Here is a 143,626-nt window from a genome sequence, read left to right on the forward strand (position 1 = left end):
GCGTGCACTGACAACGCACAGTACACAGGCCTGTATAGAATTTCGCCCCCACTGAAATGCGAGCGCCGCGGCCGGGATCGAACCCACGTCTTTTGTGTCAGCAGCCGAGCACCATGACCAGCTAAGCCACCGCGGCGGCTACTGGTGAATTTTACTTGATACAGCTATTGACGACTTGTGTATCATCCTTGCGTGCGTTCTCGCTTGGGAGCAAAAACCAAGAAATAGTTATATATTTAACAACTACTTCACCGCGACCATGACCACCTCAAAATAATAAAGAAAGAAAATGCTCCGCAGCTTTTTGGAAAACCATACGCTTTCCTTTGCAGTCTTTATGGCAGCTCTCATGTACTTATCGCAATCATTTTTCCTTGTCTCATCCTTTATCATTCTTTCAGATTGTGGTCACCGCCGTCAGAAAATCATTTGTGTTGTGTTGTGTTGGGTTGGGATTTTCACGCGTACTCGTCTCTCGCGAAACGTGCAGATGCTGAACTACGTCACTGCATAGAGTGAACAGTTCGGGCAGATGGCTCGGGAGTGTGCCTCAGCTTTTCAGCTGTTTGTTTTGCCGTCGTTCATTACTAACTGCCATTAAAACAGTCACCTATCGAACGTAAATTGCGCCAGTGAGTTGCAGCCTCTTTCCGCCGGCAAGCCCTTTGGCAGGTTTCGTGAAAATTAGATCCTGTGGATGCAACAACGACTGCGATGCCTTATTTTCTTACCTTCTCTTTCTCTCTATCCTCCACCCGTACGCTCCTTCTGGGCTCTTATTTTCACTTTTACAGTTCCGGACGAACCCGGGAGTAACCAGTGTTCCGATTACTCCCGGCACATAAGCCCCGCACCGCTTGTCATGGAAAACGTATTGGCCACGTTGGCATAGGCCGCAGTCCCATGCTTGGTGCCCGCGACATATGCAGGCCTGCCCCCTAAGCCCAACCCGACACGAAACAATCCTGCTACGCACGGTCTATTCGAGACGCTGCTGATGAAGCATAGAAGAATATTGCACACATCTCGTCCATATTGGTAACCTGGGCCGACTGGCGCATGTGTTGTCAAAAATGAAGAAGACGGCTGACAAAAATGACATAAGAGGGGAGGGATGTAACAGTTGACCGACTATATGGTCTAACTCTGTAAAAAGCATTTTTCTCAGTCATTAAAAGTGCGCGAAACACGTAAATCAAAAAGTTGACTCCACTTGTCCTCTCCTCTCCCTGCCCAGTATTTGTCCGGAAAGCTTCCTGTGTAAGGGGGCGTGCGTTTGACGGCGTTTAACTGCTTCCTCTTGATAGCGCTTATATGTTTGTCTCGCCTTTCTTCCGATAACACACTGTTCCCAAAGTCCTCGGGGGAATTTCCTGCCCTTTCTTCGCACGCAAGTACTAGTCCGCGAGTACTGCGGTCTGTTTCCCTAGTGAAGTCAGTCCCTGGAGATAACTCGCCTACCAGGCACAATTGCAACCTTTTTGTCCGATACGAAGTGGAACTGATAGATGAGACGGTGCGTGCACTGCAGACACAAACAGCGCAGAAACACTCGCGAGCGCACGACCGGCTCAGGGATACAGCTGCAGTAGAGCGTCCCCAATAAACTGTCGCAGGTGGCGATTAGATAGCTGCACGAGTGTGTGCTGGGCCAATTAAGCCGCTCAGTCGCAAAGAAATGTAGGCTCGAAGGCGGTATGTGTAAATCTTTTTCTGCGTTGCACTGAACCTTCTTTTACCGAAAGAATTTCATTGAATTGAATGGAACAAACTTTCGCATGCCATATCTACAGTTGAGCTCAGTGGCGAATTTGGGTAGGGGCAAGGGGGGGGGGGAGATTTTTATTTACGATTCATTTAGTAGCGTCTTTTTTTTTGTAAACACTGGTGCAGGTTTTCGCCATCTAACACTACATTACCTTACCAATTAGGCTCACAGCCAGACATAAAAGAGGCATTTGCATTCCTTGCAAGGGACAGAGCAAAAGGCAATCGCGCCGCCGTAGAAAAGAACGCTCAGAACTCTGCGCGGGCACTTCCGCCGACATGAAAGCCATGACACTACGATGAGATTCAATAGCAGTTGAATAAAGTATCGACAAATTTGGAGGCGTGCACAAGGTCCCAAAATGTCGATCTGTGGGACAAGCATTAGTTGTTTCATGGACTCCCAACATGTTATACTTCGAATCCTTGTATACGAAGGCCGCCGCGGTGGCTGAGTGGTTATGGCGCTCGGCTGCTGGCACGAAAGACGCGGGTTCGATCCCGGCCGCGACGGTCGTATTTCGATGGAGGCGAAATTCCAGAGGCCCGTGTACTGTGCGATGTCAGTGCACGTTAAAGAACCCCAGTTGGTTGAAATTTCCGGAGCCCTTCACTACGGCGTCCCTCATATCCTGAGTCGCTTTGGGACGTTAAACCCTCATAAATTAAACCAAACCAAACCTTGTATACAAAGGGATGATGATGATGATAATTTTTTATGGCGCAAGGGCATCTGTGGCCAAAGAGCGCCACGTCACAAGGTTGTTTCTTCTACTCAAGGTTGAGTCAAAGCCGATTTCCCAAGCATTTCACCCTAAAGAAGCCGAGCACCAGACCAGGGGAAAGCTTGTACCCATTGTATCACCGGTGTGTACCCGGCGGCACTGGGGATCCAACTCCGCACCTCCCGCATGCGAGGCGGATGCTCAAACGACTACGCCACCGTTGCGGTGGTATATGCAGCGCAGAGAAGACGCACTGGCACCGGCTCGCGTGGTTTCCAACCTGTACGGGGCTAAAGAAGACCACGCCATAAAAATGGAATTGAGCAAAGTTGGGGTCGCCAAGTTCTCTCGTTTTGGCTTGCCTTTCTGTTAGGCTTGTCGGCGCTGCGGACGCCGGAGAGATCGTAGCCATTTTCAAGCGAATATTCGTGGGACTTGGCTTCACGCACGAGATGCCAGAGAAGTAGATGCATGATACTATTCGTCGACCTCTAATGCTCAAAAAGCCGCCGCTTTGGCTCTGCGGTTATGGTGCTCGGCTGCTGACCCGAAAGACGCGGATTCGATCCCGGCCACGGTGGTTGCAAGCCCATGTACTCTGTGATGTCAATGCACGTTGAAGAAACCCAGGTGGTCGAAATTATTCCAAGCCCTCCACTGCGGCGTCCCTCATAGCCTGAGTAGATTTGGACGTTAAACCCCACAAAACTGAAACCAAGCCAGACCTCAAATTGCAACTAAAACCACACGTGGTGGAAATTATAAGACGCTTTGCGCGGTACGACTCGAGCCATTCGAAAGTCTAAAGAAGCGTGGCAGTCTTGCGTGCTCCAGAGAATAACGAAATAGTCTGGGCATGTGGCGAAAGACAGCCTCAGTGAGCAAATCAAAAGGTTGGATGAAAGCGGCTTTCCAAACTGTATAACATGTAGCGCCGAAATATTAGTCATTTTATTCCTTTGTTTCGGTCAAACGTTCTTACATTTTTATTTGTGTCCTTTAAGATTTCTAGCTTCGTTGCGGCAGCTTCAGCTTTCAGAACTGGCAAGACACATTCTCTTGAAGATCCATGTTAGGGTAGAGATAGGCTTTAACCATTATTTTGAGAAATATACAAACTGATGGGCTCTGATATTATATGTCACTTCGCGCGCCGTGCTTTCAGAATCTCAGTGCTAGCATGTTGGCTCTTTCTTCGTATTTCCTTCTTTCCGAGTGCTAAATATGTTTGACCATGGCCACGAAGTGAGCATATTTGAAGCGGGTGACTACCAAGCATACGTCATCATCCGAAGCCGGCATGATCGCTGCCAGCAGTGACCAAGTTTTCGGGCGTAATACTGCGCATGTAAGCTGAACTTGGACTGTTTGGGCGGCATGTATTTACGGCATGTATTGACGGCATGTTTTTTACTGGTTTCGATTTTCGCAAGCTCGTTGCTTGCAACATATTGATATCTGTGAATTCGGATACAAAAATCAAATTTGGCGCCGAAGAGCTGGTCAATGTCAGTAAGTGTGACTGCTAATAAATAAACATAAAATGCTAATAAAAATTCACAATTAGAGGCTACAAGATGAACGCTATGCCAGAATTTACTGCAGTTTGTAGTAATTAAAAGCAAAACTTAAAAGAACTTCGACACTCAGCAGATCTCATCTCAGCCAGCCAGCCAGCAACAATGAGCCAGCGACGCCAAACAGCAGCGCCAGCGCTGACAACCGCCCGATGCGGTAGGCAGCGGTAGGCGCGTTGCTCAGCGCAGCGTAGTTTACTGGGCCGTTTTGTTTTGTTTCCATTTATTTGCAGCTCATCTGCAGCTGCTGATAGGTCTTGTCATGGAATCCGGCGATGAAGCTACAGAATCGCCGAAGTTAAATGAGCTAGCCGCCACGATGTTTGAAAAAACGGGGGAATACATACAAGCCGAGCTTTCATGTGAGTTACAAATCAGCTGGTGTCATGATTTGGGACCTTGCTTACGATGCGTGCAGTATTCTAATGATTGCTAAATATAACAGTCACTCCCGAATCAAATCACGTTTAAGCTGCATGTCACAGAGAGTTAAGTCTTTCCAGAAAACTGCTCAAACGTGAGCAACATTCTATGTTGTATCAACTCGCCTCATTTTTTGTTGGTGTTTTGCAGCTACGTTAGACGATTATAGGTTAACGGAAGAAATGAACAAATTGACAATAACTAAGTATAGTGACATGAAGCAGATTGCCGGCAACGTCACAAAAGCCCTGAAAGACCTCAACGAAAAATGTGAGTGGGAGAAACGCAGCGGTTCACCCGCGTATACACGCGTGTTCGTGACAGAGCTCGTTTAGAGAAAAACTGAGCGTTGTCTTCCTGCTTGTAGATCGGTGCCTCAAACCATACTTGGACCAGATCGACCAAGTCGAAGACAGCGTTACCAAGCTAGAACAAGCAGCGTACAAGCTGGACGCTTATTCTAAACGTCTTGGTAAGGTGGTGTAAACTCAGTTTCTAAGGTGCGCGTCGTTTACAAGATGCCGCCGATGCCGCTGCATTACTCGCATTGCTTTCTTTTGTTTTGTTTTTTCAGAAGCAAAGTTTAAGGCCCTTGAGAAACGCTGAAAGTGAAGGACTGAGAAGTGAAAAATTGCAAGTGGTGCTCTTGTAACATCGTCATGGCATCGATTTGGAAAGTCGCTGGTCCTGTTCTTGGGATCGTCTGCCGGATCCAGCTGCGTTGTAGTGGCTTTATAATAAAAACAGATCGTCTGGCAATGTAATATTTGTTGCCTCAGAAAGCTAAAAAAAAAACTTTTTGCGCGCACTGTTTTGACACTATGCACTGCGCACGTGACTACAAAACTGTGCTATCGACCGTAAGGTGCCCAAGTTGCTGCAGAGTGGTCTAGCGATCTTACGTGTAAAAAAAGAAAGCAGTGGCGTGAGCCCGTCATAACTGTGTTGACCGGACAAGTGACTCGCTTGAGACGTCAATGAACACTCTATATCAGTGAATCACGCTCCGCAATGAGTGCGCAATCCGAGCGTCATCGCTGCAAGCACCCTGCTGAAAGGTGCTGCCGTTGTGTCGCTGCGGCCGCCGAGGTAAACCGACGAGCTGTTAATTCTGTGCCAAGACTGCAGCGGTGACTTTCGTTTCGGTTATTTTTTAAGGGTGCGTGCGCTCCAACTGTGTAAAAGTAGTCGAAACTTGGGTGAGTGTACTCTGATTATTTCTCCCGTGATAATTATCAAACAATCGTTCTGTAAGTGGATTCCTGTCAGCCACCTTTTATCCGCTCTATTTTTGTCCGGCAGCAGATGACATTAGATTTAAAATTTGCGAGGTTTCTTGTTTTGTTGTACTGAATAATGGCTATGTTCTCTCGTCATACTGTGGTTGCTGTTCTATTCAACTGACTTCTTGGTTGCATAGCAAGAGCCTTTCTTTTTTTTTCACGCGCAAATTGGTTTGCGTGTCTGTAAACAAACCGTTCGTATACGCCCAATCCGGCTGCCGGCCGGGGACGTCCCGCGTTTCCTTGTGACGTAAGCTTGGCTCATGTTCCACGCGAGGCGCATTTGGCAGTACTACGTCGTTGCTGTACGGTGGTACGATTTTATCGGTTTCATGTGATGTACGTGAGCATTCGTCTAGTATGAGGGAAGAAGGGATGAGCTGCAAACTTCTATACCTGTTGCGCAAACTGATAAAACTTGGCCGTTTCCTGAGAATAAAGCTGTGCGCCGCTCTGTCATCAATACAGAGGGCGTCATGTCTTTCATATCACGTTTTCTGTTTGTACAAGAAAGCAAGGTACTGTGAAGGGCTTTTGACGCAAGTGTTTTTGCAGTTTGTGTATGCAGTGCAAAAGAGGGTTTCTAACGAACCGCAGTATTGATTAAATACTCCACTTGTATGCCACTCCCATGGCCCGTTGCCACTGCTTTTCCAGTGCCAAGTCTAGCAGGACACAATGAGCTATCCTGGTGGAAGTGGGAGCCCATATCCTCCCCAACCTGGTTATCCAGGCTACCCATCTCAAGACAGGACTGTTTACCCCATGGGTGCCGTCTATGCAGCACCGCCCGTTACTCAGCCAGCTCCTGGTTACCCACCCCAAATGCCAAATCAAGCATACCCCCAATCTTCATCGCCAGGGTTCCCACCAACCCAGCCAGGTTTTGCACCACAGCCCAGCTACCCAAGCCAACCTGGCTATCCCACCCAGCCTGGTTATCCCACCCAGCCTGGTTATCCCACCCAGCCTGGTTATCCCAGTCAACCTGGCTGCCCTAGCCAACCTGGTTATCCAAGCCAGCCCAGTTACCCAAGCCAGCCTGGCTACCCACAGCCTGCGGCCACTGGGTATCCGAGTTCCACGCAGGGGTACCCTGGGTACCCAACAGGGCAGAGCAGCTACCCTGCACCGGTGTCAGCTGCAAGCTATCCTGCAACGCAGGCAGCTCCTAGCCCATATCCTTCGGCAGGCTACCCTAGTGCGGGTTCAGCAGGCCATACTGGTGGTTATGGCGCATCTTATGGAGCAGCAGCTTATGGGGCGGCGCCCAGCTACTCCAGTGCTGCTCAAGTTACTCACTCAGCTTCCTACACAGGACAGCGTTTGCGCGATGTAAGTAATAGTGTTTGTGAAAACGAGGTGAGTTAGTAGCATTCTAATTCATCACACACTGTCTCAGTAACAGTGAGTTTCGCACTTAATTCATACTTTGCTAGTAAGCATCAACATTAATGCCACAGTTCATGGGGCTTTCACATTTACTCGGTGCTGTTTACTGCAACAGCTGAAGCTGCTACAGCTTTAGCGGTTGCACAAACTAGAACTGGTAGCACTTAGGTATATTGCATGCGTAGGCGTAGCTCGCCACAGTTGTTAATAAGCCCTGCCAAGCACTAGGCATGTTGCTTGAATAATGAATTCGAGATGTTTATGGGAATGTCAGTTATCTCAAAATATTTGCTGCATAGTGCTGATCTGTGTGAATAGCTGTAATTTGAATTGATGGAGCTAAAGCTGATCTAGTTTTGAGCATTGGCAGTTAAAAAAAAATTGGTTTCAGTATATTGATAGTAGTTCTCTTGTGGCAGTATGCTTCATCTTTAGGGTTGTCTGATGATTTGAGCATATCTTGTGAGCTGCCTTGCTATTTTGCAATATTTGTTTGTGGTAGCTTAGGTTCATGTTGAATATTTTTCACCTGTCAAGATTCATGACGTCTGCTGAATAATTTCTCTCAAGCTGCGGGCTGCATATAACTATATGTTGAAAATTAACCCATAAATGGGAACGCTGGTTGAGGCAGTGGAGCATTATATTCTGCTGCTTTGGGCTTATCCGTGTGACATTTTCATGCAAGAAGCTGCTTTTTTGACATTATCTTGTGCACATTGCAAAAGTATAGGTATTTTCAGTAATGCTCTGTGGTGCATTCAGCTTACTGGGCGCAAGCAGTGGTATTGCTTTCCAAGTTAATGACTGAAGTTAATGGATGTTCCCTTAACGACCCAAGCTTCTACATTAATTGGTGTTTGGCTCTGTAGATATCTGATTGTGCAAATGCTCTAAACTGTTAGCAGGGTGCCTGCACAGAGTTCCAGCAAGAATTTTGTATGTTCGCTAATATACTGATGCTAAATGCATTGTGAAGGAGACATGCTCCAGAACAAAAACTTTTTCCTAATGTTTGTTCCAGATGACTAAAAATTTCACGGTTGAGATTTCTGCCTGTTCTTTTTAAACCTGCTGTCAATTTTTGCAAGTCATGCATTTTATATATATAGGGGTGTTTTTGTGCACCTATTTGTCGTCAGTACTAGGTGCACACGACCGCACTGAGTAATATCTCATTTCGCTCACCAATTCCTTTTATCCAATGAGGAAAAAGCGTGATGTTTAAAAGTTATGAATTTTTAAAAAGTAACTCTTCAGAATGTCTTTATTATGGGACTACATTGGTTGTAAAAAATTTGAATCCCATTTGCAAATATAAATTGTAGTAAAAATAGAATAGCTTTCTGCATATAGTTGAGCATATACAAACCAGATTTCATTGTGATGCGATGAGAGTAAGTGCAATAATGTTGTGCACAAATGCTGAGGTTGCACGAGAATGATAAACAGAGAAAGATGCATACCAAGTATAAAAAGAAAGTGGCAGTGCAGTTTCTGGGAACCGAAAAAACACTAGTTTCTAATTTCTTTTTCGAGCTACGTAACTGCCAGAGGATGCGTCTGAAACAAGGCTTCCTGTACCTGCCTGCAGAACTGCAATAGCGGCGGGAAACACAGCCATTCAAATTTGTTTTGTCATGAAAATAGCTCAATTGTGCTCATTTTTTGGTTACTTGGCTTGCATACATCTGAGGTTTAAGTAATTTAATGTCTGCATTCGGCGCTGGTATTGATGGACATGAAAGAGAGCTTTTATTTAATGAAGCAAACAAAAACCAAAAATGCGAGTTTTTTGCAAAAATAGTTCTTTCACCCACGTTTCCCTTAAATAGAGTATTGCAGTGACTAAAAATGTTGTCATGGTGTATGTAGGAGTTGTTCCTCAGCAACGTAATGTGCCAGGATTGTAGGCCACTAGGAGAGGGCAGAGCTGCTGGGTTGAAGCCATTTCTATAAAATGTGACCTTAAACCATATATAAACTTTAGTTTGCTCGACTCTTCCATCTTTCTATAGGTTCCAACACATCTTGGATCCCCCCCCCCCATTCCAAACTGAAAAAACAAATTGCAGCTGAGCTATTGTACTGTGTCTGTAAACATTATTGACCATTATTAGCAGGGGTTGGGGTAATGGTGCTTGCAGACAGTGCTGCATCAAAAAGGCGTTTCATTGGTGAGACTTTTCTGCATACATGAGAACCAGTGAAGAAGGCACCTATAATCACTAGACAATTTCACAGCCTGTGTCTCCACCCCCGTTTTTCATGGCTTTTTCTTGTAACAGTTTGGGTTCTGTTTGTGATTGCAAAAAAAACAGCTGCATTATATGTATTGATATTGAGCAGAGTTATGGTTTATGCTACCATCAAAACATCCTTCCACCCCCAACCCTGTTGCGCATGCATGCATGCACCACCACGGTGGCTCAGTGGCTTTGGTGTTCGGCTGCTGAGCCCAAGGCTCCAGGATGAAATCTTGGCTGTGACGGACATATTTTATTGGAGGCGAAATGTAGAAGTGCAGTGTGCTGTGTGTGCACATTAAAGAACTCCAGGCAATTAAAATTAACCCCCATCCACCATAGCCTGCATGTGGCTTTGGAACACCAAATACTGCATACTGTGCCATACCATAAATCGGGCAGTTGTTTTTGATTTTTAAAATGATGCTGATGGTCACATGGATGCTACCTTCCCAGAGCGTGTGTTGGGCTCGATGGACACATGATAAGATAGCGGTCACAGTTATGTGACTAATTAGCCAAAAATGATTAATCAGCTTCTTATTTATTTACTTTATTTTACATGTGTACCGCCGCGGTGGCTCAGTGGTTATGGTGCTCGGCTGCTGACCCCAAAGACGCGGGTTCGATGCGGTTGAATTTTGATGGAGGAGGCGAAATTCTAGAGGCCCATGTACTCTGCAATGTCAGTGCGCTTTAAAGACCCCAGGTGGTAAAAATTTCCGGAGCCCTTCACTGCGGCACCCCTCATAGCCTGAGTTGCTTTGGGACGTTAAACCCTCGCAAATCACATATTCTGCATGTTGCAATAGGTCTTGAAATATTCATCAATGAATTCCCTGCTCTTTCTCGGCCTGTGCCTAGTTCTGGTGTGTGCCGAGTGTTCTGTTTCTAAATGAGGTGCGAAAAACAGAAAATTTATTGATGAATATCTCAAAATGTATTGCACTGGCCAAGTCCTGTAAATTGGATTAGTCGTGAATCAATACAGTCTTCAAAACTGTAATTGCAGCATAAAGTGAATGATTAAGACTGAATAACAAATATCGCCTGATTAGACCCATAACCATGACCGCTGTCTTGTTATCTTCTCTCTGCCGAGCCCAACACAATAATGGTGTAGCACCCACGTGACCGTCAGTCGGTTTTTTTTATAAAGCAGTAAAGATTAAAAAGAATCGTCCGGTATGTATAGGCATGCACAAACACAAAAGAAAGGGACATAGGCTAAGTGCGTGCACACTTTATTTTGTCATTTTGTCGCTTTTTGCACCCCACTCCCATTTCCCTCCCCATCCAACAGCACGTGTGATGATGAGCAGACAGCACTAAAAAAGCCGCCTGCCTGCTCTTACATAGTTATTTCTTCTCCCACGTGGTCGTCTGATGCGCATATTTTTAGCGTCCTGAGCGCGAAAAGCTCGTTGGGAACCAGCCAACTTTCGGACGGCCCAAGTCGATATCCTGGCGCCATACGGCTTCGCGCAACAGCGGCCCCCCCCAAAAAAAAAGACCAAGAAAGAAAGCGCGGAAGAGTGGCTCCGCGAGACGGCACAGGAGCAAATCTCGCGTGCATTTCGTCGGCGGCGCATTTGTAGGGGGAGGGAGTCGCGCTGCTCGCCAAGTTGTCTTTGCGAAAGCGCGTTGCCCACTCTCGAGGTCGTTCTGTCAGCCGTTGCCACCTTTGTTCGTTTCTCTTTTTTTTTTTTGCTTTTCCTCTCACGGCATCTTTTTTCTTCATTCATTCTCCGCCTTTTTCTTTCCTGGAAGCCGCGCTCACGACACGTAACTGATGTTTCCCCATTTTAAGTGAAGTCGGCTTTCTTGCGCAGGGCACAGACGCGCGACATTTTGGCCCCGGTTAACGTTCCATGCCAAAAATGACTGTACAAGCTGTTCATTTTGCATGTATGGAAGAGTTTTATCACCGCTGTATGCCGAGCACGGTAACTACAGTATTCGATACGGAATGGCGTGTTGCCTTTACACAAACACGCACACATTATAACGTTTCCGCGCTCGAAGTGAACAGAGCCTAATAACGCTTGAATTTTTGGTGTAGTGCATAAAGAACGTACGGTGTGATGCTTAAAACTAATTGCACACTGCTTTGGCATGGTGTGTCACTTGCACTAGTGTATAATATGAAGTGTCGTCTGTGCGAAAAGTGCCACTTCCATATTTTACACGAGCCGTCGTACAGCTTTTCCTGCGAGGGGCGTTGTTCGCGGTTTTACGCCCCGATTCAAAAGGGACGTGAATAAGCTCTGTATCGGTGACACGTCCCACAGTTCGAGTGCTTTGCCCGATCTTCGACCGTATCGAATCTCGTTGACCTATTTAAACATCTACGGACGCTGCATGTCGCGCCGCCCCCTAAACAAAATTTGTGAGCAGTCTGCCGCACAGCGGCCGGCTTCGGAAGGTTGCCGCTACTCCCTTTGTTCAACAATTTATCTGGCGTCCGCAGCGCCATCTTTGCCTCGCATTTAGCTTGCAGCCGGGGCCGGTCCGGCTTATTGCCTCGCGCCTGCGCCTCGCCTTGACGGTCGTCGAGAGGAGGCCAGTTGCTCGTGTTGCGGAGTAGGTGTGGCCAGGTTTTTTGCGTTGACTGCTCCTGTTCGACCGCAGCGGGACCGCTTTACCGAACGAAAATCGCATCGGCAGCGCCTGTTGGGTGAGCCGCGTCGGTTTTAATTCACGGATGTGTCGGCTTAAATCTTAACATGTATTCCCGTGGTGTTTAGGTCTCCTCTGCGGACTTCCGCCTGATGCTCGCGCCGTGATCGGAACGATCGGGCACTGTTTGAGCGATGCTCAGTAGATCTGGCATCTCGCAGGCACTCGCAGCGTGCGTCGTTGCTGTGGGGGTCGTTATGGTTGGCCGAGCGGCGTTACGCTGCTTAGTTCGATCTGGGACTCCTCGCGTCGGACCCGGTGCGGCTCTGCCTGCGGGCGGCGGCACTCATTTGGCGTGGCTTTCCTTCGCGCCGCCATTAGTAGACCTCGCTACCTCGTGTGGTTAATTCTCGGCTGTGTCTGTCGAAGGTTCGCATTATTTATGCGAGAGAAACACGTAACGCCCATCGCAGTGCAAGATCCGGTGTTTACTCGCTCAGTGCTGTAGGGAAAACGAATGCGCAGGGTTGGCAGGATACTTGACTCATGTCACGTGGGTTTCGCGTCATTGCGCATGTTTCCTGGTTTTTTTGTTAGTTCGTTTGCTGTTTCATTTCCTGTAGCGGCGCCGTCCAACGTTGCCCCGCCCCTAGCTCTGTCCCACTTTGAAAATACCGTGCCGTCGGCTCGGCGCACACCGTTATTTACTCTTCCTCGTTTTGTCTTTCTGCTTGCAGAGTCTAGGCAACGCAAGAAGCATGGTAAGTTTGGTTGCCGGCCATATATTCTTGCTCCTCCTGCTGCGTGCTGCTCTATAGAGAAGTTGGCTGCTCATGATGTGGCTGTAATGCTGTCCATGTGTCACCAACAGGCCACCATCAGACCCTACCCAGGATTCAACCCCCAGGATGATTCCCAGGCACTCAGGAAGGCCATGAAGGGCTTTGGTAATGCCTGTAATTCCATTAATTTGACTGTGGATGCATGTATGCATATACGTGTGAGATCTGGGCATGAACTTTGTTATTGCCATTCTGGGTAAATTGTAGTGTTTCAGTCCTGTTTGCAGTGAGGGGGGGGGGGGGGGGGTTGAGTGCATAATATGCTTGGAACAGTGCCCTGCAATTCCAGGCCGGTGTCCTTAATCTACCACCTTGCCTGGCTGTGTTTGACATGATTGAACCAATATTAAGGGCTCTGCCACAGTTCAGTGACGTGTGGTGGAAATGACAATTAGTTCTTTCTAGTATGTGAACTTCCTAATATTATATGAGGCAGTGATTTGTCGCCAAACTGGAAATGAGATTCAAAATTGAGAATATGCCTTGTAAATTGATATCTTAAACAATAATTACACAAGTACAAACAGCCACTGTGAGAAGTTACAAACGAAAAAAATCTGCACAGTGTAGAGTAATAGAACATGATGACTGGAATGTGCTTTTGCAGTTGTGTACTGTCGGCCGCAAAAGTTTGTGGGATTTGTGGTGCGTGGCCAAGTGAAGCAAAACTGCATTGCTGTGCCATCTGCTGTCCCAGCGCATGGTGTCGAAGCTCAATCACAGTACTGCCACTGCAGGCATGCCATGCGTCTAGACACCGCGCTCTGTACCAGTAGATGGCGCAGCAATGCAGTTTTGCTTCACTTGGCCATGCATTGCAGATCCCGCTAACTTTTGCGGCCGACAGTACAGTATTACATGTCTTTTGTTTTTGTACCACTACAGCTTGAGTTCTCGTAGTGCTTTGTCACATCAGTTTGTGGTAGTTGGGGGGGGGGGGGGGGGTGGGGGTGGGGGGGGGTGGGGGGAGGTTTAGGTGTGTACTGACTGAACAAGGCTTAGCCTCAGATGTTTATTGTATAAACACATAAAATGATTACAGTAGTTCTAATGGCTCAGTTTCGGTATTCAGACAAGATATTTAGCCTGCCTCAGTCGGCTATGATTGAACTTAGTGTGAGGAATTCATTATAGGAAGATGGTTTTAGTGGGGGTAATCTTTTGAAAGTAACGTTTGTCTTTTGTAATTGGTATACTAAAGTAAATTTGATCTTTCAACCAGCTAAACATTTGAACATTCCATGTGATCGTGTACTGTCAACTAAAGTGTGAACTGCCGTAATTTATAAAAATGAGGCTGCTTTTGAAAGCTGTGTGCAAAACAAACGTTTTGCGGAATGTGGAAAGGGAAATCAATCATGCTACCTGCAGTTACGGTTTATGTGAACTTGGGTTAACCATGTCAGAAGGTGGCATTGGCAAAAAGAAACAAGCAAGTTTTAAATGAAGCGCTCAAAATTCCAGATATTCTAGTCGCATGCATTTTCATTTTTTGAAAACGTGGGAGCATCAACTGTAGAATGCGATTTATGTAGCAGTGGACCTGTGTACTCATTTTTTTTTTTTACATGGGGAGAATTGCATAAATGCTGTACTTTTCTTTGCCAGGCAGCAATCATTCATTCTTGCTTTTTTTGTGTGTTTTGTACATGCAGGCACCGATGAGGCTGCCATCATTGCTATTCTCGCCAAAAGGACGAGTGATCAGCGGCAGGTGATCACAACAACATACAAGCAGTTGTTTGGACGGGTGAGTTGGGAGGGGCCCCCATTGTTTGCTGTGTGTGTGATAGATGCCGCAGAGGTGCTTTACGGCCTGCTTGCTTGCTTGTGCTCGCCTGTCAGGGTGTGTGTCATCTTGGGGAAAGTGTGCCTGCTGCCTTTGCCTCTGTGCGTCAGAGGACTATGCACGTGTGCAGTGATGTGTGGCCACTTCTGTTATGATTAGACCTGTGTCTCAGGCATGTAGCATACTAGCTGTGTTCCTGGCTGTTCAGTTCAAGCAGTTCTCCTTTCAGTTGAAACTGAGACATGATCTCATTTGTACAAAAATAGTAAAAATATTGTTCCAGGACCAGTGCATGACATAAAGGGACACTAAAGGCAACTTCATGCATTGTTCATTGGCTCTTGGAAAGTGCTGTTCAGGTTTTGTAGAAGTACGGAAAGCTAAGCAAGTTGGTTACTATTATCCATGGTAAAACAGCGCGCAAAACACGAGGACTGAACAAACACGAAGACACGAGGGCTGACTTTCAACTGGTGATTTATTACGCACGTGTGTACATATACTATTCCCGCCAAACACTAAACAGAACAAAAAAAAATTCAAGAAACACTGCGTCATCACTGAACATCTTAAAAATCTACCTTGCTGCAAATGCATGCTCCAAGCAGGTGATTTCGTGGTTAGCCAATGATAATGAGGGCTTGCTAATGCACGCTGCAACCCCCTTGTCAATGTGATATGCCTCTACTAGTTCCTTACTATCTGATCTTTATGTTTGAAGATGACTGATGTCTGATGAAGCAATGGGGCGCATGTGTGCTTAGGTTGCTTGCAGTGCAGCGCCAAATAAGTAAGCACACATGCGCCCCATTGCTTCATCAGACATCAGTCATCTTCAAACATAAAGATCAGATAGTAAGGAACTAGTAGAGGCATATCACATTGACAAGGGGGGTGCAGCGTGCATTAGCAAGCCCTCATTATCATTGGCTAACCACGAAATCACCTGCTTGGAGCATGCATTTGCAGCAAGGTAGATTTAAGATGTTCAGTGATGACGCAGTGTTTCTTGAATTTTTTTTGTTCTGTTTAGTGTTTGGCCGCAATAGTATATGAACACACGTGCGTAATAAATCACCAGCTGAAAGTCGGCACTCGTGTCGCCATGTTTGTTCCGTCCTCGTGTTTTTCCGCGCTGTTTTACCAAGGTTTTGTAGACTGTGCTGCACTTTTCATCTGCTTTTTTTTTTAAATTGAGAAAGGCAACTTGAGATAGCCTGTTTGAGTTCATTTTCAATGCTACCTGTGACATCATTATATGTAAATAAATCTTGCAGGATGAGTTCGGGGTGGTATTGATTGTGGTAAAGTATTCTTGCCTGACTTCACCTGGTCATGTGGACATTGCTAGGTGCACTGGCCACTTTAGAAGCAAACTTTGTATCGGGTCGCACAAATAGTTGATTCAAGTGCTGGCAGGTGCTACTCTATTTCTATGTTTTATGAACTGATCACAGCTCTTGGACATTGCTGACAGGCCTGATAGTGTCTCATACAGCTGATTTTATACAACACATAATCGTAGCTGAAATGGATTTTTGACTCTTTAGATGTGCTGCTTAAAAGTTTATTATTACCGTCATGATGGCGTTAAAGCAAAGAACAACATGATCACTTCAGCTTTGACTAGTGCAGCATGTAGAAAAATTGCAAGGTTCCAGGTGAGGTTAGCTGCTAGAGGTTTACTGTATCTAAAGTGCAGGCCAGCAGTGAACCCTTTTTTTTTTTGCTTTCTTGATGCAAGTCTTGTGCAGGACAGCAATTATCAAAAAATCCAGTGTGCAAACTGTACCTTGGAACATGCCTGAGATGTTCTGGGGATAGTGTGCCATTACCAGCTGTTGATTAGTAGAGGGCTGCACAGCCATGTAATTGCAGCCATGTCTGTACTCCCTCAGGAAGGTGGTCCTTAGCTACTCTCATGTTGAAGTGCAGAGAAGACACAATTTTTATGCTGGTGTTTCTGTTGGCGTCATGCGGTTGCACTTCCTCATTCTGGAGCTAGAGGAAGGCGGGTGTTGGTATGTTATGTTGCCTTTCATTTCTCTGTATGTGCCCTTGGGTCACCTGGCATGTTCTACTCAGCGGATTTAACAAACCTATGCCCGCTATGCACATATTCTGTTGCCTATGGATTGCCATCCATGCTAGTGTTTGCCTTTCCAAAATCGCTTAGTGCATTGTTGCTGAATATTCCTGCCTGTGTTGAGTAAATTTTGTGCAAAAAGGAACAAAAATATTTTTGTCTCGTATTCCATACTTGATTTGTGAGCAGCGTCTGCTTTGTAGTGGCTTGAATACTCGGAAATCCTAGCAAAAAGAAGGGCAATTGTGCATTTAAGATCCATTTTATTTTAACCACTAGTATATTCGTGTTCAGCGATTGGCTTGCCAGTGCATGTACTATATTCTTGGAACTCTGTGTGTATTGTTGTGTGTGCAAGGCAACGCAGCTGAGAACTGAGCATTTATTGAGCAGCTTTTTTGTTAAGAATGGCTTTTGCCCTAGTGTATCCTACTCATGGACGAAAGTTTGTGGGGTGCAGATTTGTGGAAAAAAGTTCATATCTTTGTTGCATTGCAGATCAGTCTGCTGGCATTTTGTTAGAGAATGGAGCACGCTTGTCTCCTTGTGCTTCATTACTTCTTGTTGACCTTCTTTGCTTGATCGCATAGAAAAAATTTTCTGCAATGACACATCTTGCAAACTTTTCTTTATGACTATGCTTTTCCAGTGTACAGCAATAGCGACTGCCAGCGTCAAATAGTATGCGTGTGCTGTCTGACTTTCCACTGTGCTGTCTGACTTTCCACTTGCATTCTATGAATAACAGATATGCAGCAGGACATTCACCCTTTATCTTGACATGTGTGCAGAAGATAGTATCCCTTTTACAATAGCCTGTAATCATGGGCAGTGTTCAGTGGAAATTGCATGCTGATATCAGTGGGACAGGGTCTGCTTTCTGATGCAGCAGTGGGAGTGATTGTGGTGGTACCTTTCCTCTAGGAGCCCATATGATGGAGATAAGGAAAGGGGGCATAGTTTGATTCAAATGACCTGGGAAGAAGCACAAGGGTGTGCTGACAAAGTTCACCTAGATTTGAGGGAGAAACCTTTATTTATTGATGTCGGATGTAGATTTGCTGAAGTTCTGTTTGTTAGAAAATGTTCTTTGTAAGCAAGCTAACAGATTCGCTTCATTGTGAATCACATGCCTCAACACTTCAAACCTGAGGTTGACTACGTGATCAGCTTGTGAGAAAGTCGTCTTATTGGCAGGAGTGTGAGTCATATGGCACTTCTATAATGGTGCCCATTGTATCAATTATAGAAGATGGCAGCTTGTGTCGTGTGTTTGAAACAGTGGCCAGAAGAGTGCTTGTCTTCAAGGTATTGCAGATGTAGTTGTTTCTCAGATTAAGATGTTCAGTGAAATAAACATTGATCCGTTGCTGCATGGCAGTGGAGGTCTTGTACACCACTGTATATATTGCTTAAAGAACCAAACATTTGAATACCAGCATCAGTTTAGGCTAAATTTAGGCCAGACCAACTTTCTCGCTACCATTTGTTGAGTCTGCCCATTTGCCTGGGGTATACTTTGTCACAGCTAAGTGAAATTACACAGCTGTGTTGCACATTGTGCACATACATCATAATTTGCATGGAGCAAAAAGGGGGGGGGGGACGCTGTTGCTGTATTGTCTTTTAATAACATTCAAGTATGTAGGGTGAATCTCATCTTCCATCATTCCTATTTTTTTACGCCATTCTTTCATTTGCTTCTCTGTGATTGCATTCACTCCTTTCGGCATAATTCTTGCAGGACCTTGTAAAGGATCTCAAGTCAGAGCTGTCTGGCAAGTTTGAGGATGTCATTGTGGGGCTGATGACACCTCTGTATGAATTTCTGGCGTCTGAGCTGAAGGCTGCCATGAAGGGTGCTGGCACCGATGAGGACTGCTTGATTGAAATCCTCTGCACCCGCACCAACGCTGAAATAGCTGCCATAAAGCAGATTTACAAACAGAGTAAGTATGAGGTCTCTCTCATTACCCTTGCTTCTTTTGCAGCTCTACTTGTAGAGCCATGATGTGAAGCCAGTGTGGTGTTTCTTTGGTGTAGGTGCTTACTGGTGTGCACAGGAATTTCATCTGTCTCTAGAAACTGTTGCTGAATAGTTCGAAGCAAGCTAGTCTAGCTGGGATGTAAACAATTTATCTTGGCATTAGCTTAGCTGTATTTGCACATAGGCTGAAGGAAAGCTGTTGAAGCTTCTGTATTTTAGAATGTGCAGTCAGGTTGCACTTAGCTCAACCTGTTGTAAATTACTTGAAATAATTACAAAGTATATTTTAGTAATCTTGCTATGATGACTTTGAGGACATGAAGAAAAATACCGTATTTACGTGCATAATTTGCCTTTCATTTGGAGTGAACTTTTTTTCGGGGCCTGGCCAGCGTAGGGTGCGGGTCCGGGTGCTGACGTATACGCAGCAACATACACTATACCTATATTGCGCGTTAGGACCTTTGTGGAGCTTTTTAAGTCGCGCTCACGAAATCCCCGCGTAATTTGCGCACTCCCTTCTTACCTAATTTCTGAATAAAAAGTGCGCAAATTATGCGCGTAAATACGGTCGGTTATAGAACTTTCATTTTGAAATTGCCAGTGAACAAAGGTATTGAAGGCTGCTGTGCATAGAAAGGTTTTATTTTCAGGATGTTCTGTTTGTCTTCCTTGGTATTGGCATTACAGTGGGTTATATCTTAGAAATAGCATCTCTGTGGAGCATCTGAAGTCAGGTTTCCCGCACAATAAAAGCCTGTTCAGCTTGGCTCTATAGCCCATTTTCAAAACTGAAATTACATGTAGAGCTTTCTCTCTCTATTATGTGGTCCCTGCATGCACCTGCCATGCTTTCATGGTGGAATAATTTTTAATGTGCATTAAAGCTGATTCAGGTGCTAGTCCTCTCATCGTGTTGGCCTAAGTTCCTGATCTTCGTGCTTGATAAGGTTGGTTGTGGTATGACTGGGTTGAAGCAACCTGCATGTCCTTTCAGCCTGAAGATGTCATTGGTCAAGGCACATTTTATCAGTGTACCTTCAGCCTTCTGGTTTGAATTTTATGGGACAGTTGTCAACGCTCAAACCATAGCATATGGCACTGGATGGCCCACCCAGCTGCAGTCATTGCTGGTGCTACTGATTGATGATGGTCTATGGTAGAGCATGCACACCACCTGACATATACATCAATGCAAGCATTAATATTGCTATTGTATTCATTTCTGTGCATTTGCAAAGATTGAAGTAGGTGTATTTTATCCTCGTAGCCCAAACGGAGAAAAATGTTTTTCTCAACTTATTGAAGATTTTCATGCAAAAAAATGTATATATTTATATTGCTATGGCAATTCTGTGCATTACCTGTTAAGGGCTGCTGCATTTTGGCAATAATTTTGCTGTAGTGACATTTTATTTTGAGTGCTTTGACTACACTTTCTTTTACTAGTTAGCAGCTTGAATGTGTGACGGGCCATAATGAGGTAATCTAGATTTGGGGGTACACACACAGATAAAAGCAGGGCATTGTCTTGCTCCAGTGAATGGGGCACTTGTTCAAGTACCTGGTCTGTACATCGCACACGCAAGCATGCTCGCACAGACACTCATGCATGTAAACACACTGTGTAGCCTGGACAGGCACGCAGACAGATAGAAGGGAGATAAGCTGGAGATTGCCTTCAAGTGAAGTAATTGTTAGGTTCAAGTGGACTGCTACCCTTGTGCAAGCACTTAAATTGTCCCTTTTGTATGTTCACTGTTGCAGCTCTAACAAAAGACATCTGGGACGGAATGCTGTTTCATTTTTGTAGCGTTCCCCTCCACCTTCTGTAACTTTGGCAAGAGGGCTGATCTTTCAGCCTTCAGTAAAAGGGCTCAAAGCTGGTTCATAAAAAAATTACGGGGGCACCTAAGCAATTTCTATGATGTGTAAATGCGAAAGCAAGTGTAACTGCCTCACTGCGCCAGTGTACACCTCAATCGCACTGTGAGTAGGCAGTGGCATCCACCTACAAATTGAGGCACTTATGAGCCTTTCCCTTTCTCAAAACCAGTGCAAGGTTTAGGCTCCATTGGGTTTGAGGAAAAGAAACGAGCATAACTGGCTTCCTGGGTCAGTGGACACCTCAGTTGATGACATTACTTGCATGCTTTTGTTTTGGCTATGGGTTCAGGGTTTTCACACAATGAGCCAAGTAATGCTCTCTTATTAATAACATGGTTAGGAGCTTGGATATAGGGGAACTGATGCTGGGTCACCTTGGAAGAATTGCTGGAGGCCTAGTTAGACCTCGTAAACCCATAATCCTGCTCGACTTTTAGCCCTACCAGCAGGGATCCATCAATTTTGGAAACTAAAACTGGCCAGGTGCTTCGGAATGTGGTAGGAAACGGAAGTGGAACCCTAGCTGTCAATCCGCAGACAGGATACTTAGTATTTACTTTAGTTTTTTTTCCTTAACTTATCTGCTTCAGAATGTTGTTCATATTATTTGGAACCAAAGTATTACCGCAGCGATGGCCTAGTGATTCGAGCATTCGCCTTGTGTGTGTGAGGTGCGAGGTTCGATTCCCAGGGCCACCAGTGGGTGCAACCTCCCAGCCTGGTGCTATGCTCCTTTGAGGTGAAGCGATCGAAAAACTGGTCTTTGACCCCACTTTGTATAGGTGAAAATTAACTTGTTCCATCGCACTCTTTGGCCAAGCTGCCCTTGCGCCCAGAAGCCCATCATTGTCATCATGGAACCAAAGTACACAAAAATTATTTTTTGTTTTTTACTCTACAAGGTGCCTAAAGTGGCCTCAACCAATAGGCTCGTGAGCTGCAAGGAGAAGCCAAGTTTTCAGTGACCTTGGGGCTTAGAGATAAAGTGCATGCCATGCACAGGCAAAAGAGAATGGCTGTAAACGTGGAATGAGAGGGTCGAGTGACACAGGCTGTAGAAAGTTGCACATGGCATTGGGAGAGGGCAGGCAAGGAAAAGAACTGAGCAAGGAATGGAAAAAGATTGACAGACGATTGCGGCAGTCGGTAATGCGAAGTTTGAGTTACAGCTCCGGGATCTTCCCATGGCTGCCATCTTTCTGGTGGCATTTCAGTCTGCAGCTTGGACAGCTGGTTATGCCGACGACACAGACGCGGAACGCAGGAACGGGCACCTAAGAGCTGTACTCTGAAAAAGGGCTAAATGGTGCAGAACTCGGCAGGATGAACACGAAAAGGCAATGGCATTTAGTGGTGGTCCAAAATAGCAGTGCGGCAGTGATGATTGCTGTGGGCATGTTAGGCGCCTGTGTGATATCGACCATTCTGTTGCTATTGGAGCTTTCATTATCAATTTTCCTGAAGGCAGACTTCCTCCTCATGTTATATTTGTGGTCGTGTTGTTTGTACAAAATACAGTATCCTAAAGCAGTAACTGGCTGACAATTTTTAGTCTTTCTCTTGTTCCTGATAATTTTTTGTTAGCAAAAATTCAGGAATCTAAAAATTCAGTACGTCCACTTGTTCCTGACAAAATTTGTCTAGCAACCACCTTGAAAGCAGCTTTTGGCAAAGCAGTTTGGAAATGAGTTTTCCAAACGTTTTTTTTTTGTTTTCCGAAAAAGTACAAAGCAAGAAAAATGGGTTTAGAGATTTCAGAATGTGCTGTTTAATTTATGGTCAAATAATTACTGAAAGTGCCCTGCTGCATAGGTTGAGTCTCCCTTTTCCTATTTCCTATACGATGCAGCTCTATAGCAATTGCTTCAAGTTTTCTTTTTTTTTTCAGCTTAAGAGCTGTCCAGCGTCCTTGTCTGCACTTGTGGAATGCTTTCCTTGGTTGATTGGAAAGATAAACAAATAACCAGCACTGAACACAACCAAAACCAAGTCTGGCTTAGCAAGGCTCGAGTGGCAAAAAAACAGTGATGGGAGGTCACTCGCTGTGTTTCTGCCAATCCAAGCTTCTGTTTTGGTTTGTCAGCCAATCCGCAGTTGCCACGGCCGAGAATAGGCCTCCCTTTTTTCAGTTTTCCTTTGGTGGTCAGGTGTTCTCCTGATAGGTCTCCCATGATTCAAAAGCGCGAAAAGCAAACTTTCTAACTTTGGCATTCACTCCACATTCGGCTTCTTGTCTGCTCTGTGGCCACGCCTTAAAGGCAAACGCGCACCACTGTCTTGTGAAAAGAATTCATTTTCTTCTTTTATACAGTGCAGATCACCAAAAATGCCAAAAAGTGGTATTAAATCAGAAATCCAAACCAACACAACTTTTTTTTTAGTGAAAGTAGTAATTTTAGCCCCACATCCTCCCCTTGAACATGAATTGGCCGGGTGTACATCTGCTGTGGCAGTCGCTAGCAGATCTTGTAGCTTTCTGTGCCACTTGCTTTGTTGCTGCGCTAAGAGCTAATATCATCTGGTTTGACCTCGCAGATGATACGTGCTCTATGCAAGTTCATGCGTACGCCTGTGACGGAACTTTCATGTGCGACTAGGCATGTGTGAATAGTGGTTTTTTGGTCAGTAATTTTGTCCGTGTAATTTCGAACAGAGTATATTTCTAATTCTTCTGGCGCACAAAAAAGGGTGAACGGCACATTAGGCATTTTTGGAACCATGTATTTTTCAAACACACAAGGGCATGTCATGAAAAAAAAAATGCACTGGAGCTTTTTCACACCCATTGAAGCTGTACCAACTTTCTGCAAATATGGCCATCAGAATTTGAGGGAGCTGACCTACATGCAGCAGTAATGTATCTGTGGGATGTGAGACACCTATATGTTGGGCCTCCATCTGCTGCTTTTAAATGCGACTGCGTCGTTGCCCAGCTGTGGCTTCCTAAGCGATGACTTCACGACACCCGCTAGGCGTACGCACCATGCTTCCAGCGCCACCCCGCTTCAGGCGTTGCAAGGGGCACCCATCTCATGTCTTGTAGTAGCTCCATTCGTGCTCGCGACTTCATGCGGAGAAGAGTGGCTGCGGCTGCTGCAGTCAGCTCAGACTCGTTCTGCGGAAGTCAAGGGAACTGTGCACCCTCAGATTAGAGATTCAAGCATAGTGCGATCCGTTTCCATGGGGAGCCACTGCGCATGAGCAGACGGTCCTGTGGATGTCACAAGGCATTGGCCTGCAGTTTGCATGGTTGCCCTATCGGGACCAGTAAGTGCGTGCACATTGGTGGTGTGCAGAAGCTCATCGCACTATGCTAAATCTCTCTATTGATGCATGCCACTGTGTCGGTTGCGGCACGTGCGCACTGCAAATAGTGTGGCCGCAGACACCTGGCAGGTACAAATCTGGGCACCGCGCTTTGGACCTTTTGAATAAATGGAGCCATTTCATTTGTCGTTCATTTTTGCACATTCTTAGTAGGCTGGCTTTCTATTCAACAACAAATAACCGGCAATGTTCATCTGTGTTGGATGTTGCTGCTGCAGCTTTAGAAAAAATTGAAGTATTGAAAACTGGCTTCTGCCTGCACATGTGACAAACGCTTTCTTTGCAGTGACCATTTAGGGGAGCACAACTTATACAATAGCGATACTTTTAACCAGAAAATCCGGTAAACTATTGAAAAGCGCACTTATTACGGCACTGGGTGGTATGTGAGGGTTTTTGCTACAGTGCATTCTGTACAGTTTTACAACCTTTGTCCATAAAGTTCAGAGACTGAGTCCATTAAAAAAATGCGTTTAACATTGAAATAATTTGTGCAGCACCCCTTCGAAACAGTCTCCCTTGCAGTCGATACACAGCTTCCAACGCTTCTTGAGGTCTTGGAAAAGTTGGAAAATGCTTCTCTTTTGGCAGGGCTGTCAGCTCCTTTGTCGTGGCGTCTTGAATGGCCTTCACGCTCCCCATCCAGCGACCTTTTAGGGCTCTCTTCACACGAGGAAACAGGAAAAAATCGCATGGGGAGAGGTCAGGCGAGTATGGCGGATGGGGAAGTACAGTAATGCTGTGCTTGGTGAGAAATTTTGTCACGCTGAGAGCAGTGTGCGGCCTTGCGTTATTGTGGAGAAGGCTCCATTGTCCAGATGCCCATAAGTCAGGGCGACGTCGTCACAGTGCATCACGCATGTGTTCGAGCACGCGGATATAAAACTCCTGATTCACCGTCTGCCCTTGTGGGACGAACTCGTGGTGTATGACACCTCTGGCATCGAAAAAATAACTGCCAGCATCGTCTTTGTTTTCGTCTTCTGTTGCCACACCTTTCTCGAGGCCGGAGAGCTTTTGGACCGCCATTCAGCGCTCTGCCTCTTTGTTTGAGGGTCTTATTGAAAACACCATGTTTCGTCTTCAGCAATGATGCTGTCGACGAATGCAGCATCCTTCTGTGGCTCGGCGAGCAAATCAGCGCTCACTGGTGCCCGGGTGTCCTTGTGGTCCTGCGTCAGGGAGTAAGGCACAAGTCTGGCATTCAGCTTTCGTTTCCCCAAGTTCTCACGCAAAATTTGGTGGCATGTTGTCTTACTAATGTCGAGAGCATCTGATAGCATGCAGACTGTAATGGTGCGGTCTTGCTGTACGATTTTCCTGATCCGAGCCACGTTGTTTTCATTCCGTGAGGCTGAAGGGTTCCCCTGCATTGTGTCGTCTTCCACCGATGTTCTCCCCGAAACGACCCTCTTGTGCCACTGGAAAACTCGCGGCCGCGATAATGTCTCGTTCCCGTAAGTGTCACGAAGGAGCTCATACGTCTGTGTGGCTGTCTTGCCAAGCTTCGCACAGAATTTTGTGTTTACACACTGTTTGAGGTGGACATCCGTCTCTCCACATTCACTCATAGTAGAATGTGCAGATGGCTAGTGGCAACACATTTTTCTACATGTAGTGTTATCTAGTGGCTGCCACAGTAATTAACATAAATAGCTCAGGTTAGCCCGAAAAGATGGCGCTACACATACGCGCCAACATTTGTTTTGGGGGATCATTTCTAGAGAAGAAAATAAATCAGTCTCGAAACTTTACGGAGAAAGGTTGTAGTTTGATGATGAATTTTGTCATATCCCAAGAAATGGTTGTCTAAGGAAATTTCGGTTGTGTTCCACCTGCTTCATCTGACTGCTGGCCTGGCATCTTGCACTTGTCAGCTTTGTTATGCAGCTCAGACCATTTATAACGTAACCTCTTATAATGTGGTACCGCATTGTATGCGGCTTTTCTGTGACAACTGCTTCGCTTCCCATAGAGTTCAATTTATTGGCGTACCACTTAATGCGCGGCAGCGCGTAACCGAAGACCACATATAATGCCGTTTCTGGAAAGCCTGGCCTGGCGGCCCGCGTACTGGCGGGTGCGAGGAGCACGCTTCTTAGATTGCGCAAGATGGGGGGCAACAGGCGGGGCGGGGGAGCATTGGCAGTGTGGTTCAAGGCAAGGCTGAAGGCAGGAGAGGATAAAAAAAAAACAAGGAGTCGCAAAGCAGGCGTTTTTCCTCTCTCTCCGATGCCCCTCCGTTGGGCACACTGATTGGACAAATCTTGAAAGCACGTGATGGCGCGGCCAGACGAGCATGCTGGAGCGGCGAGCGCATGGCATGACGCCGCAAGCGCTGCTTGTACCAAGCGCACATACGACAGCGTCTTGTCGGTCTTGTCACGCCTGAGCCCATGAGCGAGATGTGTCGTCGCGTGTAGCAGTAAGTTGACAGCGTGAGCATGTCTACCAGCCTCGGTTGTCTTCAGTTCTGATGGCGTCTGCTCCTCCGAAAGCCAGGAAACGACAAGTTCTCGAAACCAAGCAGAGCATTGTGAGGGGCGTAGAGCAGTTTGAAAAAGCCTACGGTGGCAAAAAAGTATGGCGTCACCAACTTTACTGTGTCCGCTATTTAGAATAGCAGAAACAAGATGCGACTACAGCTGCAGGAAGACTCCACGTCGCTTGCAAGGAAGCGGATTCATGCATCAGAGTACAAAGATATCGCTGCTTTGTTTGAATGGTTTCGTGAGATCAGAGCCTAGGGCGTTCCTGTGAGTGGCTCAATATTGTAAGCCAAGGCCAGGTGCCTTGTAAACATTTTGTGGCATGATGGTTTTAGCCCATTGAACGGTTGTATTCAGTGTTGCAAGGACTGGCACGAGATAAGCACGTCGACGCCGACTCCGACAGCGTTGTGTGTGAAAGTGCAGAAGTTTCGTGCAGAGACGTGCTCGACTGTTGCAACAAACTGTACCTCTACTGTGCTCAGAGAAAGCTCAGCGAGCAAGTGCTTCACTGTTTTTGAAGATGAAGCCACTAGCAACGCAGTTCAGTCGCAGTGCCAGACTAGAATAATGTTCTTTCATTCATTGCGACGCTTCGACAAAAGGATCAAATAAACGTCTTTGTTGCCTGTGATTGCAGTGTTGTGCGTCTGATGCATTGTCAGGTGCACTTTGAAAGGTAGGCTGGCCATTCTGAAAATGTGAATGCAGGGAAAAACTACGTTTTGGTTACAGTGCAGTACTGCTTATAATGCGGATTTTCCCGACTCCTGCGGTATGCGTTATAAGCGGTCTATGCAGTAGTACCTGTGTACTCTTGTGGACAAATGAAATAAAATGCAAGTACATTTGCGTGCACTGTGCGATGTCGGTGCACGTTAAAGAACCCCAGGTGGTCGAAATTTCCGGAGCCCTTCGCTATGTCGTCTCTCATAGCCTGAGTCGCTTTGGGACGTTAAACCCCCCTAAACTAAACTAAACATTTGCGTGCATAAGCGGGTGAAAAGCTGAGTGAAATCTTTTTATTCTTGCTCTTTGCAGAGTATGACAAGGACCTTGAGAAAGCTGTGATCAGCGAGACATCTGGAGACTTCCAACGTATTCTTGTCTCTATGTTGACGGTGAGGTTTCATTGTTTCCAGAGGTTTTCTATTAAAGCACTGAAGCTTGCCAGAACGATAAACCCTAATATCAAGTTGCGTTAGATTGACTGGCTATTCAAGGGCATCAAATGTGCAAGTTTTTTAAAAGCCGCTTTCTTTAGAGAATGGCATAAGCATTAGGTAGCAGTAGTGACTCACACTGAACTTTGACGCTTATTGAGCAATGACGATTTACAGAAGAGCCATTTCATAGGCTGAAGCTTGTTTATTATTTGTATAAATGAGGTTAAAGCATGATAAAGCAAGGCATCTTGTGGCTTGGAGTTTTTTTTTTTTATGCTGAGGTTTGAATTGTACAACTCCAGACACAAAACTCGTGAAATGCCTACACTGTTGTCACAGCATCACAAGCATATTCCTGATTGGAGTGTGCCTAGCACCACACATCACCAGATCCAGATACTTCTCACGCAGTGCGAAGTGCTGAAAAATATCCGTGCAGTGTTTTTTTTTTATTTTTGTTACCTTCTTGGCCTGGAGTGCATTATAGAGGGGAGTTGTACAGTACAAAAAAGCAGGGTGTGAACAGGGGCTCGGGGCATTATACCTTATTATGTCAAAGCAGGGTAAATGATCCAGGAGCTAAAAAAAAATTGGCAAAACATAGATTACAGCTGCTGCATGGCTCAGTGGTTATGGTGCTCGGCTGCTGACCCAAAAGACACAAGTTCGATCGCGGCTGCGGCAGTTGCATTTTGATTGAAGCTTATGTACTGTGCAATGTCAGTGCACATTAAAAAACCCCAGGTGGTTGAAATGATAGAGCCCTCTACAACGGCGTCCCTCATAGCCTGAGTCGCTTTGGGTTGTTAAACCCTTTAAATTAACCATAGATTACAGGCATAAACAGTGGATTCTTCAGGTGTCAGAAGTGCACAGCAAGGGAACCAGAAACTGAAACGAAAACATTTACTCGGCAAATGGAGCATACAGGGGGTAAACCTGAGAATGTTTGGCTTCAAAAACGCACATCAAATGAAGCAAGAATGCAACAAAGTTCCACATAAAAGGCTTTGTGATCATTGCCTCATTCGTGACCAGATCTAAAGGCTGTTTTACATAAAACTGTTAGCACTGATAATACTTTTGTTCGGAAAGGTGTGTTGCTAACAAGCTGGGCCAACTAAAAATCTGATAGTTAAGTTTTTAGCTATAACAATAAGGCACGTCATTGTAATTAGGTTTGCAGCTCTCCGTTAATAGTAATAGCTGTATCAATTTTTAGTTCAAAAATGCAATTCTTGTGGGCACTTCTTGCAAGGAATTGTGGTCCTGCACGCATGCCATGCTGAAACTGCAAAGCTGAGGAGTGCACACAGCTATGCGTACAAGTGCACTTAACCCAGCAGCGCTTCTTTAATTATAGTGAGGTGTCTAACTGTAACATGAAGTTAACCAGCTCGTTTGTTAACAAGTCTTGGCTGTTTTTTGATGTCTGCCACCAGTGACAATACTATGTTGAAGAAAACACCTTAATTGAAAAAAAAAAATTGCACTTTTGCACGCAATTTTTGTTGAAGCATCCTGTATGTGGCAAGTGCAAGTTCAAGGGAGTATTTGTTTTTAGCACGAACATGTGTGCATCACTGCTGGTCACTCATTGTTGTCTTGTACCCTGCCATCCTCACTCCCTCAGTGTCACCTTGCTAAGTAATGGAAGCACATGACAGCTGTTGTCTTAGTAACTGAAACGGGGGTCCCGCTAAGTATGTTAAGTTAGCCCTAATTTTTTCACTGACGCTGTTGTTTTCATGATTTCTCATGGGCTGACTATGGCAGTGGTGGGGAACAGTGGTGTATTGATGGTTTGCATCAGTCAGTGCCAGAGCTTTGCGTGTGCACGGGTTGTTTGTACGAAAGGTGGATTGAAGGGCAACATGACTCACCGTGTTACCGTAGAAACCGGACTATAGGTCGGACCGGAATATAGGTCGACCCCCTAACTAACCAATTCTAAAAATGAAAAAGATCATTTTTCAATGGGAAAAGTACCGAAAGACATCCTTACTTTGAAACAAATGCGACTAGAGAGGTTGGACAATGGTGACAGTATTTCATTTAAATGCTGCTTGTATGTACACCCGGCAAATTTTTTAACAATATCGCGCACCAATCGGCCCGCGTGTTTGTTTCTGGCACAGGCAAGTACGGCGCCGTAGAGCAAAGCCCTCCTCTTCATGAATCGCCGCAACCAGGATGGCGAGCCTTTGAATTGCGCCCTCGTGAGTCTAGAGGCACGCGCGATCTCTGCCGCTTTCACGCGGATGCATTCGGCAGTCACAGGCAGCGATCTTGCTCGCAGCGCAACGTTTCCTTCCTATTCTCGATACACTACGGTCTGCCCACGAAATGTTTTCTTCTGTTTGCTGCAAGTTGTAATACGCAGCTTCTGCCTCCGCCAGTACTGAATGCTCTTTTCGGATACTCAAAATTCGCGCTGTACCGCCAAGTTCCCGTGAGCTTCCTCGTACTCAATCGTGTTTTTCTTGAAGGCGACGGTAAATTGCCGTTAGCTTCCGCTTTGCATCTACTAAAACGCAAAATGGCAGCACTGCTGCTGATGGCGATGGTGATGGAGGCTGTTGACTTCAGTCACCCATTGTTGCAAGATTTCTGTATTTTTTCCGCCAATGACCGGTATATAAGACGGGGGTCGACTTTTCACCATGGTTTTTTGAAAAAAAGTTCGACCTATATTCCGGTTTTTACGGTACGTCCCTTCCACTAGATCCTGTAAAGAAGTGATTTTACCACAACTTGTGCAGCTATCACAGGGTCTTGTTCACTCTTCAATCTTTTCGTGAACTCCAACCAGAATGTTACATAGAGGTCAGCTCTGAATTTCTTTGCATTTGTGGGACCCTCGCGTGTGGGAGGTATGGGGTTTGATCCCCAGTTCCACCAAGTACCCACCGAGGATACAATGGGTACAAGCTTCTCCTGGCCTGGTGCTCTGCTTATTCAGGGTGAAATGCTTGGGATATGGGTCTTTGACCCCACCTTGAGCAAACGAAAATACCTTGTACCATGGCGTTCTTTGGCCGCAGATGCCATTGTGGCCTAAAAGTTCATCATAATCATCATTTGTGTGGCATAAATAGCATCTGTTCTTCTGTTTGCTTAGTGTTTGTTGGTGTCTAGCTTTATTCTCGCTCTGAAGTATTTTCATAAGAAGCGAGGTTGTTTCTTGATTTAGCATTCACTTATAAGCAGCCAACATGCTTAAAAAACATAGTTGTCAGGAGTGGTTTTGATTCATCATTCATTCACTTGGGTGTTTTGAAGTGTGTCCTGTAAACTGCTTTATTTGGTTTATCCTCCAGGCCTCACGTCAAGAGGGAGTGCCCGTAGATGCCAACAGAGCTGCAGAGGACGCACAGGTGAGTGTTCAGTGTATATATAGTGGATTCAAAAAACTTTCATCCACATCACTAACAATGGGGGGGAACTGCAATGGGCATTAAATTGTGTGATGTGCAGTTAATTGAGTTACTCTGCGGCCAGGTTGTGGAGTATTCCTTGCACAGGAGCACCAAAAGTAATGCAAGATAAGCTAGAGGACCAGACGCACATGAGGCACCTGGACAGCCATGTTTATTTTGAATTTTTCACTTTTTGCATTAAGAATGCTTATGCTTCTCGTGGTGTAGGTGTTTTCAGACCTTTACCTTTTTTTTTAATAAAACAAAATATGGGGTGTCACCTACAAACTTGGAAATCTGGAATTTCTTGTTCAAATACTTTTTAATGTGTCAGAGGAATTTTTTTTTTTGGTAGGCAGCACATCCTGCTGAGGCCATATTTGTTTATTCTTATTCATAAAGTGATCGTTTTTCAGACATGAGGGTGGTCCTAGTACAATAGAACTAAACGTGTAAAAAAAAATAGCATTAGTTCATTTCATATATTTCTAGCTGATCATGTGATACTGATTAGGAGATTGCAGAACTATATTAGCTACAGGTGAATGCCATAATGTTCTGCCAGTCCTTTAAAAAATTCCTCACATAGTAAAATCTTGCCACTTCGAACTCTCTTGTTCAAACTTCCAGCTTGTTTGAACTGTACCTTTGGTCCTGTCAACATAACGTGCATTACAGGAATGCTGAAGGGGAAGATCAAAGAAACGGGAAGCTGCGCTAAGTTAATAGGTTACCCTTTGAGAATGTTGCTACTGTTTTTTGTGGGTTAAAAGTTGACTGCATTGCTGAGGAAATTGCAGCTGAAGTTCCTGAATCCTTTCCCCATATAACTCCTACCGAATGCAGGTGATGTGACGTCATTATGGACGTCTTGATGGAGAATCGGACAAAACTGGGAGTCTCGACCAGTTGGAGAAAGCAGCCAAAGAAGTCAAATTTCTTGACCACTCAGTGAAAGCAACCAAAAGCAGAACTTTCTCCCACCATTCACACATCTATGTCATAGTGTTTGCATAGAGATGGTGCCACCATACATACTGTTATGCCATGAAGCTCAGTTTATTGCTTTTGATGCTAATGCCATCCTTACTGTTCAGAAAAGGCACAACAACCCTAAGAGCTTGGGCTTGCACTTTTGAAGTTGCTGTGCATGAATGCTTTACACAGACTGAGTGTGCAGCATGCGAAGTGTTGCTCACTTCACATTCTTGCATCTCTGTAACCCTCATGGTGAAATTTGACACGTAGCTCAGTGGCTTTGGCGTCTTGCTGCTGAGCCCAAGGTTGCAGGATTGAATCCTGGCTGTGGCAGCTGCATGTTGATGGAGGTGAAATGCAAAAACATCCATGTGTTGTGCACTGTCCGCACACGTTAACGCGTTAACTGCGTTGTGGGTCACTGGTGGGTCACGTAGTGTATTCATGCTGTGCGGCAACAAATACTGTGTGGTGCAGTGAATCTGTGGGTCAGCCCTGACTTATCAAAGAGCCTTCAAAAAGCACACATGCCATGTCGCTGTTGCCATTTATTGCTGGTTCCAAGAAGTTAGCTTCGCCGTGGCTCGCTGTGCATTATAGCTGTGCATTGTCGTGTTTCACCCACGAAAATTAAAGGTGGCCCACCAGTGGGCCACATCACACAGGGATTAGGGCTCCGAAAATCGCCACCGCAGATGATGTGTTAAAGAGCCCTAGTCCGTCTAAATTACTCTGGAGCCCTCCGCTATGGCACCCCTCATAGTCCATATGCTGCTGTGGGACATTAATCCCTAACTACCATATACTAACACTTACTGCGACAGTGCTTCCGATGAGCCAGTCTTTTTATCCAACTTTCCCTAACTACCATATACAGTAGAATCTCGTTACAACGAACTTCACGGGACCGCCGAATTGAATTCGTTATTTTGAAATATCGTAGTACTGAAAAACCACTATTTTCATGTCAGTAATGCATCACAAGAACTAAAATTACCTACCTTTGCAGCAGATTTACGTGTTGGTAAGTAAATAATAAACGATAACGCTGGGCACAGTTTAACTACAATTTATTGCTTGAAGAAGTCTGTTATTTTCTGGCGAGTAGACAAGTGCTGCAGGACGAACGCCTCCACATCCTCGACCTTCCTGTGCACGTAATCGGGGACATCTTTGCAGCGCACGAGGAATGATCGGGTCTTCTCTAGAAAGACTTGGACATCCGAGCAGGAAACAATCTCTTCCTCTTCGTGCGCTGATAGTGTCGGCATCGTCTTCGTCGCTACTACATTCCTCTTGCTCACGCACTTGAGTCACTATGTCTTCTGTGGTGAGCTCCGCGGATGTAGCCGCCGCGCTGTCGCTGGCCACATAATTCGAAAGTCGCTGTCCACGGTAGTTGCCCAGCCACAGACGTTTTCTTGAGGGAGCCAGCTGCGACTCTCGATGTAGTTTTATGATCTTGTCCCGATCTTTGAGCATGGTTGTCATTGTTGACGGCGTGATGTCAAGCTCCCTGCACAAGTCCACTTGCTTTTTTCCAGCATTCAGCTGCGACAGAATGTCCACTTTTTCTTTAAGCGAAAACTGGCGTCGCTTATTTTTAACGCGGGGGCCAGGAGAACTCATTGCCAGCAAAGCTAATGCACAACACAATCGCAGCGCCAATAACTTTGCAGATCCTACCGTTCGCTGTCAACGGGGTGACACTGCGTTCAATAGGCTTACGACTACGGCGCAGTATGCGACCACACGCTGGATGATAATGGCCTTACGTTTTGTATCGGGCGGCAGCTTGCGCCGCCTAGCCTATATTCATTCAACGCGACACTCGCGTTGATGCCGATGCCGCTGGGGCTGTATCCGTTGCAACGGGTTCCCCAGCGCATAGCTGCTGCTTCGGTTGATGATAGGCGTCATCTTCACGGATTTGGTAGGAAACTTCGTAATAACGAAGCGTCTTGCGACGATTGCGAGATTAAATTTCATACGTTATTCTGAAATATTCGGTAATTTTAAATTCATAGTACTGAAAGTTTTTTACATTGAAAATATAGGCATTTTGGTGGGGATTTAAAGAAATTTCGTAAATCTGAAAATTTCGTTAATCTGATGTTCGTAGTAACGATATTTTACTGTACTGACACTTACTGCGACAGTGCTTCCGATGAGCCAGTTCATGGACGATGAGCCAGTCTTTTTATCCAACTTTCTGGCCTATCGAAGCTCCGTTCTTAGTAAAAGTTAGATTGTTAATCTTTGTTCAGTTGTTTTTTTTTTCTATCTAGGTTTAGTGTTCTCCTTTATCATCCCTTTTAGCGCTTCCCATAATTCACTCTGCACTCTCCTTGAAGTTCGAATTATAGAGATTCAACTCTACTTGCGACTTGATGTGTAACTTGGTAACATACACTTTGGGTTTGACATGGCCAAATGTAAGATACCTCAGTGACAGTAGCTTTCTTCAGAATGTTGGTGCTTTGAGGCATTTTCACATTTGGCCCACCATGGGACAGTTGAATCAACACTGTTAGTGAACTGCTCCACTTCAAGCATATGCATTCCGGTTTCTTGGCTCACCCCTTTATACTTTTTGTATCTGTTGAAGCTGAATGGGATACACCAAGGTGCTCTGTTTTTTTATTCTAAAGCTTATACAGGTTGTCACTGCTTCCTGCAGCTGTTTTCCCCTGCTACTGTTCTAAGACCTTCTGTGCTAGCCAGTATAAACTTGCAACAGTCTTCATAGCTTGTTTCACATAATGTGTAGTCAGTCTGCAGTAATTTGTCATAAGCAAACAGGCCGGGAGATGCTCGCTTTAAAGTTGCCTAGATTTTCTTATTTCATCTGAGCACTGCTAGAATGAATTGCTTTGATGGTCTTGAAATAGTACTGGCTGGGAAATGGCTTTCATATTTAATCGTTGCATCCATGGGGCACAGAAACTGTACCAGGCAGGCGTGGCCAAGTGGGGCACGGATGAGTCAACCTTCAATGCCATCCTGGCCTCCCAGAGCTACGACCAGCTGCGCCAAGTGTTCCGCGAGTATGTGCGTTTCGCCAACCATGACATCATGGAGGCCATCAAGAAGGAGATGTCTGGCAACTTCAGGCAAGCCCTGCTTACGATAGGTGAGAGCCTTTTTTTTAAAGATTTCAGTTTCTTTTGTTCTTGAGAATAGATGTAAGTAAGCATGAGGTGCCTTGCAATACCTGCATAGCATTTTCTAGGATTGATTGGTGCTAGCCGCATTCTTGAAATGAGTCTCGTCTAGGTCATGCCACACCATGCCACGAAGCACTTTTGCCGCCAACCTTATTAAAGTGCAAGACGAGCCAGAGACACATGTGCTCACGAGTCAGTGGCGTAAGCCTCTAGCAAAACACAAGCTCCACTCCGGACACTAGGGCCCTTGTCCCGGCCTACCGCCCTTTTTACCATCCCCGCTCTTTTTTTGTTATACGGATGCCCCGCGTCTTATAGCTTGCGAGTGATGAGTAAAGTCATGCCGACAAGATGCAGTCACTGGTAGCACAGTGTTTGCAGCACTGTTTGGCAGCCTGATCTTACCTTGATAGCAGAGCCTTCAAAAGCCCACACTGTTCACCTCCACTCTCGGTGTGCCAGCCTGATAAGTGTTCGGATGGAAAGTTTCAGAATGTTCAGGTTCTCCCTCTGGTTCGCCGTGGTTCCCAGATGTTCACCTGACTTTGCCTACAACAGGAGCGAAGCGCCTAAAAATAATACCAAAAGAAAAGGCAGCTTTCACACTTTGTGAAGCCTTAGCTCCCCTACAAGGTCGTCAGCAGAGACGTTCTGTCAGTACCAAAGGAAATGTTAACAGGACAGCTGAATTGCATGCAGCAAATTAAGCCTTGCACCCAGTGTCACAGATTTGTGACATATCATTTTCATGCTTCATACTCATTTTTGTGTGCAGGTTGCATACAAGTTTATATGTCATTGTGTTCTCAGTAGCCAGTGCTTTCTCATCAAAATGTTGTTTGGAGCCAACTTCTTTTTTTTTTCGGCCAGCAAGGTCTATGTATTAGGGGTTGACATTTGCGTGGCAGTATTCGTCAAATAAAGATAGTGCATTCCCACAACAAAATTTTTGCTTGGGTCCACTTTTATTTTCTGTTATTTGGTTAAATTAATTCAAAAACCCGGTTAATGCAGATATTTCTCCTGGTTTCAATTACTTCAAGTTAACGATGTTCTACTGTACCATTCCATCGTTTTCTTTTATTAGGGGATGACCCCATTGTACCATTTGACGACATCATGCATCATTGAAATAGACAGAATTTTAATGACCATATAAAGTTGTTTTGTTTTGTTTTGTTTTGGTCATGATAACTTGTTGAAAAGGGTACCCTGGCACTGACAAGAGGGCACCGTAGCCAAACACTGTGGGAGAGGACTGCTGTCCCTCTTGCTCATGGCAGAGCCCAGATATTAGCTTCCATCTAAGTTTTATATTTTTTACCGAACTCAGAACACCACATTTATGTCATATTTAGGTGCCATTTATCGATTCCAGCTATGTACACTGCATTGTTAGTCTATTCATTTCATCTAGTATCACAGAGTTGAATAAGCATTGTTTTGGTGCTCTTTGGCCTTGGTTGCCCTTGTGCCGTCAAACTCCCAACTAATAATAAACGTTGGGGAAGTACCTGGCTGGCTGTAAAAGGAAAAGTATCTGCAGCCAGAAATTTTAAAGCATCTTGTACATTTGGTTATGCACCATTTTGACCCCTCTGTAGTTTTTCTTTAATCACTGCTATTGCAGCTCTAATTCCTTTGACACCATTCCCTGTATATTATTTGTGACTGTTTGCTTAATTTAATGCTCCTGACTTGGAAATTACCCACTTATCATTAATGATGCCTGTAGGAGTGGAAAAAAATGTTGTCCATGCACTAATGCATCGGTATACTATAAATTGTTATAACACCTAAATACAGTGGAACCCCGTTCATACGTTTTTCACCGGACCGCGAAAAAAAACGTAACAGCCGGGAAAACGCAACAGTGTGGAAAGGTCCGAAAATTAATGAAAACAGTGCAGCTTTGCCTTGAAACAATTTATTTCGACATCAAGTGAGCTTGGGTCTTAAAAAAATCGAGAATGGTCGATTGCCGTTTTTTCCGCTCGCTGGAAAACACCACGCGTTTCTCGATGGCCTGGAAAGCCGCATTGCTCTCAGCGTCGCTTTGCGGTGCGACGTACCTGCGGAGGAGGTCCAGAGCCGCGACGGCTTCTCCAAAGCTCGGGTCCGCCAACTCCCCGGAATCATGCGGCTCGTGCTCCTCGTCATCACAGTCTGAGGCTTCACTCGTGACCTAGTTTGTAACGATCTCGGCGATACTCTGACACTTGGACGTCACGACAGCAGCATCCACGGCGACGTAGTCGTCATACTTGACTCCCGTGGCACCCAGTGCATTCAAAGCTTCACTCAGCTCTTGATCATGAGAGGCTGCTTCCGTCTCTTCAGCTTCCGTGGCAGTTTCCTCTCCGCCGTCCATGCGAAAGCCACACCGCGCGAAGCAGTGCTGTGCAGTTGACGCGCTCACTGCAGTTCACGCTGAAGCGACGTAGTGCATAGCGTTCAATATTGAAACGATCGTAGGCTGCTGTCCGCGATCAATACGCACCAGACAGCGCTTTACGATGGACTTCCTGTACGAGTGCTTTAAGTTCTTTATGACGCCGGCATCCAACGGCTGCAAGTGGCTTGTAGTGTTTGCAGGAAAAAAAACAAGCTTAACGTTTCGAAGAAACGACGGGTCTCTCGGGTGGGCAGCACAATTGTCCAGAAAAAGGACAACACTCCTGCACTGGGAGCCCATCTTTTTGTTGAAGTAACGAAGAAATTCTTCGAACAAAGAACCCGTCATCCATGCATGACTGTTGCTTCTATAGTGACATGGCAGCAGGCGAATGTTCTTTAAGCACCGTGGGTTTCTGTATTTTCCGATTACCCATGGCTTCAGCTTGTCCGAGCCATCCATGTTGCAGCAAAGGAGCACCGTCAATCGTTCTTTGCTGCATTTGCCTCCGTGGCATGCTTCGCCCTTCAGGCTTAACGACTTGGATGGCTGCACCCGAAAGAAAAGACCCGTTTCGTCGGCATTGTAAATGTCGCGAGCCTCATACCCCTCAATTATGGCAGATAATGTGGCCTTCCAATCGTCGACTGTTTCCAAGTTTACACTTGCTGCTTCCCCGGATACCGTCTTATACGCAATGCTGTGCCTCTTCTGGAAACAGTCGATCCAGCCATTTGACGCCGCAAAGTCACTGATGCCCAGTCGGTCGTCTATTTTCATCGCCTTCTCGTGCAAAATGCTGCCGTCGAAGTTAACACCGGCAGCGCGAGCTTGTTTAAACCAAGTAAGAAGCGACTCGTCGAGGTTTCCATACTTGGCGCCACGAGCCTGCTTAGCTTTCGGGCCGAAGAGCGCGGCATTCCCTTGTATCTTGGCACGCTTCGAGACGATGCTGTTAAGCGTCGAGGGTGGCAGACCAAGATCCTTGGCGATGTCGACTCTTTTCCGCGCTGGCTGCCTGTCGACTGCGTTGAGAACATCCAGCTTTTCCTCGAGGGAAAGCGCCTTGCGCTTGCGCGACGCCATCAAAGGACGACAAATCGCTCGTGGTGTTAGCGAGGCCCGACGAGGCGTAGGCAGCGTAGCTGTTGACGGAAGGACACGGACGACTCGGATGGGTTGAACCGCACAAAGAAAGACTGGATTGCTGCGGGCCCGCGGGTTTTACTCGCTTCGGCTGACGAGGCAGTGGCCATCTAGTGGCAATCTCTCCAACTCGCGTGCGGCTTTTTGTGGCCTCCGAGATTACCCACGCGCGTGCAAGGGGGTTATCTCGGAGGCCATGTTCTTGTAGCCAATTCCGTAGCTAAGCCTGGCCAAGACTCGTCAAAATGGCGGTTGGCGCGCGTTGCCCGGCCGGGTTCGGGGTGCTAGGTTGCGACGTATCATGTGGGAACGTTTTCACAGCTACAATGTAACAGCGGGGTACCCAATACATTGGATCCTATGGGAGCTATGCCGGGACCGGACGAAAACGACGTAACAGCCGGGAAAACGCAACAGTGAGGAACGTAACAGCGGGGTTCTACTGTACTGATGTTACATGGCACATGCAGGAAGATGGAAAATAAAACTTTAGTGCGCAAAAGCTGTGCGGAGCATTGAAGTAAAACTTGATTGACTCTGTCACTTGTGAATCTTAATGATAACAGATTATTGCCTGGATAGTTAACCTGCATTGACAGTGCTCTAATGCATGCCTTTTCTAAGTGGCATGTGCTTTGTGGATTTTTTCATTCTTGTTTCCATGCTTTTTTGTGCATTGTTAATGCTGGAATGCCATTGTTTTTCTTGTCCTGTTTTTGGCAAACACTGCTGCTAAAAGCACTGACCCATTTTGCACTAGTCTATACTCATGTGTATATGAGTGTGAAATGCCAAATTGACTGAGTGTCATTTAGTACACTACTGTCAGTTCAGTATCTGTTGGTAAGCTACTTTGTGCATCCCTATGCATAGTGCTCATGCCACCCCTTCAGGCCAAGCACAAGCTGCAATCAGAATTATCTGGTGATACTCACAGCTGTCCGTGCCATGTATGTATGCAGTAATAGAATGTTGGATGGCATTTGCACATAGTGCAACTATCCTATGAATTTTACTAGTCACTTGATGGTTTTAAACGTGAGTTGTCTGGGACCGGTAGCATTTTAGCCTTAAAGTATTTTCTTTAGCCTCATGCACTGACCTAGCATGCCATTACAAAGCATTTTCCAAAGCCTGTTTTTTCAGTCGTCATCATTGTCCTCAAGTTGACATTTGTAAAAGAAAAAGAATGAAATATTGTAACCAGCTGTATATTGTACATAAAGGACCAATAAACCTGAGTGTGTGCGATATTCTACGGCAAAGCCCTGCAAAGGAACATGGTTGTGACAGGCTGCACCTGCAGCCATTATTGTCTTTGCACTCGTGACTGGTAGAACAAGCAACTCTGTTAGCTGTGTCATCAGTTTGAGAGCAGCACACACATTGCATAATTTTGCATATCATGGCTTACCCAAATTGAATCATTTGTGCTGTTCCAAGTGTTCTGAAGCACTGGATCAAGAATTTTGGCTTCATGAAATGCAGTCGCCAACCAGTTTTTCGGACACGAAGGGACCCGAAAAATGGTCTGAATAATCGAACAGTCCGAAAAATCCGTGAAGTACAAAAAATCACTTTATTGATGTGAAATCGGCTTAAAATGTCACCGATTTTACCTTGCAGCAAATTCCTCTTGCTGGCGACGATTTGCGCCAAAGTTGTGCTTTCGCTGTGTTTGCTAGACAGTAAGGTCACGGCATTGCAGTCTGAGCAATCGATGGTTGTGGTAGACCGCCTGAGTCGTCAGTCTGACTCGTTTTCAGGCTGAAGAACCTGGCGCACAAGTTCGTTGTCCGTGAGGTTCGCACACATATCGAGGCCGTTGTCCACTTCAACAAACTAGCGAAACGTGGAGCCCGTTGGAATGTATATTCTGTTCCCGCGAAGGTCAGCGATGAGGTCTTCGCCAATGTCCGCAGTCAAATCCTCGGAAGTGTTGCAGTCTTCTGCGACATCGACTTCATCGGCAGAGAATCCAGCATGCCTAAAGCAATTGGCAATAGTTTCACCTCTGACTGCCTTCCACGCGTCGGCCAGCATGCTAACTGCCGCAAAATGGTCCGTGGCATACATTTTTTTTATTGTCGAAACAAAGGACTGTGCACTGCAGAAGACGGGTCCAATACTGCACCTTTAGGTTTTTAATCACCCCCTGATCCATTGGTTGGAGCACGCTAGTTGTGTTTGGCGGCAGGTACTCGAGCAGAATGGCTTTCAAATTGTCGATGGTGTCGTGAGCCGCGCAGTTATCAACAAAAATAATAACCTGTCACCCCTGCCGCTCAAAACTTCGGTCCAGTCGATACACGTAATCTTCAAATAATGCACGAGTTATTCATGCCTTGGGGTTGCTGCAATACCACACGGGAACGTTCTTCGCACCCTTAAAACATCTAGGATCTTCCTACTACAAGGAGCGGCAGCTTCTCGGTGCCAGTGGCATTTGCACCTACCATTACTGTGATCCTTTCCTTACTATGGCGCCCCCCTGAACAGGAGTCGCCCGAAAAAGAGAGGGTGCGGTCAGATATAATCTTGAAAAAAAGGCCGGTCTCATCACAATTGAAGGTGTCCTCCGTGCTGTACTGGTTCAACAAAGGCTTCAGCTTATTTTGACGGTAGTCTGTTACCGTGGCTGGGTCGGCAGCTCCGCTCTCCCCGCACATCTTGAAAGATACGCCATATCTCTTCTTGAACCTGCGGAGCCATCCATCTGTGAACTTGAATTTTTCAATGTTCATTTTAACGGTCAGGGTCTCTGCCTTTTCCTTCAATGTGTCACCCGACACTGGAAGGTTCGTCGCTAAAGCAGCTTTAAGCCAGAGTAGCAAGGCCTTTTCCAATTCGGGGTGGTCGCCTTTTGTATCATTTTTATGGATGCTGCTGTGGGATGCCTCAAAGGCGGAAAAAATCTTCTTATTCTTCACATGGTCCGAAATCGTCTGTTGAGACACAGGGAACTCCTTGGCCACGTCAGCTTGTGTTCGCCCACTCAGCACTAGCTTAATGATCGCCGCCTTTTTCTCAAGGGTCATAGTGGAATACTTCCCACGCTTCTTTAACGGACCCGGTGGCACCATGTTGTCCACAACCCGAGTGTGCACCACACCGCTCGTCAAACACGCAAAGACAAGGCTATGGAACTGCTGGACTCAATCACAAAACGGCGAACGGATGTAACGCGGTCAACGCGGTCGGAGAAATCCAAGTGACGAAATGGCGAATGGCGACGATGGCGAACGTATGAGACAAGCATGGAGGAATGAACTAGCGAGATAGAGAGAAGCGATAACGGCCCGCGACAAAAAAAAGCAAGTTGACGGCGATGACAATCAGACTGCCAACTCGAAGTGGCAGAGATCGCAGGGACCTCTACTGGCAAAAATGAGGTACCGAAAGTATGTCAAGCCAATTCAACTGCAGAGTAAATCCACCTCAATCTAAGATGGTGCCTTTCGCGCTGGCAAAAAGCTGATAAGATGGTCGATTCTGACCCGCAGGCGACTGAAATTAGTCCAAAAAATCAAACTTTCGGACTTTTGAAGTCCAAAATATCCATCGTGAATATGTACAGTAGCCGACAGGCAATTCGGACTCCAATAATTTGGGCTTGTAGGATATTTTGGACCTCGATGAGGCACCGTCAGTCACCCCATAGAAGCGCATACATATTCGTGACGGATATTTCGGACTTAAAAAGTCCGAAAGTTCGATTTTTCGGACTAATTTCAGTCGCCTGCGGGCCAAAATCTGCCATCTTATCGGCTTTTCGCCGACGCAAAAGGCGCCATCTTGGATTGAGGTGGATTTATGCTGCAGTTGGCTTAGCTTGGCACACTTTCGGTACCTCATTGTTGCCAGTAGAGGTCCCTGCGATCTCTGACACTCCGAGGTGGCTGCCGGATTGTCATCGCCGCCAACTTGCTCTTGTCGGCGACGTCGCGGGCAGTTATCGCTTGTCCCATACGTAGAAAATTGGTTGTTGGCGAAGGAAATTGTGCAGGACCTATCTCACATCTCGGTGGGAAAGGATAAAGGAGGGACTGAGAGAAGAGGTGCCGTAATGGAGGGCTCCGGAATAATTTCGACCACCTGGGGATCTTTAACGTGCACTGACATTGCATAGCACACGGGCGCCTTTGCGTTTCGCCTCCATCGAAACGCGGCCACCGCGTCCGGGCTCCAACCCGGGTATTCCGGATCAGTAGCCGAGTGTCCTAACCACTGAGCCATCGTGGCGGGTCTCATACGTTCGCCATTCGCCGTTTCGTCACTTGGGTTTCTCTGACCACGTTGACCGAGTGGCGCTCAGTCTTCACGAAGTTACACCTGTTCGCCGTTTTGCGATTGCGTCCGGCGATTCCGCTGCTTTGAAAGAAAAGTGCCTTATCTTTGTGTGTGTTTAATGAGCGATGTGGTGCACACTCGGAATGTGGACAACATGGCCCTGCTGGGTCCGTCAAAGAAGCGTGGGAAGTATTCCAACTAAATACGGTGACCTTGCTGTCTAGTGTGTACAGTGAAAGCACAACCTTGGCGCAAATCGTCGCCAGCAAGAGAAATTTTCCGCAAGGTAAAATCAGTGACATTTTTAAGCCGATTTCATCTCAATAAAGTGATTTTTTTGTACTTCACGAATTTTTCGGACTTTTCGATTATTCGGACCATTTTTCGGGTCCCTTCGAGTCCGAAAAATTGGTCGGCGACTGTATGCGCTTCTATGGGGTGACTGACAGTGCCTCATCGAAGTCCGAAATATCCTACAAGTCCGAATTACTCGTCGGCTACTGTAGTTTATTTTTAAGACATTCAAGCTTAAACAAAATGAAACTTTCCACAAATTTGTCACTACACTTGCTCGGTGTGGTGGCTGCAGCTATGCATATCACCATTAAACTGCTACATTCACTGCCATATGAAGGGACAGAGCCCAGTTTCTATTCTAACTTGCACGGCAAAGCCAACATTGCCAGACTACCAGTTGAAGGATAAGTCCTGGCCTTTTGAGGTGATGTTCTGAATGGATTGATACCTTACAGGCAGGTAATGTAAGTTGCTTCAAGACCATTTCTAAACCTTGGCATTAGTTGTTCTGTTCATAAGATCTATTGTCCACAGCTTTTCTCATGTCGGTCCATATTGCTTACCTTTTCAATTTTTTTTCTGCAGTGAAATCTGTCTACAACACGGAGCTGTACTTTGCTGAGAAACTCCATGATGCTATGAAGGTTTGTGGGCTCTGTCTACATCCTTTTAAGGAGTTTAGTAAGGAAATTATGCTGCTTCATAACACTGTTCTCCTTTCACACCCACCTACAGGGAGCTGGCACCGACGACAAGACCTTGATCCGCATTGTTGTAAGCCGCTGCGAGACCGACTTGGCTATCGTCAAGCAGGAATACCAGAGAGCTTATGGCAAGAGCCTTGAAGATGCTATCAAGGTAAGGAGCTGTGACTGATTAAAATCAGTGGCCTGCAGAGGCAAGCATATAAGTGGCCAGCTGTGCCTATTCAGACGAATTTTAGGCACAGCATGTACTAGAGCTGTCGTAATGAGTGCATAACACCATATAAAAAAAATTCCGTTCAGTGTGAGGTTATTCATATTAAGGGGATGCTGGGCAAAGAAAGGGATTTTGTTTGAAAAAAAAAAGTTTCAGGGTTTTGGTTATAAAAGGTTCCTGAGCTAATAAACTATCTTTAAAATTTGTTCGCCGCCGCGGTGGCTGAGTGGTTGTGGCGCTCGGCTGCTGGCCCGAAAGACATGGGTTCGACCCCGGCCGCGGCGGTCGAATTTTGATGGAGGTGAAATTCTAGAGGCCTGTGTACTGTGCGGTGTCAGTGCACGTTAAAGAACACCAGGTGGTCGGAAGAATTTCCAGAGCCCTTGACTACAACGTCCCTCATAGCCCGAGTCGCTTTGGGACATTAAACACCCATAAATCATTCAAATTTGTTCATCGATCTGCACAAGTATAAATGCAGAAAATGAAATGCGTGTGAGATGTTGCCGGCAGTGGCCCAAAAAATCGTTTTCAGCACATTGCTCACTGACCAGAAGGCATATTGCAGTATTGGTTGTGTCCTTTCCGGCCTGTTCAGGTCATCTGTCAAGACTCCAACAGAAACTTATTTAAAACAAAAACAAAAACTGCACAATCCTAGCCTTGTGAGCAGGCATTGGCAGGGAGAATGAAACTAAGAATGTGATTAGTGGAAACTTATCATGTGACCTTTGGAGACTAATTTCTAGCACATATTCTTCATAAGGCCTTGATTTTACTGGTTTCTTCACTGCTTGTCTTTAGTGTTCAGCTTACCGTATTTATTCGAATGTAACGCGAGTTTTTTCCCGGATTTTCTCCCCTTAAAGTCCACCCTCGTGTTATAATAGAATACCGCACTTCGATTGGCTTAAAGCAGTGCCGGGGTGCAGCCATTTCAAAGCAAACAGCTTGGTTTCGGTTTCCGCAATTTTGCAATCTTACGCTGGCAACATGGGTACCACGGAAGCCAAATCTTTATCCATCCAAAGTCAAAGCGTTGTTCTCTCATTTTTTTGTGTTCGTTGCGGCCTCGCGCTAAATGCGTCGTTGCGTCGTGTTCTTGAGGCAACACTTGTTTGAAGAGAAAAGCGATCCTGTTAGCTGAAGAGGTTGAATTCTGCGGCAGCTCGAAGACTTAACCTCAACGAGTCAACCATCCGCGGATGGCGGCTGCAGCGGGAGGGGCTTTTTAAATGCGAGCCCGACCGCAAAGGATTTTGTGGCCCTCACCCACTTTGTTTTGCGTCCTTAAGCCTCTCGTTACATTCGTGGTTTTATTTTTTTCCCGCTGGGCAGCATATAAAGGCACCCCTTAGAGTAAATACGGTATTTACACCAGTTTCCAAGCTTGAACAATGTTGCTGTATCATTCAGGAGCAAAAAATTAACAAAACCTCTTGGCATCCTCATAGCATTTACTCATGTTTAGGCATATGGGCTCATTGGGATTAGTGCCATGCCTAGGTGCATTGTGATTTGCTATTGAGTTTACCTGTTGGCAGTATTCTTAGCACACTTTTGTGTTTCAAATTTTTAAACCCTACTCTTCACTCTTCAGTAAGCCTCACAAGTCTCGGGCACATTACTTGGTGCACTGAAATGAGGGGATAACTACTCGTACACAGTTCCTTTAATTGAAATGAACTTCACTGAGAGTGTCTTTAATTACAAACAGTGTTGTTGGTCATTCAGTGGATTGCTGTTTTGAGATCTGCATTTTGAGCAATTGTTGCTATCATGTGTGGGGTCAGGACAATTACCAGCATCGTTCGCAGTAGCAATAGGATGCTAAAACTTTTGGTGGGATCAGTCTATGCAGTGCCAGTTATCGTCACAGAAATTTCTGCTTAGTGTTAAGTGATCTGTGTTGTTGCATTTGGTCTTTTTGGTGATTGAATGGTCTTCTGCGTCACTCAGCTAGCATTAGACTCAACTTTAAATCGCCGTTGCGGTGGCGCAGTGGTTATGGTGCTCGGCTGCTGACCCCAAAAGACGCTGGGATTCGATCCCAGCTGCGGCGGTCGAATTTCAATGGAGGTGAAATTCTAAAGGTCCGTCTACCGTGCGATGTCAGTGCGTGTTAAAGAACTCCAGGGGGTCAAAATTTCCGGAGCCCTTCACTATGAAGTCTCTCATAGCCTGAGTTGCTTTGGGATGCTAAACCCCCATAAATTAAACTACACAACTTTTAATCACTTGTCAGCCCACCTGTGTTTTTGAATGTACCTGCTAAGCAAAATCATTAACTGCATTTCCAGTTACTTTTTCTCTGTATACTGTACAGCAAACCTTCATTTGTAAAAACAGATAACCATGGCTGCGGTTTGTGCCTAAGCACTGCATTTTATGGCTTCCGAGCATGCTTATTACAGGCTCATTGTGGTTCAGGTGAACACTCCAACTTCTTTTCTGTGCAGGGCGACACCTCTGGCGATTATCGAAAGGTCCTGCTGGCGCTCGTCTCTGGAAACTAAAAGTCGAGGAGTGCTGTCAAGAGATTGCGCTTGTGACATCTCGACAACGCCAAGTGGAAACTTCCTTTCCTTTTCGACTGTTTACAACAGTCCTTTCACTCTGCTCGTATTCTCAGCCTGGTGTCGGTACTTCAGCTTACATTTGCCTCTAAGTGTTGTAGAAGTGTGCTGCCAGCACTCCTGCTGCTTTTGCTGCAGTTTCCTCCTGTAAAATTGCTTTCCTCTGTATGTTGGAGTTGCGTAGTTTGTTTTTAGTAAGATCTGAATGTCTTGTTCGTGTGTTCACATTTCAAACTTGAGGAGAGCAGTTGTTGCCATTGTACTTAGTTAAGATTTGATTTGGCTCATGCCGTCGAACACCTCACGAGCCTTTGCACTTCAGCAGGGTCGTGAAGCTCATTGTAAGAAAGCATTTTAAAAGTTTTGTAAAATCGTTAGCTGAAAAATGTTTGTACAAGAGCCATGTCAGGCTTTTGATATGTCAGATGGAGTCTGCAGTTATTTTGTAGCTAGTAATTTATACAAGGATACTGCCACATGGGACCATAACCCAAATTGGTGAGTTGAAAGGGTTGACGGTCAGATGGGCCTGGAATGGGCTGACCAAAGCCTCCCCTTCCAGGAGTCTTAAATTCATGGTCGTGTTGATTGTTTTACCTTTTATGCTGCAGTGTTTTGTTATGTTGATATAGTTTTTAAGCTGTTGAGTATTCAGAGTTTAATGTTTTAAAGTTTATTGTCTGTGCCACATGTGGCATGCCATGCTGTGGCTAGGCCTCGGCATCCGGTGCATGTGAAACCCCGGTGAACATTTGTCTTTTGTCGCAAGGTGTCTTGTGAAACACTTGTGGCTAGCTCTGGTTCTTCATTGCATGAACATGGTCTGAGCTTTATCTTGTCCTTGTTTCCCATTTTGAGGTATTTCATTAATGCCTGTTGTTGTTTGTATTAACTAGAGCTGTGCAAATATATATGCTAAAAAAAATTACAGAGTGCTCTACACTGACAAAAAGATGTGGCAGCAGTTCTTTATTGTGAACACTGCCCTTTACAATAAGCAGACAGTTTTTCTTGGAGTACAAAAACATTAGGACTCTGATTGTAAAAGCTGAAGGTGGAACAGTGCTACTAGTTGCCCTAACTGCTTGGCGTGGACTCTATTCGCACAGTTCTTTTTTTTATTCATGGTACTTAAAGTATGCTTAATATTTCAGTTTTGTCTTGGAGTGATGTTTTTCCACCTGCTTTGCAAAGTATTTTAGTGGCAGTAATATATTTATTTTTAGCACTCCTGTTGTCTGTTCTCTGCAACTTGCTTTTCTGCCTGTCCGTTTCTCCAGTCCTTTTGGGAATCTGTTTCTTGTGTATATTTTTTTTTGCACTGCTACCAGCTGTCTGGTGCCTTGAAAGAAGACGTAATTGTCCTGCAGAACATAACAGCGCACTCTGAGGACACTGCACGTCTAGCCTGAGCAGCCCCACTTAGTATGCTTCAGACTTTAACGCTTGGCTTCTCACAGCAGATGAGTGTTCACTTCAGGCACCAGGTTGTCTGCAAGCTTGCGTGTAGGCTTTGAGCGTGTGATCTTAGCATAGCAGGTGATATTCGAACTCGCGAAAGTGACTTGCGCGTAAGTGTTCGAATAGCAGTTCTATTGTAAGGTCACCCGTGGTGATTGTGCACTGTACTAACTCATGCACTGCACTGACATGGACTTTTAGTCCTGATATTATGGGGCATGATGGCGACATAGAGTCCAGGGATCTATAGGTTGTGGCCAATATGTGTATCTAACATTGAATGACTTAACAACTTGATGCTAAGCGCTTTGTAGAGCAGTCCCAAGCTGTATACTTACTAACTTGCACCTTATAATCTTCAACATGTTTATTAGAAGCTCTCATTGGATTATTTCTCTAAGTGTCTACCTTAGATTGCGATTTAATTCACCTGGCACTTTATTGTATGTTGTATCTTGTATGCTTTTTTTTTCTGTTGCGCTCTAAATTCTCACTCGTAAGTGCTTGGCTGCCAGCATTGCAATATAACTTAGTATCCTAGCCTTGCATAGTGCCTTGCAAGCTTACTGTGCTATTTTGAGCACATGCTATTAAACAAGTGTAGATGTGCACATGTCAAGCTACTTTATTACTAGCAGAGCATAGGTAGTGCATGGGTGTTCAATGGCAAGCATTAATGGGTCACAGCAGTGGTGTAGGGTCTGGTCGTTAAGCTAGTTTATCCCCTATCTTGTCAGGACAGCATTTCTTTGACTATTTTTGTGTAACCTCGTTGCACAGAGTTACTCATTGTGTAAGCCGTTTGTTGTCTAGTTAACATTTTTTTTTCAGCTTATTTGTTTCTGACTGGTGCTGCAAGACAAAGTGAGCTTCAGAAAAGTGAACAATCGTCGTCCATTCTCCTGTTTACAGAACTTTGTACTGCCAAAAAGTATCCACTGTTTTTTGGTGTTGTCACTAACTTGATAAGACCTTTGGAAATTGCTGTCAATTTATACAGTTACTAACCTCATGAATAAACCGTTGCATGCTTACAACCCTTGAAGGCTTTTTTGCTTCAGCACATATATGCAGCCATTGGAAGTTAGTAATAAAAGCTGACTATGGTCTGCACGCTTTTTTGGGGTTGCTCCAGCAACAATGTAGAACTTCCTTCAGGTAGCCCCAGAAAGACGTTGCTTTGCTTTATTAGTAGCTTTGCTGCATTATGCTTTGTAGCTGCTTTACCAGACTTGCCTCTGAAATGCTGGTTGGCTTGCTATGGATGAGAATCTCTTCTGAGCATGATTGGGAAACATGCTATGGTTGTGGGAAATGCAACAGCTCTGCCATTCCAGTCATTACTTCCATAGATAGCTCCTTTGTAATGTGCAAAAGCCTGTAGATATAGTTTTGTTTGCTCTCTGGCACAGCTGTGCAAGGGCTTGTTAAATCATAAACCTGGCAGTTTCTATAGCATGACAGTTTCGAACAGGCTAGTGGAAATGTTGCTTTTCTAATATGGAGCTAGGATAGGGCTAATAATTGACATTGCCTGGACATATTTTTATACTTTTTTACATGACCAGCTCTATGGGCCATGGCAGAAGCCCCGAATTTTCTGTGGCAGAAAACCTAAACTCTGAGAATTCAAAACAAATTCCGTAATTTTCTGCAGAAACAACTCATTTTACATGCATGCCTTGCATACTCCAAATGTGCCTTCATTAAAACCAAAGGCATTGTTGTAATTCAGCGTCTGGTAGTGCTTAGTATTCTATTCACACAATGCCCCCACAGCGATTGAACCGCTGATGCCTCGATGCACCATCCTGCACCTGCTGTAGTGACGGTGCGCGCAAGCAGGGCACAGTAGTATAAAAGTTTGGCTTCTGCCTGCTGGTTTCTCTTGTTCAGACTGTCCGATGTCACAATCGGAAGCAGCGCCTCAAAAGATGCTGTGGTACTGGAACCTTTTTGTTTTTTTGCCATTACTATCTAGAAACGCCAATATTGAATATTTCCAGGTTAATACCATATATGCTCATTTCTTTTGCTCGAACCGACTGATTCAGAAGCCTTTTAGCGTTGTATTCGGAACCAAGGTACGGATATAGCACAATTTTTTTTCGCAAGTCTTCTCGGCGTCTAAGCTCAACTACCAGGGTTGTGAGCTTCAATGAGAACCCAACTTCTCGACACACCGGCTGTCGAAGTGTGCTGCACTCGTGGACAAGAGAGGGTGGCTACAAACTTTGTACGTGGTGGGGTCAGTTGAGAAGGGGAAGGCAGTGTTAGCTACTGAAGGAAAAAAGTTCCGTAAGGCAGGAAAAGGAAGGAAGCTCTTCTGGAGGCTAAAGGACAAGCGTAAATGTCATTCCACGGTTGAAGAGAGTCCCTGAAGACTGGGTCATGGCCACCAAGTTCACTAAAGAAAAAAGTTGGGGGACACTTTAATCCCCCTTGAAGGGTATGACTTCATAGCGTTAATGGTTCCTTTTAGTGGCTCCTCTTGACCATGCAAGCATGGACATTGTTTTCATATGTGAAAGGCCAGACAACACACAAGACCTCGCTTTAACGAAGCCGTACGAATGTGCACATTCCTGCGGGGGGCCTAGGGATAGCGTGTCCAGTTTTCTGGTGTTTTAATCACTTTCATTCCACAGCTCCGCTTGCGACGTCACACTTTAGACCAGTCTGGCTTTTCAGCACAGGACCCTTAACGATATCACGTTGAAATTGACTCCCCTCTCATGTTCATTAAATGACTCCGTCAGTTGCCCCTCTTAATTATATCATTGGGCGACTATAGAGAAAAGGGCGGTCAACATGCGGGGGATGAAGACTAATAAAATTTTTGTACAGTGACTGGCCAAAAGATTGTGGTTTCTATCCTTGTTTTGTGGCCGGACTACTTGGCGCAGTGACGCAGCATGGTGACAAAGACCTGTCCCTTCCCTTGTCAGCCTAGCCTTGGCTGCAGAGCCACAGAAAGAGAAAAAACTACAAAGCAATATTAAGCGACGAGGATGTCTTGGGCCAGGGTCACCAATCCCAACTGCTCAGAGGCTATAGCTGTAACCCACAACTTTGGGGGAAAGGGTACGGAAAATGAGGGATTGAATGGTTGGTTGGTTGGCTTCAAAGATTGCACATACCCGCTACGGGGCAGTGGCCATGGACACAGGCGGTTAATCGCTGAAAACGGAAAAGGAGTAGTAATAGTACATACGCTGACATTCGAAGACTAAAAGACGGCTCCTGTTAACTTGGAGATCGAAGACTGGACAATGGCTTGATGCTCATAATCATATACAATGCATGTAATGTTTGAATTTCGCACTGACTGAGAGCAGGAAGAGAAAAAGAAAAAAAAACAAGATTAGGAGTCGCTGCATTTCATGAAGGAAATTTTGCACAGCAGAGCGCACACTCCTAGCTGTCGCTTCGTCCAAGCAAAGAAGCGCCAATGGAAAGGACCGCAGAGGACACAGGTAGACCCATCTGATGAAGCACGGAATTTGTAATAGGCGCCTCATCAAAAAGAGAAGCAGCGGCAAAACAGCATGAAGTGATCTATTCTCTCGGGTTCGGCATAAAGAGAGCACTGTGGGGAAACCGCCAGGCTAGATCTGTGAAGTTTGAAATTTATCAGAGGAACCCGGCAACGCAAACGCGTGAAAGACCTCTAGTATGCGCGCGTGCGCATCTTTGCTACTCCAAGAATGCAGAAGATGCTGATAGTCGGGAGATGATGCAAGAGCTGAGGCAGAATTCCTGAAATATTGTGTAGCTGCGAAACCTCACCGCAGCTGTGTGTGCACAGGTTGGCAGGGCAGCATAATTGGGCCGCAGAGAGAGGCCCCTGCTAAGGAACTTGCAACCTCATTTAAGGGAAAGCCCATGTGCCCCAGTACCCAAAGCAACCGTAGCGAAATTATATAGAGCGGGATCACGAATTATCCTCAGTGGGTGGGGATAATGAAGAGCAAATGGACAGGGTCCGTCATAAACACGAACTGGAAACGGTAATTTCTAATTTTGGTAAGGTTAAGGTTACTGCTAATAATTCAGCTTAATAATAATTGGAGTGAAGTCAGGAAGACGGAGAGAAAAAAGACCAACCAAGTGAACCGACTCTCTTCTTTTTAATGCTTTTTTACTTTTTATCACTAGGCTTCAAGTCTCGCCGGATGCTCCCTCCTCAGTTTTTTTTCCTCCATGGTCAGCGCCACCTAGACTGGTACGGTTGCTCGTGCTGGCTTCGAGGCTTATGTTTTTGTAAAACTTTCTTTAATGGTATGAAACTAGAGTTGTCGCCACACCAAAACTCCGCTAATGTCCGGTGTCACGAAATTTGCTGATCGGTAGAGAGAGGTCAAGTGACCTTGTGACGTCATCACAACATGCCCACCATGGCAGGTGGCCACCGGCTTGTGAGCAATCTACCCACCGAGGCAGGTGTCAAATCAGTGATTGGTTGGTAGGTCACGTCACCTTGTGACGTCATCACAACCTACCCAGCACGTTGTGAGCAACCTAGCTATAGCTGTAGTTTCTAGACAGCAACAGATAGAGAATTGAAAATGAGAAAGAATGCAATATGTGCAAATGTTGCCACCAGCACAGCATGACGGATTCCTGCTTTTGCTGCTATCAGTCCAAGTATGGCGGTTCATGGACCGACAATTGTAAAGAAACTGACGCAACACACAGAAGTTGCAATAGTAGCTGTGACGCATGTGAAATATAATTTTATCGCTTCATATATTAACAGTTTCTAGATTAGAATAGACAAAAATAGTGAGGGTTGAAAGAAGTTGCCGCGAAACAGCCGCATTAGCGCGCCTGCGCACCGGGTGTACGTGGACGCCCTCCAGGATGTACGCCTGCGGCAAGGTCCCCTCTCCTGCCTGCCCCTCCTGTGGTGCCACGGAGACACTCAGCCACCTCCTGTTGGTGTGCCCGACCCACGACTCCTCCTGACGACTACTTGAGTCGGGATACCGGGCACTCGGTCTACCGTCAACCACGGAGAACGACCTCCTCTTCCTGGCTCGCAACCAGCTCCTCGAGCATCGGGTTCTCTCGTTCATCGAGGAGACTGGCCTGAACGCCCTCCTCTAGTCCTTCGCCCCGTCCATTGAGAGGCGAAGGCTCGGATGTTAAGCCCCCGTCATCAATTCTCTGCGGGAAGTTGGTGTGGACCACGACGTGAAGACGCAGTACCTCCGGCATCATCTACCCCCTCCCGCGGCCTACAGCCCTTCGACGGTCCTTCCCCTCCCAACGGCCTCAGCGAGTGATCTGCAGGAACCTACCTCAGTGCGTCACGGCCAGACGGAGGTATTTCAAGCTTGTCTCCTCCCTGCCCGGTGCTTGCACACATTCCCAGTGCACCGAGGCTACCCCACTCCCCCCTGGTGTTAGCTGATGTCTCTGCTGCGGCGGTGCCGCTGCAAGACCCTCCCATGGCCAAGGACCTCATCCGAAGCAACGGCGACCACTTCCCCCCCCCCCCTCACCTCACCCCCCCCCCCCACACAGACATCCTCTTCCCCCACCCCTGGTCCCCAAGACAATAAAAGACCAACCTAAGTCGAGGCCAGTATCCCCCCCTTCCCCAGATTAACTCATAGTTCCAACCACCACCAGCCTCGGCCGTTGCTCTATCCCGCGCAAGATTCGTGCGCGCCGCGATCGCGGATCTCTTAAACGAGAGGATTGCTGATCCCGGTTCGCTTCGTCACTGGCGCGTTCGCATTCATTCGTCGACTGTTTCGTGGCACGACGCTGTGACGCGCTCCAGCGCTGCGTATACGTGGTGCTGCGCACCTCGTTCTCCGACGGGGAAGCGCGCAGCGGCGGCGCCACGGTGGCTCGCGATGACGTTAGCGTAAACACAGTGATTTTATACAAGCCATATATAGCATTACTGCGCGTGTGGTTTTGCTACGTGGTAGCAACCGATTCTGATAGGCAAAAGCAAGTTAACAGATGCAACAAGTGCACAAGATGTTGCCGTTCGTTTGGAAATACTGCGTCGTCTGGCGAACTGAAATGAAAAGGGAGAAATTTCGTGATTTGTGAATCTACGAAAGAGCAAGATATCCGTCGCGGCCCGATCAGAACTCGTGGTATGAATCCAAATCGCCCACCGAAACATGCTTTTCCGTTTTGCGGAGCAGGAGAGCTGCTCCGAATCGCCGATCGGAATACGCTATTAGTAAATGTGCGGTGCGAATAGAATGAAATACTAAATATTCGAAATTTCGATTATTTGCGCTACCCGTGATATTACAGCGCCTGAATTTTGGGCACTAAGCTCCTGTATTTTATATGCATTCTTACCCGATTACTGTTTCGGAAACAGATGCGCACACACAAGACAGGACATGAAAAAGGGAATGTCCTAGTCTTGAGTGTGCGCAGATATTTCCAGAAAAGTATGCAGTACCAACTCGCCCAAAATGCAACCCTTCTTACCCGCTCCTTACCCGATTATTATCATATAGGTTAAAGCTATGATAAAAAATTACGACGAGCACTTAAGTCTCATTACGCGCTGAAGTGCGAAAGCTGCGAGCGGTCCGCCACCCTGCGCCATCTGCTGGGCCAGCACCGTACATTGCCAAGGCCGGTCTTGACGCGCTTTCGCTCTCTTGACGCGCGCTTTCGCTCGAGACCGGCCGTGACATTGCATGGGGGTTTAAGTGGGTGCCGCAAGTTGACACTACGACCGCACGCCAAGCACGGAGGAAATTTGGTACTCGCTTGATTGCAACATATGCAGGGGCGCCAGAACAGGGGGGGGGGTCTAGAGACCCCCCTCCCAAGTATTCTCATGAGGGGGCTCAGCCCCTCCCCCACCTGAGTTCCTGCCTTGTTTACATTTTTTGCAGTAAGCTAACTTACGACCTCCGCGTTCCCATCAGGTCCCAGTAGGAAACTACACGTTGAAAAGACATCCCCAAGTCTCTGGAACAAGCATGAATTAGAGTGTTAGCCCTCATTTTAGATTTCATAGAACGGCAATATTAACAATGAAAACACTCTGGCGCAGGTACCAATTCGCAGTAACAGCAGAAGCAGGGAGCTGGCTTCGCTTTTATTTTGTTAAAAAGTGGCGAAATCCATTAACGTATGCGGGAGTCCCAATCACTGTCGTCTTTGTGAGTCGGATGTGTCACCACTCAGCCTGGCGCAAGAAAAGGGGGAGACCGGTCTTTGTCGTCGCAATGTGGCTGGTGGGCTGTTCGGCAGTTCATTGTTCGGGGTACGGAGGGATGAAGGGAGGAAGTTGGCGCGACGGTGCGGGGTCAGTCTAATTTGTTCAGCAGAAAATTCTAAGAGAGTTTAGTATGAGCAGAGTTATTGTATGAGGTAGCCCACTCCTGCCGTCACGGAAGCAAAGCCCGTTTCCTTGCATTTCCTTCCTAACCTCTACTGCGGTGCTACAGGACGTTGACAGTGGTCCCCTCTCTCTCGGGGCCATCTTGAAGTCAAATGGCGCAATTCCAGAAGTTGCGCAGAAGTGGGAACCCGACTGCACAAAGAATGTGAGATTGTCGTCTCGGAACGAGAACTTTTGGTTGGATAACAATTCTTGCGGAAAGCTGACTTACAGATTTTTACAAATGGTCTATTATTGTGCAGTAGTTTGTCGCATCGAGGGTACGTCGTGGAAAAGCATGTTCAGCGAACTCGTCTCCTATTCAAAAATTCAGTCGTCAAAATTGGCGGACGAGGAGGCTTTGCACATGCGCAGGACGTTACTGGAAAAGTGGTTCATTCGAGTGGCTATATATAAAGAAGAGCTTGGGAAGGGCCTTGGGAGTCGACCTTTAGGGAGCTTGGCGGAAGCTTGCACCCCCTTCCCCTCCCGGCAGCCACACAATAAGGCATTGTTAGTGCCAAACACAGGAAGGGGGCTCCCTATTCAGGACAGTGTGGGAGAACAGCATTGTTCCTTGCCCAGCGCAGGGGCGCAGTGACCCAGGTGTCGATACAAGTCAAGAATGAAGCTGCAAATATTCCTCATAGGTGGGCCTCGAGCCGATAGCGGCGCTACATGAACCCACACGCCTGGTTGTTCGAAAACCGGTACTGGTACGCACGCCGAGCCGGGAGTCGACGGGTCGGGTCCAGTCAATTCCGCCGTAAGGGGTAGGTGACTCAACTCGACCCTGAACCGATGTGCTTGTAAACGCTGTTGGTTCGAAAAGTAGGGTTATTGAGAGGGGAGAGGATCAGACAGACAGACAAAGAACTTTATTGATGGTCCTGAGGAACCGCGTTAGGGTTCACGCCTAGGGTCGGAAGATTGTGGTCCTCCGCCCTGTCGCAGGCCCTCTGGACAGCCCGTAGTTGCCCTGAGAGGTCGCCGCTCTTAAGGGCTGCCTCCCAGTCGGATAGAGTGGTAAGCGATGAGCTGCGTAACGCAGGACATTGCCAGAGCATATGAGATAAAGAGCAGTACGCCTTCCCACAGTCTCGACAGTGGGGTTCTACATTAGGCGCGAAGTGCCTGAATCAGCCCCTGGAGGGGAACGACCACGTTTGGAGCATGCGAAAGGCCGACGATTGTGGTCTAGTAAGTGCAGGATGCGGTAGCGGATACGCCCGCCGAGCAAGTTGATAATGTGCCAAGATTTCATGGAACATGAGAAGCAAATCCCTGTACCGTCCTAAGTCGCCGCCCGTGAGTCCACCGGAACCGCCGCGGTGTGTAAGACCTCGCGCACAGTCATCCAACTCATTGGCGTTAACAACTTCAGAGTGCACATTGATTCCCATATAGGCCGGTAACCATTTGATGATATGAAAACCAGCAGCCCCCTCGCTGCCGAGGATGGCCGCCGCCTCCCTGGAAATCGAGCCGGAGGCGAACGCTCGGGCTGCAGACTTGGAGTCTGTAAAGATATTGGAACGTAGAGGGTCCTTCAGTGCTAGAGCTATAGCAACCTGCTCGACTATTGTTGCAGAAACCTTCCGCACGGATGCTGAGTTGCCATTGCAGTCAACTGAAACTACGGCATAGTGATCATAGCACCCGTACTGGGCTGCATCAACGAAACATGCAAGATTCGGGGTGGCCGCAGCCATTTTTAACAGGGACCGAGCCCGGGCTACCCGGCGCCCTACATTGTATTGAGGGTGGACGTTACGTGGCATGGGATCTACATGGAACGTATCTCGGACCATCGGTGATAGGGTAGCATTGCGCTCCATGATTTCCTGGTGACCATATCCAACGGATTCGAGGATGCGTCTCCCGGCTCGCGAAGATGAGAGTCGTATTATTTGGGCCACTCTTTGGGCCTCGATCGCCTCTGACAGGGTGTTGTGCATGCCTAGGTGCATGATATGCTCGGTGCTGGTAGTGAGGGGTAAACCCAGCACGCGCTCGATGCTTTTGCGCATGAGGGCGTCGATTTGGCCTCATCCCGTTTAGACCAGCGCAACGCGGAGACTACATAGTTAACGTGGCTCATAAGAAACGCGTGGTAGAGTCTGAAGAGGTTGCTCTCACTTAACCCCCCCCCCCCCCCCCCCTGCGGCTCGAGATCCGCAGGATAAGCCGAAGCATATTCTCCGTCTTGGAGGTAATGCGGGCAATAGTCTGTGAGTTGCCCCTGCGAGATTCTAGCAAGAGTCCGAGGACCCTGATGGTATCCACTCTGTGGATTTGTTGTCCGTCCCTCGTATAGAGGGCTATGGGGAATTTGATCTAAGGGTGTGGAATACCGAACCCCCCGTCCGGTGGGCCTATACAACAGTAGTTCGGACTTGGTGACAGACTCAGACCCGTGTCTAGCAGGAAGTGTTCTGTGACGTCGAGCACCTCTTGGAGCGCACTCTCAACTGCAGCGTCAGGCCCTCCCATGCACCATACGGTAATATCATCCGTGTAGAGGGCGTGACCCGTTCCTCTTACTGTGGCCAGTCTGTCCGAGAGGCCCTTCATGGCGATGTTAAACAGTAGGGGAGAGAGGACCGCCCATTGCGGGGAGCCTCTCACTCCCAATGTAAATTCCTTGGATTTGACTTGGCCTATTTTGACAGTGGCCTTGCGATCCCTGAGAGAGAAGCTAACGTACGCATGGAATCATGGCCCAAGGCACAGGTCCGAGACGGCGTCTAGCACGAACCGGCGCGAGATGTTATCAAACGCCTCAGCCAAGTCTATGGCGAGGATGCCCCGAGTATCCCTAGTATCGTCATCGATTATCTGCCTCTTTATAAGTAGCATGACGTCCTGTGTGGAGAGTGCCGGCCGAAAGCCAACCATGTTGTGAGGGAATAGCTCATTGGTTTCTATGTGCCTAGATATACGGTTGTGAACGGCATGTTCGGCCACCTTGCCTACGCAGGACGTGAGCGAGATGGGCCGCATATTCTCCGGTGCAAGAGGTTTGCCTGACTTCGGAATGAGCACCACTGAGGCTGTCTTCCAGGAGTCGGGGACGAGGCCCATTTCCCAGATTTTATTGACTTCCTCTATGAGCAGTGCAACTGAGTGTGCGTCCAAGTTGCGGAGGAGCTTATTGGAGATGCCATCCGGGCCCGGAGCAGAGCGACCGTTGAGCGTCTGGAGCACCTCCCAGATTTCGGATTCCGTGAAGGGGGCGTCGAGTTCCCCCACCGCTCCACCCCCCCCCCCCCCTGGTAACGACGATAATCCCCGTCACCAGTGGGGCCCAGCGGGAGATACTTTTCGGCCAACTCTTGCAGGAGGACGTGCTCAGATACGCCCGCCACCTTTTGATTATGAACTATGCGATCAATGGCTAGACTCTGATTGCTTTTGCTTTGCGAATCGCCGAGTAAGTGTTTGAGCAGGTTCCATTTGCCCCCCCCCCCCCCCCCCGATCTCATCTGTCCATCAACCGAGGAACATACTTCGTTCCATTGCTGTTTGTACAGTTCGATGGAGAGAGAGAGAAAAAAAACTTTATTTGGGTGCTTTCAAGGGCTTGGCGTCTCGAGGCCTCCGTCGTCTTCACTGCGCCGGCGACTTGAGGCCTCTTCTTAAGCAAGGTTGAGCCCCTATTCCAGGGCTCCACTGAGCCTAGCTACCTCACTTGCACGCTGCACTAAACCCCTTTTGACCGTGAGCTCGCAGCTGGTGAGCCGACTCTCCCATTGTTCCGCACTCGGGTTATTGTGTTGGTGGAATGTTTGGTTGCGTTTACATTCCCGTGTGATGTGGCAGAGTGTGGGTGTGGCCCCGCACCAGGGGGATATATCTCTGTACTGCATCGGGTACATTTTGTTTAGGATGTATAAATTTGGGAAGGAGTTTGCAGTCTGCGCCAAAACGTTGCTTCCTCTTTCGTCAGGGCTTTATGCGGTGGGGGTATTTAGCTCTCGTCCCCTTGTGTAGGTTTAGGATGTCTGTATATCCTCCCTCACACGCGTGTGGGCGATACTCCGGGGCATGCGACTGCCCGGCTCGGAACGTGGTTTCTCGAGCTAGGCTGCCTGCCCTTTCGTTGCCCTCTATGCCTGCATGGGCCGGAATCCAGATTAACTTGTGTGTAATGTCTCTCCTGGCAAGCTTGACCCCGCCGAGGATTTTTAGGGCGGTTCTACTTATCCTGCCCCTAGTGTAATTCCTGCACGCCTCCTTTGAGTCTGTTAGGATGTTTAGAGGCCTGCCTGTTCTGTAACCTTCTGCTGCCGCCAGCGCCACGGCAATTTCCTCGGCCTCTGCGGTACTGGCGATTTTCGCCGTCGCGCATGTGATTAGGTTTCCTATGCAATCTACCACCAACGCTGTGGCCGCGCTGTCCTCTCCTCGCGGGTATGTGGCGGCATCCGTGTATACCGTATTGCTCAGTCGCGCTAGTGTGTTTTCCACATGTTCAGCCCGCGCTTGTCTCCCGCGCTCGTGGAGGCTAGGGTCCATGTTCTTGGGTAGCGGCCTAACGTTTGTTGTTTTTCTTAGGTTGTCGGGTACGTCGGCGTATCTGTCTGCGTATCGGCTCGTATCCCTTCCCAACCTAGTCAGGAGCGCTCTCCCTGCAGCATTGCTTCTGAGTCTGATCTTCTGCGTTTCGAGCAAGGCTTCCGTCAGTTCCCTGAAGGTGTTGCTGATGCCCAGTTGGAGCAACTTCTCGTTCGACTTTTTTTTTGGCAGGTGAAGGGCCGTCTTGTAGGCTTTCCTGAGTATCGTATCCGCCTGTTACCTCTCTCCCTTGGTCATCGGGTGGTATGGTAGTGAGTAGATGACTCGGCTGACGACCAGGCTGCCGACGAGTTTGAGTGTATCTTCTTCTTTCATGCCGTATCTTTTTTGGGAAACCCTGTTGATCATCCGGCCCACTTGCTCCGTCGCTTTGCTCAGCAGGCTGATGGTGTGGCTGCACTTCCTGCTGCCTTGTAGCCACATGCCCAGGATTCTGATCATGTTCTTTTCGGGAATGTTTTGACCTTCGAGTTTAACCTCCAGTGTTGCTTGGGTGGGGTGTCTTCCGACTCTCAGGAGTTCGGATTTCTCCGTAGAACAAATTAGCCCCCGTTCTCTGGTGTATTTTTCGACGCAGCTCGCCGCCTCTTGGAGCCTATCTTGCTTTTCTCCTAGCGATCCTCGGCTGACCCATACCGTGACGACGTCCGCGTACATCGCGTGTTGGATGCCCTGGATCTCACCGAGTCTTTTTGCCAGGCCGATCATCGCCACGTTAAACAGCACGGGGGATATTACGGAGCCTTGGGGTGTGCCTTTGCACGGGGTGGTGAAGGTGTCGCTTCTCAGCTCCCCCAGCCCTACCGTAGCCGTTCTATTGGTTAGGAAGTCCTTGACGTAGTCGTGTACTTTCCTTCCACAGTTGGGGTTGTTGAGGCTTTCCATTATGGCCGCGTGGCTGACGTTGTCGAAGGCGCCTTTGATGTCGAGCGCCATCACAACGTTTTCGCCCGCCTTACGCATTGTGTCGAGTACCTCTTCTTTTAATTGTAGGAGGACGTCCTGCGTGGAGAGGTTCGCCCTGAAGCCGTACATGCTGTCGGAGTACCATCTTCCGTTCTCCAGGTGTTGCTGGATTCTTTTGGTGACTACTCGTACAGTTTTCCCAGGCACGACGTGAGCGAAATTGCCCTGAGGTTCTCGATTTGTAGTTTCTTGCCCGGCTTGGGTATCATCACCACAACGGCGTGTTTCCATTCCGCCGGGACCTTCCCCTCTTGCCAAAGCGTGTTGAGGTACGATGTCAGCTTGTCGATTGCCTCGTCGCTTAAATTTCTTATGAGCGAGTTTCGAATCTTGTCCGCTCCCGCCGCCGTGTTCTTTGTGGCCGCTCTCACGGCCTCGGTAACTTCCTCTCTCGTGATGGGTTTGTCCATGTTCGGATTTTCCTCGCCGAGGTATTCCCCTTCGTAGCCTTCGATTTGATCTTTCCCGTAGCACTTTTCTCGGACTTCTTTCAGGAGCTGCTCGTCAGAGCCCTCGTACTGGTGGACCAGTCTTTGGATCGATTTGCCGCTCTCCGATTTGTTCTTGCTGGGGTCCATTAGGACTTTGAGGATGCGCCACGTTTTGGCCGTGCTGAGGGTACTGTTTAGCGAGTTGCTAAACTGTTGCCACCTTTGTCTGGCCAGCTGCGTCGCGTATTCCTACGTTTGTTTAGTGATGTCGGCTATTTTCTTTTGGAGTTTCTTGTTTAGCTTTTGTCTCTTCCATCTTTGGTGAGCCCGCGTCTAGCCTCCCACAGCTTGAGGAGTCGCTTGTCCACCTCCGGTGTTTGTTCGGTTCTGTCCACTTCTTGCGTGTACATTTCCTGGATCTGTCTGAGTTGTTGGCTCCACTTAGGGGAACGACTTTCATTCCGAATTCTTCAACAATGTCGTCCTCCCTCATGTTTTTTAGAGTGCGCAGAAGAGGCGGCTTATTACACTCCTCTGTGTTTGCCCCAGCTCTGCTTCGTTCCTTTAAATTAATACGACAGAAAGGACATGGGTGCCTAGAAGACGCTGACTGCAATCCTTGAACCATGAGCAAGAATTTTAGATCTGAGCCCAGACAGACTATGACGGGAACTTCCTGTCCTTCCAAGCTGACACTGCCCCTTTTCACAACACTGTTAACTTCGTCTATCAAATCCTTCAAACTTTCTCTAATCTGAAAATAGTTTTCAGAGACTTCGACGACTGCGAGCAGGCGATGTAAGGTATGGCTCTGCAGCCTCCGGCTGCTGTCAATCAGGAGAAAAGATAGAGTTGTCCAGCTTGTTCGTGTGCTGACTACACAGCCATCTCCTTCTATTTTGACCAAAATTGGCTGCGACCTGAGCTGTTCTCCTGCCATACCTCTATTCACTGCGTACTCCGCAACAGCAGTTTCAAGTTCGTGCACAAAAGACACCTGAGCGCCAGCTGCTTCTCCTAGGGTTTTAAACACAGCAGTGCTTTCGTCTAGTTTTTGCCTGTATGAATTGATGACATGGAGCGAGGGTAAATTAGGGACAGCTGAAGACATTTTTTCCCAAAAAACATTGCTTACAAAGTGGTTGTCTAAGAGCGCGGTGATTGCACGGACGCTTTTCTTCTCGGGGGAAGAAAGATCCTGATAGTCAGTTTTACCATTACTGCGGTATTCTTTTTTGATTCCTCGCTCCACGGAGATTCCGTCAATGTCAGAAAAAGTAATTTTGTGCAGTAGCCCTCGAAGGTCTTCTACAACCAACTGGCATAAGTCCAAGCCATAGCTTTCCAAAATTTCTTCTAGCCCTTGAACTATCACGCTGCCTACAGAATGCAGCTTTCTTCTATCGGTGCTTTTCGAACCTTCCCCGACCCTTTTTCCGCAGTTGTTGAGCAAGCGGCAGTTTTTTGCCTGTGATGACAGGCTTTTGTTTTCTTTTTGCAGCTGAAGGCATTTTGCCTCAAAATCCTGAATGGACTTACGCAGTTCAGAAAGAGACCGTTCTGATACACCCTCCATTTGCTTCACTTCTTCTTGTAAAGCTTGAATAATGATGTCCTTGATACTGTTATTTGAATTTTGAACAGAACTTTCCTTGTCGAAGGGAATTTTTACATGGCGCTCTTTTTTAAGGAACCCCTCTTTTGCTCGGCCATTAATTTTTCTGTACTGAGTATCTACCGAGGAGCAGAGGCTTCTAAATCTTGTCTCTACTGCAACCTTTAAACTCTCTGGGATGGACTTGCCAAGTGGAATAAAAGATGTTATTGTCTCAAAATAAGATTTCTCCAAAACCGTTTTGTTGCTAAAGATTTCCAGAACTGTCTTATTTGTCAATGTAAATGAAATTGCACATTCAGAAATCTCTAAGCGCAAAGCTCCCGAACTCATTTTTAAGAAATTCTAAACAACACAAATTGAAATGCAAGAATCAATACTATATCGAAAAAAAAAAACAAAGTTCCAAAACGTTTGCTGGCAACATATATGTGAAAGGCGGAAGGCTCACTATTTCTGTGGGTTAGGTTCTGCATGCAACAACCTTCGACACAAGGAACATTTGCTGACTTTCCACAGGATAGCCGTTTGGAAAGAGCTTGCAAGCTTTCTGTCGTGTCACAGCAGCCTTCACACGCACTGGGAACTCAATTGCCACTACACTGCCAAGTTTCGTTTCTCGAGTATGCCACCCAAAGGGAAGATTCAGCTTTGAAAAGTCTGACTCATTGCAAACAATCCAACCCCTTTCGAGCGGCCTTCCTTTCCTACTGAAAACCCATCTAAAGATGTCCAGGTCTATGTTCACCTTGACAAGCCCGCTGGATCGACGGCTGTTGGAAAGTTTCTTTTGCACAGCGTAAATTAATTCCTCAGCAGCAGCTTCCAGTCGTTGTGGCGATGGCTTGCTTGGGTGCTTAAATTCCCGGAGACAGGCGCCGTTCAGATTTTTTCTTGGTTCAACGGAGCAATGCCACTTGGAATATCCTTTCCATTTTATAAGGTATCCCTTCCTCTGTAAAAAAAAGATGGCATGGTGAAACATTTAGCGCAAGAAAACTCACACACGCCGAGGAACGACAAAACGAAGCACAAGTGAACCAAAGAAAAGACAAAGGAAAGATATGTCACTACGAAATGAAGAGCCAATGAACTTGAATGGTAATTTATGCAAATGTTAACATATCCATTTGTGACGAAATGAGTGCCTTAGAGGACTTAAGTTACTGGGGATTGAAGGGTTTGCTCAAAATCTTGACCGCGTTATCTACCTTACTGGACTCAGGCTGCCCGCTTAGCGCGAAAAAATATATTTATGAAAAATGCTTTGTCTCTGGCATCATCACTAAGTTTGGAAGTCGAGTGTTCAAAACTGGCGGTAGTAGTAGTAGTAGTAGTAGTAGTAGTAGTAGTAGTAGTAGTAGTAGAAAACATTTATTCATAGAAAGGTAGGATAAAGAGGCGGGAAAAAACAGATTTTGGGTGGAGTCCTTATTTCAGGACCCCAATGTCCACCGCAGTTGCTCTTGCTTGGGATATCAGGCTACGCTGGGTCACCAAATCGGAGCTGAGCAGGGCAGACTCCCACTGTTCCTCGGATTGATGTTTGTCTAGTTCGGGGGGCTTGCTACCGGAGCAGCCCCATGTTACATGGTATGTTGTTGGAATTCCGCCACACCAGGGGCAGATTCCGTCGTATCTATCGGGAAACATGATATGGTATTTGTGTAGGTTTGGGAAGGTGTTCGTCTGTAGTTGTCGCCAGCCCCTCGCCTCTGCCGCCGTTAGCTTCGAGTGTGGTGGGGGATAGACTTGCCTTTGCGTTCGGAGAAGGAGGAGGCGTTCGCCGTACATAGAGGGAAGAGGGGTGACGTCGGGGAGGTTAGTCGCTCGGTTGGTGTATCTCGAGCTAGACTGTCCGCGGCCTCGTTTCCCTCGAGCCCCTCGTGCCCAGGAGCCCAAGTGATTTGGTGCTTGCTTGTGGAATTTTTAACATGTGGGGTAGTCAGAATGGGAGCGATGGAGTGTGGAAGTCTGCCAGTGAGGAAGAGCCGACACGCCGACTGGGAGTCTGTAACAATTTTTAGTCCGTTTCGCGTGGTATCGCCGTGCTGGATGGCGAGACCGATTGCGGCCGTTTCTGCTACTGTGGGAGAGCAGTTGCGTAGAGAGGCGCTGGCGATTTCCTTGAAGTTGGTGTCCAAAACTACCGCCACCGCGTTGGTGGAATTGGGGTACATGGCTGCGTCGACGTATACAGCATTTCGTGCCTGTCGGTGTGTGCGGCGCAGGTAGTCCACTCGCGCCTTTCGTCGTCCCTTTTGTGAGTCCGAGTGAAAACTGGCGGTATACCAATTGCGGAGACATTTTGTTATAGGAAGTCTCCCTGACTGCCGCGCTTTGGGGCCTCCTACTGTGCAATTTTACCAATTTCTCTAACACATTTTAGTCAATGAAAACCTAAAAACCTAAAAAAAACGTGATCAAGACACCTCTTAAGTTTATATTCCTCGCAGCTTATTTATATGCAAGCTAACAACATTTTTTCAAACATCAATAAACAAATGCAAAAGAAAAAGGTTTGAATTTTTCTGGGCTCTCTTATACAGATAACAGCAGTAACACATACCAGGTGTTACAGAGAAGACTAAGTCATCATCAAAATTAAGCTTTCTCGGATTAGCTCAGCTAACAAAGCGAAAGTCGTCGGCGTTCATTGTGTTCATTGGTGTTGGCGTTGACAACTTTCTTGGTGATTTTGTGGAAAGGAAGGGCGCATATAACTGGCCACCTGTGTAAGTGGGCGCCTCAATAGCGCTTTGAGGTACGTGATGGTGGTGAGAGAAAGATGTGGGCTGCATGCATTAGCGCTGACAACGTTTGTGGCAGACACGCGGCACTGCAGCAATAGGCCGCAGCCTGACCAACCTCTCGCGATCAGCCATTAATTCTAATGCCACCTGCCAGGGTGGCAGGTTGGGCGCACTGCTCATCCAGTGTGCGGAACGCACTCAACGCTACAGACGCTAAGCCGCGTCTGCTTGCACGATACATCACAGCCTCTCGCTCTCTAACAAGGTTCAGCAGTAGTTGAGCAACAGCTAATATTTTTTATCCAGCTGATACTCGGCTAGATAACGTGGTCAGGCAGCAGCCGCTGCACGGCTGTGGAGCCCCTGCGCAGAGACGGCGAAGACTAGGCTTGGCGGCGCGGCGAAGTCACTTGCTGGGTTGCTATGGCAGCGGCGCAGCAAGGACGTTCAAGATCAACGTGAGGTGACGGCGAAATCACTCCGACGAAAGCAGGAAAAGCTTTCGCTTTTAAAATATGGGATTTTGCGGCATAGTATACCAGTGCCGCAAACTGTAGCTAACCGGTAGTTACCCAGTAGTTAACAGGCAGTAAACCGGGAGGAAGCTGGTTTACTAATTCTGATATTAACTTTTAACTATTAGTTAGGCGCCTAGTTGCAGTTAGAGGTAGTTACTAATATCCGTATCAGTTTTTAGAATTTCGAAAACGCGATTACCCTCATCGCAGTGGCTCGACAAAATTTGGCTACATCATGCGATGGCTCAGTGGTTAAGGTGCTCATCTGCTGAGCCGGAGTACCCGGGTTGGCACTCAACCGCAGCGGCTGCGCTTCTATGGAGGCGAAACGCAAAAGGCACCCATGCGCTGTGCAATATCACTGCACTTTGAAGATCCCTAGTTGGTCGAAAATTATTCTGGAGCCCTCCACAACGGCACCTATTTGTTCCTTTCTTCTTTAACTCCCCTCCTTCATCTCTTCCCTTACGGTGCAATTCGGGTGCCCGCCGAGATAGGCGGGACAGTTACTGTGTCATTTCCTCTCCTCAAAAGCCAATTTTCAAGAACCAGTTAGCGCCAAAATACATGCGCTTTCGAAAGCATGCAAGCAAAGAAACCTTTCCAGTGCGCGTAACTAGTCGAAACAGCCAAATTTTGTCGATCCATATGGCCAAAGGTAACCATGTTCTGGAAATTCTAAAAACAACTTTATGGTGGCTATTACTAACTACCGGCTACAAATCTAAAGTACGACTAAGCGCCTAACTGCAATTGTTAAAAGTTAATTATTAAAATCTAGTTAACCAGCTTAATAGTTAAAACGATTCACCGGAAACAATTCACACTGGTAATACTGTGCCGTAAAAGCCATATTTTAAAGCCAAAACGCATATTTTTGAAACGTTTTCCAGGTAACACCTGGTATTCAGAGTCGCTCAGCTAATGCTAAGGAAAGCTTGAAGAAACAAATGCGCGCGCTGCAAATATTCTGCACTCGCAAGGTTTAGGTTGCCATCTGTTCTATCCAAACATATTGTTGTGCGCTTATTTTTATTCCTCGAGATGGGAAAGCTAAAGCCTCTCCATGACGTTTTTTTCCGACCAGTTTAAAAAAGCGGTAGCGTCATGGAGGGGCTTTAGGGAAAGCGAACCAGCTGCAGGTTTTTTTTTTATGTGTCAAATCTTGCCGCTTCACTCCTCTGTCAGTAGGTATGCTATACCGTTTTACATCGCCCACGAGCGATTCCTCTTTAATTCGCTCGCCTTGCATGCTTTGCATCATGTCTACTTGTGAATGACAACGTATCCGGTAACACTGGCATGCGTACATTAGTAAATAAAGTCCTCACTTGGTCTACATTTATGTTGAAAATGTTGAGCTAAAGTTATGAATAACAAGAGAGATAGCGCTACTTGTTAATTACGCACTTCAGAAATATTATGTCCAGCAGAAGGCGCCTGCTGTATTTCTGCATTATTCGGACCTTTGCATGTTATCTCTTTAAGCTTCGCTAAATTATCTGCAGTGCCTTGCATATCCTTTGGAATAATAATACATTTGCTCCGACGTCTCCCTGTACTGCTTTTTTCTGGCCAAATGTTGTAATTTTACCTAATAAAATATGAGAGCACTACGTAAACCGCAATTAGCACCATGTAAGCAAGGGCCTTAAGCTGTTTGCATGCTATAAACATGAACGACCGGTCGTTGTGTACATTTTTTATGGTCGTTGTTTTATGAGGGTTTAACGCCCCAAACCGACTCAGGCTATGAGAGACGCCGTAGTGAAGGGCTTGGGAAATTTCGACCACCTGGGGTTCTTTAACATGCATCGAGAACGCATAGTACACGGGGCTCTCGAATTTCACCTGCATCGAAATTCGACCGCCGAGGCCGGGATCGAACCCGCATCTTTCGGGCCAGCAGCCGAGCGCCATAACCACTCAGCCACCGCGGCGGCGTGTCACGTGTCGCATGTGCAATGTTGAATGCTAACTGTGATGGGTGGCAATTCTATGTAGTAGTAGTAGCGGTGATTTTATCCAAATAATAAACAGAAAAGAAGGAAAGATTTTTCCTGCTGCGAGCACCTGAGCTGGGGCAGCGCAAATAAAGGGATATCAGGCAGATCAGAGAAATGAAATAACTATAGCCATAAACTATAGGAGGGAGAGGGGTCAGGAACTATGTACAAGTATTATCTATACAAATTCGCAGTTATATGTCAGAAAAAAAACGAAGAAATTTTGAAGACACTGAAGACTGCTTGTGAAATCATGGAATGCGAAAGAATTAATGTTTAATCGTGGCCCTCGTGGATAGCTCCAAACGAAGACGCGTCCTTTGTTTGTTCTTGTTCCCAGATCATTACCCGCCGCGGTGGCTCAGTGGTTAGGGCGCTCGACTACTGAGCCGGAGTTCCCGGGTTCGAACCCGACCGCGGCGGCTGCGTTTTTATGGAGGAAAAACGCTAAGGCGCCCGTGTGCTGTGCGATATCAGCGCACGTTAAAGATCCCCAGGTGGTCGAAATTATTCCGGAGCCCTCCACTACGGCACCTCTTTCTTCCTTTTTTCTTTCACTCCCCCTTTATCCCTTCCCTTACGGCGCGGTTCAGGTGTCCGCCGATATGCGAGACAGATACTGCGCCATTTCATTTCCCCAAAACACCAAAGCGTGCTTGTGGCCTCGAGCGCGTTTGGTTCGCAACCTAGTGGTTGTGTCGAATTCTGCCTAAGCCTCTTATCTTCTTTAATCGAAACGATGACCCCACACTGAATTTCCGTGACAATCCTTCCACACAAACCAAATCCACAGTGATTGCACACGCATGTAAGCTCTACGCTTGTCATGCTGTAGGAATTAAAAAAAAAGTTACCAACAAGCTCTACAGACCGCCCTGAATTGTGTAATCAGGACATGCAAACAAACACAAAACGTAACATGGACCGAGGTGCTTAAAGAAATGGCTTGGGAAGGTTGTTACTTACCGTTTTGGCAATGACTCTCTCGACCAGGTGGTACATCAAAACTTGAGCAGAAGAAAGTCAATGGACGCAGGGAACTGGCTAACCAGATGCAGCTGATGACAGACAGTAGCGAGACAGCCAGGTCCTGAGGAGCTTAAAGGATGCGGGAGACGAGGGCAAGGTGTATGGGGGGCGATGGCGGTTACATGGAACTGGCTAAGGGAAAATCTTCCTTCATTGGCACCGCCGAAGATGCAAGGGATCTAAATCTAGCTCAGAACGATCTCCCATGGCTCCGGACCCTGGTTTTAAAGACCTAGAAACCCGGCCCACCTCTTGCATCGCCCAATCAACAGCAAACTAACCCATCATTGGTTTACAAACTTCATGGCACGCCCTCCAATTTCGGCAAGGTTCAAACCCTCTCCCTGAAATACACAGCACATCTAAATTGCTATAAGACAATGTAATTTCGGGAATGAACCCTCGAAATGCTTGGGCCAACAGGTTTACGTGCCACGCCCCATTATTCCACAGTATTACTCAAACTCTCTCCCTTAAAAAGTAAAAAGAGAAACATATGAAAATACATCAAAACATTCCCATGCGGCTCCCAGCTTTACGCCAATTACCGATATTCAACCGATCGCTACCGCTGCGAGTAGTAGACTACTCGTCTTCGGGACGACTGTTGACAGGCGTCCCCGCAAAATCTGGAAAGAGGCGCCAGCCTGTCGTTGCTGCCTCTGAACACGCTTCAGCGTTTCGTTAAGCAGGCCCGCTTCTCGGGACCCGTTGGTATGCCCCATCCTCTGACTTCGACGCCGTCGCGGCTTAGACGCGGCGTCTGCTTGCCGCGTCCGCGCTGACCATGCGCTATGCTACGCTATCACTGCGGTGATTTCCTTAGACGGGCGAAGATGGGCGGGCGGTTTCGGGAAAACGTCTTGGCTCCTTTCCTCTGGCTCGGTCTTTGCCTTCTCCGGTCTACGCCCGCTTGCCTCGCCATGCACGCTTCCTGCTGACGGGGATTAACAGGGAAATCGCCGCATCTCGGCGCCGAGCTGTCGACAAGCCCTCGGATGGTTCGAACCTCGGCTTTTTAAGCCCTCGTGTTGAAGACATCCGGGTCAGTGGCTGCAAACCATGGATGTAAGAAGCGGGAAGTGTCCCCAGGGAGCGATTAACATTCTTCCCTGTCTGTTGGATGTGCGACGACTCAAGTAGAAGCTTCCTGTGCGGGTTAGCTTCGGTTTGCAGTACATTAGTGCCGTCAACGTCCATTCGGTGGTCGCATGCCTCGCAGTGTTCGGCCGCAGCGCTGCGGTCACGGTTCATTTGTCGGACGTCCGCTTTGTGTTGCCTCATTATTTCGGCGAAGTTCTTCGTTTCCCCTATGTACGATTCCGGGAAGACCGAGCAGGACATTTGGTATACAACCTCTTGGGCCCTTTCTTTTGGGGGGGAGAGAGAAGGCGTCCGAAGGTGGTAGTCGTAAAGCCACTCAATAGACTGTGCGTTGTTAGCACCCTTCTTTACCGAGAATGCGTGCCAGCGTCTCGCTCACGCCTTTCACGTATGGAATGCAAAACGTTTCCACTTCTGGCGTGTGTTTCTTCCATGCACATGCATATGTGTTCGCCCCGGCTAAACCATTCTTATTTTCTGAGAATTGAAAATTGTCCACCCACCCCTTCCACCAATGCAGACACCTTTGCTGCGCCTTTCGAAGCTGATTTCCCGGACTTGGCCGAATCACCTTTGACTAGGCAACAGTAGCACCGTTAGTGCGTGCCTTTCAGTGTCACTTTGTACAGCGCCCAGAAAAAAGCCTAACTAAGCCTGTCCTAGCACAGAAATCCTTCAGTGGTTTTGAAAGCCGCAGTCGTGATAACGTTTGCCGTAAATGAGAGTTTTTTTTTTAGTTTTAAATGTCTTTCATTGTGCCGCAGCCAAATTTGCGTTGGTTTTTGTTTTTTGCTAACCAATAGTATGTCTGTGTATTTTCAAACAACTATATTGACGGGATCATAGCATGCAGCGTGCCCTTGCCATCCGCACTTTCGTACGCGCTGTTTTTGTGAAGATGTTTAGGATCACCAAATAATTCTACACATGCTGGAAATATATCTTCCAGTCCTACAGCATCGCCATCGTGGAGAGACATGCTGCAGCGAAGACTACACCACACACATGCAGCACCAACTTCCTTTTATTACAAGAGTGCCGTATAGACATTAGGCTTTTCCATAAAAATCATGGGAGTCATGGACGATTAACAGAAAATCAACAGCTCAGCAGATACAAATCAACATAAAGACAAACTTTCGGTTAAAGTTATGCACACATGACAAGACCCGTAACCGTCACAGCTAAGTACACTTAGCCTGTGAATATGCAGCAAACGCCCGGGAAGATGCCCGGCGCGCCGAAGAAAAGCGCGGTGATAAAGTAGAAGCTTCAAGGCACAGCCGTGCCATAAAACTAAGAGAAACGCGCAATAACAAATACCAAGCCCAAATAATGCATAAAATAGAACCGAAGCAGAAAACGTAAGAACCAAAAAACGTTACTGGTTACATGTCTTTCTGGTCGGTGCTTACGGTTTAGTATACGCGTACATTCCTACTAAATCTGAAAGAAGCGAAAAACGCTTTCTTTTATTGGTTTCCTTCCAAGTACCCACCTGTGATCAAAACGGTTACTATGAACTATTTCAATATATTTAAATGGCTTGCTTGCTGATGCTAACTGGAGCTGTAATTCTTCCCCAAGGGCCTACCACCTGCTCCGAGTCTTCACTCTTACAGATGAAATCATTTCAACTGCAACAGGTAATTTTAGTCGGCTCTTGATCAAATAAAATTCACGTCGTGATAACATAGTTTTCCTTGACTCTCTGAGTCGAAACATTCCTGCAAGAAACTCAAATATACTGAAAGCTCTAATAATTTGTTTTTCCCTTTTTCCGCTGAACACGTTCAGGTTGTCAGGGCTCAGATGCAACCACGTCCTAATGAACTACGCTCAGTAATAGGTAAATTATAGAACTTTAAAATAAGAAAAATGTCACCGCTACGTCAGCAGTTCATTTCGATAGCATCATACGTGACGACAACTCATCCGCGAATCGTTCAGCTCGAAAAGAAACTAACTTCGCTTGCTTCGTTTTCAGCCTCGTCAAAACTAGATTTACAACAAGCCTCGTTACACCTAGCCTCGTTACAACTAGGAATACAGCATATATATCTATCGTTCATAAGGATCAGGGAATTAAGGTACGTTGTTAGGAGAGCGTGAGGGGCGATGGCCGCTCAAACCATCCGCTTCTTCCTTTTCACCACCGCTAGCAGCATGCTCTATCAATGCAGCTCTAATCATTCATGCTATAGATACGTTCTCACCTCAAGTCGTAGCCATGCCCGGTACGCGAATTTCTACAAATGCTTTCTTTGAGCTGTCCTTCGGGCTGTCTAAAATTATTCCATCGGCAGCTATAAGTGCGCAAGCACTAATCCGGAGGTTGAGAGCCTAGAAAAATCATCTCTTGCCTATGTATGTCCACTCCGTCCCGAGCATAGAAAAAAAGAGGCAGAAAACGCAATCACAAATATCCACGAATGGGAGTCGAACCCGCGGAGACGCGAACAAAGGCATTTTTCATTGAAGCACTGAGGCTTCAATTTTGGATTTCGACGTGGCCTCTTTGTATGTCTGAAATTTACTTGACCTGAAATAAAATAATCGAACATGTTTTACGGCCGCGAGTGAGTTTCGAACCCGAGGCGGCGAGAACGCATACGTTTTGCTGGTTGCTGCGTTAAGCGTGGCCCGCATGGAGCGTTTTTCCGGCCGATTCGCCGGCGTCAGCGGCAGCGGAGCGCTTTTTTGCCGCCGTCGACTGCCACACCGCCGCAGCCGAACATTCTGCGTCATAAAATACCAGTCTCTTGCGCTGTATTTTGGATATTGTCGTCTTCATCAGCTGCATCTATGCGCAACGGAACCGAACACTGAAACAGCACTGAAAACCGCAGTGCTAGCACTCCTAGTTGCAACTGGGGTAACCACGCTAACTCGTCCGAAATTGATTTTGGTGGCACTGTCTACCTGTGCCATGCGCTGTGCTTTTAACAAGGCTCGTGGAATTCCTTAGTTTGGCGGAAGGCAGTAAAGAATCTTCTGCAGAAATTCTGATGTCTTTTTTGGGAGATTTTTGTCTGCGTGTGGAGAAACCCTTTGCCAGGACTGACACATTAGCGGTTGTAAGTTTTTTTTTTTTGTGACAGCCTGGAGGCAAGAGTGCGTCCATGACCTTTCCGGGCCGTTTTCGCAGAGGCGCCGACTATGTCGTGCAGCTCGTGCTTCGCACCATAGGGAACAGAAACATAGCGCATCCAAAAAGCAACCATGGACTGCGCTCCACGATTCGAGGAAAAGTAAAAGGAGAAAAAACAAGAAAGGCAGGCAAAGGCACAGCAGGAGACCCCTCCCCACTGTCCTTTTCTTCCTCCCTCTTACCACCCTGCTACCGGCTGCCCGTGTAGCTCTTGAAAAAGAATTTCTCCGTACCTATGCACCTGCTCAAATCATCCTTGGCCCTTTCCGTTACCGCCTCTCCACGTTCTTCATCCGTTTGATGCTGCGTGTTGTGCGTCTTGTTCCCGTAGCCTTTTTGGGAGGAACAGTGCTGAAAATTGTGCCCTAAGGGTAGGGTGGAATTCAAGCAAGTTTTGGTTAAGACGATTTCCAATTCTTGCATATTTGTTTTAAAATCAGCGACGACAGCAATGACACATCGCTTTGAGCATGCGGCTCGAGGACGGTGTGTGATTCGTTCCGCAGTGTCGCCGTGTACCCACTGATTTCCAATGGGTAGAAGTTTTCTCGAAGCCTGGCGCTTGGTTTCTTTGAGTTGAAGTGCTCGGAAAATGGTCTTCCACCTAACATTGTGTTGAAGAAAACACTTCAACCCATTGCGCTTGGTGCGAGGTTGCCAGTGCGCCATTAAAACTCATCTTCAGCAAAAGAAAACATTTCTAGGCAATGGATACCCAAGATTCTTCACTCGATGTATCATCTAAAACTGAAAAGGATGCAACGAAAACAACTCGATATGCTTATGCTAAGGACACGCTGGTGGCAAAAACGCGTATGCAGTTAGTACGTAAAGGGTGTCTGCGAAACCTTGGCCAGTGTTCTCAGAAAGGAAGGGATGCAAACTACACACAAGCCGGACATCATTATCTGAGGCCTCCTGTGCCACTTCAAAGACAGTCATCCCACCCCAAAAAAGGCCTAGAGGCGCCAACTCGAATGGCCCTTCCTGGGCGTATGCGCTCAGCGTCCGCGCTCTTAGCGTAAGCCGAAACCGGTCTGCGCATGCGCACTGCAGGAGACCCCAGCAAGCCTAGGTGAGGCGTCCGTGCTAGATGTCGGCATCAGCGCGCGGGCGCTCGTGTACGCGTTGGAAGGGGGGTCCGGTTTATAACAATGGAAGGATCGCCGGGCTCTCGGTGGCTCTTTTCTTCATGGCTTGAAGCTATTTCAGGTTCCCCGAACTTTTCTTCGCGGTTTAAGTTGTTCTTTCATCGCCCCCCAACCCCTTCTTTCCACGGCTTGAAATTCTCTCCGTCCGCTCGACAGGGGAAGGGAGCCAGCACCAGGAACATGGAGATGCATGGCGCATTTAAAAGTCGCTGGATCGTTCCGTGGAAACGGCTCCCTCTTCTGACTCCCGCGGTTTGTGCGCTTAAAAAGCCGCGCTAACTCCCCGGGAGTCACACATCCAAGAAGTAGTAGATTGCCAACAGCTTCAGAGGCAACAACAACTGACGAGAATACAAAAAGGAAGCTAAAAATGTTGCCGGCCCAGCGATTGCTATCTAATCCCTCAAGCACTGGAACTGCAACCGGTGGAATTAAAAGCAAAGAGAGAGGATAGCGAAAAGTAGATAGGAGAGCGGCAGAAAAAAAAACGAGGGTAGGTTGGAACTTATGCAAAAAAAAAATACGTTCGCGCCACTCGTGCGAAAGTGCTTATGGGTATTGTTGCACATATTCGCAACACGGTAAATTCACTGCATATTCAGGGCCGCGAGCATGTAGCGTCCTGTCGCTAGTGAATCGCGCTAGCGGCGCATTGCACAAACGGGTTGGGTGGAGCGCCGAGTCACCGTACTGGAGAAAACCAGTAATCTTTTAAACATCGTGTTATCCGACAATAACTTCTGTTCATTTCTTAGCAGATTTAAATTATAATCAAGAACATTTAACTAGAGTTTGACTCTTGATTGCTGCTCTGGGTAACGGCGTAGTTACTGGCTTGCCGAACTGATGGCACACTCTTCAGAATAGTTCCCAGCATGCCACTCTATGAAGTCTTCCTTAGCGGTTCATCCTTCACGTACATCTTTGACAGAATTGCCGAAACTAGCATCGATTACAGCTATGGTAAACCCCTTCTCGACGGCGAACGATCGAATCGTGAGAAGCACTTTACCAACCTAGACAAAAATGTGAACTACCACACTACTAATTGTTACATTGGACAAATAACCTACTGGCATAAAACGCAGCATCAGGTTTGCCGCCTCTTATGTGCAACACATGCAACATTCACTTCAACGCATCCTTGCTGCACTTGCACCACATCGACAAAAGATTGGAAGAGCTTTCTGCTATTGAGGCTAATAACATGAGTGTTGAAATGTAGACATTAAGACACGATTTTACAATTTTGAATGCACAGCACAAGAACCATATACAAGTATCGGTGAGTGAGCTCTAAGTATGAGCGTCCGGGAATTACAAATTTCACTGCTTGAACTAAACTACCTAGAAGCTTCATTGCTTTGCACTGTTATTGCGTACGCAATTCCACTATCACCTATGCCGGTGTGGTCACTGTACGCGCTTAATGAAAAATGTACCTGTCAAGCAAAAGAGTCTTCTTATAATTTCCTCTATATACCTCATAGAAGGCACACGCTTTCTTGTAGCATTTTATGTAGCAGCCCATGGCCATAGCCTCCCTCCGATGGGGGCACTTTTGATAAAACTGCGCATTCGTACGGCAGGCTCAACCTCCCAAAGCAACCTACCAAAGCAGGGACCAAAGCAGGGACACTGTAGCAGGGCACGGCCGGAATCGAGCCGCCTCCGCTACTCGAGCCCGGCCGCGAGCAGGCACGTGTGCCTTTCCAACGCACCGAGAGAGGGCGCCACACGTTTTATGAAAAAGCTGATGATGCATGATCAACAGTGAAATAGCGCAGGAAGACTTTTACGCCATTGAAATGTAAAATACCTTATACTTCCTTAAAGGTAGGACATTACCCTACGTGAACCTGCTAGAGCTTGTCGATATATTTTAAAATAGGGCTGTAGTGAGCGATAAATTGAAGTCAAGTGGGGTATTTTTCAGGACCTCGCCATAGGCTCCATGCTGTCATAGATCATTGCTCATGGCAAACGCAATATGTAAGCTACATCGATGAAACTCGACTAAATGAAACTTTAGGATGCATTTAACATCTAGGCGAGAGAGCTAATTTCTAACTGTTATGCGCGACGAAATATCAATTTTTATTTTTCGTCGCCATTGAGTTACGCGCCGCCGCGCCACCAGCTGTCGCGAGATGGCGCGACCGGTTTTTCGAGGCGCATGGTCCAGAATCCTGGGGATGTCTATCGAAGTGATGTCGCCCTTCATTTGCCGGCAGTGCGCTCTAAAGGCGTCCCAATCCGTTAGCCGAGCTGTGCCAATCTTCCTCTTGGCGTTGTCTGCCACCGTGCTGACTCTTATAATGTGGTGGTCGCTGCCTATGTTCTCGAGCAGGTTTTCCCACTCTGCCTGCTTGGCGCCCCTGATAAAGGTTAGGTCGGGACACGTGTCTGGACTGACGGTGTTTCCCTGTCCGGTCGGTTGGTTTTCGTCGGTTAGTAGCTCACACCCGGTATTCTCTGTCGCCGTGCATATGCCCCTACCCTTCTTATCTTCCTTTTTATAGCCCCAGCGCGGGCTTTTCGCGTTAAAATCTCCCGCGATAATTACAGTGTTTTGCCCCGCTAGTCTCTTGGCTTCCGCAAAGAGTTTTATAAAGTTACCTTTTTTTCTGCTTAGGCTGGCTGTATAGATTTATTATGTAGGTGCTTCTAGCCTTCACCTTCTTTTTGGGAATTACTTCCGTTATTACATGTTCTATCTGGGTGTCTTCAATTTCTGTATGCGCTATGGCTACGACTTTGTTGCTAACAAGGGTCGCAGTGCGGCCGCTCTCCTGACACATGTAGCCCCTGAGTGGGGGGGGGGTGCTATTTGTTTCCTGTAGCATTATTATGTCCGGTGGCCTGTCTCGCGTGTATATGAACTGTTGCAGGAGCCCCTGCTTGCGCGTGTAGCCCCTACAGTTCCACTGCCATACTTCTAGTTGGTTTTGTCCTGTGTTACGTTTCGCCTACAACGCGCGGTATAGCCGGCGCGGATGCAACGGACGCCGGGGCTTTGTTCAAAGCGGCGGTCATTTGGACCCGTTCATCGCTGCCGCAACGCCTCCCGCCAAGCGCGTCCAGGCAGGTTTCAGTGCCACGTGTCGTCGTGCGTGCGTGTGTGTGTGTGTGCATGTTGGTGCCCACGCTTGTCAAAGCGCGGCAGCCGGGGAGAGGAGCTCCCCAACTGGGAGGCGAGGAGGTCTGACCGGCGCCGGCCTGGCGGACGCGCCCGTCACGTCTGGACATGTTCAAGCGTCGCCGTATCGGACGCCTCTTCCCAAGCCGTTCCTTCTTGCCCTCGACTCCGAGGGTATAAAACGCCGCTGCCCCGGACGCCGAGAGAGACTTCGATTCCTTCCTTCGAGTAACGTGGTCGCCGTGACCGGCTGCTCTTTTGAGATGCCAGAATAAACAAGTTGTTCTGTTGCCAGTCGACTCATCCTTTGCCGGGACCTTCGGATGTTTCCAGCTTTGCCCCAGGCCGCCAGGCCAACGCTACCCTTGGGGCTTGAAACCCATTTGCAACAACTGGTTGCCAGCGGTGGGATCCCGACAACGGAGGCCAGCAGCGAAGATATGCGGTCAACTGTATGCTGAGCAGCACAACGACCATCCGGGAGCAGTGCAACGAGCCCTGTGTGATGACTGGTTGCCTGCAGCGGAACGACTGCGCTGAATTCTTGGCTGCGAGGTTTGGTGAGTGCGGGACTTTCTTCTTCTGAGTTTTGCCAGGCTTTTGTTAGTGTCAGAAACAGAGCTGGTAATTGTGGTTGTCGTTGCTGCCGGGTTAGTTTGCGGCAAGACAATAGTAGGCAGTAGAGAAAGCAGCATTCGGAGCAGCCATGGATTTGAAGTCGTTGCGCAAACCGAAATTGCTGGAGCTTGCAAGAGAGTTGGGTCTTGATGTCTCAGACAAACTCAGAAAACCAGAACTGCTAAGGGCGATTCTTGAGTTGGAGGCTGAGGATGACGAGCTGTCGGAATGCCTTGAGACCATTGAGGAGAGGGAACAAAAAGAAAAAGACGAGCGCGAACGTAAAGAACAAAAAGAGAAAGAGGAGCGCGAACGTAAAGAGCAAAAAGAGAAAGAAGAGCGCGCTTTGGAAATGAAGCGTCTCGAGGTAGAGATGGAACGCGCTCGTAATGGAAGTCAGGCACACGGTGCAGGAGAACGAGTATCGTTCAAAATGACTGACCTGATGCGGCCGTTTAAGCTTGGAGAGGACATTGGTTTGTTCCTGGTTAACTTTGAGCGAACGTGCGAGAAGCAGGGGTTCTCTCGGGAAACGTGGGCACAGCGCTTGCTCACTTTGTTACCCGGCGAGGCGGCCGACGTAGTCGCTCGCTTGAAGAGAGAGGAGGCAGAGGATTTCGACCAAGTGAAATCAAGTCTGCTAAAAAAGTACAGGCTGTCAGCGGAGGCGTTCCGTCGGAAGTTTCGGGAAAATGAAAAAGGCAGAAATGAGTCATATACAGAGTTTGCCTACAGGCTTATGTCAAACATGCAGGAGTGGCTCAAAGAAGAGAAAGCGTTTGGTGACCACGAGAAAATTCTGCAGTGTTTCGGGCTGGAACAGTTTTATAGTCGGTTACCTGAGAACGTGCGGTACTGGGTCTTGGATAGGCCAGACGTTAGTACAGTGGCTAAAGCCGCCGAGCTAGCCGAGGAGTTTGTGACGCGTCGGGCTCGCGGAGCTAAGGACGGTCAAAAGGGTGAATTTGGCTCCAAGTCTGAGAGGCCGAAGTTCACACCCATGAGAGCAAGGGGGGACACGCGTAGTGCGGATGCGAGTGAAAGCAGTCCGACCGAACGTAAGGAGACGGCGGCAGCCGAAGCCGAACGCAGAAAGCGGTTCGAGGCGAGGCAAGCGCGCGTGTGTTATACGTGCCAAAAGCCGGGTCACTTTTCGGCGCAGTGTCCAGAAACAAAAAGAAAAGTCGTGTGTTTGTCATTATGTAGCACTGACGAGAACATGAACCTTCTCGAGCCTTACATGCGAGACTTCCTCGTGAACGGGAAAGAGTGCCGAGTGCTTCGTGATTCCGCAGCTACAATGGATGTAGTTCACTCCTCTTACGTAGAACCCGATATGTTCACGGGCGAGTGCGCATGGATCAAGCAAGCCGTGGAAGCTCACAGCGTGTGTCTGCCCGTAGCAAAAGTGCTTATTGAAGGACCTTTCGGAGCACTTGAGACGGAGGCCGTAGTGTCATCTATGCTGCCCCCCCCCCAGTACCCGTACCTATTTTCGAACAGGTCCGATCACCTCCTGCGCGAGAAGGGGCTTTTGTTTGGTGAGGCTAGCGTTCAGGCCTTAACCAGATCGAGAGTTCGGGAGCTCGCTGCAAAGGCGGTAGTTGCGGGGCCGACGTTGTCGAACAATGAGAAAGCGTCGGAGGCGCAGCAAGCTGATATTCCGAGCACGTCAGAACTGGATAAAATTGAGCCTGTAGCGTTGAAGGCACCAGGTACTGGAGAGGAAATGCCCGACAACGGAAAGTTAGAAGAGCTTCCGGTCGAGCTTCCGGGACTAGGCTCAGTGACGAACAGGGAAGACACTGATCAGGTCATTAGTGACTTAATCATTAAAGCACCGCTGTCGGCTGAGCAGAAAACCGAACTACACCAACTCTTACAAGAGTTTCAAGGTCAGTTCTCTGAGAGGCCTGGTAGGACTTCTGTCCTTACTCATGATATAGAACTTACCTCCCCAGAGCCAGTACGATCCAAGGCGTACCGGGTGTCACCCCGCCAGCGCGATATTATGGAGGCCGAGGTAAAGAAAATGCTACAGCTCGGAGTTATTGAGGCGTGTGAGAGTGATTATACCTCCCCTTTGATTTTAGTTGAGGTACCGGGCAAGGAACCTCGTCCTTGCGTCGACTACCGCAGGCTTAATTCCATCACTAAGGATCAAATTTATCCGATCCCTAACATCGAGGAGCGCCTTGAGAAAGTTAGTAGCGCTCAGTTTATTTCCACCCTAGATCTTGTCAGGGGTTATTGGCAGGTTCCACTTACAGAAGAGGCTAGTAGGTATGCGGCGTTCATTTCACCAATGGGAACATTCCGTCCTAAAGTTTTGAGTTTTGGTTTGAAGAACGCGCCATACTGCTTTTCAAGCCTCATGGACAAAGTGTTGCGGGGACAGGAAGAATTTGCTTTACCGTATTTAGACGACGTAGCGATATTCTCCGCATCCTGGTCTGAGCATATGGCACACTTGCGGGCAGTGCTAACCCGCCTGCGCGAAGCGGGCTTGACAGTCAAGGCTCCCAAGTGCCAATTAGCACAGGCCGAGGTTGTCTACCTCGGTCACGTGATTGGACAGGGTCGTCGCCGCCCCTCTGAAATAAAGGTGGCCGCTGTGCGAGACTTTCCGCAACCGCGCACGAAGACCGATATTCGGTCGTTCTTAGGTGTCGCCGGCTACTATCAGAGGTACATCCCCAGGTACTCCGATATCGCGGCTCCCCTGACGGATGCTCTAAGAAAAACAGAGCCCCAAACAGTCGTCTGGAGCGAGACAAAGGAAAGAGCTTTTAGCGCCCTAAAGAGCGCCCTAACAAGCCAGCCTGTGCTACGATCGCCAGACTACACAAAAGGGTTCGTTGTTCAGTGCGATGCTAGTGAGCGAGGCATGGGCGTTGTACTGTGCCAAAGGGACAATGGAGAAGTGGAACACCCCGTCCTGTATGCTAGTCGTAAGCTGACCTGTCGTGAGCAGGCATACAGCGCCACCGAGAAAGAGTGTGCGTGTCTCGTGTGGGCCGTTCAGAAATTTTCATGCTACCTAGCCGGCTCGAGGTTTATCATTGAGACGGATCACTGCCCTCTCCAATGGCTGCAGACCATCTCTCCCAAAAATGGCCGCCTCCTGCGCTGGAGCCTCGCTTTGCAACAATATTCCTTTGAGGTGCGTTACAAAAAGGGGAGTCTCAACGGTAACGCCGATGGCTTAAGTCGAAGCCCCTAACGTGGGAATCCGCCTCAAAGTTGTTTGTTACTGATGTTTTCTTCCTGAGGCAGGATTTTTAACATATTGCTTTTGTTTAGTGTTTCAAAGTGATTATGTGCTTTCTAGTGCAATTTTCCAATTTGTGGACGCGTTCTGAGTGCTGCTTGACTACTGTAAGGAACTAGGCAGTAGTATAAAAGGGGAAAGAGCCTGGCAGAGCTTAGTGAGGGTTGTCTCGTGCTTGCTGACTGAGCGGTTGCGTTTCGGCGTAGTTCTAACGCTTGCTGGGAACGAGCACAAAAATGGCAACTCTCCCGAAGTCACTTTGCAGTGTCCTGTGTGATCCTGAACTTGAGAACGTGGCCTTCTCTGTGCGCTACGCTCAAGCAACGTCGAGGGACGACCGGTTTCGTTTACGAGCATCATCGAGCGACATCCCTCCGGACAGCGGATGCAGTCCCCTGACCATCGGGATCTCCTTCTCCCGGCGGGGCGGTCTGTTACGTTTCGCCTACAACGCGCGGTATAGCCGGCGCGGATGCAACGGACGCCGGGGCTTTGTTCAAAGCGGCGGTCATTTGGACCCGTTCATCGCTGCCGCAACGCCTCCCGCCAAGCGCGTCCAGGCAGGTTTCAGTGCCACGTGTCGTCGTGCGTGCGTGTGTGTGTGTGTGCATGTTGGTGCCCACGCTTGTCAAAGCGCGGCAGCCGGGGAGAGGAGCTCCCCAACTGGGAGGCGAGGAGGTCTGACCGGCGCCGGCCTGGCGGACGCGCCCGTCACGTCTGGACATGTTCAAGCGTCGCCGTATCGGACGCCTCTTCCCAAGCCGTTCCTTCTTGCCCTCGACTCCGAGGGTATAAAACGCCGCTGCCCCGGACGCCGAGAGAGACTTCGATTCCTTCCTTCGAGTAACGTGGTCGCCGTGACCGGCTGCTCTTTTGAGATGCCAGAATAAACAAGTTGTTCTGTTGCCAGTCGACTCATCCTTTGCCGGGACCTTCGGATGTTTCCAGCTTTGCCCCAGGCCGCCAGGCCAACGCTACCCTTGGGGCTTGCAACCCTTTTGCAACACCTGTCATGTTGCGTTGTTGTTTGAGTTTGCATTCTGAGTTTCTGACCCGAATCTTCGTTCGTTATATAGCCTGTCTCTGGCATCGTTGGTGGTCTTTTGCGTGTTTTTATTTGTAACATAGTTGCGAAAGCTTTGATCCTGCAAAGCAATTTTTTGTTGTGTTTGTTGCATCTGGTTTTGCATCTGGTGAATCTGATTTTGCATGCTAGTCATAAAGCTTCTGATCTCGTTGTTGAAGCTTTTCTCCTCTGTATTTTGTTGTACTGGTGCCCCGACCTGCGATGGTGGTGTTGGCGTCCTGACTGGCGAGTACCCCGCCCGCCTTTGTTCCTGCATTTCTCTGATTAGGTCGTCTATCCTCTTTTTGAGTTGGCGCGTTTCCTCTCGGTATAGCACGAGTTCGCGTTTAAGACTCTTGTTTTCCTCAATGAGTTGCCTGTCGGCCGCTGTTTGTGTGTTGTTGTTGTTGTTTGGTCCCGAGTGCGCAGCAAAAAGCGTTTTGGGAGGGCCAGCCCCCCAGCTCACCTTAACGCTGCCGCCGCTCTTGTTTTGCTGTTTCTGCTGCTGCTGCTGCTGCTGGCCCGGGCCGCCCATGGGTGGATAGGACCCGTCCCGGTTGGACCCTCGGCTCTGGCTCCTGCCCCGGTTGCGGCTCCAGCTCCGCGACCCGCTACGGTTGCCATTGAAGCTTTGTTGACCTTGGTCCTGGCCCTCGTCCCGGAACCACCGTGGTCTTCTCGCGCCACCTCTGCTTCGGCTGCGGCTGCGCCTTTGCTGCTGCTGTCCTTGGGGACGTCCTCGCAGTTCGCTGGCCGTCTTGAGTCGTTGCTTGCAGTCCCGCGTGCCCGCCACGTGGTTGCACCCACAGATCAGGCATTTAGGAGTGCATTGGTGTTGCTCAGCTGGGTTTTGGCAGCCGCATTGCTTGCAGGCCTTGGACCCCAGGGTCGGGCAGACGTCCGAACGGTGGCCCTGCTGGCAGCATACGTAGCATACTTGTCTCGTTGGGCGGTACGGGTAGAACCCCATCTCTCCACCGTAATAGAGTAGTTGTTTCGGAATTATGGGGCCGTCAAAGGTGATGACCGCCGTGCTTGATCTTCCCAACATCCTGGCTGCCAAGTTCTTGACTCCTTGTGTTCGGACCCTAAGGTTCGCTTTGAGTTCTTCCGGCGAGGTCCCCGGGTTCACCTTGTGGATGACCCCCCACAGCGTGCCCTCCGGCGCCGCCACGTGTGCGTTGATGGCGTAGCTGTTGTTCCCAAACGTTAGCTGAGTGATGCGCCGTATACGTTGGGCCGCTTCTTCGTTGTCGGTGCTTACTATTATGATGTTGGAGCCGTTGCGCAGCCGAATTATCACATCTTCCGTCTTGCATCCGGGCCCGGCGGCAGCTACCACCGATCGCGCTACTTGGTGAGTTTGCAGGTTCTTGACAGCAAGTCCCCTCGGTCTGAGCACTATCTTTAAATCGTCCTTGGGGAGCGGAGGCAGTCTCCTCCGCGGCACTCCCTCTCCTCCTCTTTTCGGCGCAGCTGGTGCGCCATCTGTGACCTTTACGTCGCCTAGGGAATTTCCGTTCCCTAGCGCCGTTCCCGCCAATTCTTGGCCGCTTGGTCCGTTGCCGTGTCGCTGGCGTCTCCTCTGTCTCTTGGACATGGCGACTTCCCAATCCTGGTCGTTGCTATTCTCTACCTGTGGTCTTCTTTCCACTGGGGTGCTGCCTCTCGGGTCTTGGGTGCCTGCCGCGTGCTCGCTTCGGTCTTGCACGAAGTCGGGCTTGGTGGCATCGTGAAAATCCTCCTCCATGGTTTCTTGGGTTTCCGCCGTAAAATCAGTCGGTCCTCTCATCGATGATTGCTCGAGGTTAACGTTAGTCGATCGGGACATCGCTCCGGGTCGTCTCTACCTCGGGCCAAGGCCGGGGAGCCCGCGGAGCCCCCGCTCTCGTGCTAGGCCTTGTTAGGCCTACCGTTTGGCCGACCACGTGGGAAATTCAAAGTCCGATAAAATCGAAAATATTGGACCCACCGGCTTGAATTTGAGATCCTCATGGTCCTCTTCCGTTCCGGCATCGATCTCAGCCAAAATTTTGGTGGTCCAGTAGGGTTTGATGGGCCAAAAAGCCCAAAAACTGCGGAGCGCATGTGACACGCGTCCGCTCGCCTCGGCTGCTCGCAGCGATCTTGAGTTTCTATTGCACGATTGAGCTCCGCAATTTTCTTTCGGAGTCAACGATGGAGTCTGCGTTATGCAGCGGCTCAAGGTGGAGTTTTTGGCTTCTAGGAGGCGCGCCAGGCGCGCGTCCATTTGATCTACTTTTTGGTCGGTTTTAACCACCTTGGTCACAACTTGTGCGTCCTGCTGTAGTCTTGTGAACAGACTATCGAGATTATCGTAGTCGGTCTGGTCCGCCTTCCGCATTTCACGGAAGGCATCCCAGTCCGTCACTTTAAATTCCCAGGTAGGGGCGGTGCTAATTGTTAGGGTAATCTTCACAATGAAGCGGTCGCTACCCAGGTTCTCTGGCAAATTTCGCCATCCTGCTCCGGGGGCGTTCTTGACGAACGCCATGTCCGGAGTGGTGTCTCGGACTACCGACGTGCCGGTTCGCGTGGGGTATTGACGATCCGTAATCAACTCCAGTTAGCAGTCAGAAACTGCCTGAAAAATGAGATTGCCCTTGGTGGATTGGCGGGGGTATACCAAGGCGTCGTGGGGTGCATTGAAGTCACCCGCTATGACTATGGGGGCCCCCTTGGTCAGGGCCACCGCCTTTGTCATGATCGTGGCGAATGCCTGCCGTTGATCCGACGGTGAGCTGTATATGTTGAAAAGGAAGACGCTGCTCTTAAGCCAACTGTTAGGGATAATTTCGACCATAATTATCTCCGCCCTGGTTTTACCAAGTGGTAATTTGTGTACTTGAAAGGAGCACTACCGTGCGACCAAGGTTGCTAAACCCCCCTTTCCCTCCTGCCGTATCGATACGACGATACGGTATCCCGGGAAGGTGGGCGCGTTATCGAGTTTCTTGTAACAGAATTATGTGCGGTTTGACCGCCTGTGCCGAAACGAATTGCTGCAGCGGAGCTTTGCGCCATTGGAAACTGGCACAGTTCTACTGCCAAACAACCAACTTATTGGGATTGCCCGCCATGGCGATTGCCTTGGATTGGCCATTCGTCCGTCTTGTTGACGGGGACGGCGCTTGAAGGCAAAGGTGCCCGAAGGGGCTCCTGCGAAATCTGTCTAGCCGTAGCTAACTAGGCCTGTGCACTTTCCAGGGACGCCATCCTTTTAAGGAGGGCAGTCACGCTTTCAGCGAGCGGCTGAATTGCCTGCTGCATGCTTTCTAAGTCTGTTATTGGACTCGATCTCCATAGAGTCAGCGTCCCCCTCTGGGGGCGCGGCCCTACGTTTACCCGAGCGCGCCTGTGGTTCACCTGATGGAGGCACCTGTTGCTTCTCGGCTTGCGAGGGGTAAGACTTACGGTGCGACTCAAAGTCATCCCTCATCTGCTGCATTTCTGCTTTAAGTCGAGCGTTCTCTTGCATGAGCTGAGTGACTCTGGGATCTACTTTATGCTCCAGCAATGCTACCTGCGTTACCTTTGAAGCCGGCGTCGTCTGCTTCGTCTTGGCACGATCGGCCCTGGTTGGCGTTTCCTGGATCCGATTTGTGCAGGAATTTTAGCGGGCTCTTACGTTGCGTAGTGCCGAAGGTTTTTTTTCTGTAAGAATTTTAGTGGGCTTCTACGTCGCGTAGGGCCGAAGGTTTTTGTATAGGAATTTCGCCGGGCTTTTCCGTTGCATAGTGCCGAAGGTTTTCGTTTAAGATTTTTGGCGGGATTTTACGTTGCGTAGTCGGCCTCGACGATGGGTCGACAAGCTGAGAAAGTCAAGGTGGACGGGGACGGGGAGTTAGTGCAGTGCCAGGAGTGCGACCGTTGGTGCTATTTAGATGAAACCAAGTTCAGGAGCTTAGCCGAGGCAGACAGGGCTAGCTTCGCGTGCAAGATATATAAGCGTTTTGAGGAGGCCATTCAGACGTTGAAAGGGGAATGGGCGGCTAGGATTAAGGGACTCAAAGGGGACCTGAAGGTGGAACGAGGGGAACGGATTAAGTTAGAAACTCAGGTCGCCGAGTCGCTTAAGAGAAGAGGGAGGAGGCTAATGCCGACCTGTTGGAGCGAGTTGTGGGCGAGCTGAAGGAGGAGCGGGAAAGGCGGGCCCAGCTAGAAGAGCAGTGTCAGGTGGGGCGAGGCTCGTCGATCCTACAGTGCTGTATCGCAGCAGGCTTTGACTGGGGAAGAGAGGGAGGTAAAAACTCGCGACAGTAGCGTACGGCGACGGGAGAGACAGGTAGTGCGATCCGGAGGGCAACAGTCGCAGTCAGGAAGCAAACGGTTAGAGCGGAGGAGGGTTCTGGAAGTCGGTGACTCGAACGTATACCGAGGGTTGAGGAAGGCGTTTTGACAACAGTGAAGGCGGACAGGCGGGTGCAGGTGGAGGCTCAGTCAGGGAAGTGCATGGTAGATGCGATGGCCAAAGCTCAGGAGGTGGTGGAGGGCAGCATGGATGGCGAACACCTTGTCGTTATCCATGCTGGTCTCAACGATGTGCTGAAGGGGAGGAGCCAGAATCTCGAGAAGCAGTTAGAAGTGGGGATGCGTAGGCTTAGAGAGGCCTCTGAGAGTGTGCGTGTGACCATGTGCACAATCCCAGAGGTCCAGAGGCAGGCTAGCGAAACGGAAAGGAGGACCGTTGAGGCTAACCGTGTAATTAGGTTAATGAGTCGACGACTAAGATACGAGGTAATGGAAGTTAACAGGGATGTGTACGAGGCCAGGCCCCACCCTTTTGCACAGGATGGCATTCACTACGGTGGTGCCACTGGCAAGAGGATGGGTAGTAGGATAGGTCGCCAGGCAACAGCTTTTTTTGGGGGACCCAGAGCTCTGAGGGAACCAGTGTAGAGAAGGAAGAACCAAGATCAAAGGGACGATGGAACCATAGGAGAAGAAATAGACACAATTGCCAGGGCCAAGTTAATTCAGATATATGTTTCATTAACATGCAAGGTGGCAGGAATAGACTGAAATGGGAGGAAATAGAAGAACAGTTAAGGCAGGAGGAATTAATGGTATATGGTTTAGTGGAAACGCATCTTAGAGACATGGAGCAACCACCCTGTAACCCAGACTACGCATGGGAATATTGCAATAGAATAGAGGGCAGCAGAAAGGGGGGATGGGTGGAATTGGGGCATTCATTTATAAAAGAGAATTTTCAAAGGGTTAAACTGGGATGCAAGGAACATTTATGGCTAAAAGGAAAAGTGGCAGGGGAGCAAACACTTTTTGGCTTGGTATACCTGTGGACAGGAGCTAACGCCAAAGAGGAAAACAGGAAAATGTTAGAATGTATTGCAAGCGACATTGATGAGCTAAGAGGACAGGGCTAGATAATTGTATTAGGCGACATGAACGCCCATATAGAAGACCTGGATGGATACACAGATTCGACAGGAAGCATACTGCAGGACATATGTGACCGGCATGATTTAGTTTTATGCAACAGTACCGAGAAGTGTGAAGGGCTAATAACATGGGAGGCAGGGAGTCTGCACTCGAAGATAGATTATGCACTAATGTCACAGAGGATGTATAATAGATTAGGGGTAATGAGCATAGATGAACATGGTTCCAGAAGTCTAGGTAGTGACCACAAGCGTATCAAGTTGAGTTTCAGAAGAGAAACCAAAGTAGGACTGAAGCGAGATGAACAATCAGAGGGGAATTTTTACTCGGAAAAGCAATTGGAAGCAGCAGCCAAACAAATTGAGAAAGTAATATTTGAGGATAGTGAAACAGAATGGACTTATACCAAATTAACTCGATTACTGGAGCAAGAGCTAGCTAAGGTGCGAGTAAAGCTAAAAGGGAAAAGACGCAAACCCAAGAGTTGGTGGGATGAGGAGGTATCCAGGGAACACAGATATGCCAAGAAGAGGGGGGAACCAGAAGTTGAAGTAGACAGAAAATGGGATACCTTCATAAAGTGTAGAAGCAAAGCATCCTATTTGATTAATGAGAAAATTAGAAGAAAGGGTGCCCAATGGCTGTCAAAAGTAAATAAAAAGGATAGAAAAGCAGCTCAAAAATTCTGGAAGCATCTAAATGCAATGAGTAATAAGACTAGGCTAGAACAAAGGTTTATTGTTGCAGATCAGGGTATTCGACTAGAAGGGTATGAAGCGATAAAACACATAGGAACAAGGATGACAGAAAAATTTAAGGAAAGAAATGTTTCACACAATTTATCAAAGGAGGATAGACCGGTTACTGTAATAGCTTCACTTGAGCAAAGAGAGTGGGAAAGGGCAGAGAAGAAGGTTCCTAGTGGCCCGTCAACAGGACCAGATGATATTCCGATTATGCTAATAAAGAAGCTGGGACCAAAATCCAAGCAAACATTAATTCAGGTAGTGAATAAAATGATAGTGGATGGGAAAGTCCCCGATGAATGGCGATTAAGTAGAATGAAGATGATATAAAAGGGAAAGGGGGACAAAGCTGGCGTAAGTAACTACCGTCCCATAACAGTGACATCTGTGGTGTACAGGGTGGTGACGCAGATTATGAAGGACAGATTGCAGGCTTGGGTGGAGAACGAGGGGGTGCTAGGGGAGTTACAAAATGCGTTCCGGAAACAAAGGAGGTTGGAGGACAATGTTTTCATTGACACAGTGTATAGAGATTGCTGAAAAGGAACACAGGCCCCTATGGCTAGCATTTCTGGATATTAAGGGAGCCTACGACAACGTTATTCAAGAGTGTCTGTGGGACATACTGGGCACATTGGATGTGGAGGATGGTGTAATTAATATTTTAAAAGATATATATAAAGGTACCAGAGTGCTTATAAAATAGAAAAAAAGGTATCAGAGCCTGTAGAGATACAGCGGGGGTTTAGGCAAGGATGTCCTCTGTCTCCTCTGTTGTTTATGTTGTACCTGCAAGGATTGGAGATCGAGCTAGAGAGGAGCGGACTAGGCTTCAACCTTTCTTTTTTCAAGCAAGGAGAATTGATTAAACAGTCATTACCGGGACTAATATACGCCGATTATATAGTGCTAATGGCTTACAGCAAGGAAGATTTGCAGAAGTTGATAGACATATGTGGTACAGAGGGAAATAGATTAGGTTTCAAGTTTAGTAAGGAAAAATCTGCAGTCATGATATTTAATGATGAGGTCGGCGAGCATAGAATACAGGAGTTCACGCTAGAAATAGTGGATGAGTACAAGTACCTTGGGGTGTGGATAAATAACGGCGTTGAGTATCTGACAGAGCATGAAAAATATCTAATGAATAAAGGTAGTAGGAATGCAGCTGTCATGAAAAATAGGGCACCGTGGAATTACAATAGGTAGGAAGTGGTAAGAGGGATCTGGAAAGGGATGATGGTTCCTAGCGTGACTTGCGGTAATGCGGTCCTGTGCATGCGACCAGATGTTCAAGCAAGGTTAGAAATTAAACAACGTGGCGTAGGGAGGCTAGCTTTGTGAGCACATGGCAATACACCGAATCAGGGGGTACAAGGTGATCTGGGATGGGCGTCGTTCGAGAGCAGAGAAGCTAGCAGTAAGATAGCATTTGAGGAGCGATTGAGAAAAATGGAGGAAAAGTAGTAGGCTAGGAAAGTTTTCAGATACCTGTATATAAGGAATGTTGATACGAAATAGAGAAAGCGAACTAGAAAATTGACAAGCAAATATCTGGACAGCAGTAGGGGGCAAATCAGCAGTTATCACTTAAGAAAAAGGTTAAAGAAACAGGGAGAGCTTTGTGGAAAACAGGGATGCTGACCAAATCAGCACTGGGAACATACAGGATTTTTAAGCAGGAAATTGCCAAAGAAAATATCTATGATAATTATAGGGGAAGCTCTTTGTTGTTTGAAGCCAGGACGGGGGTTTTGCGGACTAAGACATATAGAGTCAGGTACCTTGAGATAGACACGTTGTGCGTTGCGTGCGGAGAGGAGGAGGAAACGGCTGAACACTTGACACTTTTCTGTAAAGGGGCGGCTTCAGGCTGGACGGACGCTGAGCGGACGTGTTCCGCATGAGCTCCCGCCTTGAGACCGTTTTTCGGTGGAACGCGCTGTGCCTTGGTCTTGCTTTTTGTGGAATCGTCTGCAGGAAGTTGCCATGTACCTGTGGACACCATATTTTGGCAAGTGTTCCCCCTTTTAGGGGTTTTCTTCACGATTTGTACTCGACCACGGTGCGGCAAAATTAGGCCTAATCTATAGGCCGAGCCGACGCCTACGGCGCCGGGCTCCAGGGCCGTGCCTTGTGGTAGTGGGCCTTTGCGAGGCTAAAGATGATGGAGTACTCCGTTGAGGGAGAATCTATAACGCCCGAAGAATTCGAGGCGGGAGAATGGGCCTGGGTTTTGAAGGCGCAAGATCGCTTCAAGAAGACTGTGTACGGGGACCACACCGAGAGTAGGCCTACCGAGAAACAGGCGGGCAGCGACGGGCGCCAGACGCACAGAGCAGCCCAAGTCAAGCGGGGGAAAGCGCCGGTGTGGAAGAAACGGGGACCGTTTCTTCAGATGCCAGCCAAGGATTTCAAGGTTGTGGGCCGGCCCAAGAATTGGGACTTGAGCATAGTGACGCCGAGGGAGCTCGGATATGCCCTGAGAGCGGCAGCGAAGCTGACGAACGCGACTGCGGTGGAAGAAGACCTGGTGCGGGTCAATGAGAGAAACAACACGATGACGGTGAGCACGCCGTGTATGAATCGTAGTGGGGCATATGCGAATGTCAAGACGCTCAAGCTGGGCGGTCGTGACCTTGCGGTTTCGGCGTACGTGGCGGCGCCGGAGAATTCTGTGCGCGGAGTAATTTACAATGCGTACAACGAATGCCCACTGGCAGAAATTCGCGCAGGATTCTTGAAGAGGAATGAAGACATGGAAATTTTGGATGCCAGACCTTTGGGCAAGTCAAAGGCGATTCAGATCACGTTCGGGGGGAAGCGCGTTCCCCGGCAAGTCATCTATTGGAACTGTCTGTACGCTGTGAACCCATATAGAGAGTTAGTCGAGACCTGCTATAACTGCAGACGAGTGGGACATCGGGCGGACGTTTGCTATCGTCCGAAGACTAATTTGTGTCGCCGCTGCGGGAAAGAACATCCTGCACCACCGGAGGGCAAGTCGCTGACCTGCACGCCGGACTGCATCGTGTGCCATGGGGCGCACAGCACGGGAAGTCGGAACTGCAAGTTTCGCCTAGCCCGTCAGCAGCCGATGGGTCTGCAGCAGAGCAACGAGGACAAGAGCCAAACGGGCAAGGAGGAGCGGCGTTCGAGGCCCAGGAAGCGGTCATCTAGCGGTGCGAGAGGCGATAGCAAGAGCAGGGACCGGTCAGCTTCCTTCCCGCCACTGCCCGGACCCGAGCCTGGCAAAGGAGGAGGGCAAGGTTCCGGTCATGGAAGAAGCCCAAGTGCCACGAGGAAAAAGGTGAGCTGGCCCAACGCGGGCTCCCAAAATGAGACTGCTCGAGAGAAGGAGCTACAAAGGCAGGTGCTGCAGCAAGCCGAAACTATCAAAAAGATGGAAGCTAGGATAGCAGAGATGGAACGCGCGCTTAAAACCGGCAGAGTAGACAGGGTACAGACGCCGTTGGCCCAAGCCCCACAGCAAGCGGCGCAGGCGAACGCTTCTCGCGTGGACGATAACACAGCTATGGAAGTGGAGAAAGTGGAGAATCGGGGGACGGTCAAAAGGCCACCTCCGGCAGATGAGGGAGCTCGTGCAAAGAGAGTAGCAGAAACTTCGGCGGCGGACACGCCGCAGCCAGTATTTACAGTCACTTGTCTTAAGAGAGACATGCTTACCCTTGCGGAGAGAGTAGGAAAACTGGAAGAAAGACAGGATAGGCTGGATCGCCGGGTCGACAGGATAGAAGCTAGACTAGGCAACATTGAGGAGCGTCTTGACGCCTTCACCAATGACATGCGGGGTTTCCAGACCCAGGTAATGTACATGTTTAAACAGCTAAATGCTATGCTAGAGGTTCGATTGCCTCCCGTAGTCGGCCAAGAACCGATGTCAGTGAACCTAGGGCTTCACCATGGCCCCTCGCCAGCAAATTGAGGTTTGGCAGTGGAACTGCAGGGGCTTCCGTCGCAAGCGGGGGAACCTGCAGTTGCACATACAAAATCTGGATAGTAAGCCGGACATTATAGCTTTGCAGGAGGCTAGCGGCTCGGTGAAATTACCAGAATTTAGGACATTTACACCACCAGAGATTGATCGAGGGGGCGTATTGAGCGTCTTCACGGCCATGTTAGTCCATCGCAACACCACAGTGATTCAGCATACCATAGATAGCAGCAGGGAGGACTACGTCCTGCTGGAGATTTTGCCCAAAAGAAAGGACGATAAGAGTCTATTTGTTCTTAATGTATACTCTTCTCCAAAAGATAAGGGGGTGGGCCTGCCAGACCTTCTGATAAAGACGCAACGGCTAGTGGCTAGGTCTCAACTCATCGTGGTGGGAGATTTCAATGCGCCTCATCCGGAGTGGGGCTACATCCGAGCCAGCCCGAAGGGAAATAAGCTTTGGCAGGTTGCCCAGGACCTGCGATGGACGATCTTAAACAACCCGCTAGATCATACCAGGATAGGCAACAGCGTAAGCATAGACACCTCTCCAGACCTCACATTTGTGAATGGTATCAGGGATGCACAGTGGGTAAACACGGGACAGCCACTGGGAAGTGATCACTATATCCTTTCCACGATATTTAGTGCTGCTAAGCACTGTTGCAAAAGGGTTGCAAGCCCCAAGGGTAGCGTTGGCCTGGCGGCCTGGGGCAAAGCTGGAAACATCCGAAGGTCCCGGCAAAGGATGACTCGACTGGCAACAGAACAACTTGTTTATTCTGGCATCTCAAAAGAGCAGCCGGTCAGGGCGACCACGTTACTCGAAGGGCGAAATCGAAGTCTCCTGTTGGCGTCCGGGGCAGCTCGCTTTATACCCACGGAGTCGAGGGCAAGAGGGAACGGCTTGGGAAGAGGTGTCCGATACGGCGACGCTTGAACATGTCCAGACGTGACGGGCGCGTCAGCCAGGCCGGCGCCGGTCAGACCTCCTCGCCTCCCAGTTGGGGAGCTCCTCTCCCCGGCTGCCGCGCTTTGACAAGCGTGGGCAGCAGCATGCACACACACACACACGCACGCACGACGACACGTGGCACTGAAACCTGTCTGGACGCGCTTGACGGGAGGCGTTGCGGCCGCGATGAACGAAGCCGCGGCGTCCGTTGCATCCGCGCCGGCTATACCGCGCGTCGAAGGCGAGACGTAACAGACCGCCCCGCCGGGAGAAGGAGATCCCGATGGTCAGGGGACTGCATCCGCTGTCCAGAGGGATGTCGCTCGATGATGCTCGTAAACGAAACCGGTCGTCCCTCGACGTTGCTTGAGCGCAGCGCACAGAGAAGGCCTCGTTCTCAGGTTCAGGATCACATAGGACACTGCAAAGTCACTTCGGGAGAGTTGCCATTTTTGTGCTCGTTCCCAGCAAGCGTTAGAACTACGCCGAAACGCAACCGCTCAGTCAGCAAGCACGAGACAACCCTCACTAAGCTCTGCCAGGCTCTTTCCCCTTTTATACTACTGCCTAGTTCCTTACAGTAGTCAAGCAGCACTCAGAACGCGTCCACAAATTGGAAAATTGCACTAGAAAGCACATAATCACTTTGAAACACTAAACAAAAGCAATATGTTAAAAATCCTGCCTCAGGAAGAAAACATCAGTAACCAACAACTTTGAGGCGGATTCCTACGTTAGGGGCTTCGACTTAAGCCATCGGCGTTACCGTTGAGACTCCCCTTTTTGTAACGCACCTCAAAGGAATATTGTTGCAAAGCGAGGCTCCAGCGCAGGAGGCGGCCATTTTTGGGAGAAATGGTCTGCAGCCATTGGAGAGGGCAGTGATCCGTCTCAATGATAAACCTCGAGCCGGCTAGGTAGCATGACAATTTCTGAACGGCCCACACGAGACACGCACACTCTTTCTCAGTGGCGCTGTACGCCTGCTCACGACAGGTCAGCTTACGACTAGCATACAGGACGGGGTGTTCCACTTCTCCATTGTCCCTTTGGCACAGTACAACGCCCATGCCTCGCTCACTAGCATCGCACTGAACAACGAACCCTTTTGTGTAGTCTGGCGATCGTAGCACAGGCTGGCTTGTTAGGGCGCTCTTTAAGGCGCTAAAAGCTCTTTCCTTTGTCTCGCTCCAGACGACTGTTTGGGGCTCTGTTTTTCTTAGAGCATCCGTCAGGGGAGCCGCGATATCGGAGTACCTGGGGATGTACCTCTGATAGTAGCCGGCGACACCTAAGAACGACCGAATATCGGTCTTCGTGCGCGGTTGCGGGAAGTCTCGCACAGCGGCCACCTTTATTTCAGAGGGGCGGCGACGACCCTGTCCAATCACGTGACCGAGGTAGACAACCTCGGCCTGTGCTAATTGGCACTTGGGAGCCTTGACTGTCAAGCCCGCTTCGCGCAGGCGGGTTAGCACTGCCCGCAAGTGTGCCATATGCTCAGACCAGGATGCGGAGAATATCGCTACGTCGTCTAAATACGGTAAAGCGAATTCTTCCTGTCCCCGCAACACTTTGTCCATGAGGCTTGAAAAGCAGTATGGCGCGTTCTTCAAACCAAAACTCAAAACTTTAGGACGGAATGTTCCCATTGGTGAAATGAACGCCGCATACCTACTAGCCTCTTCTGTAAGTGGAACCTGCCAATAACCCCTGACAAGATCTAGGGTGGAAATAAACTGAGCGCTACTAACTTTCTCAAGGCGCTCCTCGATGTTAGGGATCGGATAAATTTGATCCTTAGTGATGGAATTAAGCCTGCGGTAGTCGACGCAAGGACGAGGTTCCTTGCCCGGTACCTCAACTAAAATCAAAGGGGAGGTATAATCACTCTCACCCGCCTCAATAACACCGAGCTGTAGCATTTTCTTTACCTCAGCCTCCATAATATCGCGCTGGCGGGGTGACACCCGGTACGCCTTGGATCGTACTGGCTCTGGCGAGGTAAGTTCTATATCATGAGTAAGGACAGAAGTCCTACCAGGCCTCTCAGAGAACTGACCTTGAAACTCTTGTAAGAGTTGGTGTAGTTCGGTTCTCTGCTCAGCTGACAGCCTGTACTTTTTTAGCAGACTCGATTTCACTTGGTCGAAATCCTCTGCCTCCTCTCTCTTCAAGCGAGCGACTACGTCGGCCGCCTCGCCGGGTAACAAAGTGAGCAAGCGCTGTGGCCACGTTTCCCGAGAGAACCCCTGCTTCTCGCACGTTCGCTCAAAGTTAACCAGGAACAAACCAATGTCCTCTCCAAGCTTAAACGGCCGCATCAGGTCAGTCATTTTGAACGATACCCGCTCTCCTGCACCGTGTGCCTGACTTCCATTACGAGCGCGTTCCATCTCTACCTCGAGACGCTTCATTTCCAAAGCGTGTTGACGGTCGCGCTCGTCTTTCTCTTTTTCTTTTTGTTCTTTACGTTCGCGCTCGTCTTTCTCTTTTTGTTCTTTACGTTCGCGCTCCTCTTTCTCTCTTTGCTCCCTCTCCTCAATGGTCTCAAGGCATTCCGACAGCTCGTCATCATCAGCCTCCAACTCAAGAATAGCCCTTAGCAGTTCTGGTTTTCTGAGTTTGTCTGAGACATCCAGACCCAACTCTCTTGCAAGCTCCAGCAATTTCGGTTTGCGCAACGACTTCAAATCCATGGCTGCTCCGAATGCTGCTTTCTCTACTGCCTACTATTGTCTTGCCGCAAACTAACCCGGCAGCAACGACAACACAATTACCAGCTCTGTTTCTGACACTAACAAAAGCCTGGCAAAACTCAGAAGAAGAAAGTCCCGCACTCACCAAACCTCGCAGCCAAGAATTCAGCGCAGTCGTTCCGCTGCAGGCAACCAGTCATCACACAGGGCTCGTTGCACTGCTCCCGGATGGTCGTTGTGCTGCTCAGCATACAGTTTAACGCATATCTTCGCTGCTGGCCTCCGTTGTCGGGATCTCACCGCTGGCAACCAGTTGTTGCAAAAGGGTTGCAAGCCCCAAGGGTAGCGTTGGCCTGGCGGCCTGGGGCAAAGCTGGAAACATCCGAAGGTCCCGGCAAAGGATGACTCGACTGGCAACAGAACAACTTGTTTATTCTGGCATCTCAAAAGAGCAGCCGGTCAGGGCGACCACGTTACTCGAAGGGCGAAATCGAAGTCTCCTGTTGGCGTCCGGGGCAGCTCGCTTTATACCCACGGAGTCGAGGGCAAGAGGGAACGGCTTGGGAAGAGGCGTCCGATACGGCGACGCTTGAACATGTCCAGACGTGACGGGCGCGTCAGCCAGGCCGGCGCCGGTCAGACCTCCTCGCCTCCCAGTTGGGGAGCTCCTCTCCCCGGCTGCCGCGCTTTGACAAGCGTGGGCAGCAGCATGCACACACACACACACGCACGCACGACGACACGTGGCACTGAAACCTGTCTGGACGCGCTTGGCGGGAGGCGTTGCGGCCGCGATGAACGAAGCCGCGGCGTCCGTTGCATCCGCGCCGGCTATACCGCGCGTCGAAGGCGAGACGTAACAGCACAAAGACACGGTGAAAGGAACTCGAGTGACGGACTGGGACCGATTTCGGCAATACAGGAATGACATAGTGAACGGGGAAATCGAGGACTTAGGAGCCTGGATTGACACGCTCAAGCAGGCCGTGAAGAGTACCACAGAAGAGGTTCCGACGGAGGGGGAGGGCTTTACGGCTGATTCTAGATTGTTACACATGCGGGAAGCACATGCGAGTCTCCTTCGGAGGTGGAGGAAACAAAGGCGTAATGGTGTCCTCCGTAGGAAAATGGCCAAGCTAGAACGACAAATCGAAGCCTACACATTGGAGTTGCAGTGTCAACAGTGGGGGCAGATTTGTGACCGGATGAATGGGCAATTCGGATGCAAAAAAACATGGCAGTTGTTGAGGCACCTTTTAGACCCGGCCGCAACCAAATCTGCGCAAAAGGGGCAAATGGCTAGGCTAGTGCATCGGTATCAAGGCACGATTGGGGAATTCATACATGAACTCCGAAGTCGTTACATAAACAGAGAGGCGGGCGGTTGCTTGCCGGATTACACGGGAGAGGAAAACCTTGAATTGGATGCAGACTTTACGGTGGCGGAAGTGGAGTTTGCAATGGGCCAGCTTCGTACCACGTTAGCAGCGGGTCCGGACGGGGTTACTAATAAAATGCTGCGGAACCTGGGTTTCAAGTCAGTGGGGGCACTCACGAATTTGATGAATAAATATTGGGCGGCCGGGGAGATTCCGCCAGAGTGGAAACATGCTAGGATTACATTTATTCCTAAACCAGGGAAGAAGCTCTGCATTGAGAATCTGCGTCCCATCTCGCTAACGTCGTGCTTGGCCAAATTGATGGAGCATGTGGTCTTGAACAGGCTTCAGGGTTATGTAGAGGACAATGAGTTGATACCTGAAACAATGATTGGCTTCAGGGCTAATTTATCGACGCAGGACGTCATGTTACAGCTCAAAAAAGACGTGGTTGATCCTGGGTACCGCACGGGCACCAAGGCTATCTTGGGGCTCGACCTCACTAAGGCCTTTGACAATGTTACCCATGAGGCAATATTGAGGAACCTATCAGACATAAGACAGGGGGGTAGAACCTTCCGGTACATCAGATCGTTTCTGGAGGGTAGGACTGCGGAGATTGTAGTCGGAGAAATGAAATCGGATCCCTTCCCATTGGGGGGCAGGGGGACACCGCAAGGGTCGGTATTATCGCCCTTCCTATTTAATCTCGCCTTGATCAAGATACCACCCAGGCTGCAAGGGATATCGGGACTTAAACATACATTTTATGCGGATGACATTACTCTATGGGTAACAAGAGGCAGTGACGCACAGTTGGAAGAAACTCTGCAACAGGCGGTGGATATTGTGGAGGAGCTAGCAGGGGAAGCAGTACTCTCGTGCTCTCAGCCCAAGTCCGAGCTTTTTGTTCTGAGGGATAAACCAAGAGGGATACATGCGAGGCACTATACGCCGCCACCACCTTTAGAGGTGAAAGTGGGGGGAGTACCGGTCGCTGAGGTCCAAACGATCAGGATCCTGGGTATGTATCTGCAGACTAACAGGAAGAATAGCGAGTCCTTGCAAAGGCTTAAAAATACGGTCAATGCTACCGTGCGGCTAATCAGGAGAATCGCCAATCGTAAGAGAGGTGTTAAGGAAAAAGACTTGTGTAAGCTAGTGCAGGCATTTGTGCTCAGTAGAATAGTGTATGCGTCGCCTTATTTGAAGTTGGACGCGGCGGAAAAAGGAAAGGTGGAGGCTATGATTAGGCAGGCGTATAAAGCGGCCCTTGGGTTGCCTCAAAATGCGTCTACCGAAAGGCTGCTGGGATTAGGGGTGCACAACACCCTAGAAGAACTACGGGAGGCGCACTTGGTGATGCAGCTCGGTAGGCTTTCAAAAACAAAAGCAGGAAGGGACATATTGGAAAGGATCGGCATTGGAGTTGACGTTCCAGCCGGTGACACGAAAATTCAGATGAGGCGGGAAATGCACAAGGGCTTGTACATAAAACCTTTGCCCAAGAACATGCATCCAATACATCATGAGGACCGCAGGAAGGCAAGAGCCAAAGCTTTACATGCTAAGTACGGGAAGTACAACGGGGCAGTCTATGTAGATGTCGCCGAGTATAAGGACAAGGATGCATTTGCAATTGCGGTGGTGGACGGGCGAGGACGCTTGATCGCCTCTGGATCAGTCAAAACCCGCTCCCCAGAAACTGCTGAGGAAGCGGCGATAGCACTAGCTATGACTAGTAGTAATGCTGACCTGATCTTCAGCGATTCAAAAACAGCCATCCGAAATTTGGTGAGGGGCAGAATATCTGTCACAGCGTCGCGGTTGCTGAATCGGGCCACGGAGCGAGGGATTACGGAGACGGAAATTGTCTGGGTACCTGCACACTCTGGGAACCCTGGGAACGAGACGGCTCACATGAATGCTCGAGGTTTCGTCAGCCGAGTAGGTGAGCTGGACGTCCCGGGAAGGTCCACGAGAGGTGGGCTGGTATCCTTTCATGACATTACTAATCATTTCAGACTTGAGCGGAGGATTTACCCACCCCCGGACAAGCAATTGGTGAAGGCGCAGGAATGCGTCTGGCGACGATTGCAGACTAGATGTTTCTTCAACCCATACGTATTGAGCAAAATCTACCCGGACATTCAGCCGGAGTGCAAATGGTGTCACGAATTGGCAACCTATGACCACATATTATGGAGCTGTAGCATAGCACCGCCACCGGCGGACATTATGCGTGATCCTTCCCTCGAGCAGTGGGAGGCCGTGTTGGCCAGCTCAGACCCGGTCGTCCAGACCAGGGCCGTGGAGTGGGCCACCCAGGTCGCCGTCAGCCATGGGTTGATGGCCATCTGACACGGAATCGTCCACACATGCTCTCTGACGAAAATAAAGTTTTTCCATCCATCCATCCATCTGTAAAGGGCTTCACAGTGAAGAGAAAGAAGATTTTAAGCGGGTAGAAATAACCAAGCGAAGGTTATCTGATTGGTGGCTAAAATCAAGAGAAGAGTAAAATTTCATGTCATGGCTAGGGGGCTTGAGCCACCGCCCGATTTAAAGGGTTCAGCCGTATCCATCCATCCATTCATCCATCCCGGGAGGTAGAGCGCCCTCGGGAACGAGAGCGCCCTCTGGAGTGGCTACGTTGCTGACTTCTGGAGAGGCTGCGTTGTCGACCAGCTGGCGTGACGGAACGCTCCCTCCTGGGGGCTCCCGCCGCGCTGGAGTCACCGGCCCGGTTTTCCTTGGCCAGCTGTTGCTGCTGGTGCTTGTTCTTGGCGCGCTTACGACGCCGTCGGCGTCTCCGTACGACGTATGGGACATGAAAGCGCTGCTTACACGTTTTGTCCGCCGTAAGATATGGTCCGCCGCCGAGGGTGCACTTCGGCGAACACTGGTGGTCATCAGGTGGTGAGGTTAGTCCGCAGTCCCTGCAATCCTTATTCGGGGGGTTAGGGCAGACGTCAGCACGATGTCCCAAACCGCCACACGCGTAGCACACCTCAGTTTGGCATTTGTAGAGCGTGCAGCTTAGCATGCTGACGCCGCACAAAACAGAGGCACTCTCATGCCGTCGAAGAGGACGACCACTGTGGTGGTGTTCTTAATTCGTTTGGTTTCCAGAGCCGTCGGGTTACGATGGTTGACGATCAAGCGCTGGAGTTGGGCCTCGCTGAAGTCTGCGTCGACCCCTCGTATGACCCCTTTGCAGGTGTTGTCTGGGGCCGCGATGTATGCGGCCACCTTGTATAGTCCTTCGCTTATGTGGATTTGCTGGATCCTGGCGTAAGCGGAGGCGTTCTTCTTCTCCGGGGTGGAGACGATGAGAACGTTTTGAGTGAAATTAGGGCAGACTATGTCGCCCTCAGTTTCTGTGGGGGCTAGTGCAGCCGCCATGGCCAAGGCTTGAGCCAGCCTGATTTGACTTATCTTCTTGACATCCAACCCGCCCCTTGGGCGGACGATAATTCGTATGTGCTCCCTCAGTAGTCTGGGGAGCCTCGACGAGGCTGCGAGACGTTGTAGCACGCCTTGCGGGGCAGCAGTGCGGCAGCCACCCTTCGAGCCTACGTGGGATTTCTTGCTCGTTGAAACTGGCGTTTCTTGCCGAGCTGTCTTGTTCTTGCCTAACGCTGTCGCCCAGCCTGGGCTGTTGGCTTCTTCTTCGGAGATTTCCTCTCCTACCACCATTTCTACTTTGGGCATAATGCCCCCCTTCGTCGGGTTAGGCCTAAGCCTACCCGCACCTAGCGTCGCCGCGGCGTGCTCGACACAAAAAGTTCCACAATTTGCGCACAAGGGCCACTCACCGAAGGAAGTGCTCAGAAGAAACCGTGTCGAATGGCGTGCATTTCAGTGATAGGTGACACAAAAAGCAGACCGAAAACATTTACGAAGGCGGGAGCCGATCTGTCCGCGTCCGCACTCGCTCGCTGCCGGCCCGGAAAAAAACCAGGGGAGAGGATAAATGCGAACTTGCTTTCCAAGTGCGCCGTCGCGCCTTCGATACAGCGATGGCGTGCCTCAATCTTGGAGGCTGCCACTGCTTGCTCGACGCTTGGTGTCGCTACAGCTGAACCGGTCTCGAATCGCTAAAATCGAGCTCATGTAAACACGCACTGCTTGGTTTGGATTGACCATGCTCAACCCGATCCCCGAATCGACCCGAAGCTATCGGGTTCATGCAAACAGGGCTAATGGCGTAGACTGATTCTCATGACGTGGCGATTAACCTCCTTTCACTGAGGCACTTGCCAATCACCTGCGATTTCACGCTGTACTCGCGGACAGCTATGTATGGCAATGCAACAGCCCACATCAAGGGGAGAAAGAACCGTCTCCTTTCTTTTCGTGCTCAGCCTCTGCTGCACTGCAACTGCGACGTCATGAGAACCGGTCGAAGCCAACGTTCGCATTTGGCTACAAGCTAGTGAAACCAGAATGTGACAGATTGGCATCGAAACTTCGGTTCTCTAACGAATCTTTGGTCGAGTGTCGCTCTTTTTCCCCAATTCCCCTCGCGACCAGGCATATCTCTGCCAGAATGTTCGCGTTATCAGTGCAGGTTTTGTCCACTGTACGTGGGTAAGCATGGGTGCATCTTATCTGCAGAAAGGAGCTCGCGGATTGCAGAAAAGACATCTCTGTGGTGTAAATAATGTGATGTCAAACGTTCATGGCCTGGCTGGTAAAATCATCCAGTTTTGCTTCTGAACCGGTTTCGCATCTGTCAAGCGTTCCCCAACTGTCTTTATTCTCCCAATTAGATGCGCTTCGGTATGCGCCACACCTAGTCGCACCTCCTGCACCACGCTTCCAAAGGTCGCATATTTCAATCAGAAAAACGCTCGGAAAAGGCGCTATATAAATACATATATAAAATATATAATACATAAAAGTATATAATATATAAAACATATAAAAGAACATAAAAAAGCAGAGCTCACAATGAGACTTTTTCGGAAACCATAGAAGGTGTGGAATTTTCGCTTTCAAACCCCTGACGTCATGACAATTCAGGTGCGCTGCTGTTTTTGTGTACAGAAAGAGCACACGCGGTTCGCGTGGCTGCCGCGCCCATCTTCTATTCAATTGAAATATTTATTATTTTTAACAGCAAACCACTAATAGCAACTTTGCCCATAAAAGTTGGTAGTCGCTTGTGCAATTACGAAATTCACATTCAAAGTCACCACGAATAGAAACAGGACGATCTCAGTGCTTTTGCAAACCACACATCTTACACTTTTACCCAAGTCTGATTTGTTCCGTGGTGATAAGCAGTGAAGAAGACATGAAAAGAAGTATTTCAACAGTAATTTAGTTACTGAAGTGACTATAGCCCCTAAATAATCTGAAGAATTCGGCTACGCCGATAGCAACAAACGTGCTCGGTAGTCATCGAAGAGGAACCTTCAAGATAAGGCGCCAAAAATAACTACATCAACCCAGAATAACGTCGAAATAGTTGCGCCTGGCTGCATTCCTTCTAGCTAACGCTGATCGCATCTCGCCTAACAAAGTGATATTCCAGCGCGCCAACGGTTTTGAACTCGAACAAACAGTAGTGCAACAGTTTCGCGGCATTCCTTCTGTCAAAGAAGCATCGGCCAGATGCTTAAACGAAAAGTAAGGTCAACAGCAGCAAAGACAATGCAAAATAAACACTGGCAGCCCAAACAATGCGAGCGCAAAAAGCTTTTCACAGAGGCCGCGTCGTCGAATCGACGTCCACACTCGAACACGGTCACCAGGCTTGTATTGCGTGTGTGTGACAAAGTTCATGCCTGCCCTATCCAGCTTTGACCTTTGTTTCCCAGAAACATGTCGCGGAGCGGCGTCGACGACTTTTTCCCCCTCCCCCGCGGGGGAACGACATTTTCACCATAGCGCTGGAGGGGTCACTCAAAACTACTCCCACTTACCCTCCTAGCGTTGTTGCCATACAGGTGGCAAGCGCTTGCACGTGTTGGGAACAGCAGAAGCGGATTGAATGTCCCGGCACTGTTCGCGGCCCCCAATGACTCCTCGCAGGATTAAGGCATTGTGCCGAATTCTTTCGACATTTCTTCAGGTGTTCTTTTTTTTCTTTTTGGGAGCTGCATTCCTCTGTGCGTGGCTCCTGAAGAGTCTTTTTTTTCCCTGTGTTGTTTTTTTCATTCTTTGCCATGCGAAGGGGGCGACGGGAACGCCGCGCGCTGGCAGTTGGTCTGGAGATTTCAGTGCGTGCGGTCGTGAGTGAGGTCAGCCAGGGAAGTGGTCGGCAAGGAGCCTAGGCGGAGATCTGACGCGTAGAGCGCGGCGACGGTGGTACCGAAGACGCGAGGCCCAAGTTCGCCCGTATCCGTAAGCCCCCATCAGCCCCGCGACGAGCAACCGCAGCCCGACGCTCCCTGCGACCGGACCTTGCCACTCCGCAGCTAAGCCATCGTTTCTCACCACTCACTTCAACTCTTTTATCTTTGTATTTTTGCTTTCCGTGTTTCTCGTTGTAATCCTTTGTACTATATTTCCGTCTCGTAACATTTTTGTATAGCAGTCGCCCTGATGTTTCTTTCTTTGTGTTAATTGTTGTGTTAACGTGTTCAATTGGTGCTTGTGTTATTTGCGTCACGTCAGTGTACGGCGCTACCTTGTCGGGCATATTGTAATACTTGGTGGTTGTTTGCCTAATTAAATTAATTCGCTACGGAACTTGCCTACGCCTCATGCCTCCGGTCAACGACTAATCAGGCGTGGCCCCTATCGCCGGTCAGCAGTCGAATCACAATCTTTCGCACGCGGGGTGAAGTTTGTCGCTCCTCCCCCTCCGAACTTACGGAGAGTGCAGTGGTGGGCAGGTTGTCCCGATTAATTGTAACTTCGGCGCCAACCTACACCACAGCCGCCCACGATATCTTGACAAACTGGCGTCTGCGACAGGACCACGATTGGCCGTGACCGCGAGGCATAGCGTTCAAGTAATATCTCAAATACTGTCAGAACTGAGAACAAAAAACCGTTGGTGCAATGGCAGAGTTAGAAAACATAATTGCTCTCGGGAAGCAGCTAGGCTTCGAGGGGGTCACCCTCCAGGAATTCCTCAGAGATGAGCGCGCGAAACAGCGCGAGCTAATGAAAGAAGAAGAGCAGCGGCTGCTCGAGGAGGAAGAAAGGGACAAGGCGCGCTCCGCTCGTCGAATGCTCGAACTGAACGCTGAACTACAAATTCTCCACGCGAGAGGCGAGGGTGGTGGGAGCGCTGGTTCAGATTCCGCTTCGGTTCAAAGCGAACCTACATCGCGTTTCACGGTCGTCAGTCCACATAAGCTAATGGCGCCGTTTAACGATAAAACGGACTACTTGGACGCCTACCTGACACGGTTCGAACGAGTCGCGGAGGCGCAGAAGTGGCCGCGAGACCAGTGGGCTACTGCCCTTAGCACGTGCCTTGCGGGTGAGGCGTTGAGCGTTTTTGGCCGCATGCCGGGAGCGGATGCGGTAGACTATGACAAGGTCAAGCGAGCTCTTCTGCTTCGTTTCCGCTTGACGGAGGAGGGATTTCGACAGAAGTTCCGGACAGAAGCCCCCACGAGCACGAAACTCCGTCCCAGTTCTTCTCCCGATTAGAGAATTAGTGGGAGCGGTGGGTACAGCTCTCTTCGTGCGAGCAGACCTACGAGGGTATCAAGAGCCTTCTTTTGAGGGAGCAGTTTCTAGAGAACTGCATGCCGTCGATGGCTGCATTCCTGAAGGAGAAAACGGCGGGCGATCAGAATGAGCTGCTACAAAGGGCAGACAACTATGTCACTGCTAGGGGGTCCACATACTTTGGCTGGCGTGAACTGAAACGTGAGGACCGGCCCGTAGACAAGTCCTCCGACGCTGGCTGCAAGGGCCACCAGGAAAAACCGCTACCCGCGGCAGTATCATCCACACCACGCTGCTACATTTGCGCGCGACCGGGGCACGTCGCGGCGCATTGCAAGGAGAGCCGGAGAAATCCTGAGCAGTGCAACCGGGCACGCCCTGGAGCAAAGGACGTGTCGGCCTGCATTCAAAACGGCTATCTAGAGCTGAAAGATGGCCAGTTCCTGTCAGTGGTGAACCTCGGCAGGGCCCAAGAGTCCGGGGTCCTTCCCGTCGTTGAAGGCCTCATTGCTGGGCAGAGGATAAATGTGTTGAGAGACACGGGGTGTAACAATATTATTGTCAACCGAGACCTTGTAACAAAGTCCCAACTTACTGGCCGACACCGAGCCGTTTACCTGGTGGACCGCTCGGTCAAAACGCTACCCGAGGCGCGAATTCAAGTTGACACACCTTACTATAGGGGAGAGGTGCTGGCTGGATGTATGGAATCGCCACTGTTCGACCTAATTCTCGGGAATATCGACGGTGCCAGGCATCCGTCCGAGCCCGACGCGACTTGGAGGGGAATAGCCCTGAGTATCGAAGGGGCCGAAGCGGGTGCATCGGATCCCGTACAGGGACAGCCAAGTACCCCGGACGAGCCCGCACCCGAGGCGGCCGTGACCACCCGTCAACAGTCCAGGCAGCAATCGTCGGAGGCGTTCCGCAAGTTACGAGTACCAACCGCGATGGCAGAAGTCACCCCGACGCAGATTAGCCGAGACCAACAAGCGGACGAGACCCTCCGGCGTTGTTTTCAGATGCATAGGGAAGAGGGAAAGGTCCGGTGCAAGAGAGGGGGCTCGTCCACCTTTCTGCTAAGAGATGACATGCTCTATCGCCAGTTCCTACCAGAGTCAGGCTCGGGAACTTTACAGCAGGTTGTCCCCTTTCAGCACCGAAACAAGGTTCTCCGCCTCGCGCACTGCGGACTGATGGCAGGTCATTTGGGGCACAAAAAGACTTGTGACCGCATTCTGGCTGATTTCTTCTGGCCCGGCGTGCATGGTTACGCTAGTCAGTTTGTGGCGTCGTGCGACAGCCGCCAGAAGACAGCCCCACGGGGATCAGTCAAAAAGGTGCCCCTTGAGAAAATGCCTCTGGTTGACACGACGTTTCGCCGGGTGGCTATCGATATTATTGGGCCCCTCAAGCCCGCAACTCGGAAGGGGAATCGCTACATCATGACGCTAGTCGACTATGCGACCCGGTTCCCAGAGGCCGTCGCCCTGCCCAGCATCGAGACCGAGCGGGTAGCCGAGGCTCTCTTACAAATTTTCGCCCGAGTGGGTGTTCCGGAGGAGATGTTGAGCGACCAAGGGTCGAATTTCACCTCGGAACTCATGGCAGAAGTGGGCCGTCTGCTGTCTCTTCGCCTGCAGACCACCTCGCCCTACCACCCGATGGCCAACGGCCTCGCGGAAAGGCTCAACGGGACGCTCAAGAAGATGCTCCGCCGCATGTGCACAGAACAGCACAAGGAGTGGGATCGGTTTATCGAGCCGCTTTTGTTCGCCTACAGGGAGGTCCCCCAGGCAAGCACTGGGTTCTCCCCGTTCGAGCTTTTGTACGGGCGGAATGTGCGAGGCCCCCTCACTATACTGAAGGAATTGTGGACGGGGGACAAACTGGAAGAGGAGACTGAGACGGCCTACCAGTATGTGATTGACCTGCGGGAGAGGCTCGAAACGACCTGTCAGATGGCACATGAGGCTCTAGAAGAGGCAGGTGAGCGATACAAGCGGTATTACGACCGCGGGTCTAAGTCGAGGGCATTGCAGGTTGGATACCAGGTGCTCTTACTGCTCCCCATCGAGCACAATAAGCTCACGAAGAAATGGAAGGGCCCCTATGTTGTTAAAGGGAAAATGGGAGAAGTCGACTACGTGATAGATGTTGAGGGCAACCCAAAAACATTTCATGTCAATATGCTGAAGAAATACTTCAGCCGGGTCCCTGAAACCGACTCTCACGTGCCGGTGGTTGCGGCGGTAGCCTCCAATATAGACGATGGGGCGCTGGTATGGCCTCTCGGGCAACAAGCCGACCACCGCGATGTCGCGGCGTCCGAGAAACTGACCCCACCACAGGCACAGGAGCTGCGGTCCCTCATTTCTCGACATAAGGAGCTGTTTTCCGATCGGCCCGGATACACCACGTGGGCCGTGTGCAACTTGACCCCTACCACCAACAAGCCCATCCAGGTTAAGCAGTACCTGCTTCCCTTCGCAGGGCGTCAGGAAGTTGAGAGGGAGGTTGCCGCGATGCAGCGGATGGGCGTGATCGAGAAGTCACGCTCACCGTATAATGCCCCAACAGTCTTGATAAAGAAGCCCGACGGTTCGAACCGCTTTTGCGTAGATTTCAGGAGATTTAAATGAGGTACTGGTCGCCGACGCCGAACCGATCCCCCGCGCCGACTTGCTGATCGCGGAGGTGGGAGGCAAAAGTTCTTCTCTAAGATGGACCTCGCGAAGGGCTATTGGCAGGTCCCCCTGGACGATCACTCAAGGGAAAAGACGGAGTTTTCGGCTCCCAGTGGCCTTTACCAATTCAGGAGCATGCCTTTCGGCATCAAGACCGCCCCAGCCGTCTTTCCTAAACTGATGAGGAAGCTCCTAGACGGGATAGACAACGTCTATCATTACTACGACGACTCCTGCTCGTAGCGACCGGGTCGTGGGAGGACCATGTCAAGGCACTGGAGCAGGTTCTCACGCGAATCCGGGAAGCCGGGATGACCATACACCCAAAGAAATGCGAACTCGGCGTCGATCAACTGGGTTTTCTCGGTCACACGATTGGAAAGGGGACCCTTGGCCCGATGGAATCAACACTGGACAGGATCCGCCAAGCCCCACGACCGATAACCAAACACCAAGTACGAGCCTTTTTGGGCCTAGCGGGATACTATCGTGAATTCATCCCGAGTTACGGAACTGTTGCCGCACCTCTGACAGACCTGACCAAAAAACTCGCACCAAACAGCGTTAGGTGGGGGATAACGAAGAACAAGCCTTTAACAGCCTGAAACAACTGCTCTCAGAGGCCCCCATCCTACAGGTTGCGGATTTCAGCAAGCCATTTGTACTCCGTACCGACACCTCAGACCAAGGGGTTGGGGCAGTACTGTTGCAGGAAAAGGACGAACTTCTGCATCCCATCGCGTACGCGAGTCGCAAGCTACTTACCAGAGAGAAGGCGTACGCAGCAGTTGAGGAGTGCTTGGCCATTGTATGGGCTATCAAGCGCTTCAATTTCTACCTCTACGGCAAACGATTCACCGTCCAGACAGATCATCAGCCACTGAAATATCTGAACGAGGCTCAGTATTTGAATTCACGGCTGCTTCGCTGAGCGCTGCTCCTACAGGAGTACGACTTCGGGGTCGAGAGCATTAAGGGAAAAGATAACGTCGGCGCAGATACCTCAGCCGGGTGTGACTAGCCATGGGGTGAACTAAACGCGTTGCGACGGCCCAGTTTCACCCTTAGTTAGAAATTTCTTTTTATTGTTATTTTGTTCATTGTTGGTAGTGTTTTGAAATGTTATGCAGCGCAAGATGTTTGCGTGTGGTCGCGTTTCAGTGTTGGACTGTTACGACCGAATGTGCAGTGTCGAACTGTTTTGACTAACTGGGACGTGACTGCGTGAGGTGCGGCAGTGCATGAGGCGTGTGTCGGTGCGCTATCCTGCGAGCCTTCGTGGAAAACTTGTGATACGACGAGGTGGTGCGCGCTGGCGACAGTGATGTGCGCGTCTTTCATCTGAGGTGGCTTGTCCACCAGGAGCGTGTGTGCATGCACGAAATTTGTGTTTTGTTTGTGAATGTTATTGAAAATATCATTCTTTTCGTGGGGGTTGTGTCACAAAGTTCATGCCTGCCTTGTCCAGCTTTGACATTTGTTTCCCAGAAACATGTCGCGGAGCGGCGTCGACAAATTTTTCCCCCTCCCCCGCGGGGGAACGGCATTCTCACCATAGCGCTGGAGGGGTCACTCAAAACTACTCCCCCCCCCCCCCCCCTAGCATTGTTGCCGTACAGGTGGCAAGCGCTTGCACGTGTTGGGAACAGCAGAAGCAGATTGAATGCCCCGGCACTGTTCGCGGCCCCCAATGACTCCTCGTGGGATTAAGGCATTGTGTCGAATTCTTTCGACATTCCTTCATGTGTTCTTTTTTCTTTTTGGGAGCTGCATTCCTCTGTGCGTGGCTCCTGAAGAGTCTTTTTTTCCCTGTGTTGTTTTTTTCATTCTTTGCCATGCGAAGGGGGCGACGGGAACGCCGCGCGCTGGCAGTTGGTCTGGAGATTTCGGTGCGTGCGGTCGTGAGTGAGGTCAGCCAGGGAAGTGGTCGGCAAGGAGCCTAGGCGGAGATCTGACGCGTAGAGCGCGGCGACGGTGGTACCGAAGACGCGAGGCTCAAGTTCGCCCGTATCCGCAAGCCCCCATCAGCCCCGCGATGAGCAACCGCAGCCCGACGCTCCCTGCGACCGGACCTTGCCACTCCGCAGCTAAGCCATCGTTTCTCACCACTCACTTCAACTCTTTTATCTTTGTATGTTTGCTTTCTGTGTTTCTCGTTGTAATCCTTTGTACTGTATTTCCGTCTCGTAACATTTTTTTATAGCAATCGCCCTGATGTTTCTTTCTTTGTGTTATTTGTTGTGTTAACGTGTTCAATTGGTGCTTGTGTTATTTGCGTCACGTCAGTGTACGGCGCTACCTTGTCGTGCATATTGTAATACTTGGTGGTTGTTTGCCTAATTAAATTAATTCGCTACGGAACTTGCCTACGCCTCATGCCTCCGGTCAACGACTAATCACGCGTGGCCCCTATCGCCGGTCAGCCGTCGAATCACAATCTTTCGCACGCGGGGTGGAGAAGTTTGTCGCTCCTCCCCCTCCGAACTTACGGAGAGTGCAGTGGTGGGCAGGTTGGCGCGATTAATTGTAACTTCGGCGCCAACCAACACCACAGCCGCCCACGATATCTTGACAGTGTGACGACGGAGGAATACGCGGAATACGGAATAGCCGGCCGAAGTGCGGAAGGGGAGGTGTTCCCAAGTTCTGTCTAAAGATGACTCACACTCATCTGTTCTGGCTAGGTGAAATCAACACTGCTTCTAACTACAGGTTGTATATCCCACCCTATCATCGCAAATGTATTTTCGCAGAAAAGAGAGCTTAGGAGGACCCAAAAGGGAGCTTAGGGGGGCCCAAACCGGAAAACGTAGCTTTCCTTGCGGCAGCTGAGTGGTGGGTTACTGGAAGAAGGTTCATTCTGTGACCACCACCCTTTGAGACAGATTATTCTTTTCTGCTTCCGTGTCCCTGCTTTGGCATCATATACACAGAAAGTTCTCGGCCCTACTTTTTGTTCGCGGAAGAATTAATACTTTCGTGTCGCGGTAGAATTTACACACCTGGAGGGGTAATAGAAGTTCCGCCCTTTTTGTGGTACTTAAGTGCTGCCATCTATCGACAGAAGTTCAAATGTGAGTTGCCTCGTAGCTGGTGAGCCCTCTTAACATGCAGCACTGCATCGGTGCCCACGTTGTGCCGGCTCATCTGCGTATCTAATCCAACAACTGCAATCAGCAGCTGTGACGCTGTGACCAAGTGATGGTTCACAAAGAGAGCTAGCCAAAAACCGCGCCGTCCGCTGCAAAGCAAGAGACAGAGTGGGCCGGTACCACTTCCTCCCTGCACAGGACGTGAGTCAGCTGTCTAGAGTGGATCAAGGCCAAATATGTTACGGCCGCTTTGCCCGACGCGATGGACCGCTAGAGTCAAGTCGATGCAAAGATTCGTTGAGAATTACGCCAGAGTCCAAGAGACACTCAAGGAGCTCTTGCAGACACCAGGTTCAGTGACAGAAAGCAGCAAGCCTATTTTTAGAGGTTACGATCAGCTTTTGCAGAAATTTGAAACCCTGGTAGGTATCCACATTTCCATAGCCTTCTTTGGGCCTTGTGAAGAATTAGCAAGGGCTCTCCAGAGCTCAACATATTCCGCCGCAGGTGCAAAAAAGGCAGCAGAGGCTCTCTGCAAGGCAATCTCCCAGTTGCGCTCTGAAACTGAGTTTGAAAAAGCTGTGTCAGCACACGAGCACAACAGCAGCGCGCCTAGGCCTGAAGGAACCTCGTATGTCAAGGCCGAGAAAACCTCCTACGTGGTATGAGACGACTGATAGACCTGTCCGGCCAGTTGCACTTGTGGGGATACACGCGAATTCCCTGTCCCATAGTAACGGCCGCGCGTAATTATCACGCGATGTTATGTGCGCGCCGTTCGGGAGGTTTGCGAGGAAGGGCACTCACGCTGCCCCCTCTTAGCACGGAGAGACCTCCTCTCCACATCCCGGGAGAAGGCGCGGTCGCGCGGTTCTCCCAGGACCCGCTGGTCTTCTGGCCGGAGCGGTGCACACGCACGGACGCAAATCTACCACGGAGACCGCTGCCGTTATCGCCCGGCCACCGTGTGTGAACTGACCGCCGCGGGCCGTGAGCGAGGAGCCACGCGAGGTGAGCAGAACCTCCCCCCCCCACCATTATATGTGCGTTCCACCATTTTTGTGCATTTCACCCCCGTACGCGAGCGGAACACTCCCTCGTTGCGTCGGTTGCTTTGTTGCTTGCTGCTAATTGTATTGCTCGGGAGCAATAAACGCTCATCCGAGTAGAATACTCGTGTTTGTCCCCTCTGGTCCGAACCCGCCGTTGTTGCGACTTACCGCACCGCGGGTTGGGGGTCACAGCTCTGACTGCTAGGGCTGGCACGCTCGTGCTAGAGAGCGACTACTGCTTTTAGCCCTTTGAGCGTTACTACAAGAATAACCCCCATACACTTGACGTTAAGGCCGCGCTGCGGAAGGAGTATTTCGCTACTGCCGACCGAATCATAAGTGAAACATAATAGCGTTTTGAGCAGCCGGGCATAAAACAGCTCGTAAAACTGTAAGACAACTAGCGCCGATGGAGGTAGTCGGTATAGAGCAGATGAACTAGAGGCGGCTTTGGGAGTGCATGCAGTTGATTTTGATTTTTGCAGACTGTCGGCGCAGTTTATGCTATTATCAACTCTTCAAAACGGTGCTGATTCTACCACAACTCTGGGCATTTTGGAGATCCTGCAAAGGGAATCGCAAAACATTCGCGAGTTGATGGTTCAGGTCGTGAGGTATGTTCAGCTTCTCTTTTCCATACAAGCGTCCGTCGCTTCTGGGGACCGTTCTTTTAGCGCTCTGCGCAGAATCAAAACGTATTTGCGCAACCGAACGATTCAAAAGAGGTTATCGCATCTTATGACTGTGCATATACACAAAGAAAGAACGGCATTCCTAAGCTTAGACGACGTCATCAGGGAGTTTGTGAGCAGAACAACAGAGCGAGCAGCAACCATTGGTCCCGCCTAAGCACCTAGAAGGAGCAGCATTGTCCGAAATGTCTGCTGCTTGCGTGCATTATTGGTAACTGTATGCATGTACTGTACCAGGTTTGCTTGTATTGTGGTATTTAAACTGTTGTTTTATGTCATGGTTTTGTTCATGCGCGAATGTCTGTAAATTTGTAAATGTCAATAAATATGTGAGCACTGAAAATTCATTTTGTAATTTTTTTCTTGTTAATGCTTCATAATATGCACCATCTAGCGACAAAAGAAACACTGTATAAGGAAATATTTTGTTTCACGCAGTTAATTCTTCTCTCCAGCCAAACTTGGATTGTAATATCTGAAAAACCTAGGTACATAAACAAAAACAAACAAGAAAAAAACTTGCTCAATTCCCCCCCCCCCCCACTGAAAATATACTACTTGCGTCCCTAAACATATGTAACATGCTCATAATTACTCATGCAGGCCTCAGTACATATTTCAAGGATAAGTTTTTAGAACTGCGCATTCTCTAGACACGCCTTTATTCAACTTCAAACGTCGAACTCTCGTGACGGCCTAAGTCGGACTTGAAGCTTATCAGGTGGGTGTACTTCCATACCACAGAAAAAAAAGATACGGTGTCATGGTGGAGTGGCAGTGCCCCCGTCTCGCACATCGGAGTCCCGGGTTCGATACCCCAATTCTCTTATTTCTATTTAATGTCTCTTTATTACATGATCAATGACGTCTTGTGACTGATGACGTCACATACCTAATGACGTCATATGGGCTCAACTTCCTGGGACACACTTTGCGGACTTCTTAGTCGTCATCATAGCCATCTAATGCTCTCGCATGAATAATTTACGGGGTCATGACATGGTTTTCCAACAACACGTGCGCTTATGTTGCAGCTACTAGCCATGACGTTATTACGCGTACTTAAAAAGAAGTAGCACTCTAGGAGCGCATTTGAATTAGAAATTGAAATCTAAAGTTATCGGCCCTAAGCCCCTCCCCCGGCAGCGATGCCTGAGTGACGTAATGAACCGACAGCGCCGTCGTCTGCTGCAAAACTGCCGCGTGCACGGTCGGTGCGGCGTAGGGCAACAAATATGGTGTCCTGCGAAGATATGGTGGTGCCGGAGATTATTCGAACAGCGATTCTGAGTTTGTTGGGCCAAAGTGTGCCATCTTTCGCGGCCAATCTGGCGAGGAACTCACCGCCTTGTGAACAGTCGTTATATTCATACAACAGGCGTAGCTTATTCCAGTGCAATCTATTGACTCGGATGTGAAGATACCCGGACCAACAATCATAATTACTTATTCCGAGCTGCATTTGCATATTTGCCAGACTGCCACTCAGAGAGTTTTTCGTTCGCCATGAAATCAAGTGCAAGGAGTCGCCCGGCTGCTAAAATAGTGCATTATACCAAGAACTGTTCTTGAATGAAAGCGTTTCGCATGTGTTACCTCGCATACTTTGGATCTGTATGTTCAATTGGCTTCTAGCCGTGTTGCTTGACCTGCGATTCCCACTTTTTCCTTCTTGCGCTATCCCGAGCAAAGCGAAATAGCTGCGACCCTTTCTTAATGTGGGCAAAACAGCAGGGGACAACACCCCTCATTGTTTGATCTCCGACTGCTGCATCACACGCACCACAGAAGCTCAGAAAAAGCAGATGGGCGTTGCCTTGCGGGCGAAATTGCCCACTTTCGCCACAGTTTTGCTTGTTTCGACCGTTCCCCATCACCTTTCTTCTTCTGATCAGAGCAGCCTCGTTGCGCGTTGCAGCCTGTTTTCTCCCGATTGCAGCCACCTCGGTACACATCGTATGCCTTCAGCACCACGCTGTCAAAAGTCGGATGTTTCGTCTAACAGACCAGAAGCACGTAATCCGACGACCTACGCCGGGAAAGCTGTAATTCCCACGCAGCTGATCGCGCCAAGGGAAAGCGAGGATTAAAACCTGCCAGGCCACATTATAATTTGCCGAGTGCTTTCTTCAGAACCTGACGACGAAAACATTTCCCAGCGAGGCAGGCGTATTATTTAGGCGCTTTTGCTGACAAGCGAGTATGTGAAGCTCTCGTCGCATCATTTTGATCAGTTTATTATTTTCGGCGCTTATTCAAAACCGTTCAAAGGAAACTCAACGGCCTGCATGATTTTGTTACGGAACAACCCAAGGGAAGCCGTTGAGGAAACATAACCATTTGGTTTCAGACGTGTCCTCAGCTGTACACCCCAGAGAAATGTGGCGACCGGCCGTGTGGAAAAAAAAGTGCCATACTGCATGGAATTCCGTCCTTACGGTGCAGTAATAATAAGCCAAAGGGATCCCAGAGAATGTTAGAAAACCGGGTGTTAACTGCTAAAAAACAGTTATATTTCGGAGGTCATCCTCCGCGCTGCTGGCATAGCCGAGAAACTTGGTGCCTAGTGAACAGTCCTTACATTAGAGCAACAAGTGCACCCTAATTCTACGGAATTCGGTCACCTTGGTAATATAAATTAGGACTACGAAGGAAGACCAAAATATTGGCGGTGGTTTACCTCTGGTTAATCCTGAAGTGACGCGATAGCTACAGCTGGCTGAGTGGAACTTGCTCAGTTTAATTGCAAAGTCAGTCTTTCGCCGCTCCGCTTGACTGGGTGTTCCGTCTTCCTGTTCCCACTTGACACGGCGCATGCGCACGGCTGTGGCAGCTGGGTTTCGCAGGCGCGCCGCGCTGCCGGCAGCAGCAGCTGCTCCGCACCACGTGGCTGGTCTCGTGACCAACCTCGTGACCAACCACGTGATCAGCCGCGCCGCCGGTAGGGTCCCTAGTATTTCAAGGGACCCTACCACCGGCAGCTGCTCCGCACCACGTGACCAACCACTTGACAGCGTGGCGGCGCAAACACGGGGTGGCGGCCACAGGGTGGCAGCGAAGCCAGAGGGTGGGAGCGAGCGCCGCCACGCTGAATCCTCGAAATGCTACCGTAATGTAGCTGCCGCTGCAATAACCGCTCCCCTTTTTCACTGCAACCAGTGACTAGGGAACACAGCAGTCCGTCACAACTTTTTGATTGCCGTGTAGTCTGAGAGATTGCATCGTGCATGATACACACTCAGAAGTGCCAGAATGCTACTGCCACGAGAGAACCAACTATGCATTGCCTATTTTCGCTTCAGTCGCATTATTTAAGCCGCCACAAATCCGAATACGAACCACACCACACGCATAGCGCCCAGTACGCGACCGGCGCGTGAGACCCAACATGCCACCGTGAGGGGGGGGGGGGGGGGACGGCGGCGGCGCGGAGTGGTACAAACTGTGTACCCACCCTGAAAGCATAGGTGAACGGGCATCAAGGCACCCTAGTCTTTCTAGTCTTGCTCTCTCGCCGCGGCTGACCGATCGCGGCTCATGCCGTAGCCTCTGCTGCGCCCTGGTTAAATGCGCGCTCGCGACCACTGCTCCGGTTCATTTCTTTCTTGTATTTCATGATATCTGGCCTCGGCATGGCGACCTTCTTTGCACCTGTGTGCAATTGCGAATATCGCAACGATGACTCGGGGAGTCTTCATTTTTGGGGCCACCGAAAGACCCCGTCGAGTTTAAAAGATGGGAGCATGGGCTTCGCAGTAAAGATCTGTAATATTGACTTCGAAATGAAATGTTTGTGACATGCATTCTGAAGATCTGCTAAGGCACTATCGTCATTTACTTCAAGCTCAGCTGCTGACCCCAAAGTCACGGGTTCGATCCCGGCCGGAGCGATCGCGTTTCGATGGCGGCGAAATGCTAGAGGCCCGTGTGCTGTGCAATGTCAATGCCCGTTAATGAGCCCTAGGTGGTTCAAGTCACCCGGAGTACTCGATAATGGCGTCCCTTATAAACTGAGTCGGTTTGAGATATCATATCAAATCACATGAAATCGCGCAGTTCAAGGTAAGGAAGTACTTCTGGAGAGAAGGAAATAAATACTGTTACGAGGCGCTCTCTAGGGGCTCTTTCCTTCACTGCCGGCACATATTTCAATGCCGAAACGCACTACGCCGAAGAGAAAGCTTCAAATGGATGTTGCGGCCCTGTGTGTGGCAACAGAAGTACCGGAAGAGAACTTGCAGTAATCCGAGAGCGCATCAGTGGAGTCCGAACCGGACAGCAGCGCTGCACAAATTGATTTTAACCATGATCATCTTGATACCGCAACATTACCGACAATGCGTGGAAATTTAAGAATTTTCGGGATAAAAGACCAGACGAAAGATACGGGATATTTTGCACTCGCCATATAATGCGTGGGGAGCTTGCTTGCTGAGAAGAGCGTTGTGATTGATGACCACGTGAATACTTTACTCATTAACCCCCCCCCCCATTATGTAATGCTCAACCCAGGGCCCTTAATAGACAATAAATGATGTTTTTATAGTTTGACCTCTTTTTGTATTTTACTGTAATTATGTGTCATGGTGTTTTGTTTTAGAATTTTTTAAAATCGCTCTTACACTTTCAGATGATGCTTAAGCATATGTAGCAATAAAATATTTCTTTGACTTTATTTCATTACTGCAGTATACTCTATTTCAGCACTTATAATCATTTGATAGGAGGTGATGCTTTAGACACTTGTGTACATAAATGTATTTAAATGAAAACAAGTGTCTCCAAGTTCATCATAACTTGCTTCAACACTGAAATTTATAACTACAAGCCTGTCCAGAGTCCAGAATGCATCCTGGCATTGAATGAAACAATCTCAGCACAAGTGCTGTACTTTAATCAACCACAGTTGATCCTGAGGCAGCCATCGAATAGCCTCTTTTTATACGCTTTGCAGCTGACCCCCTCCTTTCGGCCACTTGTTGAACGGCCTTCAAGGGGTTTAAATAGATGATTAGACAAACTGTCTTTCTAAGACATGCATTAGCCAAAAATTTGACAAATATGACCAAGTGATAGGAGCACAGAATCTATCAATACCTGTTGAGAACAAATTGCAAATTTTTTTTTTTACCCGGGCCATAAACAAGTGTAACCATGTGGCTTTCAATGATACCAGCCAAAATCACGATTCTTTACTGGCACTGATGTTATAGGTCAGTCAGTCAGTCAGTCAGTCAGTCAGTCAGTCAGTCAGTCAGTCAGTCAGTCAGTCAGTCAGTCAGTCAGTCAGTCAGTCAGTCAGTCAGTCAGTCAGTCAGTCAGTCAGTCAGTCAGTCAGTCAGTCAGTCAGTCAGTCAGTCAGTCAGTCAGTCAGTCAGTTTTTTTGTCAATTGTAGTTTTTTGACGACCTCTTGCCAGGGCCCTTCACTGAGCCTGTTTAAATAACGAACCAAGTACATACCTCGCAGGTTTTTTCACGAAGACCATTCGAGTGATAAACGCCCTATCACTGTCTCACTGCACACTAGCAAAAAATTGGGGGGGGGAGGAGGGGGCTGACGCTTACCGAGGTAAATCATGTTATATTTTTGTCAGTAAGAAACACCACTTCACTTTTGCACAGGCCAGCACTGAAAGCTTAATAAGCACAAAAAAAAACTCCCTGCCGTATTTCGCGACGCTGTCAGGCGAGAAATGAGAGGACCGTTAAACAGGAACGAATAAATAGTTCCATCCATACAATTTAACACCGAATTTAAATAAGCGTCCGACATAACGAAATGCCGCACGTGCGATACCTAAGCGCCTCAAAAATTTTTATTTCGTTTATGCAGTTAAAATAAAATAAACTCTGGCAGTACAGAAAGCTGGCACACACCGAAGTGCAGGGAACAACCAAAGATCTAACGCGAACCAGAACCGCAACACAGAGTGCATTGGCACTCGCCCATGCAATCCTGCCTTTGAAGCCTGTTAAACTCGGCTTCTGTAAGACTACCTTTCTGTGAATGTTCAAATACGCACGTTATTTGTGGTTACTTTCTTCTGTAAAAGTTTGCCAGAGGCGCAGCGCTAGCCCGCCCGCCAAGGCGAGCTTCGGGAACCCCGGCACAAAATGGCGGACGGCGCCGCCTCTATATTTGGATGGCTGTTGGCCCCGCCCCTCCGCCGAACTCTCCCGAAGGGAATATACGGCTCTGACCTTGAAGATCAGCTCCGAATCTATAAAATATCGCAAATTAAATGTATTGCCGCAACCAAAGCGGCAGTATAGCGGGTTCGCTTTAAAAAAACTGGATAAGCACGAAATATTGTGCGAAAGCATGGTTCTCTAGCAGATGGACACCACCACCACGTACCTCAAAGGGCGAAGTGACGTGTCCACTGACCCAGAGAGCCAGTTATGTGCATTTTGCTATCCTCAAAATCAAGAATGTCTAAAACTTGTCTTTAGAAAGGGGAAGGCGCATAACTGCATCAATTTGTGGGTGGAAGCCATCGCCTGAGCATGGCTGAGGTGTCCATTGAATTTCACTGACCCAGTTGCGCTTGCTTCGCAGAGGCTTCACACACCTACAAACACCTCTGAATCCTGGGGGAAAAGGGCGAAGGGGGAGTTTGGCTTGGACGGCGTTTGGCGGGAAGACCAGAAATTGTACGCATTGCGATTTGATAGAGATTTTGGTGTTTCCTTTGCTGAATTTCCTTTTGGAAAGAGTTGATGAGGCTGTGTAAGTTAAACGGCGGGGCGCACAACTCAGTGTACCAAAGAATATTAGAATGTGCTTTTACTGACCAGTAGTGCGAGACCACAACACTAGGTTTCGCTCCGTGACTCTAGAGACGCCAAATTTCGCAAGAAATCGCCACAGCACCCAAAAGTGGAACCCGCCGCGGATGCTCAGTGGTTAGAGTGCTGGGCTACTGATCCGGAGTTCCCGGGTTCGAACCCGACCGCGGCGGCTGCATTTTTATGGAGAAAAAACGCTAAGACGCCCATGTGCTGTGCGATGTAAGTGCACGTTAAATAACCCCAGGTGGTCGAAATTATTCTGGAGCCCTCCACTACGGCACCTATCCCCTTCTTCTTTCACCCCCTCCTTTATCCCTTCCCTTACGGCGCGGTTCAGGTGTCCAACGATATATGAGACAGATACTGTGCCATTTCCTTTCCCCAAAGACCAATCCGCCTTTTTCACGACGCGACTGCGCATACGCCCATCCCCTGGCGGCGGTGTCGCGAAACATATTGGAAGGATCGCGCGCTCCACTCGAGACCGGCCGTGGAAGTGTAAACAAACCGGCTTCCTACGCAAGGTGCGTTGCTGCAGCCGTCGGGCGTTCAGCGCGACGCATTTCTCGATATCTACGAAATGTGTTGCATACGGCTGCAATGCCCAATATGTAAAGGGAAGCAAACTCGGATTTTTTCGCTTTCCGAGCGCTTGCCGGGACAGCCTTCGACGCAAAGCGTGGATAAAAGCAGTTCACCGGCTCGACGATCGTGGCCGCCCTTGGGCACCGTCAAGCACGTCAAGACTGTGCGGGAATCACTTTGTGACAGGTACGGACGAGGTACTGCGGTTAAATGCGTGTGCAGTCTATCACAAAACGTTTTATTCATGGCCATGCCTAGGCCTCGAATGTCACCGCGGCATTTATACTTCGTTCCGACGCTTTCTGCTTTCTCAAGCAAGAAGGCCGAATGGGCAAGTGCTGTGAGCCGCTTTCAACGCGCGATGGAGCGGACAACGAAAAAGTAGCTACGAGAGCATTCGCGCATGGCGCTAAAATTTTGTCATAATCTCCTACGGAAATTTCCTTGTTTATGCCACTACACCCTGGCCAATCCCCCCGTGTGGGTATGTGCCATGTATTAAGAGGCAGAAGAAGAAGAAGCTGCGTTATGCGTGTGCTCGAATCATATCCATGATGAAGACCTCTGCGTGGTATCGCCGGAATGGATCAATGTGCGCCTCTCGCGCTCGTCTTTGTGGACGCGCATGCTTGTTTAACCTTTGCAGCGGTGTGCTGTGGGAAGATACAGTGAAATGCTAGCAGAGATGCCTTGTTGCGAGTACGCTTGTGCTTTTATAGCTCGTGTATCTATTCTGCAGCGCTTGAACACATCGATTGCTTGTGAAAACTGTGGTCCCCAGTCGTTTTCTGTACTACGGCGTGCACGATGTAGTATCCATCTTTCATGAATGGCAGGCATATACAGCGCAAAACGCCAACCTTACTGATCGGGGATATTTCATTGAACATTATGTTCCGAATGTAGCCTGCATCTCTGAAGCGGCGGCCCTTGCTCAGCTGGTGTTCGCATCGCATGCCGGATGATCGGAGATACTGAAGAATTTGCTCTTCGGTGGGCACTGCAGCCTGCCTCGGACTTCGCACCCAGCCATCAGTCAATCCTCGAAGTCCTCCAGGTACCAGGTGCTGCCCAGGACACGCCATCGTCGACAGATTCCAACAAAACGTGCTCCGGAGCGGCACTCAGTCCAGCCGGGCTGGGCGCGCAGTACCCTACCAGTGAGCTTCCATCGTTGTACGCGAGGTGGCTGCACAGGAAAATGAAAAAGGCGGATTATTATTATTAACCCAAAAGTATCGCAGAAGACGATTTCTTCACAATCAACAGGGTGCATCTATGTGGGACGTCCAACGATGAAATTCAGGGGTGCATTAAGGCGATGTCGGCGATTTTTTATTTTCGAACTGTGCGCTGGTCTAAAACAGCTTTCCATCTCGAGCCGGCCTGCTTCAGAAGACCGGTTACTCATTATGGCCTAGCACACCCTTTGGTAAAGCAAGGCAAAATTGTCGACGGCCACATTGAAGCTGAATTGCTACGGCGGTGCAATAAATTAAGAAATATGAAATTCTTATTAGAGGATGCGACCGTTGTAGTTCTTTGTACGCATGGAAACTTGAAAATTATAAATATTAGTTGCATTACTTTTCGAAGTAATTGAATTAAATATACATGATTTTTTGGGCATTGATCAGCAATGTCATTTAATTAAAAGGTAGCACTGCGCGAAAAAGACAAGGACAAGAGATATGAATTAAAACGACTCTACGGGCGCAGTGGTCGTGGGGTCGTTTGCGTTCCTGTGTCTCCTGCCCTTGGCTTATTCGACCAGTCCTAGCTTTTAATGAAATGACCCAACAAACGGGCAAGAACATTCTACTACAGCGTGATTTATTACTTTACAATACTACTCTGTCGGAGCCACCGAAACACGCCCTACGCCTGGCCTGATGATTACCCGTACTTCGTTCTCCTTTTCCCCTTCAACACCCCTCCCCTATTCACTAGAGGCACAGTTATGCTGCAGCTGCCACGGGCGGTAGCTCAAAGGTTAGAGCGCTCGGCTGCTGAGCCTGAGGCGCGGGTTCAACTCGGCAGCGGAGGCCGCGCTTCCATGGAGGGATAGCCCCGTGCCGTGTGGTGTCTCCCGCGTACTCATTTAATACGGACCAAATTCTGCCTCTTGGATTCTGATTTGTGCGGCTCGATCGCTCAGGAAGTCTTTGATATAGTTGAAAGTGTTGCGGCCACAGTTGGTTTCATTGAGGTGTGTCAGTATGACGCTGTTTTTGATATTGTCGAAGGCTCCTTTCATGTCCAAGGCCAGGACAACCTTGTCATTATGTGAGTGTTCGACTGGTTGTATTACGTCTCTGTTGAGTTGGAGGAGTACGTCCTGTGCCGACTTATGTGGGCGAAAGCCGAATATAGTGTCTGGAAATGTGTTTCGTTGTTCCAAGTATTCGGAGAGCCTATCCCGCACCATGGCTTCCATCAGCTTGCCCACACACGAGGTGATCGAGATAGGCCTCAAGTTGTCTGTGTTGATTTCCTTCCCCGCCTTGGGAATGAAGGTTACTGGGGCTGTTTTCCAATCAAAGGGGACCGGGTTCTCGCCCTTCCATTTAGTGTTGATGTATTTCAGAAGGGCCTCATACGCCTGGTCAGGGAGATTGGCCAGCAGCTTAACTGTGACCTTGTCTCGTCCACGCGCAGTGTCTCGCCTCATTTTGGTCACGGCTGCCTTGAGATCAAATAATTGGAACGGTTGGTCCAACTCAGGATTATATTTGCGTGCGTGAAGATACTCATGACCGCGAGGGTCCTGTTTGCAGCAGAGATACTTGTCTCTGAGTCTCTCTGCAAGTTGTGTTGTGCTGCCCTTGAAATTATGGAGTGCTCGTTGTAAGTGGCGCTGTGTTTCGCCCCGGGTCTGCGCGGGGTCTATAAGGCTGCGGAAAAGCCTCCAAGTGTTCTTGCCGGACATCTGTCTGGCAGCCGTATTACAGCGATCTATCCAGTTGGCGTCAGCAAGCTGGGAGGCATACTGAGCTGCTTTGTGAGTGAGATCTAGGATGCGCTTTTGGAGTATTCTGTTATGTTTCTGTCGTTCGTTGCGCACGCCTAATCGTTATCGCGACAAGACAACAAGCGGCGCAGTGCCAGTCATCTAGAAATCCGGTGGGAAAAGCGGCTGCGAACACGGCGGCAAAGTTCAATGATTTGTCAGGATACGTATCACCATGGTATCGCTTTTAAGACCCTGCCGCTGGGCACGTAACCCCAGTTCTTCCCATGGCGGCAAAGCATATTCGCCTGAGTATCTCCTGCGCTCGATCATGGAACCCCACCGTTCGTAGCTCAGTTTGTGGCATTTTCAAGAAAGAAATTACAGGTGCACTTATCTCCCCTATCGAAAAATCTCATATGGATGCATATGTGTCTCGTATGAATTTATATGTGTCTAGTATGTGGTCATACGAGATGATATGTGTCTAGTATGTGGTCATACGAGTTGATATGTGTCCAATATGTGTTTCGTATGGGCTGATATGTGTCCCTAGTATCCCTCGTATGGGTTTATATGTGTCCTTCGTATCCCTCGTATGGGCTGATATGTGTCATTCGTATGCCTCGTATGGGCATATGTGTCCTTCGTATCCCTCGTATGGGCATATGTGTCCCTCGTATGCCACTATGGGCTGATAGGTGTCTATCGTATCAGTTGTTTGAGCCGAAATATGGATTTCGTATCACCCGAATGGGCCGATGTGTCTTTCGTATCACTCATTTGAGGCAAATGCAGCTCTCGTATCACTCATATGGGTGAACTGCGTGTCTCAGTGAGCTGATATTGTCACGAACCCGAAGACGACAAAGTTGGCAGGGGCGTGCACGGAGCGCTCGCGCTAGGCCCACCGCCATTAAATCATTCCATCGCCATCTGTTATGTAGTACTGTCTTCACCTGCTTGCCGTCGCGTAACATTTGGCGTGAGGTGCGGAGTTCATCCCCATCCTGGTCCTGGAGCTTCGGTGTCCTGCGTGTGCCGTGGTCGTCGGTCGTGTGTTCCTGCCCGCACCGCCCGGTTGTGCCCCAGCCCGCCAGACCAGAACCGACCATGCCCCGGCCAGAAGACACGACAACTTGACGACGCCGCCGCTACTCAAACCTATGACCCCACCGACCCTAGAAGTCGCCAACATATTCGAACACAGCCCCTGCCCATGCCGTTCGGTGTGTTCATGGGCCTCGGCCGTCGGCTCAAGGTGACCTAGCTAGCTACGGCCCGGAAGCTTCTTGGACCAGCGCTCATCTGATCATCATCTGTTCATCTCTTTCATCGTGACGGCAAACCCTGCATCTTCTTCTCTTCTGTGTTCATCCGTCCTGTCACGCTAATCGTCACGCACTGCGTTTCGTCTTCACTGCCGGTCTTTCAGTTCGCGCGATCGGGACGATCGCTCGGCAGCCCCGGGTAGTGTCACGGACTCGAAGACGACAAAGTGGGCAGTGGCGCGGCACGGAGCTCTCGCGCTAGGCCCACTGCCATTAAATCACTCCATCGCCATCTGTTATGTAGTACTCTTCACCATGCTTGCCGTCACTTAACAATATATGTCTTTTATAAGGCTCGACGTATGAAATTAAATGGATAACATTTCATCTTGTCTTTCACGCGGTGCATTTGAGCTCATAATTGAAGAACACAGGTGATCAAATTAGATTCCTCTAACGTGGTGGGATGTTAAATCCCAAGTATAGTACCATTTTATGCTGTATCAGCTTAGCACATGAATGGACAAGCATATGGCATTCCAATACTGTCCTGTTTCAAAGCTACATCTAAGCTGAAGTGCACACATTCAAAAAAAAAGTTTAGAACACCCTCAGGAAAAGTAAAATTAAGCCAAGGACACCATCTAAAACATAATAGATAATGAGGCCACAAAACATTGGTCCATGGGATAAATGACTCAAGTAGCTTCCAATAATAAGGAAGTGACTATACAGATGCAAAAATTTCCCATACATATATCCCAAGCTTGAGAGGTGTGTTGAGTAATTTGCCTCCTTGTCTATAACATGCTAATTACTGAAAGTGAAAGATATTATAAACGAAGCTTCAGATGTCTTTTTTCACAGGTGTAATTCATTTTTTGATATCGTCCTCCACTTACACTGATGCCCTTGCATCATCGATGCATTATTCTTGTTTACATGCTCTCAGAGAAGAATGAGGCTGATGGCCCCAACTGGACACTAAAGATCTTCAAATGTTTCTTCAGCTACGGTATAGCCAGTAGCTACAAGGCACCAGGTCAGAACTATTGGTGGGTGATGCAGAACATCCCGAAACTGCAGCTTATTCAACACGGCGGTATTGCCACCTAACTTGTTGTCATGCCAAGCATTGTCACATTAAATGATGGATTTTTTTAGGACAAACTTTAAGAAAAAGTGCACGGTCCTTCAGCACCCTCAAGTTCAAGAATGCCCACAGTAACCGTCTGCTTAATGTGACAATCATCACAAATAAATTCATCCACATGTGCCACGAGCTCAGATGCGAGATGCAGACAGTGGGCATCCACTGCACTCCTCGTCTTTCACACTCAACACAGCTGGATCTTGCATGTACGTACAGTTTGTACCCACCTTCTGACTGGAAACATAACATACCCATTACCATAAATTGGACTCATTCGATGGTGGATAATGATAGGGAGAACACCTTCTGCCATCCAAAATTTGGTTTCGAAAAACTGTTATAACCGTACACTGATGTATACTAACATTTTCCTTGTGACTACTTCAATATCAGTGGTGCCATGTGCAAAATGAAAATATGAAAAGTGGGAACATCAAACTTTCTTTTCATTGTAACGTCTTTCCCTTTCACGAGGTGATAAATGTGTTACAGACCAGGAGGTAAAAAATATACTGATCTCCCCTCGTATAAACAGAATCCACCAATACCATCTGTTTAATGAAACAAACCTACATAATACACAAAAACACTACATATATACTATATCATGGAACAAGAGTAAGAGTTTTGTACACAGACCACACGAACAACACAGCAGCAAGTGACATACAATATTAGTTACATTTCTTCATATTTACTATACTCAAATACAACTTAAGAATGAAGTGGCAGATGCCTCTCAAAGGACCAGGCATTGTAATGAGCATGGAGGAGGAGGACACAACCAGCAGTGCATGAGAGTTTTGTTGATGACGATGAGATGTGAGCCCGTTAACAGGCCAATGTGATCCATTAAACGTCTGCGTATACAAGCCGAGCACATCGAGCACTGCCACAATGAGATTAGCAATAATGAGAATGACAATGTCTCTAATGAGCTATTGTAGACGCCATGGTAGAGGGCTCCAGATTAACTTCAACTGCATATGCGCTGACAAAGCACAGCAAAGAGGCGTGTTTTCCACTTCACCTATATCAACATGTGGCTGCTCTCGCCTGGATTTGACTCAGCTTCCTTGGGCATAGACCACAATGGAGTGAATAAATGTCCGTCCAAACAACTGTGACGTGACAACTAAAGAACTGAATATGGACAGGTAATGACAAAAAGAAAAGTGGGCCATATATGCCCTCTTCACTGTGTGAACATGTCGCCCATCTGAAAACAAACATAAAAATAAAAAGACATGAAGTGTCACCTGCTGAAGAAATAAACAGCCGAAACACTAGTACACCTTCATTCACAGAAATGGAGCTACCTGTCACAAGGCAACGGGTGTGGTAGGCATGCAGCAACCGAATTATATAGTGTGCGCCATCCTGATTGGCTCAGGTTGTCGTACCTTCCATGCAAACAACTTGCGAAGGGAATTATAGAGAAGCATTTGCCACTTCATTCTTGAGTTGTATTCAACTATAGTTTACACAACACCCAAAAGAAAATACTGCTTCTCAAAGGAACACTAAGGACATGTCCACATAATTTCTGTTCTTAGTAAAAATATGTTGCATTGGCCCTTTCTAACCATTCTGTTATTCTGTTAACCATTCTGTTTACTAGGGCCGCCTACCCGTGTGTGTTTTTTTTCTTGCAGAAATGAAGCGTTTATTTGAGATATGTCAATAAAAGAATTCCAAAAAGTTCCTATAGTTAGACGAAAGCTATATATTCGGAAAAAAACAATCCGATATGCACTGCAAACTGCCTTCAAAAATTTTTCCTGACCGAATGCTTCGTCGGAGCGAACATCTCTCAGGACACCTCGGGCGTTTTAAACTTGTTTACCAATAGACATCGGCTTTGCGACCAATATCAGATATTCAATATGCAAGATATACCCACTCCAGCGGGCTGATCACGTATCTATAGGGCCGCCTACCCGTGCGTGTTTTTTTTCTTGCAGAAATGAAGGTTTTATTTGAGATATGTCCATAAAAGAATTCCAAAAAGTTCCTATAGTTCGACGAAAGCTATATATTCGGAAAAAAACAATCCGGTATACACTGCGAACTGCCTTCAAAGATCTTGCCTGACCGAATGCTTTGTCGGATCGAACATCTCTCAAAACACCTCGGACGTTTCAAACTTGTTTACCAATAGACATCGGCTGTGCGACCAATATCAGTTATACAATATGTGAGATATACCCACTCCAGCGGGCCGATCACGTATCTATAGGGCTGCTTACCCATGTGTTTTTTTTTTCTTGCAGAAATGAAAGGTTTATTTGAGATACGTCAATAAAAGAATTCCAAAAAGTTCCTATAGTTCGACGAAAGCTATGTATTCGGAAAAAAACAATCCGGTATACACTGCGAACTGCCTTCAAAGGTCTTTCCTGACCGAATGCTTCACTGGATCGAACATCTCTCAGAACACCTTGGATGCTTTAAACTTGTTTACCAATAGACATCGGCTTTGCGACCAATATCAGATATACAATATGCGAGATATACCCACTCCAGTGGGCCGATCACGTACCTATAGGGCTGCCTACCCGAGTTCAGGTGGGGCTATACTCAAGAAGCACGGAACAGGGGGGTGGAAATAGGGAAGGTCGCCTCCCCCCCCCACATTTTTCAGGGGGGGTGTGCCCCCCCAATCTCCATTTGCCTCTACTTGGATCAGATTTCTGAAAATTGAAACACATATTAGTTCTAACCTCATAATTCAAAGCACAGTGGGGCTGCATGAGCTGCTTGGCTTAGTAGCCAGTTGTAAAACATTTGGTATATGAGTAACCTGAACCGGTCATGTCCCTACAGAATTCGATCGACTATATATCGACCTGACCGCGTACATGATCACGATTAGCAGAATTTAAACAAACTATGCACAGGCTTTTTTAATGGAATTGATCACTCCTCGTGCGTACAGCTTCCCACCTATAAGCTCCTCATTTCAATTAATTTTATATTGCCATAGATCTTTGCTCCGTTTGTTCGTTCGCACTCACAACCTCCAGCACGCGGCTTTATCATTTTGTTTTGGAATGCGAGGTGCGACCAGACTTATGCCGTTGATCATGGCCACGTGCAAATGATTCCACATTTTTCCAGATTCTTGCTGCTTTTGGTTCTCTATCTCGAAGGTTCCTTGCCAGCTTTAAATTCAGCACGACCAAGAACTGCATGGCATTCAGGTCGATGACCGCCGAGCACGCATGATTAAGCCTATTGCAGCCGCCGAGTAATTCAGTTCTTAGTGGGCGTGAGTCAGCCCCTTAAACAGTTAATTTTGGAAGCCTTTTCGTTGTCTTCCTGACAGCTGGAGTGTCGTCACCGCATCGTGATACTTTGCATCAAGCTTTGAACATTGAATATATATATATATATATATATATATATATATATATATATATATATATATATATATATATATATATATATATATATATATATATATATATATATATATATATATATATATATATATATATATATATATATATATATATATATATATATATATATATATATATATATAATGTAAATGAGCATTAAAAAATAAATAAAATAAGCTCGAAGTCCTGCCCTCCCACTAAAAAAAAAGAGTTCCGGAGTCCCCGGACGCGACAGCGGTGTGCCAGAGAACACTGCGAAACTATAATTATAGAGGTCCTCGATCACCTCGATCGAAGCACCTCGATCGAGGGCGCGGTTGTGCTACCCAGTTCCGTGTTCTAGCGCACACTAGCAGTTTATTTTTGAGAGCCTCTTCCTCCTCGTACCTTGCACACTTCTTATTTCTTAACATAAATTCTTTCAGTGCATCAATTTACCTATTCAGCAATCTATATTTCCCCCTCTGCTGGTCCTAAGTCGCTGATTTCAGGTCAGTGGCAACATAATACTTATGATATCTACCTCGCACCGTGCCAGAAAATACTTTTTTGCAGCAATTACAGACTTTTCAAGCACTTGCTGCATTTAGGGGAGTTCTAAAAGAAGTGTTTATTTTATCAAAAATCGCAGAACACTTCAAACATTTAGGTTACAGCGGTACCATAAAGCTCATACATGATAGAGCCCACAGAGTTACACTAAGCTACCCTATTCACACTCCATGGGCAGTCACAGGTGCAAGACCGATTTGAGGGGCTAGTTGGTTCTGCAGTTGGTTCTGCTTATGTTGGACCAACGCTCTGTGGCACAGCTTGACACGGAACTCATAACTATTTCCCCTTCAAAGTAGTATTTGTAACTTTTCAACTATAAGTATTTCATGGTGTGTAGAGCCCCGCGTCGTCTGCTACTACATGCGGTCAATCAGCAGTCAACTGGATGGCCGGATGCGCTGCACGAGGAGGCTGCGACATGGAGCGGTATAGAGATCACGGTCGGAGACGCAAGTTCTGCCGCAGGAAACAAACAGACGAAATTGAACGAATAAAACGTATTTATTATTCTGGTTTGTAAAGAAGAGGTCATCATCATCATCGTATGCAGTGCCCTGTGCGGTGCGCGTCGCCAAGCCAATCCAAGTCTGCGGTCGTTTGCGTCCAACGTTTGCGTCGTCACTCGTGTCGGTGTGTGTGGTTGTTACAGTTATTAGATTGTGTGTTTTGCAGCCACATGTGACACTTCCACTATGGGTTCGTCAGCTGCGGCGAGCTATGTGTACGTGAAATACTTCGACCGACGGCGCAAAAGCTATCGTACACGTCTCTATGTCGTCCTTGTTTCCTTTGCGCTACACCTATCCATGATGCCTCACCGACTGGCGTTAGCGACCTGGCAAAAAAAAAGGACGTCTACTGGCGCGGCGGAAAAGATGAGAAGGCATTCTATTCCGCCCAAGTAATGGAGCTTGGAGGTGAGTTTTGCAGTTACTTCGCTACTTGGTCAGATTTCAGAAGTGCCAAACGTGTGATGCGTGTACAGTCAAGCCTAACGCTTTTAGCAAAGCTTGGTGGCGTTTTACATAAAGTCGATGCACATGCTTTTTTACTGTTGCGAGCACTTGCAGAACGCTTACGATACCACTTCCTCTGTGCTTGCGATCCGAGCACACAGCAGCCCAGCGCATGCTTCCCAAAGAAGGGAAAAACTGCGTGGTCGCGTTGTAGCAGGTCTCGACGTAAGCGTCACTCTGAGCGAAATTATATATCGTGATTTTTTTCATGAATTCAAGTAATTGCATGAGGCAGGGGGAAATCGGCTGTGTTCAGATCTGCTAATTTTTCGCATCATATGATTTTTGGAAAGCAATGAACGCGACACACTAACTGATCCGTTTCCGTAGCTTGCCCTGTGTTTGCTGTCGCTTTCATTATTTTATCTCTCATTTCTTGTGTTCCAGTAACAAAAGCGGAGCTTATCCAGAGGGTGTCCAAGAAAAAAATCACTGCAATGGACCTTGAAAAGTCTGAGCCAGCAACAACAGTTGCACAGATACATGTATGTACTGGGCGAAGTTTTACTGCGGATGCCTCTGCTACTGCCACTCGCACGCTTACCAGTCGCAATATGTACATTACATAGCAGCATACTTCAGAGCCAGGCAGGCGTCTCTGTTTGTGTGTGTCTAAAATATTTATGGTTGCGGGAAGCAGCCAGGCTCCCGTCAGCAAGAGAGAGCTTTGTAGCAGATCTTTGAATTGTAGTATAGATATATTGCTTAAATGCTACCATTGTAAAAGATGGCGTAGGACACTAGAGAACCGCATGTGGAATGGAAGCATCGTTCTGTTTTTTGTTCTCTCATATATTGTGTGCTTCATGTCAGGTCAAAGTTTCATTTTTCGTATTGCCTCCTCGCATTGTTGTCTAAAATATTTATTGTTTGGGGGAGCAGCCAGGCTGCCTTCAACAACAGAGAGCTTTGTATCGAGCCCACCGAAACGGCGTTGCGGGACAGCGCACTTCTCTCATTGCAGCACGTTGTCTTAGCTTCGGCTTGCAACTCGGTGGCCTGTTTTCTCAGTGCCATGATACTGGTTAAATATATGTATTGCTGGAAATTTATAAGCCCTGCTATTCTTCGGTTATGCGGCATACCAAAGCGAATCGGGCCACGTGAGACACGGATAGGGCCTCTGATAATTATTATTCACGAGGGGTGATAATTATTATTCACGTGTCTATCGAAAACACCGGTGCTGCGCTGTGGGCTACAACTGCGGTGGGCTCTCTCCGGTCGGGGCGGCTCTTGTCAAGACACGATTAATTACTGGAAGGCACCGTTCCCCTCTTCCCGTCATCTGTTCATCGTCGGTCGTTTCTTGCAGGGAACCAGTCAAAGGGGGAAGGTCATTTGAATTGAGCCGAGCGTGGGAAGAACAGGCTCCTTCCCAGCTAGTCATCCTTTTATTTTGTGCAGTCGTCGGCCACCTGATGACGCTGTCGAAATTGCCGCTGCTGTTGCTGCGCCACCGTGGTCATCCCTGTCGATGGGATCTGCACCTTAATCCTCTTCGGCTGGTGTGCATTCCGTTCATAATAGGCCCAACGCGGACGCCACCAAAAGCTCCCCATTTGACTTTCAAACAAAAGGGGTGCTGTCTACTCTTGTAAACGGAAGGGCAGCCACACAGAACAAGCAGGGATGGAGGACTAAAGCTAGTGGTCCAAGCGGAAGGCAGAAAAACCTCTGAGAGGGAATGGAAGGAGAGGAGCATGGAAAAGTAGCTAGTTTGCCATATATGTAACTCCAATATAATGTCTTTTATTAAAGATTGTTTGCGGTTGTGTGTTCCGGGGACGGTGCCTCACAACAACCTTGGTAGAGGACATTTTCAGCCAGAGGGTGGTCGGGGCACTTTAAGTAGTGGCTGCCGGCTGGCATGCATGTGTGCTCTGCCAAATTTGTTCAAAATTTTTATTCTCTACGGAGGTCATTTTCATTTCACAGCTCAAGATGAAGCATAACCTTGCGTGTGCCGATTCGGTTGTTGCCATAAAGCTTGGCACTCGGGTCTTCTGCCACAGGTGCTTAAAATACCTGAGAAATACCGTATGCATACTTCACCTTGCATTTGACTCATCAAAAAGAAAACTTTCCCAGTGTGGATCAACATGCCTGCACACACAGTGCGGGGCCGACATGCAAGGCCAGATTGTAATGCCTTTCATTCTAGTGCTAGCTCTGCAGTAAAAGCGATAGCATACAGACACGACGTGCAGCTAAATTTGTACAGTGCACGCACTTCAGAAAAATGTTCAACCAGCTGATATGCACGCTTGTCAAAATAATGCGTGCATTACTTGCTGGCAGCAATATTAACAGCTGGAGGGCGGCAGACTACAGTTGAGTGGAACATATCCTGATTGTTTTCTGCTTACAGCCCACAGGAATTAGTTCACAAACAGAAATTGCAACTACCACAGCAGAGTCAGTATAGGCAGGGTCGATCATTGGCGCCCAAGTAATTAGTGTGTGGTTAACAAATATGCAATAATCTGAGACTACAGCATGTTGTTTGAGCAGTGCATCCGCAGTTTTTCCCTCCTCCTCATCATCAGCCTCACTACACCTACAGGGCAAAAGCCTCACCCATGTCTTTCCAATTAACACTGTCCAATTAGCCCTCCTATGTGGTGTCAAATGCAAGTCTTTAGAGTGCGACTGCCCGTCACATATGCTTTTGAGGATATCTCGAAGCTTACATGCAGACTTCACGACAGCACACAACGCACTGAAGGACATATACTTGCGTTGTTGCCGCTGATGTATGCATCTGAGTGCAAGAGTCCGCGGCTGCCCTGAATAACTAACGTCCTTTCTTTCACTCCCAAGGATCAGATTTCTACCGTACGCATGCGAGCAATGAGACGCAACAGCAAGCAAAGCAGCAGAGGGCACTCGCCTTCCGTGATCCATGGACGGCCTTGGCACCATGATTGCCAGCAGGCTGGTTCTGGCGGTGACTAGTTCATGTGAGCATGATGCACCTTCCTGTCAGGAGTGAATTTTCTGGCAGCGAACAGGCTCTCCGAGCACGGCAATTTGAAAAAGCCCAATGATAATTTAAAGATTTAAAGATGTATAGACACCTTATTTTGGTGGCATGTTTTCTTCCCTACAATGATTCAGAAGACACTGCTATGAATGAATCATCATGTGGTGTTTGCCTGGGACCTATAAATAATTTATAATCGAATTTTTCTGCCATGCTGTCTCGGTTTTAACAGCCGAGAGAAGACTGTGACATCAGAGAGGTTATATGTAACGTGAAGCATGGAAAAAATGCGATATAATTGCTGCTTGATCGTTTTAATTCACTACAGTGTTGAAGCCAGCCTTCCTCAATAGTCGGAATGACAAATGTAGCAGCACCGATTATATTGCAGTTTTTCATGCCTCGCATGACCTATAAGCTCACTTTGACGTCATAGTCCCCATTCAGCTCTTGAAACTGAAACGGCGCGAGAAAGAAATTAGATTATAAATTATTTAGTAGTCATGGGAGAATCTTCATCATCAGCCTGATTACACCCAATGCAGGGTGAAGGCCTCTCCCATGTCTCTCCAATTAACCATGTCTTGCCAGCTGCGCCCACCTTATGCCTGCAAACTTCTCAATTTCATACGCCCACCTAACCTTCTGCCGCCCCCTGCTATGTTTTCTTTCTCTTGGAATCCCTTAGGGACCAACAGCTATCTTACCTTCACATTACATTCCCCGCTCAAGCCAATTTCTTCCTCTTGATTTTGGCAAGGATGTCATTAACCCGCGTGTGTTCCCTCAACCACTCTTCCTGCTTCCGGTCTCTTAAAGGAGTATAGACACCTAATTTTGGTGGCATGTTTTCTTTTCTTCAATGATGCAGAAGACGCTACTAGGCATGAATCACCATGTGATGTTTGCCTACGACCGCTAAATAATTTATAATTGTTTTTTTCTGGCATGCTGTTTCAGTTTTGGAACAGCCGAACGATGGCTCTGACGTCAAAGAGGGCTTTTCCTTCATGTGAGCCATGGAAAAATGTCCATAGAATCGCTGCTTCATTGTTCTAATTTACTGCAGTGTTGAAATCAGCCTTCCTCAATTGCTGGAATGACAACAAATGTGCAAGCAGTGATTATATTGCTGTTTTTTCATGTCTCGTGACGTGTAAGCACACATTGACGTCACTGTCCTTGTTCAAGTGTTGAAGCCGAAACTGGACGAAAAATAAATGCTATTATAAATTATTAAGCGGTCGTAAGAGATTACTAGCTGCTACTCCATGTATAATAATGCCTTATGCATCATTACAAGCAAGAAAGCACGCACCCAAACGGTAGGTGTTATACTGCTTTAACGTTACACCTATAATTTTTCTTTCCGTGGCTCACTGCGTTGTCCTCAGCTTAAGCTGAACCCTTTTTGTTAGCCTCCACGTTTCTGCCCCATAGGTGGGTACTGGTAAGATGCAGCTGTTGTACACATTTCTCTTGAGGGATATTGGTAAACTGCCATTCATGACCTGAGAGACCCTGCCATATGCGTTCCATCGCAATCTTATCCTTCTAGTTATTCCCTCATGATCCGGATCAGTTGTCACTATTGATACCTGCCTTAAATAAACGTATTCCTTTACCTTTTCCCTTACCTCGCTACCAATTGTGAACTGCTGTTCTCTTGCTAGACTTGAGAATAGGAAAATACCACAAGGTAATCATGGATAATAATGCCTGATGCCTCATTAGAAAGCAAAAACACACACCCAAAAGATGGGTGTTTATACTCCTTTAAAGCTAGTTGGTGCATTACAGAATGTGAGTCACCAGTGTTGCCAGTAAAACCCTTTAACATCATATTTTGATCTGTTGATTGAAATCAAGTTTTTTTGTGTTCTAGTTAATGGTATTTCATTATTTCTTTGCTCCTTATTTGGAAAAATTATTTCTCGGGACTCTGACCAGGCTCAAGAAGTGTAATGTGATAGTAAACAGAATATGTTTGAAAATCCTCTGAAGTTGCCGTTTAATTTACCTTGTACATTAGTCTTTTGTAGCAAATATGAACACTTTTCATACTTTGCAGTCTTCCACTAGCATGGATCCTGCTGCACCACAGAACCCGGATATCTTGCTGAGGTCAGCAGCCAGGTATGAAGGTGTCGCATATTTAGAATGTAAGACAAGTGGGCTTTGATGCCGCATCGGCCAGTGCTGATAAAGGAGCAAAACACAGACGGAAGACGAGGCTGACAAAGTTCAGTTTGGTGCTCAGGAACGCTTGGCTACCGGGGTGCGCCGTGCTAACAAAGATTGTGGCCGTCCACACTTCTTGTTTGATTTGCGTCTTTACACTTGTGGAGGGGCTGGGTGCGCAGTGCTAACAAGAAGTGTCGACGGCCACAATCTTTGCTAGTACAGCGCACCTCGGTAGCCAAGCGTTTTCTGTGTGCCAAACTGAACTTTGTCAGCCTCGTCTTTGCCTGTGTTTTGCTCCTTCTTCAGCACGGGGCGCTGGGGCATCAAAGCCCAATTGTCGATCTTACAAGAATAATTTTGTAAGCTTGAAATGCTTTTAGGTCTCATCCTTGATAAATGCAGGCAAACAATCTAGAAACCGGAAACATGGGGATGAGCATCAGTGCACACCTCTCGCAAATGGGAAATTTTCTGTGCGAATAATATGAAGCAGAAAAAAAATTGCCTGCAGAGCAGCCCTAGGCACAATTTTAACCTGTGGCAGCTCGGAGCAGTATTGCTTAGCGATGGCTTTGTGGTCGAAATGCAGTTTTTGTTTGTGTTCTAGTTGTTGACATTTCATTATTTTGCAGAATTATTTCTTGCAACTCAGACAAAGTTCAAGAAGTGTAATGTGATAGTAAACTCAAAGTGCTTTAAAATCTCCTGGAGATGCCAATTAAAGGAACACTGAGGAGAAATTGAGGTTGCCTTGTATCGATAGAATACAAGCTCCTGATCACAAAAACGCAACTCTTACAGAAAACAAAGCTCTTGTAAGGTAGAAAATAGCAAGAACCAAAACACAGGTATCGCCGCCACAGGGCAATCTCGCAAGTACAAGCGTGATAACATCATTGGACAAGAGACGCCACGTTGTAGGAATTTTCCTTCCTACATGAAGCTGCGAATCTGAGGCTGACAAAAGAAGGTTGCGCGGTTCAGTATTGAAGTAAGTTTTGTCTTAAAACCGATAGTGCACTTTTATCACACAAGGAAGACAGACAAAAGACAACCTGAATGTTGGAAGCAAAAAAAGCCGATGCTTGGCGGCTCCACAGGCGGCCAGGAAAGTTTCGACTTGTTATGGCGCTTCGCGTCTATGAGCTTTGTGTGCCTCATGGTTTTGTTTTTAACGCGTCTCGATTTACAAGTGCCGAACAGCAGAGGAACTCTGTGCCGCTTCAAGTGCTAGTTAACCTTTGAAGGAGCCTGTTAAGGCTGGTCAGGTGATTGCCGCGGTCGATGAAAAACCATGATGGCACGATGGTCGGTGATCATACAAGGCAGTTAGCAGTATAAAGAGCACTTGTGTCGTCGTACGCTCGCTTGGCGAAACATTCCCGGCTGTGCCAGTCAACTTCAAACTACTTAATGGAAATCATTTATTAGGGACGGGAGACAAGGTACAAGGCAGTTAAAAAAAATTGATGGCCTAGCTGTGTTAGGCCAGGATATACGTAGCGAAAGCGCGGAGACTTCTGCAGCGGAAGATTGCACTCACTAGATGCGCCTTTATTCATGGTTAAATCTTGAACCGTCGTGGCGGAGTGGTAGAGTCCGCCTCAAACTACAATGGCCCTGGTTCGATTCCGAGCCTCGGCACAGGTTTTTTTTTTATTCAGTGAGTGGGTGGGGGGGTTTCAGTGGCGCGCATAGATGCCGCCACCGAATACGTTTGTTAGCGGATAAGCGCAGGCTCTGTTGAAGGGGCAGTTAGGAGAACTCTATCAAATTATTTTTGTTAGCAAAATCTGATAGTTCGGCATTTCAAGGCATTGTTGCCGCCTGTCCGGGAGTGAAAGATGCATTTATTTCAAAGAAATTTGGATTCAAAGTTGAAAAAGTTTTTCTCGCCACTCCGATTCAAACTCGGGAACTTTATGACATCACGGCGCACTCTTATGACGCTACAGGACGCAGTGACGTGAAACGTGACGTACGCGCAGACGTGATTTCTCGCGGCTAGCAGTGTGGTCTACCAGCCGAAATGAAAGCTACTGCCGCCGCACGTTGAAGGCATCTATCGGGGGTCGCTACTGTCGCTTCGTTTACGTTTGCACCGGCGTCTTGTCTGCGTTATGATCGATCCCGTTCCCGAACCTGACGACGAAGTTCTCGCAAAAACTCCGGCCTGCATTTCAGCGACCTCAGCCCCACAGAGCGTGCGATGCTTTTGAGGGAGCTCGGTTAGGTTAGGTGCCGGCGGGTTGTTTCCCCCTTCCGCCATGAGCAGCCGTTGCAAATCATATCATAACCCCAGTGCGGGGAGTCACAAGGGGCCAGGACAAGGTCGGTGAGTCGCGCCCATTGGAGCCTGGCCGGGGCTTAGGGGCGAACGGATTGCGATTCCTTGAACGGCGCGGTTGCACGGTGCAGCAGGCGGCATCAAGGTCTCCCACAGTTGCAAAGGCCAGGTTATTTATTTATTTTTTGCAAAAAAAACGGATGGATACTCAAGGGCGCTTGCGTTTAAAGTTGGCGGCTTGAAAGTAAAGCCCACGCTTCGTCGGCTTCCGCACGTTTCCGGCGGTACGGGGTCTACTGGATCGGGCTCTCTCGCCCACTTGCATGTACCTTCAGATGTGTACTGTGAATGGATTAAATTAGCCGAGAGCTCGAAAACAACAGCTGCGTCCAACTGCCGAAGCGATTGAATGACGTCACAACACGTACCTCGCCGCAGAGCTGAATCGGTCTGGCCGGGCCGGCGGTGGCTGGCGCACCCTCCGCAAAATAGAGACATGCTTAAAGTCTCCGCCAGTGCGGTCAGAGTGCGCCGAAACTGCCGAACGCGTTGGCGGTCAAGCACAGTTAGAGCATAGAGGGTCTCGGTTTGGCCGATGTGACGTCGCCATGCAGCGCGCGCGCGCATTACTCCGGAGTGTAAACGCACCTTAACAGAGCCTGCGCTTAACAGCTAACCAACGTATTCAGTGGCGGCACCTATGGTAGCCACTGAAACCCCCCGCCCACTCACTGAAAAAAAAAAAAACCTGTGCCGAGGCTCAGAATCGAACAAGGGCCTTTGTAGTTTTAGGCGGAGACTCTACCACTCCGCCACGACGGCTCAAGATTTAACTATGACAAAAGGCGCATCAAGTGATTGCGCTCTTCCGATGCAGAAGTCTCCGCGCTTTCGCTACGTATATCCTGGCCTAACACAGCTAGGCCATCAATTTTTTTTAACTGCCTTGTACCTTGTCTCCCGTCCCTAATAAATGATTTCCGTTAAGTAGTTTGAAGTTGACTGGCACAGCCAAGAATGTTTCGCCGGGCGAGCATGTGAAGACACAAGTGCTCTTTATACTGCGAACTGCCTTGTACGATCACCGACCATCGTGCCATGATAGTTTTTCATCGACCGTGGTGATCATTTGACCAGCCTTAACAGGCTCCTTCAAAGGTTAACTAGCACTTGAAGCGGCACTTGGAGTTCCTCTGCTGTTTGGCACTTGTAAATAGAGGTGTGTCAAAAACAAAACCTCGGGGCACGCAAAGCTCATAGACGCGAAGCGCCATAACAAATCGAAACTCTCGTGGCTGCCTGTGGCGCCCCCAAGCATTGGTTTTCTTTGCTTCCAACATTCAGGTTGTCTTTTGTCTGTGTTCCTGGTGTGATAAAAGTGCGCTATCGGTTTTAAAACAAAATTTACTTCAATATTGAACCGCGCAACCTTCTTTTCTCAGCCTCAGAGATTTAGCAGCTTCCATGTAAAAAGGAACATTCCTCCAAGGTGGCGTCTCTTGTCCTATGACGTCATCACGCTTGTACTTGCGAGATTGCCCTGTGGCGGCGATACCTGTGTTTTGGTTCTTGCTATTTTCTACCTTACAAGAGCTTTGTTTTCTGTAAGAGTTGCGTTTTTGTGATCAGGAGCTTGTATTCTATCGATACAAGGCAACCTCAATTTCTCCTCAGTGTCCCTTTAATGCGCGTTTATAGCCTGGCGTAACGCATGCGCGCGCACTGCACACCAACGTCACGTCGGCCAAAGCGAGACCCTCTATACTCCAACTGCGCTTGACCGGTGACGTGTTCGGCAGCTTAGGCGCACTCTGACCACATTGGCGGAGACTTAGAGCATGTCTCTATTTCGTGCCGAGTGCGCCAGCTGTGCCAGCCAGACCAGACTGATACGGTTCCGCGGCGAGGTGCACGTTGTGACATCATTCAATAGCTTCGGTCGTTAAGCGGTGCTGTTCTTTTCGAACTCTCGGCTAATTTAATCCATTCACAGTACACATCTGAAGGTACATGCAAGTGGGCGAGAGAACCCGATCCAGTGGACCCTGTACCTCCGGAAATGCGGAGAAGCCGTTGAAGCGTCGGCCTTACTTTCAAGCTGCCTACTTTAAATGCGAGCGCCCTTGAGTACCCATCCGTTTTTGTGGCAAAAAAATAAATAAATAACCTCGCCCTTGCAACCGTGGGAGACCTGGACGCCGTCTTCTGCACCGTGCAACCGCGCCGTTCAAGGAATCACAATCTGTTGACCCCAAAGCCCCGGCCAGCCTCCGATGGGCGCGACGCACTGACCTTGTCCTGGCCCCTCGCGACTCCCCGCACTGGGGTTATGATATTTAATTTGCAACGGCTGCTCATGGCGGAAGGGGGAACGACCCGCCAGCGCCTAACTAACCGTGCTCCCTCAAAGGCATCGCTCGTTCTGTGGGGCAGAGGTCGCTGAAATGCAGGCCGGAGTTTTTGCGAGAACTTTGTCATCGGGCTCGGGAACGGGATCCATCGTAACGCTGGCAAGATGCTGGTGCAAACATAAACGAAGCAATGGTAGCGACCCTCGATAGATGTCTTCAACGTGTGGCGGCAGTAGCTTTCATTTTGGCTGCTGCTAGACCGCACCGCTAGCCGCGAGAAATCACGGAGTCTGCGTTTACGTCATGTTTCTTGTCACTGCCTCCTGTAACGTCATAAGAGTGCGCCGTGATGTCATAAGAGTTCCCGAGTTTGAATCGGAGTGGCGGGAAAAACTTTTTCAACTTCGAATGCAAATTTCTTTGAAATAAATGCATCTTTCGCTCTCGGACAAGCGGCAACAAAGCCATGAAATGCTGAACTATCAGATTTTGCTTACGAAAGAAATTTGAGTTCTCCTCACTGTCCCTTTAATGTACCATGTACAGTCTAGGTCAAAAGTGTTAAGGCTACAGCATTCAGCTGCAGTGAAATCAATGTTCCTAGAATAATTCATGTAGCGGATCATTCAAAACTGTAGTCAAGCAGGAAGCTTCTGTATCGCAAGAAGAAACCTGCTAGCACTTCAAGGTCACTTGGTCTTTAATATTGCTGTAATGGCTCTGCTATGCGGCTGAAGCGAAAAGCCTTTGGCCTTAAGACTTCACCGACACTGTACATTACTCTTGTTGCAAATGCGAACACTTTGCACACTTTCCAGGCTTCCACTAGCATGGGTCCTGCTGCACCATGGAATCCAGGTGTTCTTGCTGAGGTCAATGGCCAGGTACGACGGCTTCTCATATTTAGAACTAGTTTGTAAGCTTGAAATGCTTTTAGCTCTCGTTCTTGGTAACTGCAGGCAAACAATCTAGAAACTGTGGAAACGTATAGGGCTGAGGATCAGTGCACACCTCTCGGACACGTGGAATTTTCCATCCAAATGGCGTGGAGCAGAAAAAAATTGCCTGTGCAGGAGCCCCAGGCACAATTTGAACCTGTGACAGCTCAGGGCAGCTTTGCTTAATGAACTCTTAGATCACTAAGCCATGACCACAACCTTTCATGTTCTAATTAGCACAGCCTCTTGTGCTAAGATTTAATTGCTGTGTTTTAAATATTCATAATCTTTCATCTGTTCGTTCTGTGTTTCCGAATATTTGGCAGCATTACTGTTGCCAGGGTGCAGTGGAGCCTGAAGTAAAGATAAAAAGGCTCATCTATGTTGTCAAAGGCAGCTTATATGATTGCACATAAACGTGACCTGGTGGCCCATCGTGCTGCTCACTCCGAAGAAGAGAGCGATGTGTCATGTTTTATCATTAGTAGCGTTTGCAAGGAAAACTGCCATTTTCTTAATGTTACATATAGGAGTCCTGAGGAATAGGATTTTAGCAGTTTTAATGTGGCAAATACTTCTCTCCCCAATCTGTTATAGGGCTTTATACAAAGCATATGTGCAGCTGTTTTATTGCAGGTCAACCTCGGGAGGGAAATTGTCAGTGCAGAGCAGTGGCGCTGGCTTCTTTCCCGAGGTCGAGACCTCTTGTTTTGCAAGGAGGCCACAAAATTTTGTGGGTTTCCCCACAAAAGTGACGCTCCTTCCTGGTGATGCTCCTTCCCCGAAGAGCCTTAGGGGAAAGAGCGTTCAGGGAAGGAGCATCACCGCCTCAGTATGCCGGCAATTCCTTAAGGCTGGTGCCATGCAGAAGCCTCGGATGAGCTCAGAAAAACTAGCAGCTGTGGGCAGTAAGCCTCTTTTATTTAGGTACATTTCCTGACTGAAAAAGGCATTTGTTTATTTAAGTGTGCATGACTTAAATACCTTTATTTTGCAGCACCTGCATGTCTTCAATTTTGTCATGATTAATACTCTTTCAGATGCATTTGATGCATACATCAAAGCTGCACAAGCTGCCGAGGATGAGAAAATGCGCAGAGCAGTTGAATTGCTACCTGGCGGACATGCTGAGGGACATCAAGTAATCATCGCCTGCACCTGCCCCTGTAGTCAGATAAAAATGATAAAATAAAGGCAGCAAGAAAAATTATTTCATTGACTGTAGCCTGGTATTTAGTGCTGGGATGCAGCATTTGCTGCACTGAAGGGTTGCAAGTTCATTCGGGTAGCCTACATATTCAGAGCCATTAACAGTACACCAGAGTACGTGTTGCAAGGCCATTGTATCCACATGTCGAGGCCCTCGTATCTGTACGAAGGTATACGAGGGACCGGAGTGACACGTATCCAATAGCGTATATATGAGGCACGTATCACCCGTATATATGTGTTTCGCCATACGTGGAGAGAACGCGTATGCCATACGAGCACGTATTCATACGACCATATATGTGGACACATATCCAATAATTGCGTATATATGAGACACATTTAACACATATATACGAGATTTTTCAATAGGGTCCTTACGTGTGGAAAGGCGAAAGCATTTTGAGTTTCGTTGCCTCTTCTGTTACTTAGGGATTAATAACTCATTATAATTAATTGAACTAGTTTCGTGTTCAGCCAATAATTTATTGCGATTAATCAACAATAAATAAATAACCACATTCAATTAATGTATATGTTCAATTATGTAGCGATTTAGATAATCATTGATTAGGTTTGTCAATTATTAACAATTTAAT

The 143,626-nt window shown here is 48.3% G+C and overlaps 2 protein-coding genes, 1 long non-coding RNA gene and 1 pseudogene across 4 annotated transcripts; 3 read left to right on the forward strand and 1 right to left on the reverse strand.

Annotated features, from left to right (window-relative positions):
• Nucleotides 1-4,185: 4,185 nt before the first annotated feature.
• On the forward strand, nt 4,186-5,256 carry Blos2 (biogenesis of lysosome-related organelles complex 1 subunit 2). Its single transcript, XM_077649478.1, has 4 exons — nt 4,186-4,431; nt 4,643-4,762; nt 4,860-4,964; nt 5,067-5,256. The coding sequence occupies exons 1-4, from the start codon at nt 4,332-4,334 to the stop codon at nt 5,096-5,098; spliced, it is 357 nt and encodes a 118-aa protein (XP_077505604.1). The 5' UTR covers nt 4,186-4,331; the 3' UTR covers nt 5,099-5,256.
• A 257-nt stretch (nt 5,257-5,513) lies between these two features.
• On the forward strand, nt 5,514-49,292 carry LOC144115204 (annexin-B12-like). 2 transcript variants are annotated; one of them, XM_077649476.1, is made up of 12 exons: nt 5,514-5,691; nt 6,433-7,110; nt 12,770-12,793; nt 12,904-12,979; nt 14,530-14,624; nt 18,494-18,698; nt 27,481-27,560; nt 30,926-30,982; nt 34,946-35,135; nt 43,883-43,941; nt 44,033-44,155; nt 46,678-49,292. In XM_077649476.1, exons 2-12 carry the CDS (start codon nt 6,454-6,456, stop codon nt 46,732-46,734), a joined length of 1,623 nt encoding a protein of 540 aa, XP_077505602.1. In that variant the 5' UTR covers nt 5,514-5,691; nt 6,433-6,453; the 3' UTR covers nt 46,735-49,292. The 2 variants fall into 2 exon arrangements, with proteins under 2 accessions (XP_077505602.1, XP_077505603.1); XM_077649477.1 differs by lacking the exons at nt 5,514-5,691; nt 6,433-7,110 and adding an exon at nt 11,661-12,090.
• A 51,485-nt stretch (nt 49,293-100,777) lies between these two features.
• LOC144118523 (uncharacterized) lies at nt 100,778-101,898 on the reverse strand (annotated as a pseudogene).
• A 33,879-nt stretch (nt 101,899-135,777) lies between these two features.
• On the forward strand, nt 135,778-143,028 carry LOC144097641 (uncharacterized). The gene is made up of 3 exons (XR_013307090.1): nt 135,778-136,194; nt 141,699-141,764; nt 142,859-143,028. It is a non-coding gene; the product is annotated as an uncharacterized LOC144097641 (long non-coding RNA).
• The last annotated feature ends 598 nt before the right edge of the window (nt 143,029-143,626 follow it).

Source organism: Amblyomma americanum, chromosome 1, assembly GCF_052857255.1.
Source record: "Amblyomma americanum isolate KBUSLIRL-KWMA chromosome 1, ASM5285725v1, whole genome shotgun sequence".
Classification (NCBI taxonomy): Eukaryota; Metazoa; Arthropoda; class Arachnida; order Ixodida; family Ixodidae; genus Amblyomma; species Amblyomma americanum.

Bases quoted from the DNA above. Each gene is read 5' to 3' on its own strand.
- Blos2 (XM_077649478.1), top strand. From the start codon at position 4,332: ATGGAATCCGGCGATGAAGCTACAGAATCGCCGAAGTTAAATGAGCTA. The intron at 4,432-4,642 runs GTGAGTTACAAA...GGTGTTTTGCAG, and splicing joins CATACAAGCCGAGCTTTCAT to CTACGTTAGACGATTATAGG. The intron at 4,965-5,066 runs GTAAGGTGGTGT...TTGTTTTTTCAG, and splicing joins CGCTTATTCTAAACGTCTTG to AAGCAAAGTTTAAGGCCCTT.
- LOC144115204 (XM_077649476.1), top strand. From the start codon at position 6,454: ATGAGCTATCCTGGTGGAAGTGGGAGCCCATATCCTCCCCAACCTGGT. The intron at 12,794-12,903 runs GTAAGTTTGGTT...TGTCACCAACAG, and splicing joins TAGGCAACGCAAGAAGCATG to GCCACCATCAGACCCTACCC. The intron at 12,980-14,529 runs GTAATGCCTGTA...TTGTACATGCAG, and splicing joins GAAGGCCATGAAGGGCTTTG to GCACCGATGAGGCTGCCATC.